At 40.0% G+C, this 144,179-nt stretch overlaps 4 protein-coding genes and 1 long non-coding RNA gene across 17 annotated transcripts in view; 3 read left to right on the forward strand and 2 right to left on the reverse strand.

Moving 5' to 3' along the window:
- Positions 1–664: 664 nt before the first annotated feature.
- ATRIP (ATR interacting protein) lies at positions 665–17,295 on the forward strand. 10 transcript variants are annotated; one of them, XM_087923975.1, is made up of 16 exons: positions 665–768; positions 1,053–1,120; positions 1,600–1,732; positions 2,030–2,449; positions 3,014–3,096; positions 4,195–4,365; positions 5,752–5,864; positions 6,238–6,395; positions 7,887–7,958; positions 9,680–9,809; positions 10,567–11,274; positions 11,798–11,946; positions 12,586–12,677; positions 13,200–13,283; positions 13,557–13,809; positions 17,003–17,295. In XM_087923975.1, exons 4-16 carry the CDS (start codon positions 2,047–2,049, stop codon positions 17,068–17,070), a joined length of 2,484 nt encoding a protein of 827 aa, XP_087780101.1. In that variant the 5' UTR covers positions 665–768; positions 1,053–1,120; positions 1,600–1,732; positions 2,030–2,046; the 3' UTR covers positions 17,071–17,295. The 10 variants fall into 10 exon arrangements, with proteins under 10 accessions (XP_087780101.1, XP_026580423.2, XP_087780098.1 ...); XM_026724638.2 differs by having other exon boundaries at positions 665–1,120; XM_087923972.1 differs by lacking the exon at positions 1,053–1,120 and having other exon boundaries at positions 665–977.
- An 8,694-nt stretch (positions 17,296–25,989) lies between these two features.
- SHISA5 (shisa family member 5) lies at positions 25,990–66,351 on the reverse strand. Its single transcript, XM_026724671.2, has 6 exons — positions 66,090–66,351; positions 43,958–44,111; positions 42,042–42,116; positions 31,191–31,306; positions 29,935–30,147; positions 25,990–28,556 (listed from the first exon to the last, which is right to left on the reverse strand). The coding sequence occupies exons 1-6, from the start codon at positions 66,154–66,156 to the stop codon at positions 28,483–28,485; spliced, it is 699 nt and encodes a 232-aa protein (XP_026580456.1). The 5' UTR covers positions 66,157–66,351; the 3' UTR covers positions 25,990–28,482.
- Positions 39,536–86,620, forward strand: LOC113449807 (uncharacterized). The gene is made up of 7 exons (XM_087923979.1): positions 39,536–39,633; positions 75,982–76,162; positions 76,363–76,405; positions 77,089–77,233; positions 79,969–80,180; positions 80,596–80,686; positions 86,471–86,620. Exons 2-7 carry the CDS (start codon positions 76,014–76,016, stop codon positions 86,521–86,523), a joined length of 693 nt encoding a protein of 230 aa, XP_087780105.1. The 5' UTR covers positions 39,536–39,633; positions 75,982–76,013; the 3' UTR covers positions 86,524–86,620.
- A 3,635-nt stretch (positions 86,621–90,255) lies between these two features.
- Positions 90,256–144,179, forward strand: part of PFKFB4 (6-phosphofructo-2-kinase/fructose-2,6-biphosphatase 4) — an 81,384-nt gene continuing 27,460 nt past the window's right edge. For 2 of the 4 annotated variants that reach the window (XM_026724684.2, XM_026724691.2), the window contains exon 1: positions 132,722–132,985. In XM_026724684.2, coding sequence (XP_026580469.1) covers positions 132,883–132,985 — 103 coding nt within the window. In that variant the 5' untranslated portion in view covers positions 132,722–132,882. Of the gene's footprint in view, positions 90,608–132,721; positions 132,986–144,179 lie in introns of those variants that run through there. The other 2 variants (XM_026724698.2, XM_087923980.1) reach the window with 2 other exon arrangements.
- On the reverse strand, positions 93,403–132,698 carry LOC148126860 (uncharacterized). The gene is made up of 4 exons (XR_015741652.1): positions 132,447–132,698; positions 102,774–102,855; positions 102,466–102,574; positions 93,403–95,093 (listed from the first exon to the last, which is right to left on the reverse strand). It is a non-coding gene; the product is annotated as an uncharacterized LOC148126860 (long non-coding RNA).

Consider the following 144,179-nt stretch of genomic DNA (forward strand, 5'->3'; position numbering starts at 1 on the left):
AAGCTTCTATGTAAACACAGACCGTACATACCAATCAAATTGCATTTCCACTTTAATGCCCTTTTCAGATCCCGGAGAACCATCGGCTCTGAGGGCTACTCCTTTTCACTTGATTTGTGAAAGGCGGAAAGTCCTGGATTTCGACATTCACCCTTAGGGGTGGATTTGTCATTGTTACCGTGCTGGCCAGAAAGTGATGAAGTAATTCATGAATAATAAGGAAGGCAGCCTGTTTGGAAATAATCACACACACACACACACACACACACACAAAACCCCCGGTCCAACACCCCCACCCCCTCCCTTTCTTCCGTTTCTATTTTGCCGCTGCTGCGTTTCTGTAGTGTGTCTCTGTAACGTTACTTTTCCGAAAAGCCGAAGGGATCTTAAGGGCGCCATTGGTGGGAAGTCAGCTACCGATTGGTCGGCCGGGGGGGTTGGGGGCGTGCCGCTATATCACCCACCATGTTCGGGCGGAAGCTCGGAGGGTCTATTCCCCCCTCCCATACTCTTTCTTTCTTTTCCTAGCAGTGCTGTTCGACGGAGTTTGGCTGCCTGGCTTTCTTAAAACCATATTGCGGAATTGCTGAGGAGGAGACGAGACGAGACGGAAGGAAGGAAGGAAGGACACGGGCGAAGAGGATGCGAAGAACCGGAAGCCGTCGCCACGCTGGGGCCGGGAGCATGACCCTCGGCGTGCCTTCTCTGAGGCATGAGGGGAAATTCCTGCTTGCTCCCTGCTTTTAATGCCTTTGGACAGTGGAGGAAGTAATCTCTCTTTTCTCTCCAAGCCGCTTCCACCTTATCTCGTTTCTCTGCGATAAGAAAAACCGAGTTCGATACCCGAAGTTATGAAGTAAAGAAAAGGGGTAGATGTCCGTCTTGATAAACACACCAATAACCATTGGTGGATCTGCGAGTTTTCGCCGCTGTGGGTCTTTTATGATTCAGTCTGGCATAAGAGCCCGGAAAATTAGGTGATAAATCGGGCTTAACTTAACGATCAAGTTACTTGTAAATATATTTTGCAGGCAATTTTTTTTTTTTTGTAGTTTGGGGTGGCATTTACATTGGTAAAACCTTCAGAGATGTAAACCTAAGGTAGAAGAAATATGACAAGGTGAGTTTTTAGTATAAGTGTTAAGTTTTGATAACCGGAAGGCTAAAGCCAACATAACAATCGAGCAACAGAAAGCCTGGGATTGGCATCTGATTAAGTAACACGTTACTTGGGAAAATAATGCTTCTGTAGCTCATCTTTTAAAAGCATTCTTACTTTACACCGAATATTATTGAACTTGGTGGAATTGTTTCTCAATAAAAATATGTAGGATTGAGTTACGTCTTTTTGGATCTTGCCTATTTACTAGACCAGCCTTTCTCAAACTTTTTACTCTGAATAATATTCAAGTCTCAGAGAAGCGCCCCCCACCAATAAAAATTATACTCAGAGTTCAAAAGTATTTTTAAAATCACGATTGCTCATGAAACATCTAGAAACTTCTCATGAAGTGCTAGGGTTTCACAGAACCCCCAGTTGAGAAAAGCTGCACTAAACTATTGTAATACATATTATTAAATCCAAATTCTTTATTTTAGGAACCACTCCTCTAAGACGCTTATGTAATCAGTTTTTACAGCTTGTCTCTGGAATGCAAATGGCTTAAAGTGCAATCCTGTGCATATCTATTCCAAAATAAGCTCTCCTGAATTCAGTTGGATTTATTCCCAGGTAAACATGAATAGGATTGTTGCCTGGATATAATTATGTTTAAATTCTTGACTTTTTTTTTCTTCCATTGTTTTTATAGGTTGGACAAATCATTAGGCCTTCCAGTAAACCTCCTGAAGTTTTTCTTTGGTTGCATGTGGTAAAGATGCATGCATTTGGTTTTCAAGTAATCAGATCCAAGGAAATGGGTGAATGAGACCCTAATATAGTTTGTTTATGTTGCTCTGCTGATCTCTTATGTTTCTTCATTATTAACATTTGGTTGAACTCTTAACTACTTATTTTTCTATTTGCCAGGCTTATGTTAATAGAAAATGTCAGTGAATAACTTCTTTGGAAATAAGAAGAGAAACAGCTCCATATTGTATGATGTTGATCAGACAAAAATTACTTCACCTCTCCAGAGATCTATGAGCCATAATAATATTGGAAATAATGGTGAAGGCTTCCCACCGAACAAGCGTTACAAAAGTGTTGTTTCATCCAAGTGTAAAGAAACGGAAGATCCATTTGGGGATAATGATGATTTTTCTGTAGATGACTTGAAGGAGATAGACATTATTGCTTCCCAGGCACTGGCACCAGATGTTTCTTCAGAAACAAATTTGTTGAAAACGGAGCCAAATGTTCAGTTGTCCATTTTCCCGAATAGCACCAATCAGTTCAAAACACCCGATCAATGGAATATTACTCTAACGACTGAGACAAACCCATCTGGTATGTTCACAATGAATACAGAAATCAATAAGAAACTGGATTGATATGAATCAAATATGTAGGTATATGGAAAGAAATTGCAACAAATGGCTATTAGCCATATGTAACTTCGATATAGTCTCACCATTCTGAGACCATATTGCTGAATTGTGATAGTAAAATTACTAGAATTTGGCACTGATTTTTTTATTCAAGCTTAATTTTGGGGATCATAGTGGAAACATTTAACTGCTTTGATTCCCATTCCAAATCAGATTGGAATTACGTTTTTTTCAGTCCGATTGCAGGGTTAATAAGATTGGGATGGGAGTAGGAAGTTCTTGAGAAACAAACTGTTTCCAGGTCCTTTTAACTCTCCTGAAAAAACATCTGAAATTGAACCTAAAACAGCAGTTCTGGGATTTGGGAGAATTTTTTAAAGATTCAGTTGCAAGTAGTTTGTAAGCCTTCCATTCCTTTTTCCACCCTTAAGAAAAGAAACAAAAGTAAAAAATGGACTAAAAATTTATCTATGTAGCTCTTTGCTAAAATCACATTACTTGATTAATGTCTGTCTATCTACAGAAAATAGCATGGAAGAAATGAAACTTAAAGGAAGATTTAAATTTGAAACACTCCAAGCACAATACAAGGAGGCCATGAAAAAGGTGAGATACAATTCGTCATGCTTTTTGGAATGTAACCAGGAATTGTTCTAGTCTTGAAACTTTTTGATGTAGCTTCTCTGGTGTTCTTGATCATGTAATGGAAATGCTATTCAGAAGAAAGCTTTACAGCATTCAGTGGAACTTACTCTTGATCTAACTGCATATAGAATTGTAACCTAAACATAGAAGAAACTGAACCATGCATAGTTTTAAAAGGAAGATTACATAGTTAAAAAAAGGAAAATTAGGTAAGAAAATTGTGTGTGTGTGTATTTACAAATATTCAAACACATATGTGTAAATTATGGGTGGTTGAAGAAAACATGTTGATTTAATGTAAACAGCAGAGGGGCCATGTGCTCATACAAAGTCCAAATAATTTTGATGATATGCACAACTATACTATATATCTCTGTGACGTAAAATAGATTTTTAAAATCCTTATTGGTTCATTTTGCCTAAAATAATTCAAATGGAAGTAAATTTATTAGGACAAATATTGTTAATATAAGGAAGAAATTAAGACCAGATTTTATGCCTCAACAGTTTCTGGGCTTGAAAGCTAATCACGATTGGGTCTGGTTAATATTTGGATAGCAGAACTCCAATGAATTTCAGGGCTATTGTCTAGAGTTATAGTTTTATAAATGAAAAAAAGTGGTTGCCATTTATGAAATAAAGTAGCATAACTTTGTATGAAAAAGGGACGTTTTAGAAAGAATAATCTTTTTAATGCTGTTACTCACCTAAACATTGATAATTAAAATTATTGTTTTTCTATTTTAATCTTATGCTTAAAGAAGTAATGATTGTATTTCTTGAATTAATCTCAAGCTTTTATAATAATTATTTGCAAATACCCAAATGCATCTGAATTGATATGTAATCTGATCATTTCTTGAAGCTATATGATATCTTTGTCAGAATTTATTAATGTATAATACATTAATCAGAGCTAATGTATAAGTTACTATTGCAGGAAAAACAATTCAATTCACAATTAAGTCATTTTTCTATTAGGATTTTGAATAAAAAAAATAACATGTCATCTGCAAATAGATTAATTACATTAATTTTTAAATTATTGTGAATTTGCAGTTGAAGGAAATGCAGGATGAAATCCTTATTAAAAATGGAGAAATAAAAGTTTTGCGGGATTCAATGCAGCAGATGGAATCTACTGTGGAGGATCAGCAGAAATCATACATATTACTGGAAAGAGAAAAAGCTCAGTGTTTAAATGAAAAAGAAAAGGAATTCTCCAGAAAGGTACTATTTAACAAATGACAAATATAAACTGCATTAAAACATCCGAGCTCTGAGAAGCCCTTTGTTGAAACATCTTTTTTTCCTTTCTGGAATGACTTATTCATAGATACTTGTTGAAAATAATCAGTCAAAATAATCTCACCAGCCTATTTGCAGATGAGCAATGGCATGCAAACTGTTTTTTCCAATGGTAAAAGGACAAATGAAAACCAGTGTAGAGGATTAAAAACATTAGGGCAGAATTGTTGTGATCCTGAATGGTGGCCTTGAGCCAATCACCCTCTCTCATCCCTAAGAAGAAGGCACAGGTAAACCACCTTTGAAGTCTTGTCAAGAAAACCGCAGGGACTTCTCCAGACAGTTTGCAGAAGTCAAGAGTATCAAGGGCACATTTGGAAAAAAAAAATGTGTGCAAGTGATGAACTGTTTGATGTTCTGTTTCCACTCTGGCTGATCTTATTTTTTCATTTATTTATTTATTGAAAGCAACCCTTCAGTTGAAACCAAGGGAGGGAAATTATTCTGCTGAAGCACTAGGGCCTGGCATTGATTACCAGCCAAAGTGGAAGCCTTATCACATGTCTAGAAGGAATTTGGATCCATGTCCCTTTCTGGATGCCTCTCATCCATACCGGACTGGCTGCTTTTGGCTTTGATGACATTAATGGTATTCCAAAGCTCTGCAAGGGGGATTTCAAAAGTTAGATTTGCTTCTCTGATGTCAGCGCTGCTGTTCAGTCTCAGACCCCTCCAGAGGGAAATGTCCTAAAGCCAACAGTGCTCTGGGAGATTTCCAGCAGTCACAGGAATGCAGGCTGATTACGTGTGTTTGGTTGTTTTTTTTTCATAGTTTTTAAAAAGTTAATTGCCCTGTATGGGATTTTAATGGTAAGGAAAGGTTTTTACATATGGATTCTACATATGGAAATAAGCCAGATGTCTTGCCATACTTGTGAAGCTTTTCATACATCTTATTTCAAGCATCCTTGTTCCTCTTGGAGTTTAAAACAAGATTATTGTACAAACACTCTGCATTATTGCGTTGAAAATGAATAATTTCCACAATATTTTAGCTAAATTGCCATAATAATTGCTTCTGCACTTTTTTGTGCATGTATGTGGAAAGCACAAAATATTAATGATTTTAAGAGACAAGCTTTTTATTATGTTTGTAAATACTGTGTAGTATTTACCTGGGAATACTAGCACTTTCTCAGAGTGGCAAAACTTATCTTTTCTCTGTTTTTATGAATAAGCTATTAGTATTGATTTTGGTGTGACTGAATGGAGCAAAATAAGTGAAAGTGAGGAAAGATTTGCGGGATTGTTTCATAGTGTTTTCTGTGCTCAGTGGAATTTGAAATGTCTAATCCTTTGCTCTTTTAGTTACAGTCACTGCAATCTGAACTGCAATTCAGGGATGCTGAAATGAATGAATTGAGGACAAAGATTTTGAATTGTGAAAGGATTAAACCTGTGGCCCTTGTTTCATATACCAGGTACAAAATAAGGTGAAATTTATTTCAGGAGTTTGGTTACTGGAGAATTTTCTTACCTCCCATTTATAGCTGAATATAACGAATTGCAGAACAGTTCTTTTACAAACGATAATTGAACACATAGAATAAACCCGTAAGAATTTATTTTTAGAGTTTGAATGTACAGGTTGTTGTTCTTATGCTTGGAGGATATGCCAGAATGAAGAGATTGCCCTTTATTTACTCCATTGTGAATGTCTAAAATTGTTATTGTTTCATTAGGAAATATAATTCACCATAAATGTTTAACTATATTTTTTTTGGGGGGGGAGGACCTTTAAAGTTTCAAAATGAAATGCCCCTGTGCAGTTAATTCAGACTTTTTACTTTTTAGTCCTAAGAAAAGTCCCTCTAACCCTATGAAAATTGAAAGAAGCACTCATATTGAAAATAAAAGTTATCCCACAGAAGAGTCTTTTGGATCTCAGATATTACCAATACCATCTTGCTCCAAGACCCAATCCCATGTCCAAGCTCCTCATCAAAACAATGGTAGGTAGATTTTTGGTGAACTATATTTGACTTGGGTGGTGAGGGTAGAACAGTAAATCTTAATTTAGTACTCTGGAGGCGGGGGTTTGTGAGAATGTTTAGAAAGAAATTGGAGAGAGAGAGGGGGAGAGACAGAAACAGGAAGCAAGGGGGAGAAAACACACAGAAACCACCAAGAGAAAATGAGCAAGAGTTTACACTTATAAATAACAATTTAGCCGGAGGAAGAAATAGAAGAATAAATGTTTCAATTCATTCAAAGAGAATTTACTACAACTAACTGATGAGGTTGGGAAATTCATCTTATAGGGAAATTCTAAGGTTCTCTATTTAGCTAAGACTACCATTAGTAATATCTCACTGAAATCTATATAGTTCTTGCTCCTTTGTTCTTGCCCAGCTGTGCGGAGCTTGATACTCTAACGCAGGGAACAAAAGTCCTGTGGTTTTCACACCATTTTATGTTAATTGTATAGTGGTTCGTTGTACAATTGATATAACTTGTGTAACAACAGCATTGTGGATGATATTGTAGCAGTCCGAGGAACCATTGTATTTCAAACAGCTTAGTGACATATTTTGATTTCTCCTGCAGATTAAGAACATTCTAGAAGTTTAGAACTTACTCGGATGAACCTGCTTTTTCTTCATTCTTACTTGCTGAATAAAGAAAAATGGGAGTGGGGGAGGGATCTCCACACAACTGCAAAGCTTTCCTTATCTGGAAAGTTCATCATACATTCATTCCCATCCTACGCAGGCACCCACTCCCACACACACATACTGAGTCAACTCTTATGTCTTGCTGTCTCATGACCATGGAAGTAGGATCATGAAGTCTTGGAGCTAGATTTTAATTAAAAATCCATTAAAACTCTTGAGTACAGGTTTGAGTGCTCAGCACGGGTACCCAGGCTCTTGGGATATCTCCACTGCTTGCTGAGGTTATGCTTTCTTGAATCTCTGATTTACTTGCCTACTACAGTTAAAGAATAAAGTTTGTTGTCTCTGGGTCCTCAGAGAACCAATTTTCTACCTGGCCACTGCTGGACCCTTGGCAAGACAGATGTACCCTCTGATTTAATGGACAGTTAGGAATAGCAGACATTCTTTCCCAAGTTGGTCTATTAAATTGATATTTTACTGCATATAACTTTGCTAGACTTCAGTGAATAGGGTCAAGCTTAGTCTGCATAGGCATTAAGGAAAGTTGTGAAGCAAATACTGGCCTTCCTCTAAAATGATCTCTGATGATAGCTTCTGGGATTCCATTACTGAATATGCAACTGGATTCTCTTAGTTGCGGCCATTATATGGTTCTGAAATGTAGTAGTTGCAGTGTTTTGTCCTGTTTATTTTCTGAAGTTGAAAATCTATTTCAAACCTGTGTCAGTTAAGTCAATCCCAAAAACTGATTGCATTGTGATAGAAGGGCAACATAGAATAGGCTAAAAACAAATACTATTTGGTTTATTGAATTTTTCTATCCAGACAGCAAGACAAATGCCCTTGAAACTGAGCCAGTGAAGCAAGAAACAACTTTCAGCTGTCCGCAGAGACCAGGTAAATTCAACTAAGAGATCTTGTGATTATTTATTGGAATTAGAAACGGGTGGGATTCTACCGGTTCTGTCCGGCTCTGTAGAACCAGTAGCTCTGAAGAGCAGCAGACACAGAACCGGTTCTATGTCTGCTGCTGTTTGGCCCGCCTGCCCGGGCTCTTACCTGTCCTTTATTTCCTGCTTTTTCAACCTCAGCTGCTTTGCACAGCACAGCTGCGGTTGAAAAAGCAGGAGAATAGTGCTTTTTCGAATGCTGTGCACATGCGCGCAGTGCTTATCAGTTGGGCAGCACAGCTCACGATGTTTCACGCACGTGCACAGCGTTGGTCAGGCGCCCATGCGCACAAAGCGTGCATGCGAGCGCAAATCATAAATCACTGAACCGGTAGTTACACCGGTCGCATCCCACCCCTGATTAGAAACGTGCATGAATTAAAATCATAGGCTATTTTGATATTGATTTCAACTATGGGAGAGGGGGTTTAGGCAAATAAAGTAAAAAAAAATCATGGTGGGTCTGCAAATCACCCTTTCATTTACTAATAAATGTATTATTGTATTTTTGTTCTGCTGCAGAAATGATAAATTTCCAAACTCACTGGAAGTGGAAACCTATACAAATTCTTTACTTTCATATTCTAGATTCTTGAATGCATTCTTTCCTAGAATGATTTCTGCTTACCACCTTGAGTTATAAATTAAAGTATATAAAAAAATAAGAAAAATCAAGTCACCTTAACTTTAAATGTTAACAGTTTTAGCTTAATGTTAGCATCTGACTATGTTAACATATTTCTATTGATGTACATTTTGAACGAAGTTGTTCAAGGTTTCCTGGTTACCATACATGTAGGTTTTAGGATATACCTTGGCATAATCATCCATTAGGGTTGGTTAATAAATATTTGGTTGACTAATCTCTAATCAAGTCTTCTAAAGGATGAAATCAGAAATTGAAAAAAATTGAGGGGGGAAGGTGTTTTTTTAATAACTTTAAAATTTTAGTTCAGTTGGAACTAAATGGCTCTGATTACATTCATGAATTAGAGAAGTATTGTTGCTATAACTTTAGCATTTTTCCAAAAATCGTTATTAAAATTAACTAACTGAGGTTTTTTCCTCTCTCAATATAATATTCTTGCTTATGTTCTGTGAGGTAATGCTAAACTAGGATTTTTCTTTCTTTTTTTAAATTATTTTTATTGAACTTTTTCAACAGCTAGGATTTTTCACTTGGCACCTTGTAAATGTTTCACCTAACAGCCAGAAAATAGATGTGGACAATGTCTGAATCTGCTTTTTATAGGCACTGTGTTCTCTTCTGAATGCAAGCTAAATGTATTTATTCTCATACGCACCAAACCCTATGGCACAACTTTAAAGCATGTGGTATTTCTTCACTCATAGGATAGTGAAAATCATTGTAAAATGCAAAAGAAGAAAATCCATTAACTTGGGCATACGTTGGGGAGGGAAGCATTATTTTGCTATAAGAATTTAAATAAAGCTATTAAATATATAATTATTATGTTTACTTATTACTTGAAGTCAGGATTTTCATCAGCATTTCTTGCATAAGACGTAGCAGCAATGGTTCTCGTGTAATACCAAGTAACAATGTGCCAAGGTAAAATTAAGCAAAATATATTATTGTTCAGCTGTTAAACACACTATGTATCTTGCTTCAGTGTGTGTCTTCAGCCTTGTATTTATCTATTGTAGGTTCGCTTTTGCTAAGTGCACTGATGAAGCAGCCACTTGTCCCAGGATCCCCATTAGGAATCTACAACCTTCTTAGCAGCAACCCTGAAGCTTGGTCTGGATCTGCTACACAGTCTGCTTCTTTCAGTGTGTAGGTTTGCCATTTTCACATTTTCTGAAACAGGAAGAAATCAGATCACCGAAACAGATGGGTGGATATTTTGGGACCGAATTTTCTCAGATGGAGGCGGGTATACTTTATCCCATTGTTTTTAGATAATTTGATTGGGTGAATCTAGGAAGTAAGCCTGATCTTGCTCTACGAAGAATGTTAATTTTTTTCTGCCTGGTAGAATTTTATTCTAGCATAGTAGTCAGGTACAGAAGTTGAGGGATTTAATTACTCAAAGTAACTCTGAGGGGTTTTTTATTTAAAAAATATCAATTCATTTTTGATCTCCCTGCTGATTAAACTGCGCCACTAGTGGCATAACATTTTATATATTTTATATCTTTGCCCTATTGATGCTAACCATAACGTATTTACTAGACCTGCTTTTCCAGATGAATTGTAAGAAATCCTAATCCTAGTTAATGTTAATGGAAGGTATAATTGTATCCTTAATGTATCTTACAAATTAAAGACACATATTCTCTTTCCTTCTACCATAGGCAGCGACAAGCATAATGGTTAGGTGGAGACTAATTTACATTACAATTTCTGTCTGAGAAAGAACATTAAATTAAGACAGACTCTCCTTATTAACAGTATGTTCTTAATTCCCTTTGCAAAAAGTGGCAGTAATGTCCTTGAGCCCATTTGCCTATAGCATAATATGTGTTCTAGTTTCAGAAGATGCACAGACCATCACAAATGGTACTTATTTCCCCCCTTCTTGTTTTCTTAGAGGACCTACACAAAAATTCAGTAACAAGATTGAAAGCTCTCAGGGAGGTGAGACTTCATTGAGAACTGTTCAAAAACTTGCCTTAACTGGATTGAATTTGATTGCTGTAGATGGAGGCTCACAGGAAGGACAACAAAACAAGAGAGACGTGCCCCACCTTAAGTGCTTTAAAATTCCTGGAGCAGTACATCTTCTCCCCCTCCTGGAGCTTCATATTGGTGCATATAACCAAGCCCTCTTGTCAGTGACGAAGACTGGAAGCATTTCTGCTGGAAATCAGTCTGCTTGCTCCTCTAGGACATCTTCAGGTGCAGCTTCAAGTGTAGAGGAAGCTTTATCCACTCTTGAAGAGCATGCACTCGTGTCACTGGGCGTTCTTTACTATTTGGTGTTTTATAGCTGGGAAGTTATTAATACACTTCTGTCCCGTGATATGAAAGCAAATTGTAATCCAGATGCTATAGATGTTTCTGAGAAGAATGAGACTCTGGCTTGCGGTAAACGGGATACAACTAATCTTCAGGAAACCCTCCCAGAATTAGAGGTTGCCAGTTTGGACAAATGCCAGCATCCTTTGTTTAAAAAGCTACTACAAATCTTAAGCTTGTGTGTAACATCAGCAGGATGCCAGAGGTGCCATATCGCAAATCAGTGCCTCAAGGTTTTGGTGAAATTAGCTGAAAAGTCAACAGTTGACTTATTAATAAGGTAAAAGTACAGCTTGAATTTATACCCACATTTCTGTTTAAATACATTTGTTTCATGGCATTCTTACATGGCGTAGCTCATTTTATAAAAAATAAGCAGGTTGATTGTTTTGTTCAGAGTTCTAAAACAGCCTTTCCCAATCTGGAATCCTCCAGATGTGTGGCTTCAACTTTACAAATTGGCAGCTAGTGCTATCCATTGCTGAAAACTTGGAAAATCAAAGCCAACACATCTGGAGGACACTCACGCTGTTCTGTAAGCATTAATTGTGAAATATTTGGAGCAAAGTTATGCTGACAGCGCATCCAGGCTGAAGCACCTTGTGTGAGCCCAGGAAAAAAAAAACAGCTGTTTTAAAACAGGTATGGTATGTGACCTGCATCTCTTTATGTAGCATCTTTGGACTTGAAGTCCTTTATTTCCTGTTCTGTTCTCTGCATGGATAATTTTGATTGATTTTTTTCAGCAGTTGATTCATATGGAGCAGACTCTAAATGGCATTTTCTTCTGTTTTTCTATAAAGCTTTCAGTGCTTGTTTGATAGCCAGTCCCAGATCCTGCTTCGCTGCATATCTTCAGAAACTCCCTTGTTTGCTGTCCTTCTCACTGTTAGGATGTTAAGTTTGCTTGCTGAGCATCAGGTTCTGGCTGCTCGGTTCTGTTCACGTTCGGGTAAGAAAGAGAACACCTTCGCCGTCCTACTCCATTAGCAAAACACTGAATTCATAAGGCAAGCAAGGGCATTTTAAAACATGGTTCCAAAGCTTGGGTATTGTTTGCTTGAAGATTTCTGTATTTCCCTGTTCATTTTAAAATCTTTTGACACTTCTTAAAAATTTGGGTCTCTGTGGTATTTATCAGTCTATGAAATACCCAGCTCCTGGGTATTTCATAGAATACTGGGATATTATTTTTGAACAAATGGCACATTCAAGTGGAATGAGGAAGAAGATGAGACAGATACAGTCAGCTAGATGAAATTATGGGAATCATGGCCGAAATGCTTATCTCAAAAGTGCTCTATGTTAGGAGTAGGCAGCCTAATCCTCAGGCATCGCTGCCAATGGTAAGGATTAAGGAAGTTGTTTCCAAACACCAAGAGGGCTCCCTTTTGAATGTATTATTTTAATGTTTCCCTCTTCTGAGGGAAACACCTGTCCTGTCTGAGCATCCACTTTGAAACCATGGGATTTAATTTTTGTCATATAGAAAATGGGGAGCACACTGTATTCAAAAGAGCGTTACAGTTTTTAAGACATTGCAGTCACATGAATGATAATGTTGACATGTTATATTTAATTATTTTCACAGAAACCTGCCTGCTTTTGGCATTGTACATGTATATCACATCACGCCCTGATAAATTAGCATCTGAAAGGCTTTGGCTGCAGTTGGAACAAGAGGTAAAAGTATATTGCATGTTTAAAGGTAAAAACATGGCATTTCTTTGAACAGGAGAAATTAAATGCAGGATCTGAGCTTTTGAGTAATCATGTTATAAAAATATAAGCTTATCTTTATCCTGCTTTCCAACTGAAAACCATGCATTTGTATCAGTTTCTAAGTCTCCAAAGCTATCTGAGCTATAGTTCAGCTTTTGGGGGTGGGATGAAGTTAAAGGACTGGGTATGATGCAGCCTTGACTTTTTTTTCTGAACGTGGCTGGAACCAAGTTTATGTAATAGAGAAATGTAATCAAAATATATTAGTTATGCTAGCACGAGGGATGAAACTGAGCTTAAAAACCTGATGCTTGGGACATTAACTTGAAAGTCCTCCCTCCCTCCTTTTTCGCTATATTTCAAGTATATTTGTTAAGTATGTTTGGGACCAGAGAGATGCAGAGTTTTCCTTTATTTTGATACTGCATGTTTTATCTTTTAAAATTACATTTAAAAAAATATTTTCGTGTTAATTTTTCTTAGACTGTTCGTTTTCTGACCAAGTGTATGCAGTGTTGTAGATCTTCTGTTTTACTTGTGGGAACAGATTGTCAGTGCACTTCTGAGGTAAGCCATTAAAAATTACATTTATGGTCATAGTTTAATACTATATGCTTTTTTCTCACCTGAAAAATCAACTGGATTCTTGTGTTACCTGCTCAGTCTTACAGTCAGGGTATATTGCTTAAGTATACCTGGTGAACTCCAAACCTTGGTCCTCTTCATAAGAATCTCATATGTCCAGATTACAATGGTACTATTCCCAAAAGAGAGCAATTATAAATGTAACAGTACACTCTGTGCCAATCTCTAACAGAACTGTACTCTGTTTTCTTGCAGGTAGTGAAAGCTCTGATAATAATGTTACATAGGCAATGGCTTTTGATCAGAAAAATGGAAGGAATCGTGTTCAATGGACATGAAAAGCAAATTGTACAGTTTTTGCGGGATGCTGTTTTGCTTCTGCATGGTCTCTCCCAGAAAGATAAACTTTTTCATGAACACTGCCTGGAAGTGCTCCACCAATATGATGGTGTCTTGTCTGGGGTTACAGCGGTCCTGAGAAAAGGGCGGCATTTAAAAGCTTGTGAAGGTGAGACCTTTTGCCTTAAACATATGACTATTGACGTAGACAGTGATCTGCCACTTGCAAGTGCATGCAAATGCATTCTAACATCATTCATTTTTTCTGTCATAATATAGCATAGAAAGGCAACAGATGCAGAACTACGTAAACGAAACCTGTGCTAATTTGGGCCCGTTGTCATTGCTGCTTCTACAGTTTGTAACTGCATGGTTTGCCATGCTGTGAGCATACATTATGCTTTATTTTTCATTGATTCACAGATTTGTATAAGAGCTGCTTTTAATTAATCAGCTCCTGTCAAGAGTGACAGGCATCAAATTAGCAGAAACACTTTTCAAGGCCACATTTCTTCCCAGGACTAGTACTTCAAATATTGAATGGGATATTATGAAGCAGGGTAAAGACGAAGAATGATAAAGGATGTTTCATCGAACTTTTATTTTTCCTGAATTCCTGTGGAACACATTTTGTTTCCTACTGGTATGCTTGTGGCTTTTTAAAAAGTTCTGGCACCACTGTGATTGAGCCATTAGATCAGGGGTGTCCAACCTTGGCAACTTTAAGCCTGGAGGACTTCAACTCCCAGAATTCCCCAGCCAGCTTTGCTTAGATGATCTTACTGTTTAGCACTCTCCTGGCACTCTGCCCTCTTTTTCAAAATATAGATGGGAAGTTTGACACCATCTTCATTTTCAAGAATGCTTTCTTGGTAAGAGGGACATTTTGCTTGTTGCCTCATGCTTTGTGACCTTGGCAGCCATTTTGGGAGTGCACCCACAACATCCTCTATAAATTCTTGCAATTCTCCCGTGTAAAACAAGACAGGAAACACAACCAGATGAGCTAATTCTACTTTATTGTAAGGCTATATTAAACCAGGCAGGAAATGCGACCAGATGAGGAAATTCTGCCTTATTGTATAGCTACCCAAACAGAACGTTGCAAGTCTGAAAGTAGATATTTTATATATATATATATATATATATATATATATATATATATATATATATATATATATATATATATATTTGTCAATTGCTTACAAGATAATAGGTGTAAGTAAAAGCATAGTTATGAATACATGGATACATATAAGAAAAATAAAAAAAATAAACAATAGGGGACAGGGACGGTAGGCACGTTGGTGCGCTTATGCACGCCCCCTACAGACACTTTTAACTTCCTGATGCATTAGGGCGGGACCTTCCTAAGTTTCCTTCCTTGACTATGAAGCCACTGGGGACTCCCCCGCCCACCACCCTTGCCTGATCGTTACCTAGGAAGACTCCCTTCTTGTTCCTCAGGATCATTCTCACATTCTATTGCAATTTCAGAAGTGTGCACTGGCCTCCAAAGCAATGGGAATAGTTTAAAGACTATCCTAAAGGTTCATGTGTCAAACCATTACTTGTTAATACTGATTTGTATCTATTTTGAAGGAAATACCTTTAATTTGTGGCTGATAAAAGTCCCTCTTATAGAGTATTGCTCAGTTGTATGCGTTCCCTGTTTGAAGACACAGAGGTTTGTTTGCCTTCTTCCAAATAAGATGATTGAATGATTCAGCTCGGGAATGGCATTCTTAAACTCTTTTTAATTGTAGCCCTTTTCTCTAGGCCTCAAGTGCCAATTGCTGAAAATGGGTGACATTGTTTCCTCCCATTTTGAAGTGAAAATTGTAAAATGCCATAGGCCCAAGTCTTAAGCAAGCTTGCTATAATTAAAAAGCAACTTTCCCAAACTTTCTATTGCAATCTTAAGGTTCAGGTATTTTTTTTAAAATCTTTTGAGTCAAACTCTTCCCTCAGTGGTGTTTTTAACCTAAGAACAATTGTGTCCTTCTCACTGCCGAGGCCCACCTCGGCTCTGTGGAACTTCTTTGCAGAATAGATCCTTATTTTCATTGGTAGTAAAGGAAATAGATGAGAGCATATTAATGAGAATCCTGTTAAGGGTTTCTAAAACAAGCAGATTTTATTGAACATCATAGAGATCCAGACAACAAGATGATATTCATAACTTCAGTCTTTTTTTAAAAAAAGTAAACAAGATTAGTAGGTCTTTTTTAGTTATTCTCATGAATTAGAGGATTTTTTTAATGGAATAGTTTAATTCCCAGGTCTCTGTTGTTGTAAAATTTACCTTTGTTCTTGAGTTAGATTTTGTATCCCACCAATCTTTGTTTCCAAGATTACACCAGCTATTTTATAAGGCTTTTTTTTGTTTTTTGGGGTGGGTGGGTGGGAGAATAACTCTTTTTTTTTTCTGTCTTAGGAAAACTACTTTTGTTGACTTTATAGAGAAAACTCAACTGTTCTTTCTTGGAGAAGGAACTTACACTTTCAAACCGTATTTGTACCTATTCAAAACATTATGTCCTCTTTTTATTAGCTACTTCATTCAACTTTTCCTTGCCTACAGTGGCAAAAGTGTGTTTCCGACATGTTACCTTTAAATCCTGTTCCATTATTCACATATGTCAGGTTTATTAATTTCCTGAGTAGAAACTCCTGGATCCACTCCATTTTGTATCTTCGTGACACACACTACAAACCTCTGTCTTCAAAAGTGTCGAATGCAATCCCTAAATCATCATATGTTGCCTGCTTTTGATCTAATTTAGTGTTATCTTGAGGCTGACTGTATGTCTCTTGGGGCTTAGACTGCTATGGACTGAACTTGGAGCCTACTTTTTATAAGCAATATATGCTCTTCTGCTAAGCTATACATTTTCCTATCATTTGAATAATGGCTAAGCCTATTAGGAATTAGTTTTTGGAAATGATTCTCATATCTTCACTTTGTAAATAAAAGTGTTACAGATTGAATACAGCATTGTCTCTGCAACTTATAAATGATGAAATGTGTTTTTGGTGCACTAGTATTTTCAGTGTGCAAAGATGCACATTTTTTGGCCCAATCTTTTTCACAAGTATATATAATCAGGAGGGAGTATGCAGCCTGTTAGGTTCCCATCAAGCTAGCCTGCATGCCAATTGCAAAGAATTGAGGGAGTGGTACTTCCAACATCTTGAGATCACCAAGTTGCCTACCTCAGCTTTACTAACCCTTCAGTTATTACTCTGCATGATGGACAGGAATTTGACTTTGTATTAAAATACTTTTACATTTAGACAATGGCAGTGTTGAATAAATATTTTTTTAAAAAATCTTAGACATTCTATGTTTGTTCTTTCAGAACTTGCACTGGATGAACTATATCCTTTGGAGCCTGAAATCAGTGACCAGGAAATGGATTGCAGATAATCGTCTTTCAATAATGTATTTGTTTACTTTCCAGAAAAGGTTCCTATTGAAATTTGATTCAATGTGCTTTTTAAAATTTACAGTGTAATGCATAAAACATTTCAAATATTAATTACCAGAAAGTATCACAACCCAAGCAATATATTACTTTTGTATTGAATAAATTCTCATAATGAAATATATGTTCCCAAAGATTATATTTAAAATTATATCTATAAACTTTAATCTTTGTGCCTGAAGAGTTATTTACAGTTGGGGTTAGAGGTAGGTGAACTCCAGGAATATTATTCTCATTAAATCCCCAAGTAAAACTTAATGAATCTCATTTCCTTAAAAGTTGGTAATGCTTTATGAATTAGTAGAGATCTTTTTTAATCAACGACATTTTAATGAGCATTACACTGGTCCAATTACAAAAAAATGCTCATGTTTTTGAAAATACATTTTCATATCTGAAATTCTATACGATATACCAGTGGGTAAAACCGAAATAATTTGTGCTTATTTCTGAATAAATATCTAAACACTGTAAATGAAAGGCTAGAAGACCAAGATAATAAGTATTTGTAATCTATTGTTTACTATGAAAGAAATGGGAAAAGAAATAAATTCGGAATATATATATTTTTTTTAATGTGACTAGAAATTACAGTTAACATCCTGGGTTTTCTGGTTTCCATCCTTTTAGAGAATTGCAGTTCGTTTCTATTCTTCACAGGAAATTTTTAATCCTTAATTTAAATGGGATTTGGATTCTGTATATCAAATACCATATACAATGATATTAAATGTGCTGTAGTAGCTTTACTCTGGAAGAATGTCTTATGTATCACAGTAATAACAATCCCAGAATTTTAGCATCCACGTTAAATGAGAAATGCACAGCTTAATAATCAAAAGTTTATTTTAATCCTAAAATCAGTAACCAACATTTTTCATCAGTCTTCTGATATATATTTAGTCTCAATGTGAGGAAATATGCCCTATAATATTAATTTTCAGAATCTATTTTGTATGGCTGTAATTTATTGTAGGAATTACATACTGTAGTTGAACAATACCGCTTAACAATTTTTGACTGATACTGAAAAATTAAGCAGTATTAGACTGGATTAATATTTGGGGGAAGTCATGAGGCACTTTTAGGACTAAAGATTAGGCAAGGAAGTTTTTAAAGAAAAAATACAGGAAAAGGCAACGACAAACCACTTCTGAGTTGTTGCCAAGAAAACAATATTGATGCTTCCAGGAAGTCACCAGGATATTTTATTCTGCAAGTTGTCCCAAAGGTGCTTTTTCAAGAGGCAACTGGCGACTACTCTGCAAGTTATCTGTTTCAAGTCTGATGGTATTACTACAGCTCCAGGCATCCACAACCAAGCTGTCATAATGCTAGTGCTAAATTAATAGAATAGAATAGAAAATAGAATAGAACAGAATAGAATTATTCTAATTTAGCACAAGCATTACGACAGCTTGGCTGTGGATGCCTGGAGTTGGAAAGGACCTTGGAGGTCTTCTAGTCCAACCCCCTGCTCACACAGAAAATCCTATACCATTTCAGACAAATGGTTGTCCAATATCTTCTTAAAAGTTTCTAGTGTTGGAGCATTTACAACTTCTGGAGGCAAGTTGTTATTAGTGTCACTCCTTTCAACTATATCTGAAGATATTGAATGATCTACCCATGATTCCCACTCTGCACTCCACCAACATTCCTCTCCTTTTTAAAAACTTGCAACCATTTTCATTCCTTGAGGGTTAGGGGGGGGAAAATCAACTGAACCACCCTTTTTTTTTCCCTTGCAGTAGTGAGTGTCAGTATTTTAAGTTAACATTATCTTAGACAATAGTATTTCTAAGAAGACATTCCACAGCAGAGATCCATTTGACTATATATAAAGATCATTCAAAGTTTGAGCTTTCTCACGTTGTGCAGTTTTCAGTGAAACTGGAGGATATGATTTACCTTAAGAATTCACTTTAATTATGCAGCGGCAGAATCCAAGAAATCATTGACCAGTGACTCCCTAACATTACAATTGTGCCATTGTGAATATAATATCAACATCTCTGCTACATAAACCAGCGCAATAAACAGAGCCAAAGGTTCAGTGTGGTAAGAAAAGAAAAATTATTTTGAATGTCATGTTTGTTCAAAGTTCAGTATCATGTTGCATATGGATTTTAGTGACCTGATTTGGAAGCTGGTATGATTCAGCAGAAGTAGAACTGGAGAAGAAGCTCTGATAGGGCCTTGGAGCACAGAAAGGAAGGCTGATGAGCCGACTTGGTTGATAGCCAGTTAAGTCTGGATGTAGACAACATTTCTATCAGTCAAGCCTTGTTTGCGGGAGGTGGGAGGGAATCTACCACTTCAGTTGCTGGGGTCATTCTACCTGTCTAACCTGTGAAAGAGACCTGATAGCCCCGTTTTAGCAAATGTTGCAAAACATGCCACTTGGAGACTGCTAGTTTTGGAAAGAAGCATGATAATCATACCATAGAGTCTGTGTGGTTGCAATTACCTGGTGCTAGAAGGTGAAGATGACAATGGGAGGTTTCCCCTGGCAGAAGAGAAGCAAAATCTCAGATAGGAAGACAAACTACCTCCAACATGGCAGACAGATGCTTGGAGTTTTTGAAGTACGTCAGACCAGGAAAGGCTGGGAAGAAGGCCCAGAGGGAGGTGCCTCACACAAGGTTTATGCAGAGACCAGCTGCCAAAGATCTAAGCAGAAAAGACATGCTGAGTACTTTCCACAGCAGTACAACCAATTCCCCTCCTATCTCTCACTTGGAAAATGGACTAGAGCAGGTGTGTCAAACTTGCAGCATCATGGCAGCGTCATGTGACATATCGGGACTTTCTCCCCTTCCCTAAACCGGGTGTGGCTGTGACCAGCGCATGACTAGAAAAATGGTGGGGAAGCTGGTAGCTTAGCAATGGAACAAGAATTTGTTAACTGAATAGCCCTGAGAAAGAGGCCGGGAGAAAGCGACATACTTGTAAGTGGAAGTTCCTAATTGCTGTAAGTAGTACTTCGTTAAAAAAAAACCATAGACGTCTTTACCATCTCTGTCATTGTGAAGCAGTTGTTCTTAGTTAAAAACACATCCAGCAGCCAAAGAACCCATGGCCATACTGTGACACATTAAGGCTGATGCAATGTTATGTCTGGGAAAAGATAGTAATTTTAGACCCTCTCATCAAACTGGAAAGAACTTCTCCAAAACAACTACCCTGGAAACTGGGATTCAACCATAGCAAAACACAATCATGTTAAATCCAGCTTCCATCTAGATGTTCGTGTCTGGAAAGAATTTTTAAATGCCCAGATTTCCATAAATGAAAAACGAATGCTAATTCCTCCAATTTTGAACTTCAAGACCAGAACCATCGTTTCACTTCTGCAGCTGGACATCCAAAAACAAGCTTCTAAAAGGGAATCAAGGGAGAAGCGCATAATTATACCTTTAGAGACTGGTTTATTTTTGATTTGATAGGCCATCTTAAAGCTAACAAGCGTGGATAGTGTGATGTGTCAATCCGCTAATTATATGCTTTCCAGACCCCGCTCAGCTGCATTATGAGATCTCACAAGTACCTCCAGCCTCTCTTTTTAATAGGAGAAAATTATATTAATTTCACAGCTCTATTTTATTCAGCACTTGTGTTAGTATCTTAAGAGGCACAAGATAAATGTGTTTCAGATTCTGTTTGTCAATAAGACAAGATTGTGGGCCAGGAGGACTATAACTGGGGGAAGCATTCCTTCTTTTGATTTTAGAACATCTGAATATAACTTTGAGAGTACTCAAAGATTCAATAGTTTGGTCAAGGACTAACATAAAAACAAGAACAAAACCCAAGCAAAACTAAAGTGATCTATCAACAGCACCATACAGAAAATATCAATTTCAAAGTATTTGTCATGTATGGATATAGTTTACTATTGTTCATAGTAAACTATATGGACCCAGAAACAGATGAGAATGGCCGAAAGACTAAATAAAATAATGCTATTGTTTAAAACTATGTCGAACGTTGTTCCCAATCAAAGCTAAATGGCAGGAGTCTGGAAAATGATTTTTTTTTTTTTGAAAGATGTCAGCCTGCATCTAATTTTAATATGGCAGAATTCATCAACATGCAAGGAAGTGCCATCTGAATGATCTGAAAGGAGAGCTTGCATGTAATAAGGAGCTACGTGTCCAGGATATTTTTCTGTGTGAAAACAAATGAAATGAGCTGCCTGAAATATAATAAAAGATGAACACAATAGATCGTATTGTGTTTGTGCACAAGGCCGTAATTGGGCAGCACAGAGTATTTTAGTTCTACCTGCCTTCTAATACAATCTCAGGATGCTTTTTTTCAGGAGGCAACTGGACTTTCTGGTTTTTCTTCAAAGGCATTTCACGTCTCATCCAAGAAGCTTCTTCAGCTCTGACTGGATGGTGGGGAATGGAAGGATTTAATGTCTTCAAAGAAAAAGTTGCCTCTTGAAAAAAGCACTTTGGGACAACCATGTCCTGAGAATCTCCATAGACTTCTAGTACAATAGTTGGCAGAGCATGAAGCCGATATTAAAGCTCTTATCAGCTGGAAACAGATAAATTTGAATATCTCACAAGTCTGAGTGAAGATGAACTATTTAAGGCAACATCTTAGAAAAAAATAATACAGGATGCTTACACCTTGGTGACTCCCCCCCTCCCCCACAGCACTTGGCAATACATACAGCACTATGACCAGGTTAAGGAGATAACTGTAGTCACAACAAACAAGCTAAAAACTGCAATCAGAAATACCGTATCATAATAATCCACTTGGGAGTGCCTTTTATTGTGTAAACTCTTCGGTAATTTGCTTTGTCCCTGAGGTCCTGCGCTTGGATTAAATACAGAAAAATGAAGTCCTCATGAGGAAACTTCCAAGTGGCCTTTTCAGACCAGAACTGAGGAGCATCAAAGGAAAGGAAAGGTGTATAGCAGGAAACAAGGTCAATGAATTAGCAGCAATATCTGCAGCAATATAGAAAGTTTCAACACATTCTAAAGCACTCTGATAAATGAGGTAAGTATCAGGAACTCAGGTGATTAATTGTAGGACATATTTAGATTTATTTATTTCAGCTAAACTATTTCTCACTGAAAACTTTTCAGCTTTAAATAAGCACAACACAAAACTCATGAGTTTTAAGTAATTAAGTAATTTAAGTAATAAGTAATTACTCAACAGAGATAATTCTTACAGCTTTAGAAGCTTCTGGATTTCTTTAAATTAACTTTCAGTGAAATAGTTCTGAATGAAATGTTTGGAAAGCAAAGTTATGAATTAACGAGTCATTGTTTCCATTTTAGCCATTACTTGCATACCATGGTCAGTAAAACTGTACAGATGTAATGGCTGTTGTTTTTTTTTGAACAGTTATTTTGCATGTCCCAGTGTTCAAAATATGTGTTTATGTGAACTGTTTGCCTAAGAGTTAAACAAATATGACTAAATTATAGCATAGCTTCTACAACTGCTATATTTAGAACAGCATAAGGAATTCTCACTATTCACACATGAGTTTAAGGGGAAATACAGAATGAGCATTTTTTTTGTCACCCACATAAGGTTTTAGCCAGCCTCTGTCTCCTAACTCCTCTTTTTTTTCTTTCATAACTAGTCATTTTCATTAAATAACAGAACTTACCCCAGTTTGGAAGATGTGCTGAAGACTGCTCCATAGCATTAGTGGGAAAATTTGTAGTCAACTTAGTATGATAGACTTGTGGAGCCGGCACTTTGTGCAACAAGATCACATAGTGTAGTAAGATTAGGACTGGGTTAGAGACTTCTGTCCTCACTGTGAGATGTGTTTTGGGGGGGGGGTGCACGAAGGGAGCCTCAGCAAATCTCATTGTACACGTTGTACTCTGACAATAAAGGTAATAAATAAATAAACTTTGATCACATCCTATCCAGGACTTAGAAAGCTCTTAAAGGTACAGAACTCTGCAGAGCCACAAGGAAATCCACCGCAAATGATGAAAACAGGAATAATTGCCTGTACGATCATTTTAGCTAGTGGAATAAACACATTCTAAACATTATTGTGGGAGTTCATATTTTTGTAGTAAAATATTGGCAACTGAAGAAATTTATGGAGCCCTTGGTGTTCTCTGAGATTTATCTCTTGACAGAGATCAAGTAAGTTTCTGACCCTGCAATTTTGGAATGTTTAATCAAAGTGAGCCTATCTGGAGTTATTGTTACAAATAGAAACCCCACTTCCCCATTCGCCAGCAATGCCTTTAAGTAGAAAAGTAGAAAGCAGGGGATACAGTTGAAACTGGAAGCCTCTCTCCACAAATAGGGGACTAGTAATATTTCACATGACGCAGGGGCACATCTGCAATTTCTTCTGCTAATTTTGTTCCTTTCCTTGGACTTTCAGAGACTAATTCATTCCATTATGTATTTTAATCCACTCGTGCAAGAAAACTGATGACACATATATCTCTTTTGCTGAGAGCTACACTGTTAGAAGTTCCATTGGAGAATAATATGTATTCTATCAGCAAGCGCTGTTCAGAAATTAATCAGATATATCTATGGCAAGCGATTATAGACAGATCATGAAATTGCTAGGTTTCTGCCTGCACAATTACACGGTAGGTGGAATTTGGGGGAAGTACATATAAGGCTAAATTTATCAGGGGCATATCTGTCAACTGACTGGGGAAATTGCTGCTCTTGAATTTCTGTCTGGAAATGAAATTCCTCCAGCACAAATTGACCTGAAGGATTAAAAGAAACAGTGTATAAAGCCTTAGTAAGCCCACACCTAGAGTACTGCATCTAGTTTTGGTCACATTATAAAAAAGGTGTTGAGACTCTAGAAAAAGTGCAGAGAAGAGCAACCAGGATGATTAGGGGACTGGAGACTAAAACATATGAAGAACGGTTATAGGAACTGGGCATGGCGAGTCTAGTGAAGAGAAGGATCAGGGGAGACATGATAGCGGTCTTCCAATATTTGAGGGGCTGCCACATAGAGGAAGGAGTCAATCTAAAGCACCCAAAGGCTAGACAAGGAACAATGGATGGAAACTGAACAAGGAGAGATTTAACCTGGAAATAAGGAGAAACTTTCTGATAGTGAGAACTATCAACCTATGGAATCAGCTTGCCCTCAGAAGTTGTGGGAGCGCCATCAGTTGAGACTTTCAAGAGATTGGACTGCCATTTGTCAGAAATGGTGTAGGGTCTCCCGCTTGGGCTAGAATTGGAAAGGACCTATAAGGTCCTTTCCAATTCTGATTATCTGTTAAATCTGTTAAAAGGGTGTAAGAATCGTGAGCTGTAAATCCCTCAGGGAGTACAAAACTGAACAAAACCTTCATAGCTTACATTGAACAGAATTTGAGAATTTAATTATGTATTTCAGTTTCCTGGATTGGTTTATTTTTTTGAAGCATGTCTGGCATGCTCACAGCTTAACCTATGTGCTTTTTCAAAAATGAACGGCTTGGCATGCCTTTTGTTGTAAGAAATTTTTATTAGCACTCTGCATAATGTTGTAATCTACACCTGTAGACAGAATACCTCTGTTGGGAGAACTGTATTTCTTGCAACAACATTTTGGCTTCTGCTAGAACTGATGAGCCTACAATTAGAAGAGCTCTCAAGCATCAATGGAGACTGAGAGCTTCTCTTGTCAAATTCCTTTGCATCTGAGCTACAGTGATCTATTTCAGAAAAAATGCCGTGAAAAATGCAGTTATTGTCTACATTATTCTGTTTGCCATTTTAGTTGGAAGGTAGATTCATGCATGTAAGAAGGCAAAGAATTTAGCATGAGTTCATTTTAAATGATAGAGCTTCAATGAATCTACGAGCAATTAAGAGCAGTTTTCCAAAATCTTTCTCATTTTCTGAAACCCCTCATTTAACAAAACATAACTCAAGAAATTATGGCTGCTTTATGTCTGGAGCTTCAGATGCAAGATGGTGAGATACTGAATTAAAGACTTTTGGAAGGTGAACAGCCAGGAGAAAATGCAGACAACTCAGTGTCAATACCCAAGATAAGAATCAGGAGAGGCCACGGGTAAGGAAATTACAAACAGAAAGTAAAGAAAAGAGACTAAAGGGAGGGAAGTTAAGTAGATTAAAGCTTAATTCCTTATATTTTTTTCTCCTATTCTGGAAGCAATATTCTACTTTTATATATTAGAACTTCATACTACTTCATTAGTACAGAAATCAGTGCCAGAATAAAATTCCTCATTTGAAGGATCCTTGGTGCTCTCTGAGCTGGCTAATTCTAGTTTGGGTAATGAAATGTCTGCAAGAAAATAAGCTCAGGGGGCACCATGGACCCTTCATATCAACCTTGAGCTACACACATTCTCCTTTATTAATGCCTCATTTGTTTAACTACTTATTCTCTCTGTATATCTGTATCAGCTCCTATCCCGAGTCACCCTCCGACATACTGAAACACAATAGAATATTCAATAAAGAACTATTTTAGAGGCACGGAAGGAGCTGGAAGTTGGGCTTTGTTGCAAACCTTCCCCCTGCTCCTCCAACAGAGGAATTGGATCTTCCTATTGTAAGACTGCTAGCAATTAGAGGTCACATGAAAAAAGTGCCAACACCAGAAACAAAACATCTTAGTCCCATTGAAATGTGTGGGATGTTTAATTAAAATGAATGTAAGACTAATTGAACGTAAAAACAGCTCCATGCAATTTTGAGCTAGGACCAGTGATGTTCAATTCAAGGATGCAAACACTTTTAATCTAAGCCAAATTAAAGTCATTTAAAGCAATGTGTATTTTAAGTGGTCTGATTTATTACAAATAGCCACAAATATGCTAGCTTTTTTTCTAATTGTATTTTATTTACCAGAAGCAACAAGGTGTAAAGATTTTTTTTATTAAAAACAAAGTCAAGATTCTGAACAAAAATATCACAGTACGTTAACATTGTACAATAGTTATGGTGACAGAGTTACAAAAATTTGAAAAGGCACTTTAAAAGTTCACAATAAAAAGGATAAACAAAAAAAAAATATTCGACAAAGAATGCAGCATTTTAATTGAGACACTACACGTGCCACTTGTTACAATCCTTCAGACTTCATACAAGTATTGTGAATTGTAACAGGACCCACTTCTAGCAGTAGAAGTGCCATTAAAGAAATACCTTTTATTATAAATTTTTCATAAGCAAATACTTTTGGAGAAATTCAGTCATCAGTTGTCAATTACTGAAATCTTGCAAACTTTAACTGTGATTTCACACATTACAAGGATTAGAAACTACTCTCAGCATATATAGCCTGAATAAGGAAACAGAGGCAGCGTTTAAGACAAGCAGGCAAAACAGCCTTCAACAAAATAATACTAGGATTCCATAATTACAGCATAGTGATAGAGAGATGTATTCTTTGTAAGACATATATGGAAGTAAAAACATAGACTGAGACATGCTGTCATAAAATTCAAAGCTTGCTGAAACAAGGTCCTATATTTCTAATGGGTAGGAATAAGGGGGCAAACTCTTTCAGCTTTACAGGTAATCCTTGTCTTACAACTGGTCATGTCATAAAATCACATGACGCCCTGCTTTATAACCATCATGACTTATGACCATAAATGGCAGGCTTCATTATGGTTGTAAATTGAGGACTGTCTTGTATTTACAAAGAGTACAATAGCAGAGTTTAAGACAAACTGCAAAAATCAATCATTTTCTCTTCCTAGGCACAAAGAAGTATTCCATTATCCACATATATAATTTTTAATTTTCTGATATCCTTTCATTTTTCACATAATGCAGTCCACTTCTCTCAGATGAGTGCACGTTATCATGTTAAGATTGTATTCTGCAAGTATCTTAAATAGATAATGGAACTGAAATTGGGAGAGTTAGAAAACACAAAGGTGACAGAAATATTAATCAAACACCAAGATTACAATTCTGTAGGCATGGAAAACTATTAGCAATAGGAAAAAAGCTCCCAAAAACATGTATCTCTTGGCTGGGTATTTCTGAAGAGGGACTACAGTTCTCTGAACTTATCTAATCTCATAGTGTTGGCTGGTTTTATGAATTGCGCTGATTTATTTTGGGTTTTATGTCACTTTATGTGGAGCAAAGTTGTTTTCTTTTGGATTGCTTTTGCTATGCAAAGATTGGGAGCCATCTTTTTTTTCCTGGGGTGTTAGCCCAGGATTTAGGCTTTCTTCCTTACCAAATTACTTCCATACCACTCTATAAAGAGTTTTGAAATGTTTTCCACTTTCATTCAAGTTTCTAGGATGCCAAACGTATTACAGATGTTTATTTCAAGACAGAAATTCATCTCTCTCTCTCTCTCTCTTTGTCCTTAAGTAGTTGAAAAATTACTTTTAATTGAGAAATGGATTGATTCAGAAATGGCAGCGAAGCACCCATTTAAAATGAAACATTACTGTGATATTTTCTCTTTCTAATAGTATACTAAGGCTGGTGTGACTCTTAATCAAAATACCACCTTGATCAAAACTATATGGGTCTATAAGAAACTGATTGTCAGTTAGATAAGAAAAATGGTTAATGTGGGGAGGAATGAAATGCCCCATTTAAATAGCCTAGAGCAGGGCTATGTAATTTAATGTCTCTCCAGCTGGATTTAAATTCCCAGCAGCCTCTGGATGCTAAGGGCAAGAGAGTCTGGGAACTACAGATAAAAATAGAGGAGGTCACCACATTATTTATCTTTGTTTCGTCCGAGTTCTGGTCTGAGTTCTTTTTTAAGAGCGTGACATGCTGTAATATTTTGGTGCAGAACACAGAAAGCTGATAAATGATCCCATTCAACAATCTCCATGCAACAGAGAATACAAAAGATTTTTTTCTGTATAGTGACAAAATTCCAATGAAATTCAAATATTTGCACTGTGATACTGAAAGACTATGCAACTGCTGCATAATGGACAAAAACAAGGGGATTACTGAACAAGTTGGCCCATTTCCTGCTAAAGAGCTATTTCCCCATTACTTCGAAAACATTTTGTTTCAAAACAGATGTTACTTTTCTGTACTAAGCTGGAAAAAGATTAGCCCATTTTAAATTGATTTTGATGAAATTACGGCCAAATAATCCCTCAAACGATTGTCCCTATTTAGTTCAATTGTATTCCTGATGCTTACTTTTTAAGTTCTTTCTTAGATTCACCCCTACTTTTTCTTTACAAAAAGGTCATCTTTGAATCGCTTGAATTTCTTGCACTTCTCAAAGTGCTGTAAATAAACTGTGACCCACCCCTCCAAACAGATATATCAGAATAATATCTTCCGAAAGAACTCCACGTGAAAAAGGCAATCTGAAGAGGCTTCCAGAGACACACACAGTAAAAGTCCATTTAATAGGAAGCCTTTGGAGGATCCATATATGCTGGATTATAAGGGGGTTGAGCTGGAGGAGCTGAGGCACCAACTGTAAAAGAAACAGACAAGAACAAGCAGGTTAGCAGCTTACTTTATCATGTTTATTTCTGCATAATTCTTAGATTTTCATCACGTGCTAGTGTCCATATAAAGTAGTTATGAAATCAATTGCAGAATGAAGCATATTAAAGTGAATTAATGTCCACGGGGAACTATCCTAGGAAAGGAAGCCTTCCTTGTTGGGCCAAAACTGTCTCCTTAATCTCCATCTAGATCTCCTTCTCTATTGCTAATTGAGTTGATTACCTGCTGCTATAGAAGAACACTCCTTCTTAGAGAGGTAGTCCTCAAAGTACATTTGTTTAGCAACTATTTGAACTATTTTTTCACTGAAAAAAGTGACTTACAACCAGCCCTAGAATTTACGACTATCACAAAGTACCCATGTTCACATGATCAAAATTCAGACATTTGGCAACTGGCATGTATGCATGATGGTTGCAGCCTCCTGAGGTCATACAATCACCATTTGTGACCTTCCCAGCCAGCTTTCAACAAGAAAATCAATTGGAGCGTGTGTGTGTGTGTGTGTGAAATATTCACTTAACAACTGTGATGATTCACTTTAACAACTGTGGCAAAAAGGTCATAAATTTGACTCACTTAATCACCTTGCTTAGTAATGGAAATTATGGCCCAGTTGTGGTCGTAAATTAAAGACAAGTTGTATCTAAAAAGTTATATTGTTGCTTCTTTCTTCTCTATAACAATGACAATGCTAGCCTTTTCAAATCCCTGAAAGAGCGCTTCACTTTGATGAAGTACAAAGAATTTTGAAGATCTTTTATGAAGCAAAGTTTGTCTATGGGAAAAGACTAAGAGAAGCCATCCTCTACAGTGCTGGTCAAAGTCCTTCTAGATTGGGATGTCTCTGCAAACACTGTAGGAAGACTATGGAGTGCACTGAACCAATAATGTAGCATGAGTCAAAGTAATCTGCCCTAAAGCCCCTGTCTCATAAACCAAAGCTCTTCCAGGCAGAGAGGCTTCAGTGTCTGCTGAATTCTGCATCCTGTGTTGAATTCATCCAACCTGGAAGCATCTGGGCCAGTATTGAAGCAGATGTTTAAAAGAAAATTTCTAGCACAGTGTGGCTCACTGCTCAGCTCTGTTCTTTAGGAAAGGTGACCACAGTGGAATAAAACCATCAGTAAAAAAGGGGGGATTTCAACCAGATAGCTTCAGAAGAACTTACACAGAAGTGATGGTTTATTTGTAGTAAAGAAGCTGAGTTACCCAAGACAGCAAACATGAATTTATATTTTGAGGCTGGGCATATTTTGAAAAGAAAGCAAGAGAAAAACTTGCCATTACCACACATTTGTTTCCTTTTTCTTTCCAGCATCTTTCCCCTCTTCTTTCCTTACCTGCCACGGTTTCCTGGTATGGCGGTGGCCTCATAGGTTGCGTAGGATAGGGCGGAGGGTACTGGGTTGGGTAGGATGCTGGTGGCATTCCAGGCTGGGGCTGTACCGGTAGTGGATTGTATCCTTGGTATGGTCCTCCAGCATAAGCAACTGGTACCCCAGGCTGCTGAGGGTAAGGCACCTGTATCACACTTGTGGATGTGGTCACAACAGCTGTAAAACACAAGAGGGGTATTTAGGGAGGAATAAGCAGAGGAATGTGGTCGTTAGGAATCAGGGCATCTATGTGGTTACTAGCAGTAGAAAATGACTTGATGGCACATAATCAATTGATCAATCAATCACCATGTAATGGGTATGTGGGAAAAATCTTTGGAGGGGGGGTAAAGCGATAATACGTATGGAATGATCAGATACGAGGCAGCACAACCTGCAGCTGGATAGTGGGCAGAGCAAGAAGCTCAGAAGGGGCTGTCCAAACTTTTTCAAGCTGTCAAGACGACAGCAGAATTGTACTTTCACACTTTCAGATTCTGTTGATGTTTCTTTACAATAAAGTAGAATTAGTTTCTCTGGTTATGTTTTCCTGTCTGGTTTACCTGGTGAGGCTGATGCAGGACAGGAAGGAAAGTCAACATTTCCCCTCTTTCCCTGTCGTGCTGGTTTTATAACTTGTTTTTTCAAATAAGTTTTGACGCTTCCTCCATGGACATGAGGTAGAAAAAGAAACTTATCATTCCTCCCACCAGAAAGGTTACTTCTACTGAAAAGGCACACCAAGAAAAGATGTCTGATCTTCTGGTATCTTACGTCCCATGTCTGCTAATATCAACCAGATACTTAGAAGCTGTAAGCCGACCTTTCCATCTTTATTCAGGCATGTCAAGACTACAAGGCCCAGAATTCCCTTCAGGTATGCTCACTGGAATCTCTCAGCTCCTGGAGATTTCTGAGAATTATAGTCCTAGATTAAGTAAAGACACCTGACACAATAAGGCTGAACTCCCTTAAGTCTGTCACACGTGCAGAGAGCCAAAGGAAACAGCATCTCTGATGACTGAGGTAAATGTTCATACCTTGTTCATTCCTTGATCTAAGGCTAGTTACATTTTAAACAAGTGACTTTTCACCTATTTTAAAAGAAGTGTTTCGGAGAGACGTTCTGCTGTGTCTGCTATTCCTCCCCAGTGCGCTCAGCAACATCACTCATAATTTTCCTCAAACAGAGCAACAATTCAGCCAGGGAGGATACTTACGCTGTGGCCTCCTTCGGCAGGCTTTATACAGGCAGCAACATGAGCAGGTGAAGCAGAGAATGATGCCTACTACAAACACGACGAAAATTGAAATGCCAATTGCTATAAATGTCCCACTGAAAAACATTGAGAATGCAAGTTAGGAATGAGTTAAAGGCATCAGAAAACAACACATTTCCCCCAAGAGCATTTTGCTATTGTAAATGCAAACAAAAATGGAAGCCATGTCAGGTTAGGATCGAAATGCAAGATTTATGCATGGTTAATCTCCATCTTTCAGATAACTTTCTTGGAAGATAACTCATCTTTCATAACTTTCAGAGGGGTAATTTTGTTAGTTTACTGCCATGGAGAAGAAGAAAAAAATCAAGGAGGCAGGCCTGAAAAAAAAAATCAAGGAGGCATGCACAAAAGGAGTTTCCCTTCTTTTAAAAGTATACCACCATAGACGTAAAGCATGTAAAAAAGTGAAAAAGAGGTGAGGCTCATTTGCATAATCATATCTGCCATTCTGACTTCTTTTTACACCACTTTTTTACTTCTTTATCTACTGCTACATCAATCAACAACTTGGATGCACCCAGATGTTGCAGACTACGAATCTGATCAGCCTCAGCCACTGCATGGGGATTATAGGACATGCTGCCCTAAACAACTGGACAGAACAAGGTTGCCATCTTGGCTATGAGCTTCCTTAGAATAAGCCTTACTAAATGTGTCTACATAGTCACATTTATTACATTAAATCTAGACAATCTCTTTTTTTCAGGAGACCACCAAACACTTCATTAGTTTAAGTCCGTGAAGTTAACTTTAAAGAAAACAATAAAGAATTTCACTTCGAGGACTTTACCCACATGATGGAGTAAAAAAAAAAGTTAACAGAAATTTAAGATTATGATTCAGAAATGCTTATTCATAAGGCAATATTTATGACTTCCCTTTACAAAAGAAAACTGCATTCCAGTGAACTGTAAACTGCATATGCAAATAAACTATTTAATGATTTTATCTTGGTATTAATCTTTAATTTACTATTTTATTTATTAATTAGATTTTATCCCTTTATTACTTTATTAGAAATTCAAAGCAGTGAACATTCCTAATATTCCTCCTTCCTCCTATTTTCTCTACAACAAGGCGAGTTGAGGCAAGGGTGAGTGAGGAGCCCAAAATCAAAAGCAGGCAGCATTTCGGTCTAATATTCAAGGTACCAGGCTAGAAAACAGGTAACTAAAATCAGTTATCTGGTTTCTAGCCTAGTACCTTAAACACTAGACTAAACTGCTGCCTGCTTTTTTTTTTTTTTGAGCTTTTGCTTTCTGCACGTAAATGAAACTCTCTCACCTCTTCCCTTGGGGGAGCCAGTGGTTGCTCAGACTTCATGCACTTTACACTCAGATCAAATTGTTCCCATCATCCTTTTAACAGGCTGACTGCTCCTATGCTGACTTGGCTCACGTGCATTTGATCTCTTAACTCCTGGTGTGGTTACCTGTGGTAGTATACTCTGAGTCTATCCAAATGCCAGCCTTTCAAAGAAAGCAAAGTCAAGGAACAGACATGGCAGGGATCCCAGAAATTCTCCTTCACTGTTGGGCTGTACATTAACTAAATCTGGGAAGCTTGTCCAAAACTTTCATTGCCCCCTTTTTAAGGACAAGTCTGTTAAGGGAGGGCTACTCCCAAGAGACTCTTTGTCACACTTTCTACTTTCTTAGGGCTAAGCAGCCGTTGTCTATTTTCCTCCTCCTCGCCCTCAAGACCAGAGCTAAATTTTTATATATAGCAACTGAATGTGCAAAATATTTGCCTATGGTTTTTGCAATGCTGACAAATCCTTCAGCAAGGACATCTCATAAAAGCACAGCCAATGGTGAAAAGTAAGATCGGAGTCTTGACTTGGATTTTTATCCCATAATAAGTTTAGTATAAATTTTAAATAAATATAGATATGAATGGCTTTTGAGTGTGCATTAGTTTATAAATACAGAAAACATTTTGGGGGGATAATGATTCTCCAAGCCTCATTTCCCCATGTTCTATTCTACAATGGAAATAATACTCCTATAATGTTATTTTTTAAGAATCCAGATGTAACCAGTTATTTCACAATAAATAATAATTGCATGTAGTCCTCAGTCTATGTCTGACACTTGTTTGATATTTTTTCTCCCGAAGAAACAATATTTATCCTGCCAACTCTAGATGATTCTGGTATATGGAATGCAAACTAGTTCCAAATGATTTGTGTGATCAGGAGAGATCTTTATAGCTATTACTCCCCACCCTTTTCCTAAGTTAACCAATAATTTAATATTTAACATTTTCAATCAATTCTAAACTCAGGACTAGTGATTGTAAACACCTTTATCCATGCAATGCAGAGACAAAGGAGAACATATTGTGACGGTCAATTTTATGGTAAATCAGACTAAAATGGTAAAGACTGACCTAAATCAATTAGATGAGTTAATGATTAATTTTATATGGAATGGGCAAACACCAGAGATCTCCTTTAACGCTACAGCTTGATATTTTTGGTGGTAATTTCAATTTTCCAGATTTTAATCTTGATTATATGATATACTTATTCAGATCTGTACCAAGTAATGGCCTGACAATGTTAACAACAATAACACTATCAGAATCTTCTAACAAAATTAAATTCAATGTAGACACAAAAGTAAAGTCATACACTTAGGCAAGAAAAACCCAAAGTACACATATAGATGGATGAAAACAGGCTTAATAGCAGTAACTGTGAGAGGGATCTTGGAGTCTTAGTGGACAACCAGCTAAATATGAGCCAGCAGTGTGCAGCAGCAACTCTAAAAGCTAATGCAATCCTAAATTGCATTAACAGAGGGATACAATCAAGATCAAGTGAGGTACTAATACCACTCTGTAAAGCCTTAGTAAGACCACACCTACTGCATCCAGTTTTGTTCATCACATTATAAAAAAGATGTTGAGACTCTGGAAAAAGTACAGAGAAGCGTAACCAGGATAATTAGGGGACTGGAGACTAAAACATACGAAGAACAGTTACAGGCACTAGGCATGGCTAGTCTAGTGAAGAACCAAGGGAGACATGACAGCAGTCTTCCAATATGGGGCTGCTACAGGGAGGAAGGGGCCAAGCTATTTTCTAAAGCACCTATAGGCTAGACAATGAACAATGGATGGAAACTGAACAAGGGGAGATTTAACCTGGAAATAAGGAGAAACTTTCTGACAGTGAGAAAAATCAACCAATGGAACAGCTTGCCCTCAGAAGTTGTGGGAGCATCATCACTTGAGACTTTCAAGAAGAGATTGGACTGCCATTTTTCAGAAATGATGTAGGGTCTCCCACCTAGATGGGGGGTTGGACTAGATGACCTACAAGGTCCCTTCCAACTCTGATTGTCTGTTATCTCAATGAAAATCAAAGTTACTCTTTTGTGCCTTACTGGATAGTTAGTATACTTCATCCTTTTAAATTCTTGGTTCCAATTAGAGAGGGAATTTAGTACTACTGCCAACCTTTAAGGTAATTAGACATACAGTATTTGGACAGTATTGGGCCAGAAATTAAATGTGAGACTATGATCTAGAACAAGCCTGTTTAAAATGGCAGGAAAATTATTTGTGGTGGTGGTGCAGAGTAAGTGGGGACAGTTATACTTAAATGCCTCGAAATTTTCCAAAAGAAATATGATTTACCTAAATCCAGTTTGGTATGGTGAGTCATTAGACTACAAACCAGAAGAAACCAGGAAATTGTGATTCTAGTCCTGCCTTTGGCATGAAGCCAGATAGGATACTTTTTTTTAGTTCTAATTAAAGTTTGGCTATGACAAACCTTTTCCAAAACTCTTGCCAAGAAAAATGGCATGAACTTGTCTAGGCATCCACTAGGAATGAAGACTAACTTGAAGATATACACACATGTAAAAGCTGATAGTTGATATATAGTACCAAATATATACTACCTGGTCAATGGTGTGCTATACTATGATACCAAATATAGAAATGGGGGGCTGTGAGATGGTTGTTTTGTATGTAGGGCCACTGGTTTTTCTCCTGAGGTTTTATTTTTATTCGTAATCATGTTGTTTTTAGCTGTTTAATTGTTTTAACTGTCACCCAACTCCACATTTGTGAGATGGATGATTATATAGCTACGAGAATAAATAAATAACGACCTGCATACATACAACCATTATGATCTGGATGCTTAAGCAGCTAATAAACCTCCATCTAGTTTAAATATATATATTTTTAAAGAGAGTAAGCTAGGAATCCCACACTGTCACACTTTACAAAAATAAATGTAGAGTTGGCTATATTAACAAATTAATGCTTTTAATGAATATTGAATGTTCTTATGGCCTATTATTGGACTCCTCAACCCAATTTTTTAATCTGATTATGATCCATATTTAGATCTAATAAAACCTTAAAGCTACGGTGGACCAAATTCTTGGAAGAAACTGAAGTTTTAAAGATGTTAATATATTGTTAAATTATATCCCCAAAAGGTTGATTTTTAAAAAAATATTTACAATAAGCTTTGGTTATATATTCCTTGGGCACAGAGAAGTATGGAACCAGAGAACCAAAAAACAAAGACATGTAGAAATCTGTCCTTAAAAAATAATAATCTTATCATTAATTCTTAAAATTTAAACTGTTCACTTGGCTTCCCTTCTGGCCTACTGATGTGGCTGTTAAGTGCCTTTGTTAGAAGCAGGTTCCATACATACTCAGTCATGGATAAGGAGGCTTAACTTTTGTGAGATCTCCTACCCAAGTTCTAATCATGCCTAGGCCAAACCAATTCAGACGAGAAATAACTCATGCTCTGTTAGGATTAACATTTCTTTTCTTCTTCCAGAATGACAACATTAGTAAAGAATCATTTGAAAATCTTCATTGAGCTAGCTTACATTGTACTAAACAGCTATATATAATATTGAGTTTCCACAGTGAAACCTCTACAGAAGAGATAATTTGAAACACTTAGCACGAAGTCTCCATTCCTATAGCTTCCACTTTCTTTGTTTTTCTTCTAGGCGCTTAATAATAACTTTTATTGTCACTGTACATATATGCAATGAAATTGATTAAGGTTTGCCTAGAATTATATACGGGGGGAAAAAAAAACAGTTGGAGATGAAGAAGCCACAAGGTCAGGATTAAAAATGATCTCATCACGCATACTGCTTCACTGAGCAAAACGGTGTTTGCCCAGAAGAGGTGGTGTCATTTTGATACAAGCAGGGGCATGTCACATAAAGTGCTCAGCTGGAGTGTCTTCTAGCAAATAGTATCATCTAGCCAGGTAAAGAAAAAGGAACAAGGAAGAGGAGAAACAAATCCTTCCTAGCTTGCACTTTCTTTAAATTAAAATCTCAACAGATCGGATCACAAAGAAAAAGTAATGTGATTTATGCTGCCCAGATTGGCTTCTTTACCTATGTTAAAGCAGCGTTATATTTCTTTTACTGTAGATGCCCCATATCAGCTTCCTTAATGTACAATACACAAAGTTATTTTAATTTTCAGATCTGGACAAAAAGTCTTCATTTGTATTAGCTTGATTCCGGAAACGGATCCAAAATTCACTGTTAAAAGGATACTGTAGACACAGTATTTTCTGTTGTACAGAACCCTATAAAAACACAACTCACCACACAGTATCTACCAAGAGAAACAAGACCTGCCCTCTCTTAACTTTATGAAAACAGGTTACATAGCCAAGGACAAAGAATGATTTACTTCTATGCTAGTGTACGCCAAGTACTATCATGGCAAATTATTTTATTGGGAATGCAAGCACGACATGTTGTTACTTAATGACTGACTCTTTCTAGTTTGTGTAGTTAATTACCAACACATTAAAAGGATAAGAATTATTTTTATACTTTGGTAATGGCTTTCCTCTTTGGCTCGAGCAAGGAAATTTGACATTTTAAAAAAATCTTCAATGTTCTGTTGTTGTGTTTTCTGGACTTTGCAAAGTGAAAAAAGATTAAATGACTGCTATTAATGGAATAGGTATTTCTTCTCAATAAACAATATCCCAAAGTTACAGAGAAAAGCTCCAAGGTTCATGGTTAATGAATGAAAGGAAAGATTCCTGCCAACAAAAGGCACAAAGCTTACCTCATTTTGGCTTCCAGGGGGGGAAACAACCCCTTATATTTTCTTTTCAAAACTCCCTTTGGCGATTCTGTCCCTTAGAACTCTTAAGCTTTTTTTCACTGAGAAACGAAACTACAGTAGCTACATTTCTGAATAAAACCGGAAGACATGTGATTTGTCACACATCTCAACAGGAAACGTAGCTTCTTTGATCACATCCTGCTCCCTACTCAAGAGTTTTCTGAAAGATACAGAGCACTGCTGGGCTACAGATATTCCAAGCGCAGCAGGCACAGCAGAAACAATTGCTCAAGCAAACCTAAACTGCTTAATAGAACTAGCAGAGTCTTCCCAACCCTTTTACCAGAAATCAAAATATCCCAAGTAACATTTCTGTGCACAAAATATTTGGATGCAGCTTGAACAAGAACAAAATGATTAATTAAGGACCGTCTCTTTAAATCCTAAAAATCACATGAGGCATCTTTGCTTGACTGATTTTATCCTTAAATATATTGCTGGACTATTTCCCATCACTGAACATTTGCTATGGTCTCTGAAAAACAAACAAACCAGCTGACAGGATTGGACAAGCACATCTCCTCAGTAGCTTGAGAAAGCACATCAGAGAACTGTACAGAGAGGAGATGGAGAAATGTAGGTGAATCAGATGGTGAGATCTGCCCACGCGGTTGCTGTTCACACAAGCAGATATCAGGGATTTGAATTCTCAACCCAGATCTGGGGAGCTCCTGGGGGTTTCTTTAATCCCTCCTATCTAATCAAAAGTAACTTAGCACTTGTCATTTCTAGTTTCATCCTGTGTGTGGGCACATCTAATGATTCCAAAGATCCACTGGTGGCTTATGTTCCTGTCTGTTTGACAATATGGTAGGGCAGACTCATTTGGTTTTCCTGGCTGCCAAAATTACAAGCATCTTTCCACCGGTTCCAAGTACTTGGAAAAGAGTCCAGCAGGACTACATATGGATCATTTAACATTAAAAAATGTTTTCAGATTGCTTCTTTTTCATGAGCTCCTAATATCCTTTTAGTTTAGAGATCCCTTATTTCATATTACGACTTTATAATGATGTTACCTAGTTGGGTAATGAAATGTCTCCAAGAAAACAATCAAGCTCAGACAGCACCAAGGAGCCCAATACTATAATTACTTGTAATATACTACTGCTTCAATTGTTCTTTTATTCTGTGTTTGCACTGTGCTTAGCATAATACATACTTCTGATTACGATTTTGTGGGTGTCAATGCTTCTAGGAGGTTCTATCTCCAACTTGGTCCTTGCTGCTGGTGGTCATCATCTTCTTTTTCTTTCTATCTTTCCCAGATTTATAGGTTTCTCCAGAGAGTTGGGACTTTACATGTCTAAAATATGATAGTTTATGTGCTTTGAGTGAGAATTCTGGGTTGATTTGGTTGATGATCCGTTTGTCTGCTTTCTTGATTTACCATGGTATTCACAGGTGTCTTCTCTAATATCAAGGCATCAATACTCTTCCTATGCTGCTTCTTCAAAGCCCAATTTTCACTGTTGGGAACAATAGGCTGACACTGTAAACTGCTTAAAGCAGGGGCATGAAACTCATAGCGTCATGTTGTCATCACATGATGTATTGCGACTTTCTCTCCCTTTGCTAAAATTGGGGTGAGCATGACCAGCATGTGATGCATCCGGCCCGTGGGCTGCAAGTTTGACACCCCTGGCTGAGAGCTGTAAAGCACTATGGATCAATATATAAGTCTAAATGCTATTGCTATTGCCATTGCATGGAGTGTCACAAGAACTAATGCTTGAATTATTTTTATCTTAGTAGATACAAGTAGTCTTGATAAGCAACCACAACTGGGACCAGGAACTCACTCACTAAGCTGTACAGTCACTAAGTAGAAATCATATGACCTTATATATGCAGTTTTACGTCTGTTTTCTTCATAACTCTGCTTGTTGTAAGCCAGCTACGAAGGACACAAATAGCTCTCATATTATTGCAGGACAGTGCAATGATCACAAATTAATACTAGATGGGAAGTGCCCGATTGGTGATCACATAACCTTAAGGTGCTCTAATGGCTGAATTGGAAACTTTTGGAAACCTTTTTTTGCTGCTTCTCTGACTCCCTTTAGGACCCAGTTTCTGCCATAGCCATTTGGTGCCCGTTTGTGCTTAAGCCGCTTTTTGTTTTCAGTTGAACTTTTTTCTTCAACCCTTCAAGGCAAACAACCTGCAGAAATATTTTCTTTGCTTGCTTCCTTTCTTCTGTTCTTCAGCCTGGCAATCGTTCATCACGGTAAGTAATTAATAAATTTTGTCACCCTTTTTCTAGGCAGGCAGTAAATTTAGCAAATTAAGTTGTTAAAAGGAATTGAGATGGGAGGACAGGGGTGGACAGTTTAGTTTCAGCATCTAAGGGGTGTGCCTGTGTGTGTGTGTGTGTAAAGATCAACAAGTCTGTCCCTCCCAGATTTTTTGTTTTTTTTTCATTGAAGAAATGTGAGTTTCTGAGGAAGGGAGGGAGGGGGTTAAGCAAGGAAACGGTTTGGAGAAGCTCAACCAGAAGCTGCAGCATTTGCACACGTGCATCTGGCTTCCCCAAAGCCTACGAGCGTCTTCTGATGGCCAGCTTGTTTTGTCTCAGGTCAGACATGCAGGAATTAGAAAGGGGATAATTATTAATTTACATTTAAAATGATAAAAAACTTGAATAAAAACATAGATTTATATAGTTCTAGCCCAATGCTGGGCCATGTTGATGGCAGAGATATTTCCGACTAGAAAGTTATTCTGTGTGCAGCTCAGTCCCAGAGGGCACTGAAAAAGATGGATAGTTGTTTGAATACTGTCACATTCGCAGTACTCTCCTTGTCCTCAAGGAGAAAACCCCATTTTAACTTGTGGTCTTTAGTTCCAGCCAAACCAGTGCACAATCTATTTAAACATCTTCAAACCATCCACTCCTCTTCCCAACCTTCAGGCAATTCCTCAAGCAGTTCTATCCAATTATGCAGATATTTAACTTGAAGTTTCCATCTTTTTAGTGGTTCCTTTTGAGGTGTAGTAACAATCCCCGTGGCTCAATCCAAAAAGCTCCTTCTTCATTTCAATCTTTTTGTAGAGGGTACTTGGCCAATAACAGTTGTGTCAGATCATGTTACACCGTTCCATATTCCACGTCTTGTGCCACGCTCCTTCTAACATCCGGGGGAGCTATTCCTACCAAAGATATATACTGGGTTTCCCTGAAAATAAGATCCACCCTGAAAATAAGCCCTAGTCTGAATTTTTTTGGGGTAGGGCCTAATATAAGCCCTACCCCAATAATAAGTCTGGGGGATGGGCATGGCCAGCACAAGAGACAGCAAGCATGCAAGAGCAGATGATGTCCGGCAGCAGCAGCCCTTGACACAGCACAGATAAGTTGAGTGCGGAGATAGAGGTTGGGGAGGAACAAGTGATCTGGATGTGCTGTGCAGCTGCACGGCTCACAGGCGGCTTGGGGAGGGGGAGGTAGGCGATCCTGACGGCCCAGGCGGGTGCTGCCCAGCACAGCTGCGGGCAAGCTGAGAGATAGTGGGACAGAGAGGGTGGTGTGTTGGAATCGCCTGCCTCCGTCTCCCGTGCCTCTGCTGCCACCGGGCTCTGCCACACACTTTTTGCTCAGAGGGAGACAAAGCTTTGCCTGCTTGCAAATGGGGCACTTTTAAACAGAGCTAATTGCGCCATTTCAAAGTGTTCCATTTGCAAGAAGACGAAGCTTCATCTCCTAGGCGAAAAGTGTGTGATGGAGCCAGGCAGAGGCACCATAGAGGGAGGCGAGCGATTCCAAAGCACTTAGCTCCGTTTCAAAGCATCCCATTTGCAAGCAGATGAAGCTTTGAGTCTCTGTCATTTCTCTGTCTGGGTGAAAAGTGCATCTGCACCTGGGAAGCCCTGTAAGCCGTTGCAGCTGCAGGCAAACAGATGGTGGGAGGGAGCAGGTGGGTGACCGCAAAATAAGACAGCCCCTGAAAATAAGACCGAATGGGTCTTTTGGTCACACACATACATTTTATAAGCAGCTGTCATTGCCGCAAAGAATTGTTGGAGTGCTGAAAATGATGGCTGCTCCCAGAAGGCATGGGAGCAGGCTCAAGTGCTTCAGGGTCCCTTCACGGTAGAATGGAGATGGAGAAGGGGTTGGTTGGAGGCATGGGAGGGATTGCTGCAGCCTGTCAATTGTAAAACTGAATGACTGCAGTGTGCTGCAGCCTCTGTAAGACTAATGAAACACAGTTGTAGGTATCTTTGGGGCAGTTTATCATAACTTCAAATGACCAAGTGACTAGTTGTATTTTGAGGACTAACTGCATACCTCTTAAAATGGCAGAATAGCCAAACTAACTTAGGCAAGGCTTCATAGCTCACTAAGTCTCAAAGTGCAAGTACGCAGCAAGTTGCTGCAGCTGATTCTTTCAGCTCTGTAGCTTTTGGTTTTAGAGCAGAATATAGCTCCCACCTTTTTCATCTGTTAAGTCTATAATCAATATCCTTACAGTGTTAAGACACACATGGCTTTTATGTTAAGAGTGGTTAATTTCACAGTCCCTTATGTTTTTACTTTTGATTGGTGAAAGGATTATCGTCAGCATAAAAAGAAGCATATGTAGCTAATACAGAGTATTTCCTTTCTAATTCCATGGGATTTTTATATATGTGTACCTGTAATCAGACGAATATAGATCTTCAAAATCTGGGTCTATCTTGAATGGTTCAGGCTTGAAAGATGGAAGTATACTGTAGCGACAAGATTAAAAAGAAATTATTTTAAAAGATGTCCACAGATTAAATACAACAATGTTTAAGTTGCCCTTTTCTAATAAAAGATGAGAAATGCTATATATCCAATAGTGTTAACTTATATAATAACATTTACATTCTGATAATGCTCAAGATGACTGACAACAGTCCTTGGAAGCAATTAAAGAAAGAAAAAGACTTAATAGTGTACTGGGAAGAAACAAGCTTTGGTCAAATCAAGCTTTGTTTGATTGACATCACATTTGCAATTGTGTAATTAATGTAAAAAGTGTTGTGTGCTGGTATTAAGCCGGGGTCACTGACATAATTATTTGCAACAATCTTCCTTGATTGCCAATTCTTTTCACATTTTTAAATTTTAAATTGTGCTTCCTGTAAATAATAATACAGTGAAGGGGTCTTATAAAACAATGTTCCACTTTCCAATAGAATTTCACTTCCAGAAATTTTTGAGCCCCAACTAAGCTTTCTTTTAAAATAAAGTACATCCATATTGTGACTACGAAAAGTAGGAAGATAGTGGGATGGCAGGTAACATCTACAGTATGATCTGCAGCATAATCTACAGTCTACAGGTAAATCTACAGTATGGTCTGCAGCAGGGTGAGTCTCCTCAATGGTCCCTTTCTGAGAGCACGTGAAACATATTCTCAAAATGTCTTCACCAGCTCAAAAGAAATGGGGACCTTTGTATTTAGGTTTGCATAGGATTGCGTGGGAAGATGCAGTCTGGAAAAGCATTTGGATTCAGTACATACATGCTACTATGGTTGTCATATGCTATAGCAGCTGTGTTATGGGCCAAATGAAAATTTCTCCTCGGCTCCAATTCTCATATAAAGTAAGGGCATAGCATTAAAACCAGAAATAGATGCAATTGGCATAGTAGGTAAATTTAGGTCTGTGTTTCTCTACTTTGGCAACTTTTAGTTGAATGGACTTCAGCTCCCAGAGTTCCCCATACAGCATTATTTAGGCAAAGCCCACAACTAGACCTGGCTATAACCTGTGCCACAGGGCCAAACCCAGGAGGGCTTCCCTGTTTAACACTTGTAGTTCAAACAGGAAGTACTTTAAGGAAGGGTCCAACACTGTTTTCCAATCGATTGCCTGACTGATTTTTGGACTACAATATCTACCCACCCCTGCAGGGAGCATATTGGAGGGTTTTTTCCCTGGAATGTGTTTTCTCTATAACCATGGTTTATCTTTCAAAGCATTTTTTTAAAGTTTTTTGGGCCAGGTTCTCATCTCCTGCCAAATATGGCCCAGTTTATTCTGTTTTCGGAGACCCAAATGTGCTTTTTCAAAAGTCAACTGGACTTTCTTTGTTTTTTCTTTAAGGAAAAACAAAGAAAGCCCAACTGACTTCTGAAAAAGCACCTTTGGAACAACCGTGACCTGGATGACTGAGAATCTCCACAGGCATTTAGCTGTTTTTGGAGAGTTATCTTTGATAAGGCAGGGCAGTATTTTCCAACTTTGTAAACTTTAAGATGTGTAAATTTCCACTCCCAGAATTCTTCAGCCACTAAGCCAGGCTGGGGTTGCCGAGTGGGGAATTCTGGGAACTGAAATCCACACATCTAGAAGTTGCCAGGGTTGAAAAATACTGAGATAGAGAGAGGAGAGATAGCAGTGCCAAGCCCTCTTTTATTGTGCTCTTGGGCTGGAAAAATGAACAAGATAAACAAGCAGCAAAGGCAGAACATGGAATTATGTTCTAACTTCAGTATCCTCTCCAGAATTTGTATGTACAACACCTCTTAAACAACCTCACAACCCACTAACCCTTGCGCAGTAATTTCCAATCATACCTTTCCGGGGAACAGAGAAACTGATAATTTTTCCTAAAGGCATATGAGCAACAATAACGATTGTTGCAGGTCCCACAACAATAATCTGAACAAGTCTGCTGTGGATGCCAACGTCCATAGAGATCTTTGTAAGCCTCACAGTATTCAAAGGAATCTGAAAATTAATCAAAGAGGTTATTTTACCATATTTTACTTAGCTTTGGAAAAAAATGACAGCTGAGAGGAATATGGCTGCATTCTTCATATATTTGAAGTATCATGGCACAGCAGAAAATCAAAACCAATTTTGACACCTCAGATGGTAAGATACAAAAAAACGGTCTGAGGTTACAGGAAAACAGATTCCCGAGTTGAGCATTAGAAATAAATTCTTAATGGAATAAGAGCAATTTTCTGAGGGAGCTGTGTTTATTTATTGATTAAATTTAAGTAGTTGCCCATCTCATCAGGAGTGACTGTGGGTGATGCCCAGAATATTACTATTGATTAATATGTTCAGGCAGAAGTTAGAAAACCATCTGTTTGAGATGTTTTTATTTGGATTTGTATATTCCACAGGGTTGGGCTTCATTGCCAACCAATTGTATCAGTTACACAGCAAATGCTGAATATTTTCTAAGTGGATATGCTGATGGCCTGTGGCCTGATCCTGCAGAAAGAGTGAAGCACTGCTCCAGGTGGAACTGCGTGTTTCCTGCTTATTACTTGTCTGCAATCAGATAATGAAAGAGGGGTTCTGGGCAAATGTTTTGCAGCTTCATCAAGGGAATATTTGCTAGTACAAAAAAATATTTGAACCTAGCATTTAAAGAAATTGCTACCTTGTATTCTTAAATAAAATAAATAAATTAAATAAAAATTAAATAAAAAACAGTAGAGAAATCAAACCAAAACATAAATAAGCAGTTAATTATTTATGAATAATTTAATACATTCCACTTGAAAGAAATGAAAGGAGTTCAGAGAATGACAAGGAAAATCTAAAAAAGTTATAAGATGCAATCCATTTCACAATGTTTTCAACTATTACAGAAAATGAATCTTAAAAACCTGAAAAAGAAACCAAGAAAGCTTTCCTACCATAGAAAAAAAAGGAAAAACCTTCTTTTACAAGATGGCGGATTCACTATATGCAATACAGGAATATTTTTTGCATTAGCACAATTTCACTTGGGAATGGAGAAAGAAAAAAGTAGACAGATGGAATGGTAATTACCTTTCCATACAACTTGTATACAGACTTTTGATCCTTGAAGGATACAGTGTAGTATGGCTGTTGAGGTAATTCCCCGTTAGGAGAATGAGCGCATACAGGGAGACGTATAGAGAGTAGTGTTGGAATAATACACACAGAGCACACAGATACACTGTACAGTAAATGTAGGTTTTTACTTCCAGAAAGGTTTAAGCAAAGTCCAAAATAAGCAGTCCAAAAGTCATTCACAGGTAAATCAATCAGTTTTTCAATCCAGGGATAATTCAATAACAAAGTCCAGTGTCAAAAACAGTTCAGTAACCGACTTACATTAAATCCAATAATATCAGTCAATTAGAAAAAATGGAGGAACAGCAATACTTTCCAACAGAAGGAAACAGAGATACTCACTCAGACACACTCTCTTCTGAGACTAAGACTAAGACAAAAACAACCCAGGTTTCTGGCTCCATCTTATGGCCGTTTGAGTAACCACACCCAATTGCAGTTTTTAGCATGCTCTTAAAGAGACAGTATTAAAATGTCTATCTTGGTTTATATATTTCTAATCCAAATACCTCATAGGTGACTTATATTCCTAACAATGGCTCCTCCAAAGTTGGAGCAGAAGGAAGATGTGAGACCAATAGATTCTTCAGTGACCTTTGGCTGGGTACATTTGAAGTACTCCTGAATTAGAGACACATAAAATTTGAATAGTATGTAAACACTTTTGTCTGATTTGGGATCTACCTGATCGGGTGAAGCTAGATGATTCTTCCAGGCTATGAAGCCCAACTTAGGAGGGATGTTTCAAAAATACGGGAAGATTGTGTTTCCAAAGTCTAATAAGTTAACATATTGGAGGTTCTACGACTGTACTACAAATCCAACACAGGAGATGTCCCTGGAGAGCCGGTTTGCTATAATGGTTAAGAAATCAGGCTAGAAACCAGGAGACTGTGAGTTTTATTTTTATTTATTTATTTGATTTGTCAATTGCTTGCAAGATAATAGGTATAAATATAAACATAATTATGAATACATGAAATGGATACATATAAGAAAAATAAAAAGAAACAATAGGACAGGGACAGTAGGCACTTTGGTGTGCTTACGCACGCCCCCTACAGACCTCTTAGGAAAGGGGTGAGGTCAATCATAGACAGTCTAAGGTTAAAGTTTTTGGGGTTTGGGGAAGAAACCACAAAGTCAGGTAGAGTATTCCAGACATTGACCACTCTGTTGCTGAAGTCGTATTTCCTGAAATCAAGTTTGGTGCGATTTACCTTGAGTTTGTATCTATTGTGTGCTCTTGTATTGTTGTGGTTGAAGCTGAAGTATTCATTGACAGGTAGGGCATTGCAGTGTATGATTTTATATACTATACTTAGATCGGACCGAAGGCAGCGTAGTTCTAGGTTTTCTAGGTCTAGAATTTCAAGTCTGGTGGCATAAGGTATTCTGCAACGAGTAGAGTTCTAATCCTGCCCTAAGCACAAAACCAAGGTCAAGAGCAGAAGTCTCCAAACTTGGCAACTTTAAGACTCATGGACTTAAAGCATAACTGGATGAGAAATTCTGGGAGTTGAAGTCCACAAGTCTGGAAGTTGTCACGTTTGAGGACTCCCAGTCAAAAGTAACAAAAGATAGTGAGAGACAAAAGATAGTCAGAAATAACTTCAACCGGATGAGGTGTCTGGTTTGGCTTAATCAGTTCCTTCCTTAGCCTGAACAAAAGTGTTGTGATAAGATTGATAGCTTTGAAAAGATTTTTCAGACTCATTGATTACCAAACTAAGTTCCAAGGAAACCCAAAGAATCACTGAAAAGTGTAAGGCCTATGCCTTTGATTAGGAATGACCCAGGAATTGTCCATGGCTCTGAAAACATTGCCTTTGTAAATTTGCCACTGTTTTACCAACAAAACTTAGCAATGAGCCATGCAAATGGAAAGTTGTCTGCTGTTCTCAATCTCAGTTTGGAAACGTCATCTTTGGGTCTTTTTTAAACACAATTTTTGTTTCCTTTTGTTACAGAAGTGCTGCATTTAGAACTTGTAGAGCTCTGCTTAGTAAAGGTTACCCTACTTTTCCAAATTAGAAATATCTGCCAAGTACTTTGTACATAAGGTTGTTGATCTGACTGGGGAATGGAATTTGCGTTTTTAGCCTATTGGTTTTACTATATAGTTATAATGGATGGGGAAAGAAGAACTTTCCATTTGAACCTTGCCTTTTTTGCATTTCAACACAGAAAAGACGGAACGGCTTTATTCTATTTTGCATCTATCTTTTTTTTTTAAATGAAAAAAGTGGTCCAACCTGTCAAATGCCATGGTTTGGAGGTTGAGGGAGTGGGCAGAAGAGAAATGCAGGTTAAAATAGGCAAACAAGAGTTCTACCTTATGCTGTGCTAGTAATAATCCTACCTGGAATACTGTGCTCAGTTCTGGTCCCCACAATAAAAGAAAAATTGCTAACGAACTGGAAAGAGTGCAGAGAAGAGCAACAAAGATGGTGAAGGGAACTGGAAGGATATTTTGGGGATACATAAACCAAGGGTTAGTAAAATTAGGAAGTATCTATGGTTCAATAAGCTGTAAAGTTATTATTTGTAACTCGAACAGGGCAAAGCAATAGACGCAATCTACATAGACTTCTGTAAAGCCTGTGATTCAGTGGTACATGACAAACTACTACTAAAACTAAAAACATATGGTATCTCTGGACACCCACATAACTGGATAGAAGCATTCCTCTCAAACAGACAACAAATGGACAAAATTGGGAGCGTCCTATCAAATTCTGTACCTGTCAACAGTGGTGTCCCCCAAGGCAGTGTTCTAGGACCAACTCTCTTCATACTCTACATAAATGACCTCTGCGATCATATTAAGAGCAACTGCGTTCTCTTCACTGATGATGTAAAGCTATTCAACACCACAGACAATACTACTACCCTTCAAATGACCTTGACTATGTATTAGAATGGTCAAACAAATGACAACTTCAAATCTCAACAAATAAATGCTCTGTCTTACATATTGGCAATAAATAAATAAATCAGAAAATAAAATACAAGCTGAATAGTCAAGACCTTGTTGAGGATCCAAACTCTGTCAAGGACCTTGGAATACTCATCTCTAATGAGTATTAAGTGCTAGAGCCCACTGTAACTATATAGCAAAAAAGGCATTAACAGTTGTTAACCTAATCCTAAGTAGCTTTTTCTCTGCTAATATCACACTACTAACTAGCGCATACAAAACATTTGCCAGACCAATACTCAAATTCAGCTCATCAGTCTGGAACTCCACATTATGTATCTGATATTAGCACAGTTGAAAAAGTCCAGAAATATTTCACAAAAAGGGTTCTACGCTCCTCTATTCATTGCAGAATACCTTATGCCACCGGACTCTAAATTCTAGACCTAGAAAACCTAGAACTATGCCGTCTTCGGTCCAACCTAAGTATAGTATATAAAATCATACATTGCAATGTCCTACCTGTCAATGAATACTTCAACTTCAACCATAACAATACAAGAGCAAACAATAGATACAAAGTCAAGGTTAATCGCACCAAACTTGATTGCAGGAAATACGACTTCAGCAACAGAGTGATCAATGTCTGGAATATACCTGACTCTGTGGTTTCTTCCCCAAACCCCCAAAACTTTAACCATAGACTGTCTACTATTGACCTCATCCCCTTCCTAAGAGGCCTGTAGGGGCTGTGCATAAGCGCACCAATTGTGCCTACTGTCCCTGTCCTGTTGTTTTTTATTTTTCTTATAAGTATCTATCTCATGTATTCAAAACTATGTTTATTCTTATACCTGTACCTTGTAAGCGATTGACAAATCAAACAAATTCTAAAAAAATAAAATACTAAAAAATTGCAAACTTGCTCAGCAAATGACCTTTTCTAATCAACATGTCAGATACTGAACTTAATGAACTATACTAAGTCTAATGAGGTGCATATAGTCCAGCTGAATGCATAGGTCATGCGGAAATTCAATATTATAAGGTGGACAAAAACAATGATATACCAAAGTCGAGGAGATCAAAGTATGACTGATAGATAAAAATACCAACAGCCAGACATGAACTTCCATGATCAGGAACAGCTCAAAAAGATCTAGATCTCTTCCAAAATTGTAATGTAACAATAGTTTGTGACAAGATTGATGAAAATCAGAGTCTTAAGTGAGAAAGTAGAATTTAGCAAAGTTAACTGGGTTTATATGCGTGTGCAGTATATGAGGGTGTGAATATTTTGCTTATTATTTTTAGCTTGCTATTTCTCTCACTATCTTTTGTAGCCTGGGTCATTTTTTTGGGACCACACAAGGCTCCAATTCTGAGCAAACCAATGATACTAGGATTAGTCATTAAAGCATTTCCTCTTTTTTCATGTGTATGCACTACCCTAAAATGGGGAGCTTCTTTAATGAGTTGAAACGCTACTCTTAAAGTAACCCAAACTTGTTTTTAGATTCACATACAGGCCTGCAAAAAGAAGGGATACTTTAATGATCAACAGAGAGGTACTATGTTCATGCTGATGTTTGAAGTAATTCTTCTGAGTTATTACAGAAGCACGTACAGCTCTAGAATATCCAAAAGATGCATTATAAATCTTTACTGACAATTAAACATATGCTCTACTGATTGCCTGAAGGATTTAATAATAGCATCAACAAGAGCAAATTTTCTGGATAAAGAAGTTTGGAGACCTATAAATTAAGGGTTTTCCCATTTAGACTGTCACTTCTCAGCATCTATTTGAGAACAGCCCTGAGGACTGAATATGGGAGAAAGGCCATGTTACCCTCGGCCGGAATTACGATATTGATGAACGATTACCAGATTGTACATTTTTGAAACTGACTGGTTGCCAAGTTGATTAGGCAACTGAAACGTATAAAAAACCTCAGGAGTGGATTTTCCAAACGGATACAAAAGCATTCTGACTGATTCTCACTTCTTCACTTATATTAATAAATCAACTCTTGCATTCTAAGTGAAAGGCTTGGCCAAAATTACACCTATTTTTAAGAAGATAAGTGAATTAACCACCACTGTCTGATTAATACATTTTTATTAGCAAGGTCTAAAATAGGCTTTTCTCTTTAGTCTTTAAGCAGATTTTGACTCAATATCTAGGGAAATCATCTGGCACAAATATAATGCATTTATATACAGTATGTTGCCTGCTTATCAATCTTTAAAGTTTTAATGTTTCTATATTCTTGTTTTTACAATGCTGTAAGCTGGCCAGCTTTATTAAATTTATATGCCGCCCACCTCAAACAAACAGTGAGATGGGTGGCATATACACTGCTCAAAAAAATAAAGGGAATGGGCATTGGTAGAAGTTACCCTGAATGCCCTCTCTATCTATGCTGCGAGAGAGCCCAGGATGGGTTGACTCCTTCCTATGACGTCATTTAGCTGAGTCTGTACTAAGACATAAAAGCCAGCCCCTGGGAGAGACCCCAGCTTTGGCGAAGATACTTGACAGACTGAAAGGTGTTTCTGAAAGCACAAATGAATACAGAAATATGACTTACCATCTCCGGACGAATCAAGGGAGGGGCTGGGCTCTCTCGCAGCATAGATAGAAAGGGCGTTCAGGGTAACTTCTACCAACACCCATTCTCCTCCATGCTACATCGAGAGCCCAGGATGGGACATACCAAAGCTTGCATGTCTACCAGTGGGTCCTCGTCCAGCTCATCACACCGACTGTTGAACCACTTGTTGAAGCACCCGTCTGCCGAAGGCTGCAGTTACCAAGGCAAAGACATCCAGACGGTACTATCTGATGAAAGGAGACGGAGATGTCCATGTGGCCATACGACAGATCTCCTCCAAGGGTGCTTGGGTCGCCCAGGCAGCCGAAGTGGCCGTGGTTCTGGTAGAGTGCACTGTCAGACCTCGAGAAACCGGAAGGGCTGCAGCTTTGTAGGCCTGCTCAATGCAAGATCTGACCCACCTGCTAATAGTAGGAGAAGAGGCCTTGTGCCCCAAGTGAGAAGGGAAAAGGAAATAAAATGGCTCCAGACTTCCTGAAGGAGGAAGTACGCTTAATGTATATTTTAAGAGCTCTACCTACGTCTAGCGAGTGCCATTGCTGCTCTAAGTCATGGTGCAGGAGGGGGCAGAAGTCAGGCAACATAATGTCCTGGGACCTGTGAAACAGGTGTTAACCCTTGGAATAAATGAGGGGTCCAGACTGAGGACAACCCTATCATCGTGAAAGAAACAAAGGTCCTGTCTGATGGAAAGAGCAGTGAGCTCGGATACCTGCCTGGCTGAAGTGATGGAAACGGGGAACACTACCTTCAGAGTGAGGAAACTGAGAGACAATGTTCAAAGGGGTACAAAAGGGGGCTTTGTAAGGGCATAAAGGACCACATGAAGATCCCAGGAAGGATACCTGTGAACCACTGGAGGGTGCAGGTTGGAAGCCCCTTTCGAAAGCCTCTTGACTGAAGGGTGATGGGATAAGGAAGGAAGCGAACCCCATGAAAGAACCAAGGAGAGGGCCTCAACCTGCCTGCATAAGGTGTTGGGGCCAAACCTTTCTCCAGATCATGCTGAAGGAATCTAAGAACCTCTGCCAACTGGGCTAAAGCGGGAGAGAGAGAGACACTCCCTAAGGCACCATCGGGAAGGGCCTTCCAGGTGGCATCATAGATGCACCTTGTGGGAGGTTTGCGAGATGCCAGGATAGTGATGATGACCCTTTCAGGAAGATCAGCCACCTCTAGCCACTGCCGCTCAAGTGACACATGGTCAGCTTGAGCCACTGGGGCTCTGGGTGGAGCAGAATCCCCTGGTGAAGGGAGATTAGATGGGCTGAGATCCTCCAAGGAGAAGCCACCAATAGGTTGACCAGGTCCGCAAACCAGGGCCTCCTTGGCCAATAGGGTGCCAGGAGGAGGAGCTCCGCTCATTCCTGCAACATCCTCCGAATTACTGCTGGAATGATGGGAGCAGGGGGAAGGCATAGAGGAGACTTTTGGGCCATCTGCATAGAAGGGCATTGGTCCCCTCCACTCCCTGGCAAGGAAACCTGGTGAAGAATCTGGTGACCTGGGCAATTTGAGGAGTGGAGAAGATCCACCTCTGGCATTCCGAATCTGGGGAAAAGGTCCCTGAATAGAGAAGGAGGAATAGACCATTCTGCCTGGTCGATTAGGCTCCTGCTGAGCCAGTCGGCCTGAGAGTTGTTGATCCCGGAGAAGTGGTCCACCGAGATTGACAACAGGTATTGCTCTGCCCATAACCCCAACCGTAGAGCCTCTCCCATGAGGGCTCTGGACCTCATCCCCCCCGCCGGTTGACATGAGCCATGGCGGCCATGTTGTCCATAAGGACTAGAACATGAGAGCCGGTCACCGAGTGCCTGAAATGCTTGAGAGCTAGAAAAATGGCTCTGAGCTCTAGCCAATTTATGGGAAGGGCCTGCTCTGACCTAGACCAAGGTCCCGAGCTATCTGGCCCTGCATATGGGAACCCCAACCCAGGAGGCTGGCATCGGTAGTTATAACTAGCCTGTCTGGGACCCTGAAAAGGAGTCCCTTCCAGATTAATGGGGAACACCACCAATTGAGAGATCTCTGGATTTGTGGCGGGAGTGGGACCTTGATGGATGAGTGGCTGGTTCCTGCTCGTTGGTAGGGAAGCAGGAACCATTAGAGTGGACAGGAGTGGAAAAATCCGTGGCTCTGGAGATATGACAGGGTAATTTGCAGATCCCGATGGGCTGCATGGGTGAAGGAGGACGGAATCAAAATGTTCTCCAAGTAGCATTGGATCCTTACTGGAACAGAAAGCAGAGATGCCATCAATGCTGCCAGAACCTTCGTGAAGACCCTTGAAGCTGATGAGAGGCTGAAGGGAAGTGCTCGATACTGGTAATGGGTATTCTGATAACAGAAACGGAAAAACTGGCAATGATGAGGCCAAAAGGGGATGTGGATGAAGGCTCCATGAGATCGGTGGAAGAGAGGAGATCGCCCTCCCAAATGCCCTCTAAAATAGAATGCAGAGTCTGCATTTTAAAGAGCCTGTATTTTACAAATTGGTTGAGAAATTTTAGATCCAGGATGGTTCGCTACCCCGCCACCCCCAGGCTTTGGGAACGATGAAAGGCGAGAATAAAGCCCATGTCCCCATTGAGAGGGGGGAACAGGTTTGAATAGCTAGGATTTCAAGAAGGAGTTGAGTGGCCTGATTCATGAGGTCGTGCCTTGAAATGTCCAGAGAGACAGGACAGATCAAAAATTTGGTGGGGGGGCGGGTGCATTAGGAAGTCCAATTGTAATCCTGACCAAATAGTGCTGAGCACACAGGCATCCACCGTTGACTCCTCCCAATTGGAGGCAAAGAAGGCTAGGCGACCTCTGATGGGTGGGGAGAACGAGGGATTACTTAGAGCGACGGCAGGAATGACCCCCACCCTCCCAAAAGGGCTGTTTACCAGTATAAGGAGCTGGGCAATAGTTGGCTCTCTTCCCAGAGGAAGAGAGAATTTTACATTTATCTCTGGTTTCGATGAGATAAGGTTCCAGAACATCGCCAAAAAGCTTATCGCCCATGAACAGAACTGAAACCAGCTTCCATTTACGGCGTGATTCCGTCTGCCAATTTCTGAGCCAAAACAGTCTTCTTGCTGCTACTTAAGAAGCCATGGCCCTAGATGCAAATTTGGCGGAATTGAGAGTGGCATCTGCAGTGAATTCCACCGCTGTGATACTTAAGGCCTTGGTGAGACCGAAGGTCATATGCAGGCAATCTAATCTGGAGTTGGTGCAGCCACCGTATGGGTGCCCACATGAGAGTGCCAGAAAATGGGAATAAGGCTAGAACCAGAATGTCAACAGAAGGCACTGCCAGGGAATTGTCCAGGGATGTGCTGATGTTATAGAAACATCATCCAGAAAAGATGGGCGAGGACCTGCCGAAGGGGAAGCGCATTGTTCCTTGACCATGTCCAGGAACAAAGTGGGAGAAGGCAAAACCCCTGCATGCACTACAGGCTTGGAGAAGAATGAGTCTCCCTGGCTAGAGGGAATTCCTTGTGGTTTGGGAGCCACTTCCTCTGGCGACAGCTTGGCAGTGATCAAGGCCATGCTGAGTAATGGCCTGAAGAGAGAAGGATTGAAGACCAATGCAGAGGATGTCTGCTCTGGGAGAGAGTGCTCTTCCTCTGAAAGATTTTGGTCAAAGGTCTCGCCCTCTTCACATTCTGAATGAGAGGAGTAACTGTGTTCAGATGGTGAAGCCCTTCCCTCCTCATCAACCTCCTCCCATTCTGGTAGAGAAGAATGGACCCTGAGGTCCTGGGGCCTGTATAAATCAGGGTGATGAGGCAACTTATAGATTGAGAAGGGAGAAGGGCCTGAACCCTTTCCGGAGGTCAAAGGATTTGCTTGAAGCCTTCAGCCAATCCCTGCCTAATGGCCAATGAGACAACTTCTTGGATATCCCCTAGTCTATGTTCAAAGGTAGGGGCAGAAGGCCGAAGGCCCACTGCTGAGGGAGTGAAAGTGGCTTCAGGCTTAGATTGAGAAGAGGTTCAAGGCCTGGACGGAGGGGGAGGAGCATAGGGCCCAGAAGCCTGTTGGAAATAAGGCCCAGATCTGCTTAGATCCTGAGGATCATATTGTACTGCAAAAGCCTCAGGAGACCAGGATGGAGGATGGAAAGGCTCATAGATAACTTCTCCTCCCCTGGGAGGGCTTGGCTGGGGCCCACAGGTATCACCTGAAACATGCTGTAGTTGCACTCCCTTCTGTTAAATAGTTCTGTTGAACTGCCTCTCTAGGGCTGCATGTCTGCGCTTTTCTGCCCTCAACTCAGCCTGAGTTGCCTTCTTAGGGGCTAGAGCCTTAGTTCTGATTTTAGCAGCCACCTCCCTCTGGACTGATTGGGTGCGTTGCCTACAACTTTTTCTCTTGTTGGGTTAAGAGACTGTTTCACGGGGGGTGGTGTGGGGACTCTGCCTGACCTTATCTTGCTCCATTTGAAGAATAAAGGCTCTTACGATGGAAAGAAACTGTTTGTAAATTTTTTGTATTAAGCCCCTTAGGGTATAAATTGGTCCCCAGGCTTACAAAATGGCTGCTCACCTCGTGGTGGAAGGCTTCAATCCAAGATGGCCACTGACTATGGGAAACAGGCTCTAAGATCGAAGAATTTCTCCTTAGGCTATAAAGAGCCCCAAGTGAAGTCAGCAAAGGAAAGGGCAGCCTCTGACCACACGATCAGCTGGCTGACACTGGTATCGGTTTGCCAATCGCTTTTTGCGACTGCTCAAACCGCAGGCGTGGGGGAAGTCTACAGACGCTGCCCAATTTGCCTGAACAGCACTCTGGCAACACTGCTCCCAACGCTGCAGGAGAGAGAGAGCCCTGCTCTCCTGGAAGAGCAACTGCCCAGATCCTGGGAGCTGCCAAAGCGAGGAAAAAGGGTACTGAAGATCGCTGGCAAGTGCTATTTACAGAACCTCAGCTGGCTGAAGCTGTTATCGGTTTGCCGATCGCTTTTTACGACCGCTCAAACTGCAGGTGTGAGGGAGGTCTACAGACGCTGCCCAACCTGCCTGAACAGTGCTCTGGCAACGCTACTCCCAACCTTGCAGGAGAGAGAGAGATTGCCCTGCTCTCCTGGAAGAGCAGTTGCCCAGATCCTGGGGGCTGCTTGAAATGAGGGAAAACAGCACTGAAGATCGCTGGTGAGTGTTATCTAACAGAAGTTTTCAGAGACACAGCTACTGACTGAAAGGAGCTGAGTCAAAAGCTGGGGTCTCTTCCGGGGGATGGCTTTTATATCTTAGTACAGACTCAGCTAAATGACATCATAGGAAGGAGTCAACTCATCCTGGGCTCTTGATGCAGCATGGAGAACACAAAAATAAGACATCCTAGATCTGAATGAATGAAATATTCTTATTAAATACTTTGTTCATTACATAGTTGAATCTGCTGACAACAAAATCACATAAAAATTATCAATGGAAATCAAAATTAGCAACCCATGGAGGTCTGAATTTGGAGTTACACTCAAAATTAAAGTGGAAAAAAACACTACAGACTGATCCAACTTTGATGTAATGTCCTGAAAACAAGTCAAAATGAAGCTCATTAATGTGTGTGGCTGCCACATGCCTGTATGACCTCCCTACAACACCTGGGCATGCTCCTGATGAGGTGGGGGATGGTCTCCTGAGGGATCTCCTCCCATACCTGGACTAAAGCTTCCCCCAACTCCTGGACAGTCTGTGGTGCAATGTGGCATTGGTGGATGGAGTGAGACATGTCCCAGATGTGCTCAATTGGATTCAGGTCTGGGGAACGGGCGGCCCAGTCCATAGCATCAATGCCTTCGTCTTGCAGGAACTGCTGACACACTCCAGCCACATGAGGTCTAGCATTGTTGTGCATTAGGAGGAACCCAGGGCCAACCGCACTAGCATATGGACTCACAAGGGGTCTGAGGATCTCATCTCGGTACCTACCTCTGGCGAGCACATGGAGGGCTGTGCGGCCCCCTAAAGAAATGCCACCCCACACCATTACTGACCTACTGCCAAACCGGTCATGCTGGAGCATGTTGCAGGCAGCAGAACATTCTCCACGGCATCTCCAGACCCTGTCACGTCTGTCACATGTTCTCAGTGTGAACCTGCTTTTATCTGTGAAGAGCACAGGGCGCCAGTGGCGAATTTGCCCATCTTGGTGTTCTCTGGCAAATGCCAAATGTCCTGCACGGTGTTGGGCTCTAAGCACAACCCCCACCTGTGGACGTCAGGCCCTCATACCATCCTCATGGAGTCTATTTCTGACCGCTTGAGCAGCCACACACACATTTGTGGCCCGCTGGAGGTCATTTTGCAGGGCTCTGGCAGTGCTCCTCCTGTCCCTCCTTGCACAAAGGTGGAGGTAGCAGTCCTGATGTTGGGTTGTTGCCCTCCTACGACCTCCTCCATGTCTCCTGATGTACTGGCCTGTCTCCTGGTAGTGCCTCCATGCTCTGACCACTACACAGCAAAGCTTCTTGCCACAGCTCGCATTGATGTGCCATCCTGGATGAGCTGCACTACCTGAGCCATTTGTATGGGTTGTAGACTCCGTCTCATGCTACCACTAGAGTGAAAGCACCGCCAGCATTCAGAAGTGACCAAACCATCGGCCAGAAAGCATAGGAACTGAGAAGTGGTCTGTGGTCACCACCTGCAGAACCACTCCTTTATTGGGGATGTCTTGCTAACTGCCTATGCTTTCCACCTGTTGTCTGTATTTGCACAACAGCATGTGAAATTGATTGTCAATCGGTGTTGCTACCTAAGTGGACAGTTTGATTTCACAGAAGTGTGGTTGACTTGGAGTTACATTGTGTTGTTTAAGTGTTCCCTTTATTTTTTTGAGCAGTGTAAATTTAATAAAAACAAACACAAGGTAATACCAACCTGAGTGTAAATGTAGTGCAGCAGAACATATTCCAGAAATAGTCCCTAGAAACGGAGTTAAATAAGAAAGCATCCTTGTCCCACTATTCAAGTTTGTATCAAGTCAACAGTTAGGAATTTAATTCAAGAACACTGTCTTCCAAAATTAATAACTTGCAGCAAAATTGCTACAAGCAGTTCACACTGTAGCTCTTATGTAGGTCTAAGAAGAGAAATGAAAGTTTTGACCTTTTTATATAGTATTCATTCCTTAAAGTCTAACTTTTAGGTAAGCACTTTGTAAAATAAAAATACTAGTCCATCAAGGCATGTGGAACTCAATAAGTGGAATGCTCCAAATATTTAGGTTCTATTTCAATTGACAGGAAGTGAATCATTTCCTTTTTATTTTTCCATATTTACAGAACATCTTTCAGCAACTCTAAAATCCAACACCATGGCACTGGTATAATCTGTAGGATTCAGCTAGATCCCTATCTTATGTTTTTAAATTTCCTATAAATTCAAATTTTCTGAGAAAACTGCTTGATATTGCTTGGTTTTTCTGTAATGCAGCACTCCGCGCAGAAGAGAAAATGAATTGATATGGAGAAACAGCAGTCCTGTGAACATTCTCTTGCTGGCTGGGGAATCCGGGGAGTTGAAGCCCAAAAGTTTTAAAGTTGGCAGGTTTAGAGAGCTCTAGCCTAGAATTATGAATTAGCCACAACAAAGCTTTAATAAAGAATTCTGGGTGTGGAATCCCATACTGAATTCAGCAATTTTTCTACAATGTTTGGCCGAGAAATTACAAGAAAACATTTTAAATTAGCTATATAATTAGGGAGCTTCATTATATGCTGTCAAGTCAAAGGCCCTTCAGATCTTTCAATACTACTTCCACTGCTGCTATAATCAAGTCCATCCACCTTGCTGGGTGTTGCCCTTTCTTTTCCTTTCCATCTTTCTCAGCATCATAAAGACCTTAAGAAAGATAGGACTTGCATAAATTGTCCACTGTTTGTTCTGACCTCCAGCTTGCTTTCTTCTGCTTCTTGGTCTTTGGCAAGCTCTTTTCTCATTTATCCTGTAACTTATTTGATTCCATTCCATCAGTCCTTTGATTCCCTATCCATGGCGAACAAGACTTCAAAATATTCTCCATGCTCTCCATGAAATCAGAAGGAGTATGGTGGCACCTTTCCAGACACATTTTATTAAAAGGCGTAAGTTTTCATGAACTTCAGCTTTGTATATGTGATGAAGCCCATGAAATGTGAATCCTTTTTCATAAAATCTGTTGGACCAAGAAGATACTATCACACACCTCCTGATTTTTTTACCACCACTGATTAGCCAACCTCTTCTACAGTGCCTTGAAAAATGGTATGTGCTCAAAATCATCGTGTGGAAAATGGCTGAGTTGTTCTTTAGCTTGGAACTTGCGCAAAAGCAGTTCATGACCTTTATCACTGTCAGCCTTGCCCACACCCTCTGTTGGTGTAACTGAGCTCCACTTCCTGTTACCAACAATATAATTCTTCTGATCTCTGTGTATTCCATCTGGCAACTTCCATATATCCAGGTGCTATTTGCTTATTTGAAAACAGCCTTAGCAATAAAGAAATAATTAGATTGGCAGAAACTGTTAAATCATTCTCTTGCTGTATTTTTGTTTACCAGATTATGCAATTTAACCACATATTTCTCTTTAATATTTCCATCATACTCTCCAACCACTAGCAGCATATCCCGTTTTGTACATTGTCAATTCCAGATTGGCTTTAATCATAAAGCACAACTTCTGGACTGAGCATGAACTGAGGTAACTATCATATTAAAGAGTTTCCCCCAAAGTCTAATTGATATTATTAGTTCATTGACTACATTATAATATATGACTATATTACTTGTTAAAAAGTGTATGACTATATTATTTGTTCACTGACTGCCAAAACAACTAGACACGAAGACGTTTTTTCCCCTCATGCCATCCCTCTGCTAAATACATAATTCGCACAGCATTGTCTTATGCCTAAGGATATCTAATCATGTGATAAGACTGTATTACTATTATCCTTCTCATCTTTCCTATTACCTGCTCCTATTGGTATCTTATAATTATCATTTTATTGGTTGCATCTTATGATTTATCACTTTTTTGCTTATATTTATACGGAGACCTTATCCACTTGTTGTGTGTCCAATCACATGGCTAATAAAGAACATTCTATTCTATTTTAATATTCTACAGCAGAGGTCTTCAAACTTGACAGCTTTAAAAACTTGTGGACTTCAACTCCCAGAATTCCTCCTCCAGTCATGTTAGCTCAGGAATTCTGGGAGTTGACGTCCAAAAGGCTTAAACTTGCCAAGTTTGAAGACCCTTGTTCTACAGGTATTGTTTTCAAAGCCCTAAGAGGAAAACCTTCTATGCACCAATGCCACCCGCGCTTTCTACAACTTTGCAAACAACAAACTAAAAGACTCAAGGTCCACCCCACCCCTAAAAGGACCCAATGGTAAAGACTGCAACGACGACACCATTAAAGCCAACCTCTTTAACACATTCTTTGGCTCAGTATTTGTAAACAGCAATGGATCATGCCCAGTGTTTCCTAGTCGAACTACAGACAACTACAATGATCTAATACATATCAATTTTACAGAAGACAATGTTGAAAAAGCACTACGCAATCTAAAACCATCTCTATCTATTGGACCGGACGGAATATGTGCCTACTTCTTTAAAAAGCTATCCACTGCCATAGCCGAACCTCTAAGCATAATCTTTGGAAAATCTTTCAGGACCAGCTCCTTGCAAACCTATGGTCACAAGCCACAGTCATCCCCATCTTCAAAAAGGGAGACCCCAGCCTAGTTGAAAATTACAGACCAATCTCTTTATGCTGCATCACCTGTAAAGTCATGAAATCAATTATTAACCAACCCAATATCCCCATTTAGAGACAAACAACCTACTCTCTAATAAACAATTTGGTTTCAGAAAAAAACTATCCTGTAATCTGCAACTCTCACACTGCAAAAACATATGGGCTACACAACTCAATCAGGGCAAAGCAATAGAGGCAATCTACATAGACTTCTGTAAAGCCTTCGATTCAGTGGTACATGACAAGCTACTAGTAAAACTAAAATCTTATGGTATCTCTGGACACCTGCATAACTGGATAGAAGCATTCCTCTCAAACAGACAACAAATGGACAAAATTGGGAGTGTCTTATCAAATTCTGTACCTGTCAACAGTGGAGTCCCCCAAGGCAGTGTTCTAGGACCAACTCTCTTCATACTCTACATAAATGACCTCTGCGATCATATTAAGAGCAACTGCGTTCTCTTCACTGATGATGTAAAGCTATTCAACACCACAGACAACACTACTACCTTTCAAATGACCTTGACTATGTATCAGAATGGTCAAACAAATGGCAACTTCAAATCTCAACAAATAAATGCTCTGTCTTACATATTGGCAAAAAATAAATAAATCAGAAAATAAAATACAAGCTGAATAGTCAAGATCTTGTTGAGGATCCAAACTCTGTCAAGGACCTTGGAATACTCATCTCTAATGAGTATTAAGTGCTAGAGCCCACTGTAACTATATAGCAAAAAAGGCATTAACAGTTGTTAACCTAATCTTAAGTAGCTTTTTCTCTGCTAATATCACACTACTAACTAGCGCATACAAAACATTTGCCAGACCAATACTCGAATACAGCTCATCAGTCTGGAACCCCACATTATGTATCTGATATTAGCACAGTTGAAAAAGTCCAGAAATATTTCACAAGAAGGGTTCTACACTCCTCTATTCATTGCAGAATACCTTATGCCACTGGACTCTAAATTCTAGACCTAGAACTACGCCGTCTTCGGTCCAATCTAAGTATAGTATATAAAATCATACATTGCAATGTCCTATCTGTCAACTAATACTTCAACTTCAACCATAACAATACAAGAGCAAACAATAGATACAAACTCAAGGTAAACCGCACCAAACTTGATTGCAGGAAATACGACTTCAGCAACAGAGTGGTCAATGTCTGGAATACTCTACCTGACTCTGTGGTTTCTTCCCCAAACCCCAAAAATTTTAACCTTAGACTTTCTACTATTGACCTCATCCCTTTCCTAAGAGGTCTATAGGGAGTGTGCATAAGCGCACCAAAGTGCCTACCGTCCCTGTCCTATTGTTTCTTTTATTTTTCTTATATGTACTCATTTCTTGTATTCATAACTATGTTTATCCTTATACCTATTATCTTGTAAGCGATTGACAAATCAAATAAATAAATAAGTAAGTAAGTAAATAATAAGCATTACAACTTCTGAGAGTATCTAATTCCAGTCCTCTTCAATTTGTTGATGTCTAAGAGAAAAATGTATAGTTGATTCAGTTCATTTTTTGCTATGCTGTTTTCCCATGCTCCTGCTTCTTACATTTCTTTCCCCCGCTGTGACTCTGTCTTTGCGGCTTTAGATTTTCTTTTCCCTATATGGCAACATTAGCAACTGGATGTCCCAAAGGCTTTAATCTAGTCTCCACACAAACAGCATTAATAAGTAAAATCATCTGATACTATATCGACTATACTGTCCACAAATTGGTAAAAGATCCCTTAGACTTTGAGGGTCCAAGAGGGATATGCAACTCTGAGGGTGATTGGTGACATGAGAGTTTTCCCTCCCACTATTTAATTTTTTAATAGTTCACTTTTAACTTTGTTCGTAATTCTGTTTTAACAGTTTTTATTTATTTAAAAAAGGTGAGATGGGTGGTGTAGAAAAGCAATCAATAAATAAAACCCAAGAGCAATTTACCACATCCCTTTCCAAGGTATGAAATTATGCCTTTGCTATTGGCCCCAGAGCGTCTTCTGATTTGCTGCTGCCCAATATAAATGTCTGTTTATTTTAGCTGGGATTACTTCCACACACGTTGGGTGGCCCTCTTGGGAGTACACTCCTGGCACTCATCCCTCCCAGGAACAACCCCCAGACTCACTGTGAGGCAGCATAGGAGAATTTGAGAATTTACTGTTCACAATTATAGCAGGGCTTTTATCTAATAAAGTGTAGCATCTAATTCACAGCAATTTTCTTCTACTGTATTGTCAAATTTAAAAAGGTGCTTTTTCAGAAAGAGTAGGTACTTGTAGAGTGGGAATTCTTGGGAACCACTTATTTGCATCCAATTATAGTATATTATGACTTGCACAGACTATACTATTCTCTGAGGGCCTCTTCTTCCATAGATGTGTTCTAGGTGGGTCAATTTTTGTCCATAATTTTGTAATAACATTTTGTGTATCCACATTCGCATTAATAGCCTGCAGGTTTTGATAATTTAGAGTAGAATATTTATTGAGGTGGTCTAGTTTGTATAAGGTTTACTAGATATATGGCAGCGTGTCTTACTGTTATCTTTTCCCATGTATATACAGAAGCATTCTAATTATTCTATTTTGCTTCATTATTTTAATTTTGGTCTACAACAGGGGTGTCAAACTCAATTTAATTGAGGGCCACATCAGGGTTGTGTTTCAACTTGGGAGGCTGGGGGGGGCATGGCCAGGGGGTGCATGGCCAACTTGATGCCCGTTTTTGGCCGTGATGGCATCCTGCATCCTTCTGCCAGTGAAAATGGAGCTACTGAACTCCATTTTTGTTGGCAGAGGCACCACAGGCGGTCCTTCGCTATATCCAGGGCGGCTCCACAGGCCAATCTAAGCACCCTGCGAGCTGGATTCAGCCTACGGGCCTTGAATTCCACACCTCTGGTCTACAACAATAATAAAAGGTATTTTATTTGATTTTTTTTTGCTGTATATTCTCAACATAATTATTATGGTAAAAGATACATAAAGTTTGTTGGAAAAGTTCCCACAAATTCCAATCTCTAAACAGGTGGTTTCTCACCTCTGGATGGGATTACAGAAGATTAAGAACTGTAGCTCTAGTGCACCTAGAAAGCACATTTGGGAGAAGAGAAACGTGTCAGAAAAATCAATCATGTTCCTTTTGGTACAGAGCCCCTGAATTAACTGGTAGTTAATCTTCAGGTATACTTCAAAACCTAGCAACATGTTTTAATCACTGGTTGGCTAGAAAGTTGTATGGGAGTGAAGGTGAGAAGGATGTTTATAATGAAATGGAGCACACAATGAATAATAGCAAAATCTGCCCCTTGACCTATTTTCTTATGCTTTTTCCACCCTCTGTGATAGCTGATTTCTCCTGGTTGGCTTTGACTTCACTCCCAACCTCTATGTTTTTCATTCTGTTATCAAAACAGCCACCCATCACTGCAACTTGTTAATGAAATCATCAAACAAACATGTTATTCTGAAACAGGAGTGTTAGGTTTGTTCCATAAAGACCAGCCTGCTTTTTTCCTGGATGAGCCTACTTTAGGATGTCTATCTAGCAAGGCCATGTGCATAGTGCATTGGATCAGAGCAGCCAGCTATCACAAAGGACACACAGACACACTAATAGAAATGGTATGAATACTAACCAACTGAAACGTACCAGGAAGAGAAAGGCTGTTTTAGAAATGCTAGAACAGTAAAAGGATGAGACAGAATTTGAAGTGTGCAACCAATAGTCTCTTTTATTTTTTTCTGCATATGAAATTTAAAATGAAGAATACTGCTAAGGCAGCAGCAAACACTTGGCAACAGTATCTGTGGGGGGAGCAGGATGGACAAAAAAGGGTTGCATCATAATGACAAACCCCACCCCACTCCGTCTCTTCTGCAAATGCACTGAGACCTTACACAAAAGCATGGCAGGAGTGGAGGTTGTAGTATGATGGCACATCAGAACCATTATTTTGAGAAAAAGTTTCTGTTGACACCCATAAATGCAAGCTTATAAAAGTCTGCAAAGCCTATAAAGCCCATAGATCTAATATTAAAAGCTAAAGGCAATCAATATAGTCATTGAGCGGATCTTCATTTTTCTTCCCTTATTGATCATCCTCAATATCTTGCCTGATAGATGTTCATGGTTCATATTTTATACCATTTCTGGTTTATTTGTTTTTTGCCTTCTCAATTTCGTAGGTCAAGGAAAAAGAATTTCCAACCCTCAGTATCCTCCATATCTGTGACTGGATGGGATAGGAACCATGGTTTCGCCATACAGTATGCTTAATAAAGGTTCACTGAATGGCAATTCTCTCAGTTTACACATGCCAAACCACAAATAATGATTAAAATCACAATGCTTTGGTTCACTGGGTCCCCAAATGAAACCACAGTGATGTCAAAATGATAAGAACTGCAAAATACAATCACACCAAAGGCCACTCCTCCAAACTTGTCTCCTGACAAGGGATGCTAATTACATCATGCACAACATTATCATACCCTCCTCAGATACCATGTCGCACAATAAACTAAATCTATACCAAGAAACTATTAAGATCCTAGTCTAAAAAAAAATTAGCTGTAATCCAGAGCCTGGGGCGAAGTGATGGTGTTTAATTGGCTCAACTTTAATGCCTAATGCTGTAAATACTGTTTCTGGTAATGCCTACAGGAAACAAAATTAACATCCAAGTTGTTAATTGTTTATTATCAGAATAAATCTCACACTTCCTAATTGGAAACAAATGCCAGCTTTGTAGAATCTAATTCCAGAAAAGTCTGGAAATTTTCAGATAGTTTCATTTAGGGAACAAATGTGAGAAAGAACTGAATGTACTGCAATATGAGAGAAAAAAAATGAATTTCCCCCTGAAAGAGAGAGTTAGAATTCAAAAAAACAGAAGTTCATACAGAGGCAAATAACAAAGAAGTCATTGCACAGACCACAGCAGTGAGTCAGTCTGGTTTTGATATCATGGAAATTCCACTTTGGAGACTTTAGGACACATAGGCAGACAAGTGCTGTAAAATGAATTAGATGGGGCTTTTGGTAAGAACAAATTGCATGTCCCTTGCTTCTCTTCAAGACAAACCTGGGAAACTGTGAGGAAGCCACTCACAGACGATGCTTAGCTAAACAATCTGCCCCTAGCAAATTGGATCTCATTCAGCAATAAGAATGATCGCCAATTTAATCCTATTGTGATCATCGCAAGTGAAAAACACATTGCGTGTCTGGGGCCTTCCGGTTCGGGTAATTTCTGCCACCCCTCCAACGGTGTCCTGATCACAACGACAACCTGCCCAAACCTGGCGCCGTGTTGAACTACAACCCATTATTCCAAACAGTCCTGACTGCAGGCTAAGCGGGACTGATGAGAGCTGTAACGTCACCCAGCCGTGAGAAGGTACGGCCATGACCCTTGATTCAAACGAAACACAGGATCGCCGGTCCTTCGTCCCTGCCTTTAGCGGCAGCCTCGAGTACGTCAGCCGGTTCCACAGAAGAGGGCTGCTCACCCCACCGGCGCCCAGACAGCTCTTCCCTCCAACGTCTGTCACTCACCGCCGGGCGGCAGCAGGAAACCCAGAAGGACGAAAAGGCTCCAGAGGGGGCTCCAGGCGAAGGCCATCGTTCTCTTCCTCCTCCTCCTCCTCTTAGGCGAGGGAGCAGCTGCGCCGCAGTGACGATGACGACGACCCTTTCTGCCGTCTCTCCCTGCGCCGGCGTCTTGCAACGGGGCGTTCCTTTTGCCCGTCAAAGAGCTCCGCCCGCCACTCTGGACAAGGGTGGACCTGCACGGATTTCTCCTTAGGTTTCACTTTCCGTTTCAGGGCAGCGGTGGCAGGACCCAGCGCCGCGTGTCCCGGGACGCTGCGAAGCAACAGGGTCAAGTTTACCCGTCCGGGAGGGGAAGCCACCGGGGTGCTATTGTGGCGCCAAACACGCGCGAAGAGATTGATGCAAGTGACACAGTTCACCTCGTGGCGCACACCTGTAGTCGTGACTTGGGCCTCACTTTTTTAGGCCAAACTTTCTTACAATGCTAAACTGGCTTTTCCCTTTGTATTGCCGTTGCGGCAGTGTGATTTATATAGCATGGCCTTCGGACTTTATCGTATGTACTAAGCCTATGGTGCGTTTCCTCTAAAAACAGTGATTAAATCACTCGTTAAGCAAATTAGGAGCTAGTTAATGTGTAGATCCAATCTCTGATGGTCTGCATCAAGCCCTTGTCCGTAATTAATTTACTTAAAGCCTTTGTCTGGTTCTCACAGCACACTGTACTCCAAATTAACAATATGGAGTGGGATCATATAACTAGATTAAGGTAATTTCTAATTGACCACCTCCTAGTCAGGGGTCTCCAACCTTGGCAACTTTAAGCCTTGTGGACTTCAACTCCCAGAGTTCCTCAGCCAGCTGAGTTGAAGTCCACAAGGCTTAAAGTTGCCAAGGTTGGAGACCCCTGTCCTAGTTCACTGTTGTTTGAACCACAACCACTCAGTGACCTCACACTGCACTATGCCAAAAAAAAATGTCACTTAGTTTTTAGCATACATGTACAGTAGTGGGGAATCCAGCCAAATTCAAGTTTAATTATATCTTGGTTGCCTTGTGTGGCTCCAGCAAATTAGATTCCAAAGGTGTAGCAGCAAAGTCAATGCTTTTGGCATGCAAAGCTATTTAAGTTATTAGACAGTTACTACCCACCTTAGCGTCTCTATATTTTTCCTTATTTCTGAGCACCATGGATATGAAAATAGAAGCAAATGTTTCACATACCTATGTCTAAATGTATACACAAAGATTCCAGATTTTCTAGCATTCATATCACGATAAATATTTCTGTCATAATCTTTTTTGCGGAGTTGTAAACAATATCAAAACTTTTGGTAGTTTGCAATCTTTAATATAAAAGAAATAACATCTAAAGGAATTGTCCTCAGTGGAGATTTCTTCCTTTAATTTTTCCCTGCTCAAATTCCTTCACTCATTTCTCAAAATCAAGGCTGGCATAAAGGCAAAAAGATATAACATTTGAGCCTACTTACTTTGAATGTAGGAGAATCTTCTTTCCAGTCTCAATGTGAAAGATGTCAGAATAGTTAGAGCAAGATGATGAGCTAATAAAAACAAGGAAGGAGCAGAAATTCTTATGTAAACAATGTAGTGAAAAAATGCAAATGTGTTCAGGAAAAATTGCCTGCATTCTCATAAGTAGGGTATTTGGGGAAGATATGGTTCAATAAATAGGCTAACATCACTAACATCAAACTCACTGCTCAAACCTGGCCGGTAAAGTGATTAAAAAAACCCAACATATTTGGAGGTTTGTTCTCTGATGAGGACCAGGGTGGGATTTAAATTTCTTAACCAGTTCTGTGGGTGGGGCTTGGTCATGTGACTGGGTGGGCGTGGCTTGTATGTACATATTATAAATATTTATGTATATACTGAGTTTTTTATAAAAAAAGAGCAACTTTTACCCAAAAGCAGGCAGGCAGATTGAGTTGCTCACAGAATCACAGATTCACTTAGAGATCTATTTATCTGCAATCGCCTACCTGAGACTGCACTGAAAAGTTCAGTCCTAAGGAAGGTTTGGCTCTGCTTTTAGATTAGCTAGAAAGCAAGAAATCCTTGGATTTCCTGCTTTCTAGCTAATCTAAATCTGGCAGAGCAGAACTGCTGATGGGGGGGCTGGGGAGGAAAAATAGCAACTTACCAAACCAGGCAAGTTGGATGGCTCACATGCCAGATAAGGAGTGAGTGGGCGGGAAGGGAGGGCCCAGCCAGTGGAGCGATTTGCCGATTCTCCGAACTGGGGACAATCGTGTGTGCAGTGTTTGCAAGAAATCATCAGCTGTGCTGCCTGGACAGCTGCCAAGCGCTGCGCTCAGATGCGCAACATTTGAAAATCCTCTTGTTTCCTGCTTTTTCAACCTCAGCTATGCCGCACAAAGCATCTGAGGAGGGAAAAGCAGGGAATAAAGGACAGCCTAGAGCCCGGACAGGCAAGCGGGCCAAACACTGAACCGGTTTGGTGTCAACTGCTCTTTGCAGCTGCAGGTTCTATAGAATTGGGCTGAACTGGTAGCATCCCACCTCTGATGAGGACTGAACTACAACAATTGAAATACATGACAGTCTGAATTCTAAAATAAAAATACAGCTGAATTATTCAACTAGGCCATATTACAAAGTCGCATGTGAAACTAAAGGAAGAGGAACAAATGGCCGCAAACGATCTTGATTACATATATACATATATACCTTGTTCCCTGAGCTTTGTTGTTTTCTTGCAGATATTGCATGAAATATCTGCAAGAAGACAACCCAGCTCAAAGAGCATCAGGGACCCCACAATTTATTCAATCCTGAGGTACAAATATTCCCTTCTATCAGTCTTGTGTTTCTATTACATGGCTGCAGAGGTCTTTCGTCACACTAACTGGCAACTGCTCTGTTTCAGTGCTCTCAGTATGTGAAGGGAGGCAGAAACACCCAGGGAGGAAACAGAAAGGGAAGTGAGAAATTCAGTCACTCTGGAACTTGGACATTTTCACTGAGAGAATGCAAAAAACAATGGAAAGAAATTCCACAGGTGCTTTTCCTAATTAGGAAAAATCACAATGAAAAATCACATAATGAACCAGCAGCCTTTTAATCTTCTAAAAATGCTTCTAGCTTTGCAAGTACCTTGTTGAAAGGCGTGCTACTGACATGTTTTCTTATACAGTATCATGCTAACTTCATTGAACAAAAATTAAAATGTTGAATCAATTAATAAAAACCAGATGAGGTATGGAAACCCAACAGTAGCTACAAACATAAGCATAGGAATTTCTCGTCTGAGACCGGAATAATCAGGGAAACAAGATAAACATTGAACTAAGGAGCTACTTACAAAAGAGTCTAGTGGACTAACATGTTTTGTGCCTTCAAGGCAGTTTTTGACTCCTGGCGACTGCCTGAAGTAATGCCTACAGTTTTCATGGCAAGGTTTTTCAGAAATGATTTGCCATTGCCTGTATCACAGGGCTGAGCAAGAGTGAATGGCCCAAAGTCATACGCTGGCTTTATGCCTAAGTGGAACTAGAACTCCCAATCTTGTAGCCTGGTGCATTACACCAAACTTATAAAGCAGGGGTGTCAAACTCACATCATGACATCATGTGATGTATTAGGACTTTACACCTTCACTAAGATGGGTGTGGGCCAGTGGTGGGATTCAAATTTTTTTACTACTGGTTCTGTGGGTGTGGTTTGGTGGGTGTGGCAGGGGAAAGATACTGTTAAATCTCCATTCCCAGCCCGCTCTAGGGGAAGGATACTGTAAAATCCTCATTCTCTCCCCACCCCACTAACCTGCTTTCCAGCTCTGTTCTCCTCTGCAGGGCAACAAAAGAAGACCCAGCTGATCAGCTGAAACTGAGGAGGCAGAGAATAGATGGGGGTGGGGCCAGTCAAAGGTGGTATTCCAAATTACTCAAAATTTCCGCTACCGATTCTCCGAACTACTCAAAATTTCCGCTACCGGTTCTCCAGAACTGGTCAGAATCTGCTGAATACCACCTCTGGTGTGGGTGTGGCCAGCATACGACGCATCCAGTTCGCGGGCTGGGAGTTTGACAGCCCTGTTATAGAGGGTAAAATATGATCACAACTAGACCTTCTGTTTCCCCCTCCTCGATCCCAAACACACTATGTAAGACTTACTTCCTGGAGAAGACTCTACTGATTTCTCCTAAAAGAATACCACCTTCTGATTTGTTTTAAAAGAGAAGCAAACTGATAGTCCTGCCCATAACATTTGATATACTACAATATCCATTTCACCATTGCTTTTGTATATGACGGTCGTAATATTTATGTCGTAATATTTCTAGTTCACTCAGTAATTGAAGTTGTTTCACTGAAATTCATATAACCATATAATATAAACAGAGGTGGGATTCAGCTGGTTCGGACCGGTTCTGGCATACCTGTAGCGGAAATTTTGACCAGTTTGGAGAACCGGCAAATGCCATCTCTGACTGAAGCGCATAGAACTGGTAGGAAAACATTTGGAAACCCACCACTGAATATAAACACTACTCCATTTTCTCCTTTTTTCATGGTTTTAATTTTGATTTCATTGTCATTGGAAAGCATTGCCCTCTAGTGTTAAAAATGGGGAGTAGAGTCTGAAAAAGAGAAAAGTTCTTGAAATCAAGGGGAAAGTATGTCTGAGCTACTTGAAGCATTTATGAAACACTCCTGTTATTTTCTTTTTCCCATACCAGCATATCCCAGAATTATGCTGGACAGTTCGACTTGAGTAATACTGAGAATACAGGCACTAATATAAGCTGACAATATCTAATATCTTTGTGTTAGAGCTGTCTTGATTTCTCCTTTTAATTTGGTATTAATAGCTACACACAAGGGAGAGGAAGTGATAGAAAAAAGATGCCTTTATTGAATGTCTGCTTGGCAAGCAATTATTGAAGATATACAATAACTGAGAACAGAAGAATTCAAAAATATCTTGCCCATATTCCTAAAATGCCCTTTACATTGTGTTTTATTTATAGCAGGCATAAAAACAAAGAAACCAAAGGGGTAAACCTAGCCTGTAGCTTCTTCTCTTATTCCTCTGATCTTCAAAGTAAAGTTGAAGAAACAGTAAGGTGTTCATCTAGGAAAGGGGAGACCTAGGCTCTGCTCCCAGTATCACACACATCTGTTCATTTTATATATTCATCTGTTCTGATCTCTTATTTTATATAACCTTTTCTCCTGTCAGATTTTATCCAGCTGCTCCTGCCCTGGAGAAAATACTGAACAATATCATTAGTCCCTTCTTACCAAAGAAACAAATAAGTCTCCATCGTTAAAAGTAGGCCAAACAACATATTGCAACCCAAAAAGGACGTAGATGTCAACATCAGTGGAGGAAGTGGGATTGGCTGATGTCCAGGCCAGAGCCAAGTGGTTTGACGTTGACATGAGGCCTTTCACAGTCCCCTATTTCTTCTTGCAGGATCCTTTCTTTTCTTCTTCCCTTTTAGTAAGTAAATAAATAGAAAGGAATTACTTTAGAGCCAGTTTGGTGTAGTGGTTAAGGCAGGGGTGTCAAACTGGCAGCTCACGCAGGCCACGCCCATCCCAGCTCCGCAAAGGGGAAAATGTCACAATACGTAACGTGACAGCAACATGACGCCATGAGTTTGACACCCGTGGCTTAAGGCATCAAGTTTGAAGCCAGCGGGGCGAGTTCTAGTCCTGCTTAGACAAAGCCAGCTGGGTGACCTTGGGCCAGTAATTGTCTCTCAGCCCTAGGAAGCAGGCAAGGGCAAGCCATTGCAGGGGCTTGTCTAGGCAATTATGAAGAGTTAACACTGACTTGAATCTATAAGTAAAACAGGGCAGCAAATTAGCCAGGTGGATGATTGCATATACCTCTGAGTTCCTTCATTTTGTTTTTTGTTTTTACAATCTATCACAGATCTTTGCAGGAAGGAAGGATTAAAAAACGTCAAATAGGTTCAACAACTGTGTGATTGAAGCTACGTTCCTTTGTGTGTCTGCAACATATGTAAATACAGGTAATCTTCAATTTACAATCACAATTGAGCCCAAAATTTCTGTTGCAAAGTGAGACAGTTGTTAAGTGAATTTTGCCCCCATTTTATGACCTTTTGTGATGCTGTTGTTAAGTGAATCACTGCAGTTGTTATGTTAGTAATGTGGTTGTTAAGTGAATCTGGCTTTTCCATTGACTTTGCTTGTCAGAAGGTAACAAAAGGTGATCAAATGACCTCGGGACACTGCAACCTTCATAAATACGAGTCAGTTGCCAAGCATCTGAATTTTGATCACGTCATGTGACCATGGGGATGCTGCAATGGTCATAAGTGTGAAAAAGGGTCATCAGTTACTTTTTTTCAGTGCCGTTGTAACTTCGAACAATCACTGAGCAAATTGTTGTAAGTCAAGGACTACCTGTAATGAGTTGGAGTTTTCACTGCATGGTCAGGTCCACCATCTTGACTTCTCAATTTCCACAGACCTAAACTAGGATTGGGCAACTATGGTACCTTTATGGTCTGTGGACATTAACTCTCAGAATTCAATACTTAATATGAAATGAATTGTGTAACTCTATATTATAACCCACAAGGAAACTATCCTGTGCTTGTATGCTTCTAGTTTTTTTGTATAAAATTCATGGCTGTGCATGTTAAAACTACTTATTTAATAAAAATTCAGAATGGAAAAGCAGTTTTTCCCATCCCTAATGTGCCCTAATCTCTAATGTATATTGATCCCTAATGTATCAGTTTAAAAGCACATGTAATGACTATGAAAGAGAAATGTTAGCTTTACATCCAAAGTTATAAAAATTGCTACCTAATACTTCCCTCATTTCCGGAACAAAATTATTTAGTAGTAGTGTAATTCAAATGCTACATTTGGGGCATACAACAACCTGAAAAATTCTAAATTAGCATTTTTTCAAACTTGGCAACTTTAAGATGTATGGATTTCAACTTCCAGCCTCTTGGCTGGGGAATTCTGGGAGTTAGAATCCATATATTTTGAAGTTGCCAAGTTTGAAAAACACTGCTATAAAATAATGATGGCATGTTTCAGATTACATTGCATACATAACACCACAAGAGGGCCCTGTACCATTCACAAGTAATAGTAACCAGACATCTTCCAGATATCAGTGCTTCCAAGCCTTTTGCTCTCTGGGGAATTCTGGGAGCTGAAGCATAAACATCTTAAAAGTTGCTAAGGTTAAAGAGCACCATTCAGAGAATGCTAAATCAAACCAATATAGGCAGTGGGAAAAAGAGCTATTTGAAGACTGCAATGTCCTTACTACAAAGCATCTAGCACTTGTGTGCTGATGGGATGGATGGAAAGGAAAACTAAATGACATTTCTGGCTTGTCTTCTTAGATGTGGTGCATGAAGGAAACCATAATCCTGTTTCTGATCCTTACACATTGCTTGGTTACTGTTTATAAGCAGGCCACTCTCCAGAGTGTTATATTGTGTACTTAAGCATTTATACTTTTAATTTTGACTACTTAAATATTCAGTTTAATTTCTTCCTAAATGAACAACAAGAGATGTTTGTGGGACACAGAGGTACTATATGAGTTAGTTTCCCTTTTATTATGCTTATCGCCTGCAATTATGCATAGGAATCTGCTTCACTATCTGAATAAACCCTGAATTGCTTTTCAATGTGTTGATCAGGAAACCAGATTAAATATAATGTAATAAAACAGTGGGTATAAAGTGGTGTCTCCATATAGGCCATATGGAATCTGGAAAAATAAGTTGAGCCAGATGAGAGTTGCAGATGAACAAATCTGCACCAGCATTCCATCTGGAATATTTATACCAACATAAGCATTTTGATTTCCCTCTCTTAGAGTGAATATATGACTAGCCCACTTTCTGGCCTGAAGAGCTTTATAATGTTTGAAGGATGATTGGATGCTTGCACTGCAAATATAAGTGTACCTCAAATTCTACAGTGTGGGTGTCAAACTCATGTCACAGGTTTTATGACTTTTTCCCCTTCACAGAGCTGGGGTGGGTGTGGCCTGCATGTAACACATCCGGTCTGTGGGCTGCCAGTTTGACACCCATGGTCTACAGTATTCTCTCCATGCGATGTTTGATGATACACGAAATCCAAACATCTGGTTGAGTGTGGCATCATTTTACTGTCCATCAGGACTTCTTAATCAGACTCCTATGATTATTGTTCCATTTGAAACACTACAAGCCTTGATTAGAAATACTGTAAATGAAATTGTGGGTCAGTCAAGCCTTTGATTAAAAAGCCCAGTGTGGGTACAATGCAACAAATGTTATATTTGTTAAATTGTTAAATGTTAAATTAACTCAATTTCAACTTTTGGCTTAGTGGATCATGCATGCATAACCTCGGATTGGATTCATGTATTGTGGCTTATTGTATTTTGACTTGAAATGTATGAACTCAGCTGCATCTGGTTAACTATCAAATTATAGTTAAGTAAACCATGGCTTAATATGCTATATGAATATAGCATTTGGCCATTCATTTGGTACCATTTTTTTAATTTATATTTCATCTGTATTGTTTTATAAATAACTCAGGATGGCAAATATATCCAATACCTTCCTTCTATTTCCCCCAGAACAACAACTCTGTTAGGTGAGTTGGGCTGAGAATTAGAGTGACTAGCCCAAAGACACCCAGCCAGTTTTCATGGCTTAAGGCAGCACTGCATCTCACGAGCTCCTGGTTTTTAGCCTGGTACCTTAACGACTAGACCAAACTGGCTCTATGGATCATTTCTGAAATATACTTGGAATTTCAGCACATTTCTTGTTCATTACAAACAACACAATACAACTTCCAATACATCCCTTTCCAATTGTTTTGGGACTGCAGTTCTCCTCATTACTAGTTATGTTGGCTAGTAACCCTAGCAGCTCAGGGTAATGTACTAAAACAACAACTGGAATTTTCATCTTGGGAAACTACCCATAATTCACTGCAGGGTTTGTCTATTAGAATTTCATGCTGATTAACTATCTTCAGTCTACCTTTAGGATTCAAGTCCTCGACCCTGAAATCAATTAGTTGAAATTATGCTGTGGAACAAGGAGAAAGCGTCAACTGTTGGGCTGAGTTTATTCACAGCTGCACTTACATTTCCCTTATTATTTAAGTTCACTCGTTAATTGCTCTACTAAGGAGTGTTACTGCTAAAGGCTGCAGAAAAGAGTGTAACCTAACTTGTGATAAAATGGCACTACAAGGAGAAGGAATAACATTTGGTAAATTGGGTATTTTAAAAAGAAACTATTCTTCTTTTCCCCCCTACTCAGCAGAAAAAATTAAGGAATGGGAGGCTTTAATAGGAGTATTTTATATTTTTCTGTGTTATATTTATATTTATATTTTTTCTGTTGTGAAATGGTGCAATTACTGTAATAAAGGAGATTTTAGTTTTATATACTCTAGAATATAAATGTAATATATATTATATTCCTTACTGTTGTTTTTTCTTTTAACAACAACCTGTGAGGTAGGATGATGGATTTAATCAGATTGAAATGTTTTAGCAATGCTTTAAAAATATTTTCTAGTCAATTATATCAAGTTCAACTTAAAAGTTATTCATTTGACTTGCATTCTGTCTGGGGAGTATTCAAAGTGGTTAATAAAATTTGAAAAAAATACTTTTAAACATTACATGTTATACTGAAATTGATTTAATTTGCTGATTAAAACCCCTTGTGGAAAAAGCTAGCTTGCTTTCCCAAACAAACTTGGAAATAAAAACTACATATATGAGATTGAACAACTTTTTTTGCAGCAATTAACTTATGTTTGAAATTGTCTGGCACTCAATAATGTAGGATATATCAGTTGCATCTCTTCTGTCTTTTAGCATCTATATCCAAAGCAGCTAGTCCATTGCCTATGCTTCATTCAAATGCAAGATCGCCAAAATGCAAGGACTCACCTTTCTCATTTTATATTATTCAAAAAATGCTTGAGAGAACGAAGAGAGGAAAACTAAAAAGAAAAAGACTGACCAAAACTTACATTGGATCTCCTAATAATTTCAAGTAAGCAAGAACAAATACGTGCATGTATATTATAAGCATTTTATCTTTGCTATCTTCTTTTGAACAGTTGCATCTTAGAATATGCCTCTATTTGTGCTGGGGGATGGAAAATAAATTTAAAAATCATAGCATGTACTATGGGAGGTGATACATATGTCTGTACATTTTCAGATACTGATTAAAATTTTAATATATTTTAGACATCTGTGTCACATTGGATGGAGCCCCCAAACGGATTTTGTTGTAAGTAGTTGCCAAGGTCTATAACTACTCCTTTGGGATCATATCTTTCCCATTTGTATTTATTTTGAAAGTCTTGATATTAAAACTGGTTTTCTGTTTGTTAAATTTATACTTTCACTTAATGTGTCAGAAAATAGTGGTCTAAATTAGGGGTCTCCAACCTTGGCAACTTTAAGGCTTGTGGACTTCAACTCCCAGAGTTCCTCAGCCAGCTGGCTGAAAAACTCTGGGAGTTGAAGTCCACAAGCCTTAAAGTTGCCAAGGTTGGAGACCCCTGCTCTAAATGATTCATGGTGTGCAATGAGATTTTATAGAAGTTTCTCGTATGCTTGAAGCAAATGGGCATATCTGCAATTGTAAAAAACTTATTTTTATTATTTATTATTCTTTGCTCCTTTTATAGTAAATATTCATGTTTGCTGTGGCAATGTTTACAACTACTCCCCCAAACAGTATTATAATTTAGCAAGGGAAAGCTTAAAATATCTCCCAACACTTTGATCTCTCATAGCCTGCTAAGCCACAATGAAACAGTTATATTGCATCTTGCAACATCATTTTGGGTGCATTGTATGTATTATTTGATTTTCCCACATAAATCCTAATGATTTTGGTGAACTGGAAGCAAAGAGGCTCATTACCATTCTTCTGATATAAGTTGTTGTCATGGATTTATTTTGCAGACCAATATAGAGCCGGAATTAAAGATGATATTTACTCAAGCCGGTATAACACAAGATCACCTGAAGGACAAGAGAACATCAAAAAAGATTTTTGAAATTATTGAGAATCAAGGAGGAATCCAAACTGTTTTAAAAGAGACAAAAGGTATTCTTGGACAATGATGTATAGCAGTCAGCTGTACATGTAATGTTGTACATACATGTAATGTTACTACACAAATATTGTAGCTTCCAGTTCATGTTTATAACTTAATGGGTAACATCCTTTAAGTTTGTCCAATGGTTACATAACAATTTAAGACCTGTAATTATAAATGTAAGATCCTGAATATAAAATATATGTTGAATAATTCCATTTAGTAACACTGTATTCCTCTACCAGGAAACAGTCAGAACTGCTATTTATGTCAAAATGTTGGTTTATAGCAATGGCTCCCAAACTTTTTCAATCCACTGCCCACTTGGTGCTACAAAGTCATTCTCAGTGCCCCCCGCCCAGGGGTGGGATTCAAATTTCTTAACAACTGGTTCTGTGGGCGTGACCTAATTTGTGGGCGTGGCCTGGTGGTCATGTGACTAGGTGGCGTGGCTCACTGGGTGGGTGTGGCTTGGTCATCACATGATCGGATGGGCGTGGCTTGCTGGTCACATGACCAGATGGGCATGGTTTGGTGGTCATGTGACTGGGTAGGCGTGGCCAGGTGACCATGTGACTAGCAAACCAAATATAAGTGGTCCTCGCTTAATGGCCAGTTGCTTAGTAAGTGTTCTAATTTATGACGGACCTGCCCAGAACCACTTGACCTGTTTTTGGAGTTTTGACAGCCATGCGCGTGCGCACACACACACACACACACTTCTAACCCTGCTGGAGCAGGTGGTTGGACTAGATATCTCATACACTTTTTCCTCCCTCCCTTTTTTTCTTTCTTTTTTCTTTCTTTCTTTTTCTTTCTTTCTGTCCCTTCCATCCCTCCTCCCTCTTTGTCTATCGTTTTTCTTCCTTTCTCTCTCCTTTTCTTCCCTTTTTCTTGTCTCTTCCTTCTCTCTCTCTTTCTCTCTCCCTCCCTCCACATCCCATTCACTTTCTCTTCCCTCCCCCTTTCTTTCTTTTTTCTCTCATTCCCTCTTTCTCTTTTTTCTCTTTCACTCTCTCTTTCTTTCTGTCCCTTCCATCCCCCCTTTCTTTGTCTATCCCTTTTTTCCTTTCTCTTCCTTTCTCTCTCCCCTTTTCTTTCTTTTCTTTCTTGTATGTTCCTTCTCTCTTTCCCTCTCTTACACTCTCTCTTTCTCTCTTTCCCTCTTTCTTTCTCTCTCTCTCTTTCTCTCTCTCTATCCCTTCCTTAACCTATCTACCTATTTTCTGCCCAGGCAGGCATGGCCTAATCTGTCAAAGGCCTGGGATAATCCTGCATCACCCCATTTCCCCTTTCATAGGCCCTGACCCTTAATTTCCCTGTTTCCTCCCCCATGACCACCTCTTTCATTGTCCCATGGCCGTGACTCTACCTTCCTCCCATGGCTGGCTGCCAGGGAAGGCAAGCCAGGGCTGAGCCATTGTTGTCGCTGGGCTCCCCATCAGCCCACATCACCCTTGTCACGAATGCCTGCAGCTGCCCATGGTTTTTTTTTGGTGTGGCTGGACTGCAGCCACTCCAAAAAAAACATGCGACAGCTGGAGATTTTTTGCAGCGAAAATTACTGACCTCCAGCTTTGCTCTGCTTCTCCAACGTGCTGCTGCGGCCGCATTCTAGACGCTGGCCCTGCAGGTCCACCCCATTGAGCCCACTGCACTGGAGGGACTTGCCCAAGCAAGTCCGAGCAGAGTAGTACAGCAGTCAATGGAGTGAGACTGCATAGCTGATGCGTAGAATGCCGTGGCAGTGGAGTGTTGGAGAAGCAGAGCAAAGCTGGAGGTCAGTAATTTTCGCAGCAAAAAGCCTCTAGATGCCACAAAAAAACCACATGGCGTCTGAAGGCTTTTTGCAGCGAAAATTACAACCTCTGGCTTTGCTTGTTCCGCTTCTCCAACATGCCGCTATGGCCATCAACGATTGTTGTGCGTGAGCGCAATGTCATGCATGCGCAATAAGGACTGACTGGGCAGGGAATGGCGGAGCGGGCAGAGAGGAGCAGGGCCAGCCAGGGGGCCATTTTACTGGTTCTCCAAACTACCGGGAATGGTACCAAACTGGTAGAATCCCACCCCTGAATTGTGCCCTACGAGGAACTTTGGGAACTACTAGTTTATAGGTTGTCCTTGACTTACAACAGTTTGTTTAGTGATCATTCAAAATTACAACAGCACTAAGTTACTTACAACTGGTTTTCTCAGTTGCCACCTTTGCAGCATCCCCCATGATCATGTAATCAAAATTAATATGCTTGGCAACTGGTTCGATACTTATGATCGTTGCAACGTCCCAGAGTCATGTGACCACTTTTTGTGACCTTTTGACAAGCAAAGTCAGTGGGGAAGCCAGATTCATTTAACAATTGTGTTCCTTAACTGCAGTGATTCACTTGACAATGAAAGGCAATGTGACAATGAAAGGCAATGTGGCAACGAAAGGTGGTAAAATGGGTCAAAATTCAGTTTACAGATGTCTCAACGACAGAAATTTGGGGCTCCATTGCAGTCGTACATCAAGGGCCACCTGTATTTAACTTGGGGTTTGTATATCTAATGTATTGAAAATGTGGACTGAAGTGGATTGGGTTAAGTTGACTAGCTAACAAATCAAATAGAAATCAAACCATTAAATAAATCAGCTGGGTAGCTGCATTTCATTCTCAGTCACGGAAAGGATTACATTGCCAAACACCACAAATGAACGATATATGCAGTAATACCCTAGCCCTGCTTTCCTCCATTTCAGAATCACATGGATTAGACCGTAACAAAGACCTTCCTTCTGTAGTCGTAGCTCAATTACCCTGCATGTCTCCTTCCAAAAAGACATCCCACCATAATTTGATCCAAAGCTTGAAGGAGGAGCATCTGAAAAGGGCACAGAGTGACTATCACCTAACTCCGGTCAGTCAAGAAGATTTAATTTGTCAGCTCAAAAAAGGAACACCATTAAAACCGGCAAGTATTTTCTTTTTTATTATTATTTTAGGATTAGTCCCAAAAGTAATTTTGTAATTAAATTTGACAGGAACTTTAGATTTTGAAAGTCCTGCAAGAATCTTTCAGGTAGTTGAGGATAATGGAACTGAGTAACTGAATGTTACAGGCTAGAAAATACTGTATAAGCAAAAAAAATATGCAGTAAAGAGTTTTAGTGGCCTTAAATGTTATATATTGAGAATAAGATGGGTTGTACATCTCAACAACAAGCAGAAAAGTATTGAAAAGATGAACAACAAAATGGGTATTTAATACTCTTTCTCCCCCCTATAAGTAATGGATGGTTTAGCCAGCTGTATTAATAATTAGTTCCATTATAGGCTTGAACACCTAAAAATGTTTCAGTATTTATTGTTTTGTTTCTGAGAAACAGGTGGCTCAAAATCAACTTTCCAAAGATGAAGGAATAGTAGCTGCACTTGAGGATATAATTCAGAAGAGGCACATAGCAATACCTGCTTCAGGTAGATAAACATTTAATTTGCTCTACCCCACCCCCAGCAAGAAGTAATGAAAGCCACCGTGTATGCTATTTCTTTTAAAGAAGCCCAGACATGTTAACTGGAGGATAGTCAGTTGATCCCTAAGAAACAGTCCAATATTGAAATACTGACTGTATGTTTCCTTTTAATACTGGGACCAGACAATGAGAAATGTGTGTGGCCTATAATGATTAATTGGATTTGTTCATTTATTATTGATACAAACTTGGAAAACCTCCTACATTTGACAAACTCACTCTTTTGGATTTTTTAGAGTAAGTAGCTAGGGCAGAAGGCCCAGATTAACTTCCTGGATCTTTAAGGGCTAAAAAAAACCAACCTCCATTAGCACCATTGCATGGCAGTGGCTGAAATTATGCATTATGCCAAGTTAGTATTTGCTTTAATTGCAAAGCATTTAATAACATTGGACGGGTGGATACTATACTAAGCCATAAACATGATTGAGGAGTTGCTGAATTCTCTTCCCATAGCAAACTTCAGTGTGAACTAACAAATCGTGATATAGGGCTCTTTTGTAAGGCAGCATAAATGTTGTTTTCTAAATTTGTTTGCTTTTCTCAAAATACTTCACCTTAATTAAATGACTTTGTAAGACTTACTTACTTCCGTTAGACCTAGTTGGTTGCAGATTGTCTGAATCCTTCATTGTATATCCAGAATTGGATTCTGTTTGTGTCCTGATTCTAATTACATTGTGTTTTAAATTGTTTAACAGTATATCATTTTTTTTTTTGCATGGCTCTAGTTTTATTCATTTGGTTTGCAAAAACAATTCATGCAATTTCCACTTCTGTTAGTTTAGACCAGGGCTATCAAAGTCTTGGCCAATGGGCCAGATGCATCACACACTGGCCATGCCTATGCCCGATTTAGCAAAGGGGGGGGAAATGTCTCTATACATCATGTGACACCTCCATGTTGATGTGAGTTTGACACCCCTAGTTTAGATAATGAATACTCATCTAGCATGAGTATTCCTGTGTAAATTTTATTAATAAGAGAAAAATAGAAATTCCATTAAAATTGCTAAAGATTTTCTATTTCTACGCATGTAATAGTGATGATATTTAATCTACAGTATTTTGGGGCAATTCACCTATATTTCTTTAGCATGAACAAGTTTATCAAGATTGAGAGAAAAAAATATCTCCAACTCCAAGAACCAAAACATTCCCTTCTATAATTTCAATAAATGATTGAAATTATAAAAGGTGAACAGTTTACTGAATATACACTGAATGAACTGTTGTTATGGTTTTAAACTGAACAAGGGAAAATAAGTTAATTTCCCTACTTTATCTTGATCTGTTTTTCCCAATTTCATAAACTCTTTATAGTCTTCTGGTGAAAAGAAGAAAAGTAGAATATACACCCACACCCACAAACACACATTTTTCTTTCCAATAGAAGTTTAAACATTGACCTTGATATTTACGTATTTATATTATTTTACAACATACACCTCTTTAAGACCTGCTTTCTCCTTTTCTAAAAAAAATTCAGAAAAAAACTTTATTTTTAAATGCGAATATTTCCTGAGGATATTTTAATTTGATCTATGATGTCAGTTACAATTCAATTTATTCAAAGACCATTTGCTAATCAAATGTTTGATCTTCTGTTTGTTCTGAATAATTTTGGATCTGTTCTGTTAGATTGTGGGAAAGAGACTAGAGACCAGTGTGACTTTTCAGCTCTTTATTTCTTGTTAAGTTCTGTGCTCAACCTTGGAGCCGCGACAACCCTTCTTATAGGGATTGCTCGCCGCTTGCAGCCAATGATAGCTCTTTGAAACTACCGCGATCGGCCGGGCCAATCACGGTTGATTCTTAGTGAGCCAATCCCAACAGGTTATTTGAACCAATCACTGTGCAGAGTCTCTGGACCGATCAGAAAAGGATATTTCGAGTATGTTAATATGAAATATGTTCTATTACAAAGACTCGAGCACTGCCTTAGTGTTCTCTGTTGAATGTACTAAGTCTCCATCATCATTCATAAAGACCTCCAGACAAAATGAAGCAGGCAACCTATATTTATTTTTTCTTTCTTGGAAACAAATTGTTGAAAATATCATATGTCTCTGTGTTCAGAATATATCTGGAGGGTCATCTGCTAATGCCTCTATTATTGTATCCCCAAGGTTTACAGGAAGCCATTTATTATTTTTGTTGAATTAACTGTACTGTATTATTTTTAAATTTCAAATTAAGTTTATGTTGTAAAATATGCAATTAGATAGATTGTAGTTTGTGATATAATGTAGAAAGACCATAATCTCTTAACTCTTGCTGGTCTTCTATCATTTTTGTCAAATCAGCTTTATTGCATCTCTTACTATGTTTTAAAAACAAGAAACAGATTTATTCTCAAATGCTTTTTCATGAAACAAGTTAATATAAAAGGATAATATAATATTAAGAACAAAGTACTAACTGAATATATGAAATTCATCAAATATATGCATTTTAATATAAAAATGTAAATGGTTAGCAATGTACCATATTTAAGTAATTACATCTTAACACAGTAAACAGTTCCTTGGGGCACCATTTTAAGATACCAGTTAGAGGTGAATAGTCTTTCAAAATAATCCAGTCAGTTAAATGAAAACTTTAAATACAATAACATCAGTAAAAATGAGACTCAAAAATATAAAATAGGGCCAGGTAAATCTGAGTAAATTCAGTATGAAAATCTGAATAATTTCTCTGTAGAGCAATATTCAACATTTAAGATTATTGAAAGAAATATTTGAATACCATGTACGGGAGCTCCCTCTTCTGGTGCCTAGTATAGTTCCAACAACAATAGACTGTAAATTATAGCATAGGATAAGATAGGATGATAGCCCTTGTAACTAGATTTTCCCCCTTTACTGTGCAGCCTAAAGCTTTCCTGCTTACAAGACATACTTTCAGTTTAGGGCATGTCTGCTCCTCTCTCCCATAGCCCCAGCATGTTCTGCTGTACAAGTAGTCCTCGACTTACAACAGTTTTGTTTAGTGATCGTTCAAAGTTACAAAGGAACTGAAAAATGTGATTTATGATCATTTTTCAGAGTTATGACCTTTGCTATGTCCCCATGGTCACATGATCAAAATTCATATACTTATCAACTGATTCATATTGATGATGGTTGCAGTATCCCTGAGTTATGTGATCGCCCTTTGCAACCTTCTGACAAGCAATGTCAGCGGAGAAGCGATAAGTTATAAACTTATCGGCTGCAGTGATTCACTTAACAAGAAAGGTTGTAAAATGGGCAAAACTCAACTGTCTCGCTTAACAACAGAAATTTCAGGTTCAATTGTGGTCATAAGTTGAGGACTATTTATACTTGTGGAGGTGGGGGAGATTTCCTGGGAGGTATGAGTGAAGAATGCTGGGAGTACAGGCCAAGAAAATGTATTCCTAGCAGGGTCACCCAAGGCGTGAAGGCCATGCAGCTGTCCAGCTAAAGAAGCAGGCCCCTTTATTAGGCAGCAGTGATACAAGATGTTGGAGGTAGATGATCACTTTAGCAACAATGGCAAAGGAATCTATTCATATACTGTATTGCATAAGGCAATAGTAAACATGTAGTGACAACTAAGAATCTAATAGTACTAATAGTATTATGACATAGCTAGATTAAAGTCTTCAAGGATATCTAGTTTCTACTGTTGTGATCCACGTAAAGAACTTCTGAAGTTGCAAAGACAGAATTAGCGGAAACATGGAATATAAGAATGAACATGGGAAAGCTCAGCTCAAAGAAAGATGAAATGATTACAAATTGGCATCTTAGGCATCAGTGAATTGAGATGGACTTATGATCATGTTCAATTTGGAATTGATAGGAAATGGAGTGGAAACTGGAATGCCAAAGCTGTATGAGGAGGAAAATGAGGTTGATTGTATGGCTTAGGAAACCAACATGAAGTAGGTGAATGAAGTAGGTGATCAGTTTCTCCTGCTCCCATTATTTCATAGCTAATGCTGTCTTCAAACAATCAATGCCTCTAACATGGCTATAGAAATCAAATTGATATTATTGCTAAGGGGAGGCGGAAGAGCCGGTTGTAGCATCAAAAACATAGCAAGGTATTGACCGAGGAAAGCCTTTGAGGTCTTCCCCAGGTCTCGCAAGAACAGGCAAGGTATTTGAAGAATTATTTGGAGAAAAAGTGAAGGTCAGCTATGCGTGCACTATTTGGAGAATGAAGGGCACATGTAAAGTTGGGTGTTTGATTAAAGTTAAAATATGTTATTTCTGGTAACTATTAATGGATTTTTGCTGATTAGGACAAAATTATGACACTTTAAAATCTATTTATAGATAAAAGATTAGATTTAGGAAGAAAAGATTGTTGTTGTATCAGAGAAAGGGATAACTTCCTAAATGTGTATTTGTCATGATGAAGGGGGAAGTAATTTCTTTATATATTTATTACTTATTTTTAAAAAAATCCCTGGCTTTTTTTTTCTTGTCATATTATCCTAGTTTGTATTAGATTTTTTTTATCCTCATCTCTAAATTTTAATAAAAATTCTTTAACAATTGATCTCCCCCACCCTTGCTTGATGAAGAGTTCTCCTTTGAAATTCATAAGTTTGCAAACTAAATAAGTTTTCCCTCAATGTCACATGGAACAATTCATTCCGTCGATGTTATTTTTAAGTACGCTTGATAAATATTCTGAATTTCTAAGTTTTATTATTTAAATGATCTTGAAATCCTTGAGACTTATGCTAAATGTTTAGGCTACTTTTTATTTTGGGAGAATAAATTATAACCTAGTATATTGGATTTATATTTTCATTTTAAGAACCAAAGATTTTTGGGACTAATAATGAGAAACTGTTTTGCCCTTTGATCTTGTAGCAGACAAAACAGTAAACTGAGGCCAGATTAGTATGGCTGGTTGCAGGGGTTAAACTAGCTGATGTTCCCTGGTTGTCGTTGTTTTTCTGTTCTGAAGATAAAAAAAAAAAGTTAGGTAGTGATAAACCTCAGATTGAGTCTTCCTAATCTATATTTCAAGTAAGTAAACTTTTACAAACTGTAATTAAGATACTCTGCCAATCAGTCCCAAAGATTAAATGACATTAGGTCTAACAACAAACTGGCTGAACACATTGTACAAATACATTTATCACTCCCTAAAAGGGTGGGTCACAACATTTTCTATAGTCAATTTTTTGTCTCTAGTTCTTAAATGTTGTTTTATATCCCATTAAAACTGAAATTGGAATGGGAGTGATAGAAGCAGAGATGAAATTGAAGAACAAGATTAGGGAAGTAACAACAACCGGAAGGGTGAAATATTGCCATATCCTAAGAACAGTAACTTTGTAAGTATTGAATTTTAAATGTCAGTTGGAGAAAATATCCTTGAGAGCATCCTATATGTGGGAGGTCATGGCCAACTGTCTAGCTGGGAGCTTATTTGAGAGATTCTATTAGGAGATGAGGACTGCCAGTTTTCATTCAGAGACTGCAGTATTGCTGTTTCTAATAATTCCCTACCTGTTGTTTTTGCAGCTCATCTAGTCACTTAAAATTTGTATTCCTTACCTCATCGTCTTTTCACATTTTTGTTTAAGACAAAATTATATACCGAGAATTTACCTTCCAGCCTAAGTATGGATGAGAGTCCGATTCTATTCTATTCTTCTCTTTTTAAAAAAATATTTCTAATATTTTAAATAATGGCTTCAGCGAATAAAACTACTTGCATCTTTGATCTTTTCTTGCAGGTAATGAAGAGTTTCAATCTGACTTGGAGTGTGAAGATGATTGGGATGACTAAAATAGTGCTACCTGCCAGAAGAAGCACTACTTGATCTTTCTATATTGCATTTATAACTTGACTTTCTAATATGCTAATAAAATGTTTTCTTATTTTTCAAGTACCATAACTGAGTTATTTAAAATACTAATTTAAAATGCCAGAGACTAGAAACAATCTTTTAATATTTTGTCACTTGTATATTTATAGTCCACCTTGATCCCAGGAATCCATTTTGAGCTGGATCTTGTGTAAAATGGAATTGAGTTTTTTGAATTGTGTTTATTACAATATTTCAACTTGTTAAATTTTGTAATTGCTTCCATTGTTATCTTTAGATACTATCTTTTAGATTCTTACATCTTAGGATAAGCCTAACCTGCTCTTCCCTAGTGCCTTGTTCCTATTTTTCATCTCTCTAGGTAAGAGGATAAGGTAGAAATTTGCAAGAGGGAAGAGGCCTCTAAGTCCATGTTCCCCTTTTACAGCAGGTGTTCAGTGATTTTTGGTGGGGATTATAAGAGACTTACCCTATTAGGGTTGGGATCTCAGGACATCTGAAAGATACTAGATTGGGAAAAAGACAAGCTTAACTTAAACTAAATGCTGAAATAATTTTGAGTTGGTTTCAGGAAAAGATCAGCGCAGCAGTAGCTTCTGGAGATGCATTATAGCAAAGTATGAAATGTAGTGCCACTAATGATAGTGTCCATGTGCCTCATTGCTCCATTGCAGCTGCCTAGGCCTATGTCAGCTTCTCCTGCAACTTCTGCTGGCCTTCCAAACTCTCTGCCCCACCCTCATGGTCCTAATATGTTGGGCATGGCTGGTTCAGTCATGCTTTAGAACATGTCACTGTGGCAAGAAGTGGAAATTATGGAAGCTTTAATATGGCGAAGAACACCATTTCATTATTTCTGCCATTGTATCTAGACTTTGAGAATTGTAGAACACATTAAGATGACTTTGTGGCTTGTCAGACTTGTTAATAAATTTATTTCAATGCTATACATATTTATATTGATAGGGAAAGAACATTCCAGTACTTTATTAGAACAGACAAAAAAATGATAAAATGTACAAGTTGTAAACGGGTAATTAGAATCTTTCAATTTGGGCAATGAGTTTGAAATGTGCTCTGCAGGAACATCCATCCGCAATTGTTTTGAGCATATTTGGAAAAATACAAATGAAAGAGGTTTGGTCAGAACATAAAACATGCAGGTGGAAGAAGACAAATTGATTTAGCTGAAAATAACTTGTCAAACCCAAATAATAAATCATGTAGTTGCCCCCCACAAAATGGCTATTTTGTAAAAGGCAAACGAGGGAAGCTCAAAAATGCATAAACAGACAAATTTATACTTTTATTCTCTTCTTTGCCTCTGAAGATACCCTCATTTTAATTCCTATGATGTTCTCTCTCATCCCCCAAGTAGCCATGGTATTTTTCAGAAAAATGGGCACATTTCAGAAAAAAGCACTGTTCCCATCATTCTTATTGTCCAAGAATGCATGCATGCCAATTCATAGATATGCAAAACAGTACGTTTGGAGCATCAGGGTTATAAGAAATTCACAGGAAGTTCTAACACACCCAGAACTTGCATTTTTAAAATCATACTCATTCTCTCTCCCTCTTACACATGCATACACACTTTGGGGCACTGGGCTGAAAACTGAGAGACTGAATTCTAGTTCCATCTAGGCACAAAGAAATCTGGCTGATTTATGGCCACTCACTCTCGGTTCTAGGAAAAAGTCAACAACAAAACGATTTTGAAAATCTTGCCAAGAAAAATGAAATGTTTATTTATTTGATTTGTCAATTGCTTACAAGATAATAGGTATAAGTATAAACATGAGTAAGAATACAGAAAATAGATACGATTAAATGGAGACATTAGGACAGGGACAGGAGGCAGATGGTGCACTTATGCACGCCCCTTACAGACCTCTTAGGAATGGAGTGAGGTCAATAGTGGATAGTTTGAGGTTAAAGGAGTAAAGGTTAGAGGATGTAACAACAGAGTCAGGTAGTGCATTCCAGGCATTGATCACTCTGTTGCTGAAGTCGTACTTTCTGCAATCAAGTTTGGAGCGGTTAACATTGAGTTTGTATCTGTTGTGTGCTCTTGTATTGTTGCGGTTGAAGCTGAAGTAGTCATTGACTGGTAGGACATTGTAGCAGATAATTTTATGTACTACACTTAAGTCCAACCATAGGCTGTGTAGTTCAAGATTGTCCAAGCCCAAAATTTCAAGTCTGGTGATATACGGTATTGGGTTGTGAGCAGAGAAGTGTAGTACTCTTCTCGAAAAATACTTCTGGACTTGCTCAATTGTATTGTTGCCAGGAATACAGATATGTGTTTGTGTGCATGTACACACATGACCATATGCAAATAGAGAAGTATGTCCTCCATCAGTTATCAACAATAGGTTAGCAGAAATCTGATCTAAATGGCTTTTTTTGTCATGAACATTAAAACACAATTTGCTGGCAGGCTTAAGAGTTGGACTGTGTTGTTTTGACTTCTCATTATCTATCTCAACATATAAAAATAATTTTATGAAAATCTTATTCAGTTTAAAATAATTCATAAGTATTACTATAAGAAACCCTTCAAGATAAGTATTAACCTTGGAATAGTGTTTTTAATTAACATGCATTTCCCCATTAGCTCAGTGCTCAAATGTTTTTTTAAGCACCTACTTAAGTATGGCTGTAATCCAGATTTCACCTCGTTGGATTTCCACCAAAGAACAACCTGCTCTTGTAATACTTCCTTGCTAATGATTAGGTAAAAACCCATTTTTCTAGTTTGTCTTGGACACTACCTTGTAACTATTGCAGTGAGACTTCTGTGATTCAGTGCTGCGCTCCCTACAGTAGGGAAATTTTAACACCCCCCCCCCGCCCCCAGATATGTCGGTTACTCAGAAGGTAATTGATGGTTTCATGTAAGGATTCGAGTTTTATGTACCTCCTGCAGAGAAGTGTCCCCTTTAAGAATATTGCCCTTGACAGAAGTGCGGTGATGGTTTCGTTTCAGCTAGATGTTTTCTTTTAGAAGCCTGAAAAGTCTCCTTATACCGGATCAGATCATTGGTCCATTACCTCAACATTGTTCACACTGATTGGGAGACTCTCCAGAAAAAAATCAGATTTATGTTTTTCCACCCCCAGCTTGCCCAAGCATCACATCGGAATCGGGGTCTTCCAGCATGCAAAGCAGGTTCTTTATCGTCGGAGCACATGCATTTCCAGTTTGGAACATTCTGATCTAATCTTTGCAGATACATCATAAAAACCGACGCGACTCTCCGCCGGGCTGCGTTGCGTGCGCACATGCGCATCCCTATCACAAGGGGTTCGAAGCTGATACCTCCCCACGCTTGTTTAGCCCACTGTTGGGTTGTAACGTCTTATGCTTCTACATGTAGCAAAAAAGCCTACGTCGATTGCCTCGGCTGGGAGGAATGCGGAAACGCTGGAAACGGCCCTTTTAAAGCATTGAATAACACCGACACGCGTATGAAGGAGAGATTCACGTATGAATAGGCTTGTGGCTGCCCCCGGAGGCAAAAGATAAACGAACCCGAGACGCCGGCTACTCTTCCTCCTAGCGACACCCGAGTCGTTTTGGGACGGAAAAAGCCAGCGAGGATGGGAGCAGTTCTCCCCGCCTGTTTCTCCGCCCCCCTTGCCGTTTCTCGCCAACCCGCTTGCACCAGCGGTTGGAGTGCGCACGCCCCCCTTGTCCGCGGCGAGGAGCGGGAGACCCTCTTGTGGGGCTTTGCGCCCTCAGCAGGAGGCTCCTGCGGCCGCCGCCGATGAGCCTTCCCCGCCAGAGGTCGGCGTTAGCGACCGGGCTGCCTTTTTAGCCGCAGACTTTCTATGGGCTCGGGCTGAGCGTGCCTGCGGCGGTCACCTTTTGCTCTGCCGTCTTTCCTCCGGTGGGGCAACCGAGGCTGCCGGCGCAGCGCCGAGGAGCGGGTGGCTACAGCTCAGCCGCGGCACGGATGTCGGTCTCCAGGTGCTGCAGAGGCGGAGGAGACGGCGGTAAACCTGAGCGCCTTTTGCAAGGCCGAGCTTGGAAAGGTAAGGCGGCGGGACGCGGGAATCCGCCGGTGACCTGGCTACGAACGTGTAAAGTACAAGCGCCCCGGAGGGGGCAAGGCAAGCCTCACGTACACGCAAGCCGCCACCGCGGGGCAAGAGTGGCGGATTCCCGCCTCCTTCAGGCTGCGGCGGAGAGTGCCGCTGGTCGTTGCTATTTTTGACTCGCTTTCTTGCTCTCTCTCCGGCTAAAAAGGGTGATTTACAACCTGCGCTCACTGCTGCTTCTTGCTCGGCCTCGCCCAGAGGAAGGCAGGAGAAGGGTGGGGGCTATTTCCCTGTTGTTTTGCTGGTTTTGGCTTTCCCGCTGCCGGACTCCGCGCAGTAACCGCGTTGGCGTTGCTCCCTTCGATGTGGTCAGCTTCGGCTCTTAACTCCTCCTGGGGTGACCGCCGCTCTCCTTAACTCTTCGCCTTTGTAGCTAACAAATCGGCTGCTACCGCCAAAAACTCTTCGTTCTGGAGCTCCAAGGCTTTATTTAGGCTTTGAGAAGCTTCCGGCCCTCTTTCCCTTTACCCCCTTCCTGCTGCTTTTTATTTACGTTAGTCTCTTCTTCTATTGTATTTACTACATATACCTCTCCAAGAAACCGCTTGGTGGCTTCTTAAGAATCGCCCCTGACCTCTCAAATACACTGTTATTCAAGAAGTGGTTAATTTTGTAATGAACACAGGTAAATCTGACAGGGAGATGTATTGAGACTACTGTTTTTCCTCTTCCCAGCTTTGTAAGGGCACGTTGTAGATATTGATTGATAACAGAGTGTGCCACTCTGCATATGTTTATGACCCCTTTTATCTTCGTGTCTCCATGCACAGAGTACTTTCAAAGTAGATTCGTGGGGGGAATGCAGGATGAAAGATTCGGGTATTTGCATCTTTCGCATAGCTTTCACAGAGATGGGTTGGAAAGAGATTGTCAGAGAAGAAAGGGTTAACTCCTGCTCTTTTAGATTACAGGAACTGAATTCGTGCTTATGGGAGCTTTTAACATTAAGGACTTGCCTCATTCCTCTAATACTGTTTGGAGACATGAGGGCTCCCACATTAGGAGAGAATGGGAGAGTTTCTGTATTCACAAAGAAGTGAGACCAATTGCGATTAAAGAGCAGTGTTTTTCAAGCTTGGCAATTGGAAGATGGGTGGAGAATTGTGGCTGGGGGATTCTGGGAGATGAAGTCCACCTTCAAGTTGCCAAGCTTGAGAAACACTGCTATAGAGAGTGATAGTGGCCTGTTCCATCCAGGAAATAAATAGCACTGAAGATTGTGAAATTTTGCCTCTGGGGGAAAAAACTGTTTTGTTTTCCAGGTTGATCTTTTTACCAATCCAACAGTACAATTTGTCAAACTAACCAGATTTTTTTTTTTGTACTAGTTGCTATGAGACTCCATGCATGTTGTATTTCCTTGGCAGTAATGGGTTATTACTCTGAATTGCGTGTTACAACCGCATTGTTCACTGATAGGTCAACTGTCGGGGTTAATTTATGCTCTTTTTATACATAAAATATTATAAAGAAAATAGAAGAAGGTACCAGACAAAGATACTATTACAGTATAATCGGTATACTCCTTTTATCACTTGTACCAGTATTAATATGCCTCTGCTTGGCATGACAATCCTTTCATACAAACAACTCTCTAATCTCCATGTCAGTTATTTTGGTTTAAGCTAGAAAGCAATTATTAGTTGCGGTTTATAGGAGTATACTGAGTGTATAGGAGTATTCATGTTCATATAAATACAGTTGTCATATTTTGTAAGTTATGCACTACATACTCATAGATATCTTATTCCAACTCAAGGACACAGGTTGAAAATAAAAGAGTCAGGCTAACATAGTTGAAATATGGCACTTGCCTCTGTGAATTACAGCAGTAGCTGCTAATTTAGCTTCAAAGATAACATTGCACAAAGTTGAGGAGGATAAGCTACTAATAATTATTAGATGATTCTGTATAAGAATAATATTGGAGCTGGTGTATCTCTTAATATTAGTTACTGGTGAGATTGAGTAAGAAGATGGTATATTCACATATCCTGGTTGCATGTGGAGGCACGTCACTGGTACTTATAAATTTCTTTATAAATTGTGTGATGGGATTAAATACTGCAATCATTGTAAATGTATATAATCAATTGATTTTTCTATGAAGTGGGCTAATCAAGGGCCCCTCAATACAATAAATGAATTTTAAATTAAAGTATATGAAATTATTTGAAATGAGACTTAAGGGAATTCTGGAAATAATGTTTAGAAATTTATATAGGAATAATAGTGATGTGTTGAAAAATGGAATTTAAATGAATTGTCTGAGAAGACAGAATGAAAAAACAGAGCCAGATTTTTGCTCTTTAGTAATCATTTAAAAACTTGTGTGTGTATATGTGTATATGAACACTATACAGAAGCCTGATGATGGCAGATGAGATTCTGCTGAAACGTTGCTACAACTTTAAAAGCACAACTACAATGACATGGGAAAATACCCGAACAAAGTTGAATGCCATACATATATGTATATGTATATATATATTTATAAACAAAACATGTCTTGATTTAAAGGTAGAAAATGATAAAGTAAATAGGTTTAATTTGTTTATTATAAATTATAAATATGCTATTAACATTAAAATGGCTTTGTACTTCTTTAATAATTTGACTCTTAAGTGGCTCACAAGTAAAACTATTGTTAAAATCCAAAAAAAATTTATCATAACGCAACCACAAACTATTAAATTGTGTCATAATATATTTCTAACAGTAGTAATTCATAGTACTAGTGTCCTTATTCATCCCAATTTTATTTAGCTTTAAATTCATCCCAATTTAACCTATTTTATTGACCCTTAGTTCCCTAATGCTATTTCAAAATCAGGAAAACAAAGTTTTCTAAATATCAGGAGCAAAGAGGTAGATATTTATATCTGGTGGTAAAATATTCTACACAAGAGACTTGCAAGTAATTCACACCTCTGACTTATCTCCTTGGTACATACTTTATGTGGATGCTCTGGATAGAATATTCAGACTGATAGACACCCAGGCCCCAATCATATAGGACTTCCAAAAGATTATACAGGTAATCCTCAATTTACAATCGTGTTAGAGACTCTTCGAAGTTACAACCGCCCTGAAAAAAGTGGCTCGTGACCAGTTTTCACCCTTATGATTGTTGCAGCATCCCCATGGTCACGTGATCAAAACTTGGACCGTTGTTATTTATGATAGTTCACAGCTGGCTTCCGACAAAAGTCAATGAGGAAGTCAGATTTGCTTAACAACTGCAATGATTCACTTAACAACTGTGGCAAAAATAATTGAAGCTCAACTTATTTAACTGCTTTGCTTAACAACTGAAATTTTGAGCTCAGTTGTCATCATAAGTTGACAACTACCTGTAACCAGCTCTCTGAACTGTACCCAGAAATATCCTGGCAGCTTGTGCAATTTCCCTAGAGCTTGTTTGTAAGTAGCTTAAATCAATCTCTCTCTGAAAAGAAGGAGATGGGATGTTTTAAATTTGACTGGCTAGCTCGCTGTCTGGTTGGCTAGATAGGCAGGCAGGCAAACAACCTATTCTGGCCAGCGCACAGCTTCTAAGATGTATTTGAAATTAAAACAATAGAAATAAATTTTTTTAAAAAATCATAATAAAAGAAAACCAGTTCATTTGAGGATTGAAACTCATTCATCCTCAGGAGGGATAGTTATAGCCAACTGGCTCCCATGGCTTGATGAAACAACTAGGTTGTCTAAAGACCAGGAAGAAGAGGATATTTGAATATGGTGTGTGTGTGTGTGTGTGTGTGTGTGTGTGTGTGTGTGTAACAATATGTGGGAATGACCTTGGGGGGCAGGGAAAAGCCACAGCCAGGACAATGGGAGGATAAGAGGCACTTTAGCCTGAAGAAGGAATGTGGGTATGGCAAACAATTCTGAATGGACCCTCCCTAGTTTCTTGGACTATTAAGGCAATGGGGGACAAATGTTGTTTCAGACTTGAAAGATTTGTTCATGTAATCTTACAAATGAATAGAAATCATTCTTCTGAGTATGCTACTTGTCTGCACTACTTTTTAAATTAATTTATTACTTTCAATTGCGACTGATAAATCATGCTTATGTGCATCTGAAGATGGCAGTTTTCTATCAAGGGGATACTTAAAGAGCCTGACCTATCTTATTGGGCAGGTAGATATTGCTGGAAAAAAGAACGTCCCACAGATACCCAAGCTCTGAGCCTTAAGGGATTTTAAATACAGCAACCAGCATTTTGCATTCTACTTTGAAGCCAATTAGTAACCATTAAACTTTTTGGAATAGAGAGATCACGTGGGTATTTCAAGGTGCGCTCATAATTACTTGAACTCTTGCAGTCTGGATCAGCTGTAGTTCTAAATACTCTTCAAGGAAATGCCCAAGTAGAATTCACAGTCGTTGAATTACCAGTTGAAATTTCCTGCTTCAGAAGAAGAAATTGTACACTAGCCAACGTTAAATAAAGACCCTCATAGCCTCAGAATCTACCTGTTATTTAAGGACAAGTGTGGTCTCTAGGAGAATTCTTAACTTTACACATATAAAATTGAAGGTTGGATATTGATTGTAATAAGAGTAGTGTGAAAACAAATGGAATGCTTAAAGAATGGGTGAACATTAATGATGAAATAGGTAAAGGTTGTGTGAGGTCACTTGGCTGTTTGTTTATAGATAAATGTATAAGAAATATGTATGATAATATTAAAAGAGGATGTAAAGATATGTATTCTTCTATGCAGATGAGAGGCTGTGTTATTGACAAAGAACGCAAATGAGTCATAGAGAATGTTAGTCTATGTGATGCAAGAAGGAATGTGATTCTGAAAATGAATGTATCAAAGGCCAAAATAGGTGAGCTGGCTGTGGAAAATGGAGTGGAGTAAATCATTGTTTATAAATTGTGAAATAAGCAGAATTCAAGTAGGTGCATTTATATCCCCTAATAGAATGTTTACTACAAGAAGAAAAACAAAGAAACTTTAACTCATGCAAAGTCTAGTAAAAAGGGAGTAAATGGTAGGGAGTAGATTGTCTACTCTATTACATCTTGGTTGTATATATTCAGCAAATGATTTGAAGTTAAGATGAACAATGGGGGGGGGGAATTTCTGATGGTTTCAAACAGTTCACGATTTGCAAGGAGTCTGAAAACAGCTAATGATGTTAAATGTAAGAAGTAATGCAAGTAATGCAGTTTGGCATACACCACATTCACATACTCCAAACATCATATACACATCAATAATCAGCTGACAGTGTATCATCTGGAAAAAAGATTTTGGAGTCGCAGAATGCTAGAATAATTATGATAGGAAAGAACTAATGATTGACTTTCTTAGGAAGTTTCTTCTTCGCTCGAACTTAAATTATACCCACACCTTTTCCTTAGAAGAGAAATGAAAATTAAAATAAAACAGTCAACCCAGTTAGGTCCTTATACAAATTATAATTAGAATGTACTTGGAGGACCATGGACAATTCTGGTCATTTGTAAAATACTCTGTCTCCAGAGAAGGAATATTTTAGGGTTTCTGAAACCATGGCAGTTCAGCTCTCTAGGAGTATGTGTTTTCCAAAAATAAATCTGGATGAAGTTCATGGTGTTTCAATCAGCTGGAATTAAATAGAATTTAAATAGAATTCTTAGAATTAAATTCTAAGAAATGGTAAGGTTCAATAGGAAAAAGAAAACATTTTAAAAGAAACAAAATGATTTTAACAGAGACTGGAGAAATTTATGAAGGATTGGTCTGTTAGTATTTATTTGTCTTAATGTCTCTTTTATTCCTTCTGGAAGCACTGGCAGCCTATCCGAACAGCCAGGTGCTAAGAAGCAGTAATGGAAGAAGGTGGTCATCCTCTGGTCCTGTTTTGAATTTTCTGAATTTATTTGATTAGCCATACTGACAAAATGTTGTTTTGTTTTGGCTGTGAGGCTGATATGGCTAGGCTCTACTTCAGTTCTTATGATTCTCTTGTTTTTTTTGTTTTTTTAAATTTACATATAAGTGGTATCTGTGCAGGAATTTTTTTATTATATATAGCCACTCAGTTCACTTGGGATAGATAAAATGCAGCCTTTTTATGGAAACAAACCTAATTAAATCAGCTCCATCCTATTTTTTTGTACTGACTCACCAGAGAGAAAGAATTCTATAAATCAAGTGAAGTATATAATTAATATTATCCATGGCTATTGTTCTACCATTTTTAACCCACTACTAGTAATGTTTTACTATTTGCAAATATAAATATGGAAGGAATAGGTGGTTTATTTTGCCCTCTCTGATTTGCCAATGCATCTTCTAAAGCATATCTAGTATTATGATACATTTTTCCCAAAGTGTACAGTATGATTTTATTTTTTAAATGTAAGACGCTCATCGTGTCTTAGGTATGTTTTGGAAGATTAGGAGCTGCACCCCTTACTGAAGGTTTAATTAACGTAAATTACACTTTCAATATTTTCAGTTTAGAGAATAGTATTTCATAGTTAATTTGGATAAGAGTTTAAGAAAGCTATCATCTGCAGTTTATGGTTCAAACTTGAAGAAACATGTCCAGTTGTTGAGAAAGAAGTGAGATCCATTAAAATGGTATTGAATCTGAATATGTGTGAGATGTAATGATGGCTTTAATTTTTCAAATAATATCACTATATTCCTTTCCTATCTATTCCTTTCTAGCTGCTAAATGCTGCTGGCCCTGTTTTTTTCTTCTGTCTTTTGGCAGTGAAGGTTTACTTTTTTTAATTGTTGGAATTTTGATATCGGCATATATGGGTGAGACATTTAGGTAAACAATTAAAAAAAACAGAAATAGGTGGTCTCCTTTTCCATTCATCTGGGACATGATCTTCATATAGTCTACATCTGCCTAATAATAAGACTAATCTGCCATTGACAATTCTATCATAGCTGTTATTTTTCCATGAGTTCAATTTCTCAAATTATTTATAGACCTGTTCTGTTGTAAATTATGTAGTACCTTTAGTAATGGAGAAAACTCTCTGGGAATGGCTCAGTTTGAGTCAGCATACTGATTGGAAAAAGTCCAGAAATATCCAAGATATTCTTAACCATTATCTCTTGCATCTTTTGAAAAGCAATGCTAACATGCTAATATAAGAAGTGTGTTATGCTCAAAACCTTTTACTATGGATAATATAAGGCATAACAGATATAACAAATGTTTTTAAATTGCAGTTTAAATCAGGGATAGGCTGGTGCATCATGTTTTTGACTTCCCCAAGAAGGAGTATATGTTTCAATCTTAACTATGGTTGAGGATGTGCTTGTCCTAATATTAAGCATATTTAAAGACTAACAATAAATTGAAGCCAGGTAAGAAAGATTTCAGGTAGCTCTCGACTTACAACAGTTCATTTAGTGACAGTTCATAGTTAAAAAAATGAAAAAAAATGAGTTATGGGTTTTCACACTTTTGACCATTGCAGCATCCTCTGCGGTCACGTAATCAAAATTCAGACAGTTGGCGACTCATATGCATGGTGGTTGCAGTGTCCTGGGATCATGTGATTGCCTTTTACAATCTTCCAACAAGCAAAGTCAATGGAGAAGCCAGATTCACTTAACAACCATGTTACTAACTTAACAACTGCAGTAATTCACTTAATAACTGTAACAAGAATGGTCATAGAATGGGGCAAAATTCACTTAACTGTTTTGCTTAACAACAGAAATTTGGTGCTCAATTGTGGTCACATGATAAGGACTATCTATACTTAAATAAATTGCCTATATCCATGTATTCCTTACTTTCTAATGAATAGTTTGTGGATTAGTGAAGGGAAGAATGGAGAATCTCTGCATAGGCTGTAGGAAAGTATAAAATATTCCAATTATGAACTGTTTTCACATATGAAGAATCTATTCCAACCTTATCAAAAATAGTCCAATCCTGAAACATCTGTTTCAAATTCAAAACAAGGCTGTTTTGATGTCAGAACACTTCTGGATTATTTGAAAAGTAAGATCTAGTTTCTAGTAAGATAAACAACTGTTTCAAACTCAAAACAGAATATTTTATACATTTTGTGCATCTGTAATGGGCAATATATGATCACAAAGATTCATTGGCCTGTTCCCAATCTTATAACAGTAGTTAAAATTGGCATAGTTAATTAGTATCTTATTCAAGATATATTCCCCAGTGAGCTGTTCAGAGCATTGAGGCCAGGGTAATGCTTCCGTCTTGCTGTTCGATAAGCTGAGCAAAGTTCTGACAACCCGCCTCCTTGACACTTGTACCCAGTTTTTGCTCAGTCTGTTCAATCTAGATGTGTTCTTTGGCTAGGATTCTTGGAATGCTACTGATTTCACCATTTAGACCATCTGTGGTGAGAGTGCAGTCCTCGGAGCATATCGCAATTCCCCCTGGCTATTAAATTTTTTTTTAAAAATTAACCAACGTTAATTTACCAACTGGCCATCGATTGCAGCAGGCCCATTAAGAATGGGCCTCAGCGGCGCAATGAGCCAGAACTTGATTTCGCCGCAAAAGCCTCTTTCAGTTGTCAAGAGGCAAGGCTTAAATAACTACCTCAACGAGAAGCGTGTTGGTGCAATTTTGCTAATTGGCGCTGAATTTTTTTCTTTTGAGCTTTTCTTTTGACTTTGCTAGTCCGCGCCAAGGCCTCCTTTGACAGCTGGCGCCGTTTTGGAATTGGATTTTTTGCGCTGAGGCTTTTGACAGCTGGTGCCATTTTGGTATCTTGCCAAGCCGTTTTTGACAGAAAAGCCTTCATTTGGAATCTACCTTTACTACTGAGGCCCTTTTGACAGCTGGCATCACCTTGAGAGCTCGATAGCTAGTGCTGAGGCTTTTTGGCAGACAGCACTCCTTTGAACCTTGGCAGTTTGCGCTGAGGCTTTTTGAAGCCAGCGCCATCTTGGCAACTTGACAGTTCGCACCCAGGTCTTTGACAGCCTGTACTTTTAAAACTGTTTGACAGCTAGGCAACTTATCAGGACGCTATACTGGCTAAGGGTTAATTTTAAGTCCCTTGGTTGTGGCCAAGACAGCTTCCAGGCCATTTTTCCTTTTTTTGCCCACAGCTGTTATCAGCAGTTTGTTGCCCTCATACAGCAGCCAAGGGCTTGAATAATTATATCAGGAGTCACTGCCCACACTCCGGAGCAGACTCCCCTGCATGCCAACCAGTCTATTAACCAGATCCCACTTGGAAACACAGGTGTGCAATGGAAGGAGAGGGCTCCCTTGGTTCCAGTGAGCTAGGATCCAGAATATCAGCCAGAAGAGCGATGACTAAGACCAAGGCCAAAGCCTCTTCTTCCAGAAAGGCCTCCAAGGCAGTGGAGAAGGATGAGAAACAGCGCTAGAAGACACTGGAGAAACCGCTGGAGAAAAGCCTTTAGGAGGCTGAAAAAAACAACCAGCCTCCCCAGCAGCTGCAGTACCTCCTTCCCGTACCTTTGCAGCCCCTCCTTTGGACCTGTTGGTCTCTAACAGGCAGAGACAATCTGAAAGCCCAACTGTGGTCACCAAGGGGAGCACCTGAGGCCCCCTACCTCAGGCCCCTGTGGCAGTTGTTAGCAGCAAAACTGCTCCAAATTCACTATTTCCTCTCATGCTTACCACAGATCAGGTGGAACAACAGTCTAAGAGATCAAGGTTAACGCTTGAGGCTACCTTCACCCCAACTGCAGGGGGGCTCTGCCTAGAGGAATTTCTACCTCCTGACATGCCCATCCTTTGGGAGCTGTGATGAGCATCCAGCCCTACCCAGATGACTGGGTCTGGGTCTGGTCCTGGTCAAGAACCAAGAGAGCAATCGTGTGAAGGAAGAACAATAATCTAACCTACCACTTCGACTTTGCCAAAACTGGGGACAAGTGTCAAGGAGGCGGGTCCTTAGAACTTTGCTCAGCCTATCAAATAACAAGACGGAAGCATTATCCTGGCCTGGATGCTTTGTCACAGCTCCTAGAGAATGGGTGTATCAGGTAAGAACCAACACCCCCCTTCTCAGGTTTTTCAGGGGAAGGCGAGACCCAGTTTGGTCTAATGGTTAAGGCACTAAGCTAGAAAACCAGATACCATAGCTATGAAAGTTGGCTAAGTGGCTTTGGGCTAGTAACCCTCTGAGCCCACCCCATCTCACAGTGTTGTTGTGGGGAAAATAGGAGGAGGAATATGTTCACTACCTTGAGTTATTTTTAAAAGTAATAAAGGCAGGATATTATAAAAATATAGTCCACTTATTTATACTAGAATCAGTAAATTAGCTACATACCCTACAGTCATGCAGGTAATTAGATATTGGCCTATTTTTATCTCTCTCTTTAAAATAACTAAACAAAGTAAGTTATTTTACAGAGATTTGAGCCCTAATGATTTCATGATCCAATATATCAAATTGATGGAAGGAAGCATTGCCCTTAGAAGTTATACAGTTTTTCCCTTGAGATAATGTATAAATTTTTAATACTGTAGTTTGATATCTTTGTTTATATCACTATGAAAATTGAAATTCTGCCAATAAATGGACATTTTACATCTATTTTTATATCCTTTGAACTAAAGGTATATACATTTTAGTTTCAGTAGAGCATGGAATCCCAAAATTGTTTGTTTCTCCAGAGTAATATAAAAAAGCAATCTGATCTAATTCAAGGTAAACTTGGAAGCCTACATAAGAAGAAAATAGTTTCCAAAATAACCATTATTAATGGGAGTTGCATAAGGAGGTGTGTATTAGCCATTTCTTAAATATGTAATTTAAAAATTTAGACTGCATTAAATATGATTTCCTTATAGGGTACATAGCTGAGACTCTTTGGAAATTTAAAGTTTTGTAGATATGGCATTTATCTCTGTTTTTGCCTTACTTTTGCAACTTTTATTATATTTGTTCTTACACTGTTTTTATTTTACTTATATAATTATGAATGACAGTTGTGTCAATATGTATGTATGGTATTTAGGTTTCTTGTGAACCCAATACATGAGCCTGAGGATGGCAGATGAGATTCTGCCGAAACGTTGCTATAATAAAAGCACAAATATTAAGACCTGGGAAAATACCTGGAGAAACCTAAATACCATACATATAAATACCCGCAAAAACATAAGAAAACAAATATATATATATATATATATAGAGAGAGAGAGAGAGAGAGAGAGAGAGAGAGACATATGCATACACATATTCTAATAAACCAAAACACTTTGTATGTTAAATTATTGCTAGTATAGCATATGTATTTTGTGCTATATGTGTATCTAAATATGATGGGATAGGAATAAAAAAAAAAAATCCACATATTTGCTTCTGCAACTGTTAACTTCTCTAATTTTCAAAACAAAGGAATTATAAGCTCCAGAAAGATATAGATGGCAATTGAAAGATATGTTTTAGCTGCATAAAATAGAAACTGTGGGTGATCATTAAAAAGCTATGAAGAGTACAGAACTTTCCACATTTTTTTTCAGTTGTACTCTTGATATTTAGAATTATTCTAAATTTGTGTTAAAAAGTTTTGAGGGTTCTTTATGTTTCTAAATTCAACAAACTTCTTTCAAAGTAATTGTTTGATTTTTTTGGAGGGAATTTTCATCAGGTTCAATCTATCTGTCAAATACTACTGGAAAAAAACAATGAATTGTTAATCATTGTAAAACTATTGAGTAAAGAACTAGTTATTTCATGTTTTCTAAACATTGAAAAACAATTGGAGAATGCTTCTTTGTGAACCCTAACCCTAACTGAAAAGTTAAAAATTTGCAAGTATATATTATTAGTGATTACAAACCTGTTTAATTAGCACAATCTTGCAAAGTATTTGTCGTGATCATTTTGTATCTTGATTATTACAAAGTAGGGTCACTTAAGACTCATTCATACGTTAAAGCCTTCTGAGCCTGATGAAATAAGATGAATCAGTATCCATGAAGGTTTATGCATCACATGCCATTGTTTTGGTAAAGTATGATTTGTGTTAACCCAGGGCAATTATTTCTTGACATTTTTGAGTTAGGTAATGTGTTTTAGGGCTATTGTATTTTTAAATCTCAGGAATTTAGTGAAAGTATATTCATTTTGTTGACATTAAAAATTTACCTTGATTGTATTGATTTCCAGAACGCCGACTTTAATACATCACTGCTTTAATTAATGACTATTCAGCATTACATATTATTGTCTAAGAAGAAAGAAGAAAATAAAATCATTTATTTGTTCTTGCTTTTCAGTTTTTCATACAGATACATATTTATTGTTCCTTACATCAAGGTAGTTCCAGTTCACCATGGATAATTTGCGTATTGATCAATTACCATTAAATTGGCTTTTACATACTTTGTGAGTCCATTGGCGTGTCATTTTAGAAGATTACATTCCTATTTGCTGTAAGAATTATAGGAATCACTTCAGCTTCCCCAATATCATATAAACTATTATACAGGTGAGAATAACAGTTTGAAAAACATTGAATTTATTGAATTCCTGAATTCCTAAAATGCCTTTAATTGTATACATTCAGATTCATTTTTTTAACGAAACACAAGTAAAATAATTTGGTCAGACTGTTAACATATTCCCTCTGGTTGGAGCTGTGTAATTGATTTTTAAATAAATTGTAATTATAATTTTGTCATCCCCTTGCTGCATGCATGAGTTTAGAACAATGGGAGTTTTAGAATAATTGAAAATTTTCTTTAGTATATTGAATTCTGCTTAAATGAAACAAGAAGAAGCCTGTGGCTAATCTTAAAGCAAGAAATTGATTTTGTAAAAATTAAGAACTTTAAAAATTGGGATCAATTTTATTAATTTTTTGTGTTTTTAAGATTTAAATCCCAGCTTTCAGGCAAATGATTCTCAAGGCATTTCACAAGGAGCAAGTAATAAATAATGTTGTAACCCATGGAGACCTTTCCTCCCTTTCTTTTTGATGGATGGATCCAGAGTGTAGTTCTCTCTGGACATCATCCCAGGACAGATGGATGCAATTTTCCTTTTTCTCCTTTTGGTAGAAGGCTTCTTGTAGTTCTTGCAGTTGCTGCTCTTCAGCCAATGAATCAGGCCAAACAGAGGTTCCAATTTTTCCCCTGGAAACAGACTACAGAACATACAGAATTGGAAGAGAATTGGAAGAGTTGGAAGGTTTTGGAGGTCTTTTAATCCATTCCCCCTACCCAACTAAGAAACCCTATATTATTCCAGACAAATGGATGGCCAATCTCTTTTTAAAAAGCTCCAGTGTTGGAGGATCCATAACTTCTGAAGGCAAGCCATTTCACTGATTAATTGTTCTCACTGTCAAGAAATTTCTTCTTAGTTCTAAGTTGAATCTCTCTTTGATAAATTTATATAAGTTATATAGACTTCTAGCCCTTGGACCGTTTGTTAGAATGTGCTTCACTTCTGCAGTAAAGCCTCAGGAATGAGGTAATGATTTTTTTTTAACACATTGTGGTTTGGAGTTATGAAAACACAACTGTCAGTTTCCAGGTATAAGGAGTAACTACTTCCTTCTTTGAATACTTGGATTTACCTTAAATTTCCCAACATGATTTTGAAACAGTTAACACCCACAGTCTCAAGCATTATGCAAGCTATTTTATTGCAAAACAGTAAAATTATTCTTAAATTATTTGTCATAAAAATATTAAGATTGTTTTTCTTTTAAATGAAACTAATGTTTGTCAGTATAAAAATAAAATCAGTCTTGAAGACTGACCATTGTGCAGTATAATACTGGCATAGATTTGAGGACTAAAGAAATAATATCTGCATGCATTTTGACCTTTTTAACTTGTAGAATCTAGTTACACCCAGTTTGACCTTGAGACAAAGTTTTATAAATTGGCAACAAAAACATGATGACTGAAACTCATCGTATTACATATGTTTTCTCTTCAATAAGAAGATATGTTAATCTATTTTGAAATGTATCATTACAGATTGCTTTCTACTAAATAGGGTACTTAGACAAACTACATTAATGGCAGGTGAATTAATTGTTAAGTGAACAATGAAACCATAACATTCAGATGTTATTTTTATAATTTTCAATCTGGCCTACTTGAAAATACACAGGTTTGGTTTTAGTTTAAGACTAAATTTAAATCTTAATTTTGCTTTGGAGCTACTCAATTGGGAGCTGCCCAGAGTTGACTGAAAGATGGATGACTGTATAAGGCAGTGGTTCCCAAACATTTTCAGTCTACCATCCCCTTGATGCTACAAACTCATCCTCAGTGCCCCCCACCCAGGGGTGGGATTCAAATTTCTTAACCAGTTCTCTGGGCGTGGTCTAATTTGTGGGTGTGGCTTGCTGGTCACATGACCAGGTGGGTGTGGTTTGGTGGTCATGTGACTGGGTAGGCGTGGCCAGGTGGCCATGTGACTGGCAAACGAAATACAAGTGGTCCTCGCTTAATGGCTGGTTGCTTAGCAAGTATTTTAATTTATGACTGATCTTCCCAGAGCTACTTGACCTGTTTTTTGCACACACACACACACACATTCCCTTCTAACCCTGCTGGAGCAGGTGGTTGGACTAGATATCTCATTCACTTTCTCCTCCCTCCCTTTCTTTCTCTCTTTCTCTTTCTCTCTGTCCTTTCCATCCATCCCCCTCTTTCTTTGTCTATCCCATTTCTTCCTTTCTCTTCCTTTCTCTCTCCCTTTTTCTTTCCTTCCCTTTTCTTTCTTTACTTTCTTGTCTCTTTCTCTTTCTTTCTCTCTTTCCCTGTCTCTCAATCCCTTCCCTTCCTCCTTTGCTCTCTCCTCCGAAGCTAGGAGACCCACCTGAAACACACACACTTCCAACAAAGTAGTCACCCAGCAGTGTCGCTTGTGACGAGTCTCCCAGAGTCCCAGGGATTGGCTGTAATTGTCTGTTCATGCCCAGTCCCGCATTGCTTCTGGGTCCAACAAAGGGACCATGGGCAGGACTTCTGCCCCTCCCTCTTTTGGGGAAAGGGCTGGGAACTTCAAGCGAGGCTGCAGCCTTGCCCACCACAGGAGCTGTGGGAGAAATGAGCTGCAGGAAAGGTGAACCAGCCAGGGCAGACCCATCGCTACTCATCAGCTGCTGGGGCTTGTCGGTCGTGGATGCTGAGGGGGAGTGTGGGAGGCAACCAGGAAGCACAAGGCTTATGCTGCCTGCATCGGCCCTTTGCCAGCTGCCCCTCCGAGCATTTTAGCCGAGTGTGGGCTGCCACTATGCAAGCTCCATGGGTGGAAGATCCGCTCTTGCGAGGCTTGACTCGCATCATTCTTACAGCAGCACCCTGCATCAGCCAAAGGGCGCAGGCTGGCGGGCAGCAGAGGGAAGGGGCAGCAGGCAAGGGGCGATGCGGAGGGCATAGCATCATGCTCCCTGGTCACCTCTCTGCCCCTAGCAGGCAAGGCCCAGCAGCTGCAGAGAATCCAGGTGGGACCCAAGCAGCAACGGGTGAGCCCTGGATCGCCTTCCTCTTGGCCACCAGCAAGCCAGGCAAGTGGGGTGGGGGGAAGCTGAGTTGCGCCCTGCGAGGGCCCACCTCCAGCACTCCTCTGCCACCCCCCTTGCCTCTTAATGCTCCCCTGCTGCCCCCTTGTCCCTTATCGCCCACTTAAGTCATCCCACCGCCCCCAGGGGGTGGTACAGTCCACTTTGGGAACCACTAATATATGGGTTACAAACAAAGAAATGGACAAACACTCTCACTGAGTAAAGGAATTAATTATTTGACAAAATTTCTAAGCATTTGTGGAAGAGAACAAAGGAATTCCTATGTGGATACCTGGCCAAATGAATAACTTCTACAAGCCTATTTTTTATTACATTGGAGTTCTGACGTCATAAAAGTATTTTTGCAGCATAATAATTCTGTCTATAAGATTATTTTGAAAGTAGCAGTTTGTCCCAACAAGTGAACTTTGGATTTCAGTATACTATAGTTCCCTGAGCATTTATTCTCTGCTGTACGGGTGATTTTTTAAAATATTTTTTTTCTCAATCTTGGAGCATATGAAGTAAATTCATTCACTTTATCAAGTCTCTAATTTTCTGGCTGAATATAGAGACAGATAGCTAAACACTACAAAGGCTTCCATACAAAGTTTCTTTATTGGATTATATCAGGCATCCTCAAGTTATACACTCACAGTTATGCTGAGATTCATCTCATGACCAATCTTTGCATTGTCGTCTTCATAGTGTGAAAAGATAGTTATCTTCATCCCATAATGATATAGCAAGGGAAGACTCCAGCATGATGCTGGGTCCAGGCAGGATTGACCAAAACTCCCCCCCAGCCCAACCAGAGGTCAATTCAGTGACCAATCAGGATTACAGATGTAACCATGTGACATGAACTACTTCTCCCATGAGGCATTAACTACATTTTCCATGAGGCATTTCCTTAAGAGGACAGCTCTCATTCCCAAACTAACTATATACTGTTTAACCAGCACACTTGCCGCCTGGAATTATAAATGCCACTACCAACTAACTATCAACTAAAGTAAACATTAGATAGTGGCATAGCATCAAACAATGCAATGAGGTAGATACAAAGCATGCAAAGCTTGAGGTTCAATCTTCGAGTTCAGCTTTTATCCGCAGCAACACCAGGTCAGTGACCGGTCTGGTGTAGAGTTTCTTGGTGAAAGTCTGCGGGTTGCAGGAAGAGTCTTGTGACCTTACTATCTGGACCTTGACTTGGTGGACTAATCCATTAAAACTGGGTAGGACTTGATGCACAAGTCCTATGGGCCACGAGTTCCGATGCACATCCTTGTCTTTTAGCAAGACAAGGTCCCCTTCTTCAAGATTCCATTCTTTGGTCTTCCATTTACGGTGGTCTTGTAGGATAGACAGGTACTCTTGCTTCCAATGGTTCCAGAAGGTGTTGGCAAGCCATTGGACTTGTCTCCATTGTTGTTTGTACAAGTCCTTAGAATCAAAGTTCCCTAATGGTACAGGCCAGTCACCTGTCTTCTGAGTTAGCAAGGTGGCTGGAGTAAGAATAGCCGGATTCTCAGGATCTGAGGAAACCGGAACTAAAGGTCGATCGTTGATGGTGGCTGCTACTTCTGCCATCAGGGTGGTTAGGATCCCATGCGTCAGTGTAGGTGTCTTCATCAACATGGAATCCAGGATTTTGCGAGCTATTCCGATCATGCGTTTCCAAGCTCCTCCCTTGTGGGATGCATGGGGAGGATTAAATATCCATTCACAATTATGAACTTTAAGGTAGCCATCAATTGCTGAGTTAGGGCGAATGCCTTCATCAATCTGTAATTCTTTTCAAGCTCCTACAAAGTTCGTTCCACGGTCAGATCTGAATACCTTGACTGGGCCTTTATAGGCTTGAAACCTTCTTAGAGTGTTGATAAAGCAAGAGGCGTCCATGGATTCAATGACTTCAATATGGACAGCTCAGATGCTGAGACATGTGAAGAGAACAGGTCAGCGTTTGCTGTTAGCTTGACCGCCTCTGGTCCGGCAGGCAGAAACTGACCAAGGGCCAAATACATCTAGGCCTACATTGGTGAACGGTGGTTCGGGACTCAGACGCTCGGGTCACAGGTCAGCCATCATCTGGTGTAGAGTTGCACCCCATTGTTTGCGACAGTGTAGGCACCTGTGCAGAACAGTCGCAATGCATCTCTTAACACCCACGATCCAGAGTCCATTAGCTCTGATGGCACCTTCTGTGAAGTGGCGGCCTTGATGGTGGACGGCTTCGTGGTGGTGTTGGACCAACAGGTTCGTTACATGTTGGCGAGCAGGAAGGATGATGGGGTGTTTGCTGTCTAAGGCCATATCATCCTTGTCTAAGCATCCCCCTACTCTTGGCTGTTGAGGTATGAGTTTAATCCCAGAAGCAAGCTAGATTCTGGGATAGGCTTCCCCATTTTCAGACATTTGAATTCTAATGGATACGCATCTTGTTGCACACTTCGTAGAATTCTTCTTTCTGCTTGGATGTAGCTGTCCGGGAAGCCCGTCTGGAAACTCTTTCGGCGACTTTGGACACGGACAATTACACAAATGATCATGGTCACACCCAGTACGAGAGGTTTCCATCAGGAAAAGCACTCAAAGTGAGCTGGTTCTAGAGGGCATACCTCCTGTTCTTTGACCATTGTTGCCATGAAGATGGCCTGTTCATTCGCCTTCTTGTCTAGAGGTCGAATGTTGGCATCTTGGTCTGGATCTAGAAGCTCATGGTGTTTTGATTCCCCAGGCTTCAGGGTGTCTGTGCACGACAAGAACTCAGGGCCTTTTAGCCAGGTCGATTCTGCTAACTGGGATGCAAGAATAGAACTTGTAGCATGGTCTGCTGGGTTCTGGTCTGTTGGTACATACTGCCAGTGCTCAGATTTAGAAGATCTTCTGATCCGCTCCACTCTATTGCTCACATAGACATAGAAGTGTCTGCTCTCGTTGTGGATGTAGCCCAGCACCACCTTGCTGTCTGAATAGAGGGGGGTGGGTTCTAGCTTGAGTTCTATCATCTTCTTTATCAGATCCGCTAGTTCCATGGCCAACACATCACCTCAGAGTTCCAGTCTTGGCATGGTATGACCTTGTTGTGGTGCTAGTTTTGCCTTTCCCATGACAAACCCGACATAAATGTTACTCTCCCCGCCATAGACCCTAAGGTATGCCACAGCTGCTACTTCCTTTGTTGATGCATCTGAAAAAACATGCAGTTCTTTTCTCTGCTGCGGCGGGAGAGATAGGAACATACATGCGCTGCAAGTGAACATCTTGGAGACAACTTAAGAGAGTTGCATCATGTCTCCCATTCTTGCTTCTGTTCTGGCGGAAGCAGCTCATCCCAATCTTTGATGTTTTGGGACAGCATGCGCAGAAGCAGTCTACCTTGGATTGTCACAGGTGCTGCAAACTCTTGAGGATCGAACAGGCTGTTCACCGTTCTCCTTACACTTCCTTAGTGTTATTTTTTTTAAAGAATAGGGTCAATCTCTTTAAATTGTTCATTGTTTAACAGTGGTTTACCCCTTGCAGGGGAGATTAACTTTGCCAGTTCTGTTAACATTTGAGTCGTTAACATTTCAGTCGTTAACATTTGAGTTAGGAGAGACAAGTGATGTGTGCTTCCCAGATGCAGCAATGGATTAGATAAAGACCAAGAAATGAAAATTGGGTCCTGAAATTATAGTTGGGAGTTTTTTTGATACGGTATTTGGGAATCTGTTTATGTGTTCACTAAGAGTCACTTGAATAGTAAAGATTGAAGTGGTCTGGAAGAGGAATGGAGGTTCTAAATTTGCTCATAATATTTTCTTAATATTGAGTTGGAGTGCTTCTTCTTTCTTACACCCTTCCTCCCATAGTTTATATCTTGAATACAAGTCTTGGCAACAGAAAAAAATTACACTGAAATGCTAGTATGATAGGAGGGCAGCTGGAAACAAAAGAGAGAATGACAAAGGCTCCTGGATATATTAGCAGACCAGAATCATAGGACAAAAATGTCACATCTATATTTATCAGGTAATTGCAAAAAGAGGAATCAGTAGTATGTTTACTCAAAAGGAAATAAATAAAGGAAATAAATTAATAAAGGAAATGACTCTTAAATAAGGATGCATAGAATTGCAATTTAATTAATTTAATTGAGTCATGTTATTACCTTGCATTATATTATTTTAAAAGAGAATTAAATGTAAAAATGGAATAAATAACATACACTATGAAATAACGTTTTTCTAGATTGGTTTATGTTCATTTATGCAAGAAGCCAAGAGATTTTAATTATTTATTTCAATGGTATTTATTTTTCCATATTTACTTCGTTTCCTTCTTTGTATGTAAGAGAAAAATGCAGTGGATAAATAAAATTTCACTTATAACATGTGAGTATTCTTGCCACCTAAGAATCTTTTCCTTCAATTTAAATACATGTTTCTTTTTAAATAATTCAAATGCTGCCTCCAGTAAAATAGACAAATATTTCTTCTTGCACAGGGTTGCATGTAGATGACTAGAAGAATGATTACATGAATGAGACATCAACTAATAGAAGAATAAATTAGTCTTGGGTGGGAGAAACATCTTTTAAAAGATTTAAAATTATTATATTTTTATACTATATTTGTTCTTTTTAGGAAAGCTATAATAATATGCAGCTAGTACTTTCTATGCAGTGAATCTTATGATACTAGTGTTCAGAATAGGAGAAACTATTTGTTTTCACCATTGAATAAGTCCCTCTCCAGTAAATGCTAGAGGTATAGATCCAGTATTGTAATGTGATGCAATAGTAATTAAGAAGAGCAAATAAAGCTGGAAATAATAAAATGCATGGCAAGATTAATATTCATAAAATATCTAGGTGGCTCATATGTTGTGTGAAAGGTCTTTTTTAAAGTTTCCGAATACAAAGCTGAAAGAAAGCTTATATGCAGATCTGTGGAATACCATTTGTCATGTGTGACATTTCTGCCCTGTCTTTCCAAGTGCAATTGCCAAATTCTTGAAAAGCAATTCAGCTAGGTTAAAACTAGTGATTACTTGATAAAACTCAATGTTTTTCCCCACAACAGAACTGCCTTCTATTTCACTTTTTATACTTAGAGTAAAAGTTTCCTATTCTTATTGCCTGGGACATGAGAGAAAATATTTCTACAGTGAGAGTTGAGTTTTGATCTTTATAAAAAGATTGTCGGGTTAAGGAGATCTATCAGTCTCCAACTTCTTATTTTTTTTCTGGATAAGATAAAAATAAGCTTAAAGTTTGGTATACACCTACTATATCTGTAGTTTCAATCAGGTCAGGTGAATTAGTGAAACATGGATTTTTATAATGATAACTTACAGGAATTTTATAAGAAAGTAAACAAAAGAAGAATGAATCACTCTAGAATTAGGCTACTGTCAGGCTGTGTTTTGTCTCTAGTTTTTGATACATGAAATGAACAGACAGTATAGCAGAGATGCCATCTACTGGCAGTGAATAAATGTGGTTCATCATGTCCATCATGTGTTTTGCTGCTTATGGACTGTGACCATCTGTGCAATTAAAATATGTTTTGCATTCTTGCTAATTATTTCATGTGCTGTTTTTTCTCAGGAGTGTGTCTCCAGGGTTTTATTAATGGCTTTGGACATAGTTCAATAATGTTTTTAATTAACTTAGGAGGATTTGGAGATATTCCTATTGTAGTGATCTTGGGTATGGTAGATATGCCATTATTTCAGTAATAGATAAGAAGTCAGACATTTTATGTATTTTTTTTTCCTATTCTCTCTTCTGAATCATTCCTCAGATGAAAGATTTGATTGTGGTTAAGGAAGGTGACCTGATCCATAGGGCTATAATCTAGGTCAGGGATCCCCAACCCCCATCCATGGACTTGGACCGGGCTGTGGCATGACAGAACTGAGCCGTGCAAACGAGCGAAGGCCCATCTGCAGAATGCAGGCAGCATTCAAAAGCATGTCCCCTCCAATCCGTCAAAAAAACTGTATCCATGGAATTGGTCCCTGGTGCCCCAAAGGTTGGGGACTGCTGATCTAGCTAGTGTTACAAAATGAACTATGCTTTCCTGTTAATTGCGAAATCAGTATTCTTTTTTTCTGAGTACGTAAAGCATTTCTAACATAAAACTTGAGAGTTAGGTGAAAAGACCTTATTTTCTATTAGAATTTCATCTTTTTCTTGAAGTTTCTTATTTTAGAATGCCGTACTGCAGGCTACTTCTACTTATTGCCGGCTGCCTGCAATTTGGCAGTTCAAATCTCATCGGCTCAAGGTTGATTCAGTCTTCCATCTTTCTGAGGTGGGTAAAATGAGGAGCCAGATTGTCGGTGGCAATATGCTGACTCTGTAACCACTTAGAAAGGGCTGTAAAGCATTGTGAAGGTGGTATATAAATCTTAGTGCTATTGCTATTTTAATATTATTATCTCATTACATTAGTGTTCAGAATAGCAGCTCTTTGTTTATACCATCAAATAAGACTCTTCCCAGTAAATCTTCTTGTTCATCTAAGTTGCTATCTTTGAGTCTTGACCATACCAGCTTTTTGTTCATGTGCTCCCATAAACCATTGGATTGTGCTTGAAATATCTAATTTGATATTGAATTTAATATTCAGGACTCTCAAAATTATTTTTCAGTTAGACTTCAAACTCCTGACAGAACTATGAACCTGAATTAACTTTGGATTTCTGGATTGCCTCTCGGAAAACAGTTTTTATTTTCAAGTAAAATGATGATTTGCTTTGTATAATTATTTGTTTACTATTTAGTTGGATTATTGCACTGCCTAACTCCAAAACAACTGAATGACATTATCATATCACTAGACCTCAATCCCTTTTCTATTGTGAAATACTTATTAATTTTTTTTCCCCTGGCACCAAAAGCATAGTGAATTACTGCAATATGATTGTTGATCCACCTACCTGAGTACGAAGAAATCACAGATGATTCACAGGATTGCATCTCCTTTTTGTAGACCATTTAAGATATTTGATATTTATTTGATCATATGGCTCCTTCCTATTTCTACTGCACCTTCATGTGTTGCCCAGCAGATGGAACCTAAGAATGGTTCTCAAGTTTCCAAAGTCTTTTACTTTAAAATCTTGGTAAAAGTGAAGTGGTGATTAACAACACTAACTCATTTAATATGAAGACACAAAGCTCCCCATACAGCACGTGATTAGGGATCTTAAAGGAATGTGATACTATATTGTAGAGAATTTCCTACTAGGGTATTATATTTTTATACAGATTTATGCTTTATATTCTTCTGTGCATTTACATACTATTTAAAATCTGCAACACTGTTGGCCTAATTTTATACATCACAATTGTTAAAACTAATGCTGAATGATTTTGATATGAGGTGGACATAGTTTAATTTCTTTTCAGCTTATCTCCTGCTTTTAATTTATTTTGCTTATAGTCTTGCAATTCGGCCATGAGGGAAAAGAAATTCTACCATAACAAGAGCAATCTTGACAGTTTTTAAGATATGTGGAACATGAAATTGTTCATATTTATTTAGAGATATGAAAACTAAACCCCTCACCCAGAACAATAAAGACAAATATTTTTCCTTAGGTTCTTTTTTTCCCCTTTTCTAAAAAATTAGAAAAAATAGAAGCATAAATTTAAAAAAACAATTGAAATAGTTTATTCTGGAATAATAAATGTAGCAACAGGAAGTGCTCTTGTGATGCTATCTTTATACGCTAAAATTTTAAATTAACTTTGAAGACCTTTGTATAGGCTATCTTCTATACAGAGCAGAAGCCATGCAGTGCAATTCAAAAATGCAGGAACATTATGTAATTCTGCTCCTGAGGGCAGTATCTATTTTCACTAAAGAAAGGAACATGATTTGCTTGTGGGATTTTTGTTGCTGACTTTTTTTTGTACAGGTCAGTGAATTTGCTCCTGACTAGTTCTCAAAAGGCATAAATATTTTACTACGATAATGATGGTTTTTTCTTCCTTTTTCAGTTATTTTTTCCAAGTTGTCAAACTGACAAAACTGAGAGAGCTGAGAACCTATAGTTCTCCAGCTTATATTTCAGTTTCAATTTCAAGAAATTAAAATAATTTCAAAGCAAATCCATTAATAAATATCATTATTGTCTAAATTAAACTTTTACGTTTAATAAATACAGAAGTATATTATTTTCTAACAATCTGAACAGTCCTGTAATTGATCTTTATTAGTGCAAGTTTGCATTTTGGGTATTTAAAATTTCAAAATATTTTTATATTTTAAAATTTAGACTTTGTTTACTATTAATAAGATTGGCTTGGGCCCAGAGAATAAAGAGCTGAAATTTTTAATCACATTCCTTTACATTATAGATTCAGCAGGCTGCAGTATAGAAATTACAAATTTGGGAGTCCTATTAGATTATTGGGTCATCTTTTCAGAGATACTTCTTTACCTAAACAGAGAAACAGAACGACCACAGGTGGGCAAAAAGCTTCCCCATTGATCTTCTTGTAGGAGTCTGGCAGGGAGCATTTGAAATCTCCTTCCCTTCCCTTCCTTTCCCCTCCCATTCCATGAGAATTAGGGAAAGTGCTGTCTGAGATGCTTTTCTTAAATTACATTTCTGCCTCAGATTTCTTTGATCTGACTATCTGCGGTTCTTCCACCATTTCTCAAAGTTCTTCCTTCTGCTCATTACAATATGATTTAATGTTGCCAGAGCTTTCTGCTCCACATGTGGTCAGACTTGCCCATCTGCCAAAACTGAGCAAAGACCAGTTTTGTCATCCACCTCCAAATATGGACCTGGATGATTCCCAAATCATAAACTTACTGCTTTAGGGAAAGTGTCACTCTGTTCAGTTAAAACTAGATCCAAAATATGTTGGTTCCTGGATTAACAGCGGTTTCCTTAAGAGTTCACTTTCATTTGTTTTGTCCCATCCAAACCTCCAGGGACTAGATCAAGATTTTTACAGCATCTCTGGTTCTTTCTGGACTACAGATGTGCAGCTGGGTATCATCAGATATTGATCACCTTTCCCAGAATTCTCATGTTTATGTTAAAGAGTAGGGAAAAGAAATGATATTTCATGGAAGGGAACACTTGCTGGGTTGACTGCTCACTCTCCCACAAGCTGTTCAGAGCATCCAGAAGCGGGAGGTGCTTCAGTCTCTTCTGGAAAGGCTGGGCTTAAAACTCCGGGACGCTCCTCCTCCTCCATGGGACACCTCCTCAGCGTCCCCCAGTTTTAGCTCAGCCTTTGTGGTAAGAGGTTGTGCACTCCCTGACTGGAACGGTTTCTGATTCAGCTAGTCAAGATTCAGGTTTGCTCCTGGGTTAATTCGGCTTGCAAATTTTCCCCCCTATTAATCTGGTGATTTCAAGGCTTGTGGCTCTATTAGGTTATCATCCCGATCAGTTGAGAGCAGCTCTTTGTGACTGGCAGAGCCTGCCAGTTTGCAGGCAGTCTGAGACGGCCGCTTCAGGCAATTAGCCTATCTAATTCCCCAATCGTCTTATCTTTGCGATCTTGCCGGAATGCTCACAGCCACAGCTCACTTCTCCTTACAGCAGGCTTGTCCAACCCGCGGCCCACGGGCCGCATGCGGCCCAGGTCACCTCGTAATGCGGCCCAGTGCCCACCCCAACCATCGTGCCACAGCCAGCAAGGAGGAGGAGGAGAGGCAGGCGCGAGACGGGGCGAGGCGAGCGCCAGGCCAAGCAGCAAGAGAAAAGGCGGGCGCCGTCAGAGCGCCATCTCCTGCTGTTGCCGCCGCCGGCACCGCCACTGCTTCTGCCCCCGCCACTGCTGCCCCTGCCGCCGCCGCTTCTGCCCCCACCGCCACCCCCGCCGCTTCTGCCCCCGCCACCGCTGCTGCTTCTGCCCCCGCCGCCGCTGCCCCCGCTTCTTCCCCCGCCGCCGCCACTTCTGCCCCTGCCGCCGCCGCTGCTTCTTCTCCCGCCGCCGCTGCTTCTGCTCCCACCGCCGCTGCTGCCCCTGCCGCCGCCGCTGCTCCTGCTCCCGCCACCGCTTCTGCCCCCGCCGCCGCTGCCCCCGCAGCGGGCAGAAGCAGCAGCGGTGGTGGGGAAGAAGCGGCAGAAGGCGAGGGGCAGCGGCGGCGGGGCAGACAGCAGCAGTGGCGGGGAAGAAGCGGCGTGGCGGCGGCGGGGGCAGAAGCAGCAGCTGACGGCAGGGCAGAAGCGCGGTGGCGGGGAAGAAGCGGCGGGGCAGCAGCGGCGGGGGCAGAAGCAGCAGTGGTGGCAGGGGAAGAAGCGGCGGCGGGGCAGCGGCGGCGGGGGCAGAAGCAGCAGCGGTGGCGGGGGAAGACTTCTGCCCCGCCACTGCTGCTGCTGCTTCTGCCTTCCAGTCCTGCCTCATCCAGGCAGGCCATTTGCAGGAGGAGAGGTAGGTGCGAGGCGGGGGAGCTTTCTCCCCCCCTCCCCCCCCCCGCAAAATTTGGCCGGAAAATAAACTGTGATAAAAAAACTGTGATAAAAAAACCGTGATAAAAATTAATAATTTTTAATAAATAATTAATAATAAATAATAAAAACATCTCACTAACTTCATTTCCAAATAAATTTAATATGTTAACTATGTTTTCTATGGTTTTTTGGGATGATCGGGTATCGTTACTGTTATTTTATTTTATGTGCGGCCCAAACCAAATTTTCATCTTCTAATGTGGCCCAGGGAAGGTGAAAGGTTGGACACCCCTGGTATAGAGAGAGATATATATAGACTTTCAACCACAGGGGTAGGCACCACCCCTAAGTACAAATAATAATAATAATAATAATAATAATAATAATAATAATAATAATAATAATAATAATAATAATACAATAATAATAATAATAATAATAATAATAATAATAATAATAATAATAATAATTTAAACAAATAAAGTTAGTGACACGAGATTCAGTCCTCCACAATGGAAGGTGACAACATCTTCCACGCCAAGACAAATAAGTCCTGAGATAAGTCAGTGGGCCCCAAAAAGGCCTCTAACGCGGCGGATTAGGATGCCCATGCATGGCATCAAGCCTTGGAAAGGCAGTGGCAGAAACGGGCCAGGGAGATGGACAAGATGGCTATGACACAACAATCAGATCAGGGCCTAAGTACATTGTTGGGGCCCTTGGACTTATCCATCCAGCCCAGACAGGCTATTTCTGGACAGCCTCCCATAGGCATATCTCCTCCAATGAGCACTGCCCGGCGAATCCCAGAGGCAACCTTCACCCCTATGGCCGCCGGTTTAAGACAGGAGGAGGGATTACCTGAGACTATTTCCATCGAAATGAGGCAATGGATGGAGATAGCCATACAAAAGGGCATTGCAGCTGGAGTTCAGCAATCCAACCGGACCAGACGCTTTTCGGCTACTTCAGAAGCGGGATCCCTGTCTGCTCGATCCTTTGCACATATGGGACATCATCAAACTCAGGTATTCCCCAATATCCCTGACATACCAGCCCAGGGTCTTCGGGAGGAGATGGAATTAGATGACCAGGATGTTCCCATGGAGGTGGAGCTGATCCATCAGATGGACTTGGGTTGTCAGAGGCTGACCCACTAGAATGAGGAATGTCGGATGACGAAGGCCTCATTCCGGACCAACCTACCCTTTCTGGCCTTTTTCGTCCGCACCTCTTTAAATCTTTACTGTTCAAAGCAAAGAACACTGCTAAACTACGCACATCAAGCCCTCATCCATTGTCAACAGTTCTCAGGATGAATCCGAGGATCTAATATTCTCACAACCAGCTAATGAGGCAGAAGCTATTCCTCTCCCTCATATGTTTGCTGAATTAGTACAAAATCAATGGGCATCAGCAGCATCCTACCCAGCCCCAACAGGGTACGATAAACGATATTATAATTTGGCACCAGAGTTTTCAAATTTTCTCAAAACACCGGAGGTGGATGAGCCCATTGTGGCACTGGCCTCTTCTTCAACCTTTCCCAACGAGGCCGAGGAAGCCCTGAGACCGGAGAAAAAGAGAGCAGAGTTGGCACTCCATAGGGTGCATGTTTCTGACGCCTGGGCCATTAGGGCAGCTACAGCTGCGTCCTTTTTTTACACGGTCCTCCCTATGATGGCTCTTCCACTTGAGGGATATATTGCCGGCATCAAATGTCCGAGCCCACCAGGACATTGCTATTATTGCAGCGGCAGAATTCTCTGCCGACGCCACATTTAATGCAGTCAAATTCTCGTCTAGAGCCATAGCAACTCACGTATCAGCACGGAGACTGATATGGCTCAGACATTGGCAGGCGGATACCAAGCATAAATGCAAGTTGGCATCAGCCCCAATATTGGGGGATAAATTATTTGGCAGTGTCTTGGAGCCCCTGCTTATTGAGAACAGAAACAAGAAAAAAGTGCTTCCCCCTTTTTTCCGGAGGTCTGAAACGAGAACGCCCCAGTCGTTTCGAAGGGGTTCCTTTCGGCCCTACTATCAAGGCTCATACGTTCCCAGATCGCAAAGAACATCAGGCTACAGACCTAGTTTTAGACAGGATAGGTCGGAATCTTCCGACAGAGGTCAGTGGGGAGGCCAAAACAGAAGAAACCCCAGAGGTACCGGAGGCTGATTTTTTTTATCACCCCAAGTGAGTCCTTGAAAGCAGCTCCCATTGGAGGGTGGCTAAAATTGTTTGCTGATCAATGAGACAGCTCCACCTCTGATGCATGGGTCAAGGACTCCGTTAGGTTTGGTTTGGCACCGGAGTTTCAATCCTCCCCTCCGAACTTTTTCATTAGGAGCCCTAGGTCCACGGACCCCATTAAGAGAGCGTTGATGCAGGAGGCTATCAATCATCTTCTGCATATTCGGGCCATTAGAGAGGTCCCATCTGAACAACGGGGTCAAGGCTGTTATTCTCTATTGTTTGTGGTCCCAAAGAGTTCGGGGGGCTGGAAGGCAATTCTGGACCTCAAACGTCTGAACAGATCATTGGTTTATCGAAAATTCAAAATGACTACTCTCCAGTCCATTCTGCTCAGCATCAGAGAGAACGATGTCCTGACCTCTATAGATCTGACAGAGGTTTATCTACATATACCAATTAGACCTGCTCACTACAAATACCTTAGATTTTGCTATTGTGATCAGCACTACGAATATATTGCCCTACCATTCGGTCTGGCTTTGGCCCCTAGGACTTTTACAAAGGTCCTAGCGGCTTTGGCTGCCTCCCTCAGGATCAAAACTATTCCTTTACAAAGTTATCTGGATGATATTTTAATTTTGTCGTCTTCCAGACATCAAGCAAATTTGGATACCAAGATTACTCTGGAAACCCTTCAAGGTCACGGCTTTTCCATAAATTGGGATAAAAGCCATTTGATCCCTTCAACTAGGTTAGTTCATTTAGGGGCAGTGATAGATACTGTGGAGGGCAAGGTTTTTCTCTCTCAGGACAGGTTGAATAGTATCCAGTCTTTGGCCAGAGAGATCAGAGCCTTAAAGAGGGTTTCCCTGGCAGTTCTGTCTCAACTGTTAGGAAAACTGATTTCTTGTATTTCCATTGTGCCTTGGGCTCGATTCCATTCTAGAGATCTGCAATGGTTCCTGCTTCCTTTCCAGCGATCCAGAAGAGCCACTTCCAACGTCCGGATAAAGGTACTGCACAATGTTCTCCGATCGCTCCGCTGGTGGTTGGAAAACACGATAAACAAGGGGTGTCCTTTCAAGGAACCTTGCAGGGCAACGATCACAACCGACGCCAGCCTGGTAGAATGGGGAACTCACTTCCAACCCCACACTGGACAGGGAATTTGGACTATTTCCGAACAATCACAAAGCATCAACCTGTTGGAGCTGTGAGCAGTTCATCTGGCGTTGTGCAGTTTTCTACCCCTTTTCCAATCACACCATGTTCTGGTCTTGACAGACAATATCACAACCAAGGCCCACGTAAACAGATGGGGGTACCCACTCCAAACTTCTGATGCTAGAGACGGCCAGGTTGTTCAAGTGGGCCAAGGCCAATCTGTTGTCTCTCAAGGCAGAGCACATAGCAGGGGCTACAAGGAGTGCGGCAACATCAGCAGCATGGGCCACTCGGGCTTCCATAGACGAAATCTGCAGAGCGGCGACTTGGGCTTCACCATCGCCCTTTGACAGAAATTATAAAATTGATATCTATGCCTCAGCGGACGCTTCATTTAGCAGAAGAGTCCTGCAGAGGGTCCATAGAGTTTAGGAGTGGATTTCAATCCAGACAGAGTCCCACCCTAAGGACAGGCCAAGCTTTGGTATGTCCCACTTCTGGATGCTCTGAACAGCTCATGGGAGAAAAGGCGTTGGTACTTTCCTGATACGCCCATTCTCTGTGAACTGTGAAGAGCATCCAGCCCCACCCATTTCCTTCTGTCTGGTGGGGTTCCGTTCCGGTCAGGGATCTAGATCAGGTGATGAGTCCCGGACTTTGGCACTCAGTCTTTGCAAAACTGGGGGATGCTGAGGAGGTGTCCCGTGGAGGAGGAGCATCCCAGAGTTTTAAGCCCAGCCTTTCCAGAAGAGACTGAAGCACCTCCCGCTTCTGGGTGCTCTTCACAGCTCACAGAGAACGGGCGTATCAGGTAAGTACCAATGATCTTTTCCCCATATGCTGTTTGCTTAGGAAGGAATGGAACCATAGTAAAACAATGCCCTCAGCCTCCGACTCTCATAGAACTTAACAAAAGAGATGAATGACCAGAATGACCATTCTTATTCCTGTGGTATTGCTTCAGTATGAGATCTTACCAATGCTTGGTCAAAATAACATTTTGTATTTCTCCTTTGCGGACCGATGGTAGGAGATGGTTCTGCCCATGCTCACTTGCCACTGTCACTGCCCAGTGCCGAAAAGCTCAAGGTCTGATAGTAGGCCATGGCCCCAGGGGTTGGAGACCCCTGCTCTAGATGTTGCTACCATTATTTTATCTCCTCAATCTCCTTAGTAAATCAAGGAGTAAATTTATATAATTTATAGAAAACACGAATTTTTAAAAATTCATTGTAGTATATAAGGTAGTATATAGTGGAACAGAAAAGTACAGTTTAAAAATAATAATTTTATGTATTATTGCTCAACCTCTTTTGCCTTGTATTATATTTCCCTATAAGTCACCTTCGTTTAGTCTCAGCAGTTTTGCCTTCTGGCAAAGAGATGTTTTTTACTAGTCATTCCCACAATTACAGCCATTGTGTAAGAACATCCATAACACTTCCTTACCATGTTCAAAAGAGCAGTAGTTTTAAATAAGGTATTAATAAACATCAAAAGAATCCATGAAAGGATTCTGTTATAAGTTTATTATTTATTTAATGTTATTAAAATGTTAGCACATTACAACTTTATATTCATTTATAGTATAGTTATATTCATTTATAGTGCCTTTCAAAGCTCTATAATATACATGTGCTGGTGAAACCCTTTATATGTTAGTTTAGTACAGGGGTCAGGGAACTTTTTTACCTCTTACCCCCCAAAAAATTTATAAACGCAGACGTTACCCCTCCCGGCCTCTCCCCCTCCCCGGCCACCTCAGGCTGCTGACACATAATTTGGAGGTCGAGGCGGGAGGAGGTGCCCTCCCCCCCCCCACGGCTGGGAAGAAGGCGGGATAGCTCGCTCCAGGGAATGAAATGTCACCAGGCTTCCCGAGGGCTTCTGGGAATTTTCTCGGGGCCAAGGCGGCAGTTGCAGGTGCCTCTTCGCTTCCTGTGTGCCTGGCAGTGATGAGAGGCTTCGGGGAGGGAGCCGGGCTGGCTGGCTAGTTGGCAGGCAGGCAGGGCCTGGGGGCGAGGAAGCGGGAAGGGAGGATGATATTTGGGAGCCACGGTGACACAAACTGCGCGAAAGCGTGCGGTCATCGCACTGGCGCGGGAAAGCGTCCCTTTTCCCAAAATGCTCTGCCCTATGCCAGAAGCTCGCCTTCCCCTAAAAAACGGGCAGCGCGGCTCTTGCAGAATCTAGCCTGGAGTCATTTCCGACCCAGGAAACAAGGGTGGGATGGAGGATAAATTTGCCTCAAGGGTGTTTTAATAACTGCTGCTATGCCGATAGTTCCGCCATTGGCCAGCGCAACCTCCTCATTACCCCCAGATTTTCACTTTTACCCCATTTGGGGTAATTTACCCCTGTTCCCTGACCACTGGTTTAGTAGTTTGCTGTAGATAATTACAGAAATTAGAAGGGCTGTGCACACTTTCCTAATCAAAGTACTGATGATCTTATTATCCATTCAGTCCTGTCTGAATCCTCTTGGCCGATTCTAAGGGTCAGTTCTCTCCATATCTTCTAATCTTGCACTACTTCAAGTTGTTTTATGCCTCGGCTGGTGTCAGCTTTGATGGTGCCCAGTCAGCCACCATGTCCTTTGGTAGCCTGGTTTCCTTTTACTGCTAACTCTTCAAAACATAATCGCTTTCTCCAGTAAATTCTCCTGCATGACATGGCCAAGTAGGTGAGATGCAGGCTCATCTTTTTATGTAACACTTAAGAGTCAATAAGAGGAATCTGTATAGTTTTATATTAAAAAATGAAGAAACATTTTGCTACCTTGGTTGACTTGTTTGCAGCTGATTAAATTAAAATAGTAATGAAACATTTATGTAGTGATTAAATAATGAGATAAGACTGTGGCAGCACTTGTTCAGACACTGCATTTATTTTACATTAATTTCTGAAATAATTCCAAATGGACTCTTTCCTATTTGGGAACTGGCAGAGGACTAGATATATAAATCCTGCTCCCCCAATACTAATTTGTCTTCCTATGTTATCAAATTAATAAATTCAGCAGATACCAGGACTGGTTCTCCCACGAGCTGCTCAGAGCATCCAGTAGTAGGGGGAGGTGCTTCAGTCTCTGCTTATCTAGGCTGGGCTTAATTTGCGGAACGCTCCTCCTCCTCCACGGGACTCCTCTTCAGCGTTCCCCAGTTTTGACTCAGCCTCATGAGAGAGAGGCAGTGTTTCTCGTTAATCCTTGGCCGAAACAGGAGAAGTCTCTTTAAGGTTTGCAGATAGTTAATTGCTCTTTTCTTACCAATGCTGACCTTGCCATCTGGCCGTTGGGGATCGCATTATCAGGAAACTCTCCTTGCGCTCCTAAGCGCAGGGAGGCTTCGATGTCATTTCGCGCTCCCAACCGCTAGCCCTACCCTTGCCATTACGATCACCGAGCCACTTTATCATTTAAACAGCGAGACCTTTTTTCTCTTGCTCTCTCCCGAGTCATATCGCAGTTTCTTTTTCCCCCCAAGAACGCTGTTTAGGGGTGGAGGTGTAATTGCCTCGTTATTTCACCCTTCCCTGCCGGTTTAGCCCTAAGAGAAGGCTGTTGGAGCTTATCTCTTTTTCTCGGCGGGAGATTGCTGCCGGCGCGCGCGCCACAAATAACGTCCGGTCGCCATTTTTTTACTGTAAAGTGGCCGCGTTGAGTGCTAATTCAATAGACTGTGTGAGGTAATCCTTATTCCAGATTGAAGGTTTTTTTTACACAAAATACCCCGAGGAATCATTAGAATCTCGTTTCCAACATATTCGAGGCTTTTGTTAATTCGTGTTGTTGGCTCAACCCTCACAGTTCTCCCTATCCAGCGGCACAACAGCGAGCACCTAGGCCAGCGTCTGCCTGTGCAGGGAAGCTGTTGAAGGCCTGTAAGTGATAATTTGGCCTGCTAGGCGTTCTCAATTTGGCTGATTGGGACATCCAAATTTGATATATATTTGCATACCCATACACTCTGATAATATTAATCATACCAATATAATAATGCTTGCAATTTCATAACAATAATAAATTATTTGTTGAGATACCATTCATTTTTGAAGCAGATATCCATTTTTAAAAAAAAAAAAAACAAACACACAAAAAATGGGGGATTTGATTTCAGGGCACCCTGTCCATTCTTGGCCAGGTCCCTGGGTGCGCCAGCCACCTACACAATATAGCATTAAATAACAAGAGTACTGGTCCTTCCACAATCATAATGGCAGGGGGTAGTGGTTCACACTCCTCAACTTCAAGGGGCAAGTCCAAATCTCAACACAATCCTAAGCAAAAAAAAGGGACTTCTAAGGCATCAGAAAAGGATGCCAACAGGTGCCACAAGGCACTGGAAAAACAAATAGATAAGTGCACATGGGAGGCACACAGGACCTTTCAAGCCTTCTCACCCCACAGTCCAGAGCCGCCGTCCTCTTTCCTCCCTCCTACCCGCCTAGATCTCTCCCTCTCATCCAGGCGCAATGTGGCTCCCCTGAGTCAACAGGCCCAGTCAGCTCAATCACTAACCATGTGAAGAATACCCGAAGCGACGTTCACACCAACGGCTGCCGATCTTTGACAGGAACAATCTCTTCCAGATGATGTGCCAGAGCGAATGAAGACCTGGATGGAGATGGCTATCCGTCAGGGAATTGCAGCAGGCCTGCAACATGCGGTTCTGACCAGGGATCATCCTGCATCCGCTGAATATGATTCGCAATCAGTTTGGTCATTGGCCACATCGGAGCCATACTATACCCAGGTACAGTGTCAAGGGAGTATGCTCCTACAGGAGCCGGAGGAGCAGGAGGAGGAGGTGGAAGAGGTGGAACACATTAAGCACATGGACCAGAGTGAATCAGAATCAATGCATGATACTGACCCAGCCATGTCGGAAGCAGACCCCTTAGAAAGGGGATGTCTCAGGATGAGGGCCTCGTTCCTGACCAACCTGTATTTACAGGCTTGTTCCGGGCCCAACTTTTCAAATCTCTATTGTTCAAGGCCAAAAACATTGCGCGACTGGACAAGCCGACCCCTTCTACCATTCCAACTCCGTCAGACGAGGGACCAGAGGATCTCATTTTCATCCAACCTGTAGTTGGGGCAGACGTGATTACAGTCCCTCACATGTTTGCAGACCTGGTACAGAAACAGTGGGCTTCTGCAGCAGTGTACCCGGCCCCCACTGGTTACGACAGGAAATTCTTTAATTTGGACCCAGATTTCTTAAAATTGTTGAATACTCCTGAGGTAGATGAACCCATTGTGAGATTAGCGTCCTTGTCCTCCATTCCCAGTGAGGCGCTGGAGGCATTAAAGCCGGAGGACAAATGGGCCGAGCTAGCCCTATGCAGGGCCCATCAGTCTGATGCGTGGGCCATCAGAACAGCCATGGCCGCTTCCTTCTTTACCCATTCTTTCCTTAGACGGCTCCGGCTATTATGGGAGCATGTCCCCAATTCCAACACTAGAGTACACCAAGACATTGCAAAGCTTATAGCAGCCGCCAAATTCTCAGCTGACACAACCTTTCATGCAGTGAAGTTTTCAGCCAGAGCCATCACTTCACATGTCATAGCACGACGCTTGCTATGGTTAAAGAATTGGCAAGCGGATATTAAACATAAATGCAAGCTCGCTTCATCTCCTCTAGCAGAAGACAGAGTGGCCCTTCCCTCGATCCACTACTCATCAAGACTCGAAACAAAAAGAAAATTTTACCCTCCTTTTTTGGGAGTCAGACCCTAGAAACCCTCAGTCCTTTCGGAGGGGATCCTTTTGGCCCTTTTATCAGGGACCATTCTCAACCAGATACCAGAGACCCCCACCTTTCCGACCAGGGCAACAGCCAGAGAGGTCAGACTTTGGGGATAGGAACAGAAGGGGTGGCCAACCCAAGAAATCCTTACAAAGAGCGGGAAATAGATTTTTTCACCGTCCAAGATAACCCCATGGACCCGGCTCCCATTGGTGGCTACCTTAAATTATTCGCAGACCAATGGGACTCCTCAATGTCTGATTCCTGGGTCAGAGACATGATCAGATTCGGCCTCGCGCTGGAATTTCAATCCGCTCCCCCAGACTTCTTTATGTTGTGCCCTCTTTCCAGAGATCTGGTTAAATGAAATCTTATGGAAACAGCTATTCAGCACCTACTGGACATACGAGCCATCCAACCAGTATCTACCGACCAACGAGGGCGAGGTTTCTATTCACATTTTTTCATTGTTCCCAAAATTTCAGGGAGGTGGAGAGCAATCTTGGATTTGAAATGCCTTAATCAATTTTTAGTATATCGCAAATTTAAAATGCACACTCTACAATCTATCTTGCTTGGTATCAGAAAAGGTGACGTCCTTACATCTATAGATCTGATGGAGGCGTACTTACATATTCCAATTCAGCCTTCCCACTATAAATTTTTATGATTCTGTTATAATAATCTCCATTTTGAATATGTGGCTCTTCCCTTCGGACTAGCCTCTGCCCCCAGGACCTTCACAAAGGTTCTCGCAGCCCTCGCTGCTCATCTCCGGGGTGTCCCCATACGACTGCAGTGTTACCTCGATGATATCTTAATTTTGTCATCTTCTGTTCATCAATCAGTCATAGATACTCAGACCACATTACACTCCCTACAACTACACAGGTTCTCAAATCAATTGGGAAAAGAGTCATTTAACAACTTTGACTCGATTAATCCATCTGGGGGCAGTCATAGATACAGTGGAAGGCAAAGTTTTCCTGTCACCAGATAGACAAAACAGCATTCATCAATTAGCTAAGGAGGTCAGGGTTCATAGGAGGGTGTCCCTAGCTGATCTATCAAAATTGTTAGGCAAGATGATCTCATGTATATCTATTATTCCTTGGGCCCGGCTCCACAGTACATCCCTCCAGTGGTTCCTGTTCCCATACCAGCGATCCGGCTGAAGCAACTCCAAATACAAGGTCAAAGTTCCATCACAGGTCCTCATAATCTCCTCTGGTGGACCAGACCAGCCATAAACAAAGGTTGCCTATTCAAAGAGCCCCGCAGACTTACCATCACGACCGATGCCAACCTGATTGGATGGGGAGCTCACTTTCAATCGCTCACAGCCCAAGACCGCTGGCTCTCCATAGAACGATCGTGCAGCATAAACTGGCTGGAGCTTCGAGCAGTACACCTGGTTCTCTGCAGCTTCCTTCCACAGGTACACAACCAACACATATTAATATTGACCGACAATGTAACCGCGAAAGCTCACATAAACGGGGGGAACTCAGTCGAAACACCTCATGGGAGAAGCGGAACGTTTGTGTCATTGGGCAGAGAGCAACCTGATTTCCATCAGAGCAGAACACATTTCAGGACTGGCGAATACACAGGCAGATGGGCTAAGCAGAGCCATGATAGATCCATCAGAGTGGTGCCTCCATCCTACCCTCTTTCAAGAGGCAGTCAGGACATTTGGGCAGCCAGTAGTAGACTTGTTCGCTTCCTCCCTCAATGCTCAACTCCCAAGATTTCTTTCCAGATACCACTCGCAAGGAGCGGAGAATTTCAATGCGCTCCATTGCCGTTGGCCCCTGGGGCTTCTGTACGCATTCCCACCACTTCCACTGATCCCGAAGGTCATCCAGAAACTGCTCGACGAGAGGGCCGAACTGCTTCTGGTAGCTCCCTACTGGCCCAGACGGTTGTGGTTTGCAGACCTCCGCAGTCTATCTGTATCACCACCATGGAGAATTCCTCCAGACAGGGTCTTGTTAACCCAAGGACCCCTTCAACATCTGGACCCTCAATGATTGCACCTGACCATCTGGAGGTTGAGTGGAGTTGTCTGAAGAGCAAAAAGTTTTCCAACAGAGTTCTCACCACCATCCAAGCTGCCAGACGCCCCTCAACAACTCGCATCTACAATGCCATGTGGTCCAGTTTCTGCAAATGGTGTACCAAGTCTCAAATCGATCCCATTTCTCCATCTGTGGCTCAGATCCTAGAGTTCTTACAAGAGGGGCTTGACAGGGGATTATCACCTAATATGTTGAAAAGACAAGTGGCGGCCTTGGCGTCAGTCGTCACTTATGAAGGTCTCCTATCTCTTTCCCATCATCCACGCATACAGTGTTTCCTTCGAGGAGCCACGAACTTATGCCTGCCAACGGTTCACTGTTATCCCACTTGGGACCTTAACAAGGTCCTTCTTGCACTAAGTGCCCTTTCGAACCTTTGCAATTGTCAAGTCTCCAATTTCTGATGTATAAAGTAGTTTTTCTTGTAGCGATCACTTCCGCTCATCATATTTCGGAACTGGCAGCCTTGTCGATCAGACAAGATCTTTGCATCTTCCATTCCGACAGGGGCGTCCTTCGTCCCGATCCTATGTTCATACCCAAAGTTAATTCAGCCTTTCACAGGGCACAAGAACTGATACTTCCTAATTTTTGTCCCAGGCCATCCCAAGGGCTGGAACGACAATGGCATCGGCTGGACATGAGGCGAGCGTTACGAATATATATTCACCGCACAGCCTCTTTTAGAAAAATTGAGGCTTTGTGTCTTTTCAGCCGAACAATCAGGAATGCAAGGTCTCATCCTCCACAATAGGCCCTTGGCTATAGGCCGCAATAGCGAAAACGTATCAGACTCAAGCACTTCAGGTGCCCAGGGGCAGAACAGCTCATTCAACAAGGAGCGCCGCAACATCGGCAGCATGGGCCACGCGGACACCAATCACTGATATCTGTCGTGCCGCAGCCTGGGCCTCTCCATCGCCTTTCATTAGGCATTATAAAATAGATGTGTTTGCATCAGCTGAGGGCTTCTTTGGCAGAAGGGTTCTGCAACGGGTCCACAGGGACCAGGAGGGGATCCCAAGACAGACGGAGTCCCACCCGTAGGACAGGCCAAGCTTTGGTATGTCCCACTACTGGACGCTCTGAGCAGCTCGTGGGAGAAAGGGCGTTGGTACTTACCTGACACGCCCGTTCTCTTTGAACTGCGAAGAGCATCCAGCCCCACCCTTTTCCGTCTGGTGGGATCCTGTTTCGGCCAACAAATTTTTACAGTATTAAGGGCAAGGGAGTTGGTTTCTCTCATCTTCGCCAAAACTGGGGAAGACTGGGGAGGAGTGCCATGGAGGAGGAGGAGCGTTCCGCAAATTAAGCCCAGCCTAGATAAGCAGAGACTGAAGCACCCCCCCCACACTACTGGATGCTCTTCGCAGCTCAAGGAGAACGGGTGTGTCAGGTAAGTACCAACACCCTGTTTCTAGAGAAGGTAAGAGCAGCTGATAAGGAAGAGATCATTAATATCAGATACAAGAAAAATTATTTATTGTATCCAGACTTCTGATTTCTGACATTAATCACAAAATGATGTTTAGCATGTTTCATTTAAAAAGTTCACTTAAAATTACATTATGATAGAATATGATTAATAGAATAAAACAGTGAATGTACACAAAATTATTCATTTTAAACATTTAATAATATTTGACAATATATTTGTTTTAACAAGTTACTGTGCAAATTTGTTATAACTTAATTTTTTTAAATTCTGTAAATGCTTTAAATAGGAAGATATACTTCTAAGTAAAGAAGTGATTTTATCACTTAACCCACTGTAGGTAATATAAATCCTGTTTTTATCTGTTCATCTTTTGAATGTTTGGTATTATTTTTTGGAAAATTGTGAATTAGTCATCACAACACTAGATTTTGATTTAAAACAGTAAAAATTGTTTAAATGGTCCCCTCTCCAGCTCTCAAATTTATTATGATTGGAAAAGTAAAATGATGATAACTCAGGATATATGAATGTAATAGATCCATTGGTTTTATGAGATGATAAGATTAATGTGTTTGTAGTGAGATTTAATTTATCACTTTGCCTAGTCATTTATTCATACTGTTTACTGTGGGTTTGCATAGGCAATTGGACTTGATGGCCCCTTCCAACTCTGTGATGCTACCAGAAAACATTATTTATTGTATTTCATTGAGTTTTGCAGTATTTGTATCCTGGGCACTAACTCTGGGCAGTTTAGAGCAGTTTTTTACACAGTTCTTTGCTAGGAGAAAGAGCAGGCAGGAAAGAATTAAAAATGCATCCCAAACACTTGTATAATACCTGTGCCCCTCATCTTGTAGACCTAAGAAGCCATACTTCTAAACATGCTAGAGCCAGAAATAATAATATAACAATTATTAAATTGCCTGGTATATGTTATTGCATTTATTGATCCCCATCTGGATATATTAACTATTTTGCCACACAAAAACATGTGTTGTATGTTTGCATGTGTCTATGTATCCCATTAGAAGAAAATGAACAAATATACAAAAACTAGGATGGGGATGGGTAAGGAATACTATTCCAGGAAAGTATGGAATAAGGAAAGATATTATAAAGGAAAGTAAATAAAGGGAGAGAAACTCCATTTTGGTATTATAAAATGATTGCTGTAAGTTGAACAATTCAAGCAGCAGAGATGTCTTCCCAAATTGGATGGTGACAACTAAAATTATATTCAAAGCTTTCAATACTGTCAATGTTAGCAGATATAGCTTCCTGTCCATTTGCTCTTTTTCAACATTAAATCCTCCTCTCATTTTCCTGTTTGGGGAAGAATCTGTCTTCCTACTAGCATGGCAAATTCTCGGTTTTGTTTATAAAAAAGTTATATTTTAAACTTATTTCTGTTCAATTATATTCATACAGAGGTGGGAGTGGATAGGGTTAGTATACATTATGGCAGAGAGAGAGCTAGTTTGATCTAGTAATTAAAGCACCAGGCTAGAAAGCTTGATACTGTGAGTTCAAGTCTGCCTTAGCCATGAAAGCCACCTGGGTGACTTTGGGCCAGTTACTCTTGCTCAACCCAACCCACCTCAAGGGTTGTTGTTGAAAAAATATGAAGAGGAAGATGTGTTGTATATGTTTGCCACCTTGAGTTACTTGTAAAAATAATAATAGAAGGATACAATAAATAAAGTAAAAAAATAAAAATAAATAAATAAATGGTGTACCACTGTAGTTTCTAGCCTGTATTTGCCCTTTGCTGATCCTGAAAATCATTTGCATGGGAATCTACCAAGAACCCTACGGTTCTGGGCTAGCCTGGGAAGTTTAAGAAGAAACTTGGAAAGAAAACAATTATATACTATTTCCATGTTGCTGCTAAAATTTACTACAAGTTTAGCTCAACTTGAGGGATTCTTTACTGAGAATGTGGATGTGCAACCCTTCTTCATCTAAATCAGGATCAGAGCAAACAGCTGGGTTAAAATCCCTCTATCCTGGTATCTCACTCTATCTTGAGAAGAAAAACGAAAGATGTATGGTTTTTACCCAACCCTCTTCTTTCTTTTCTTCATCCTGAAATTCTTTGCATGTTTTGCTAGTCATGCTGAAAAATTTCAATAGTGTGAATTCTGCCTTGATAGAGATGAAACAAGGATCATCAGATGAGAAAAGGGGGAGTTTTGAAAAAAGCCAAATAGGAATTAAAACAGTCTTACCAGAGTTGCTGAATTACAATCAGTATCATGGATTTTTCTTCTTCCAATATAGTATACATTCTGAACATGAAAAATGTAATTACTTGGTCTGTGGTTACTGGTCTTCTCATGAACTCTGGTTCCATAATTTCTGTATCTCAGAAGAAAAACTTGATATATCTTTAAAATGTTATTTTATGTTAGAATCTGGTGTTTGAGCATTAATACAAAGGGTCTAAAGCAAATCTTTAACATTATGTCATTGAATAATGTGTTATTGGTAGTTTGTGGTTCACTGTGTTGTGCATTATGCCTTATGTGTTATGTGTGTTGGCAGGTGGTTTCAGCAAATCATGGAATAGCTAACCTTGGGTTGGCAAATTGTGCTAACAGTCTAATAAAAATACGGTATAAGAAACCAACATGAAAGTATCTCTTGCAAGATAAGCTGATAACCTTGGGGACTTTTTGATCATCTGTCACCTAAGTACTAATGAGGACTGATCCTGCTTAGCTTTTTCAAAATCTAAATGATGCTGCCTCTTGCTGGGATTATGTATATATTGTATTTTAATGGAATGTCTTGGATTTGAAGTGGTTTAATAATGCTAATAGTGCTAATGGGCGCTTCTGGTTTGTTGCCAAACCTATCAAATACATTTCTTGGCTTCTCTCAAAACTACAGCTCCCAGAATTCTTGGGTTAATAAAATGAATTTCTCCATGTTTCATTTTCAATCAGAAATGCATATTACACTAAATGCATCCAGAAACCATGAAAATCTTGTCTTAGAGAATGAAAAAGAAATAACAGGAACCTAATCCATTAGGGCTGCAGTCTTAGGCATCTAAAAGGGTTTTCAGATGAATCATCAAGGCTGACATTTGCTCTTGTTTTTTATGAAAAATATTTGAATCCCTTTTTTTAAATCTTAAGGGACACTTAGATGGGCTGTAGTTTAGGAAACCGCATGACATAGTTAGTTTTTAAGATGAGAGGTTACTCCTTTTGATCCGCTCTTACCTGCACAATTGAGTTAAAACACCTGGACTTCGGAGTAAGGTTGTGGATGGCATCTCTGCTTTCATAAAACAGAAACTTGCATCTGAAGCACTTCATTTGGCTACCTCATCTGACGGGGCAAACAAAGCCCGTTTCCCCTGCCTGTCCCGCTCACGCCACTTCCACGGCTCTCCTTTGTCTCCGCGAAGCGCGCAGAGGGCGGGCCAGGCCGAGTCCGCGTCAGCCTCGAGCTCTGCAACCTGTTCTCCGCGTTGGCCTGAGGAGGCGGCGCTTGGCTGCAGACCCCGCCCCCGCGGTGGCCTCGCCAGCCCCTGCCCGTCGCCGAGGGAGAGCGGGCACAAGCCGGCTGGTTGGCCGAGGCGCGTCTTCTTGGACGTTCGCGGTTTGCTGTCGTAGCAGACGGGGCTGCAGCAGAGCTCCGGCCCCGTAGGCGAGAATGGCGTCTTCGCCGGCTCGAGAGCTCACGCAAAACCCCCTGCAGAAGATCTGGGTGCCCTACAGCAACGGGCTTCCGGCGAAACATAGCGCGCAACGCGGCGGTGAGTGGCGTGGTCGAAGATCGGTGGGCTGAAATGGAGAGAGTTAGGGCGCTGGAGTTGCAGCACCCCGGTGCGGGTGTTGGGTGAAGTATGTGGAAGCAGGACTTGGAAGCGGAGGCCTGGCGGTCCTTTCCCTCCACCCACCCCCCCTTAAGAAAGACATGCCGGTTTAGCGTTGGATGCCCCTACTGATTGAGGGAGTTGCTTTCCTCCTTGCTGTCAAAGCCTCTTTGTAAGACACGGAGAGTTCCGGTTGGGTTCGGAAAGGAGACAGCTTCAGAGGAATGAAGTGCCCGTTTTGCTTGGCCTAATCATTTTGCAGCACCTGCTAGTTACGGGAATAGCTCAGGTATGGCATGGTATGCGTGGCACCTTCAAAATGCCATTGCGCAGTACCAAAGAGTTGCAAAAGCCAATTTGAAAAGAACCACAGGTGGTTTCTTGGCATCGCAACCATCGATTGCAATGATGTTAATGAATTTCCAGCTCTTTCCTTCTGTACTTAGCCACTGCTGCAGTACAGTACATGCACGTTTTCTCACACCCATTATATCTTCCCAGTGAAATAATAATGATAATAAAAAACCCACGTGGGTAACAAGATGTATGTTGATATGTCAATAATTTCTAACAGTGGTTTTATATCAAAATTACCAGTATAACCACCATTCATTTAGTGATTCATTTGCTAATGCACACAGTTTATTGGATGACAAATTATTTATTTATTTGATTTATATTGCCGCCCATGGTGAAATGTATTATTAATATTAAATAATAGTGAAACCTTTACCGAACTGAATTTATGAGAGTTCAAGTAAAGATTTTGGGAAACTTACAAAATGAGCTTGTGTGATTTCTGAGGTTGAGAACAATTTACCTGGATTTGTACTTAATACTGCTAACCTTTGCATATTGACCAGGTTTGTAAGTCAGATAGAACTAAGTAGAATGTGGTTTTGAATGTGCATGGAATAGGATAGCATTGGTAAAGATGCTTCTAGAAAATATTGAGCAGAAAGAGAGAAACAGTGCATTTTTAATTATATAAGTTAAAAGGTAGAAGAGAAACAAAGTTGTAGAGTGAGCTGCTTGTTTGTTCAAATAGATTATGAGATTCATTCACTTAAAAACAGGAAAAGATGGACATCTGAAAGATCATCTGAAGATGTGACACTCATTGGATAACCATAATCAACATCTCCATTGGGAAGCCAAAGATTGAATGTGTTTTAGACTGTCTTTTACAGGTGTGATTTGTATTAGCAAGATAAATCTTTTTGATGGCAGAATGAAGGTTCTGCATGCCTAAGAAAGATCATAAAGAAGATATGGGGACCTTATATGGACTATAATCCCAAAGAAGGGAAAAGTTGGCTTTGGGTCTACTGTTCTATATCCATGCAGTAGGAAGAGCTGGAAGAAATATACAGAGTTGAGCGGGAACAGTGTCTCAGTTAAGAGCTTTAGCAGCTGAATATGTACACTTTAATATGTAGGAAATATGCCTTTGAATGCTGTATAAAAGGTAGTGTTTCCATTTGCATCTAAGTTGTCAATATAGGATGGAGCTGGTTGAATCAATACCTGAAGGCATATTTCAATGAAGTTGTGTGCTGATAAAAAGATGTCACCATGTGTCAAAAATAAATGTGGTTGTTTTGTGCAGAGCGAGTTTATGTGTGAATGGCTATGCATGCAGCTGCTTGGGTTTTTGAGTTTTGGCTTGGTAGTTCTTCTTTGTAAAAAGAATAAATCCATGAGCAGCTTTCTGCTTTGAATTTTGTACTGTATCAGACCCTGAATATTGAAATATACCCTAAAGAAAAATTACTATTTTTTCCGTAGAATTGTTTACCAGTAGGAAGATGCCTGTGTTGCCCCATAGTTACCTCATTCAGGATATAAAAGCTACGTGGCATCCAAAGGTGAAATATTATGCATACTGTGTTTGTGTAGCCATGGGAATCTGTAGCGTTGAATTGCCCTCCATTTAGAAAATGTTCTGTTAGCTAGCAATTATAGAGCATCTTTAGTTTCATAATGCCATTCCCCCCCCCCCCAAAAAAAAATCACAAATAGAAATTAACATTAATTATTTTTTCATGATTTTTTTACTATGCATTGAGTTAGGAGCAGTGATACTTATAAATGATTTGAATTAATATTTCCTGGTACTTAGCTATAACTCTGAATGTTATTTGGACTTTAAACTATAGTTTTGTGAGATAGGAACAAACTAGAGTTTATCATTAGAGCATAGATTCCCAACCTTTTTTATACCCCACACTCTTAGAACGCTTCTGATATATTCTTGTACCCCTTACAAAAGTAAATAATTATATGCATATAATTATGCATATACACTATAATTTTGAAACTTCTAAACCCAAGTTTTTGCACCCCCTGGAATATCATCTTGTACTCCCTAATGCAGGGAACCCCTGCATTAGAGAAATAACCAGTGTAGGCATGAAGTGTAGATAGATGAATAGTAAGTCGACCACATATTTTTGATAGACCTTAACTTAATATTTTATTTGTACAGAATATTTAATCATGATTAAATTTATAATGCTTTATTTGATGTTGGATTGCTTTGAACAAATCGTAATGCTAACTTTCCAATGTGGGACAAAATGATCCAGAATTTATTAATCTGTAAAAAAATTTAGAAAATCAATCATTTGATATCCCAAAGGCCATTCAGTTTTGGTTGAATGATCGGGAAAGTTCAGTTGCCTTTTGAAAAGCACCTTTGGGACAACCATGATCTGGATGATTGAGAATCTCCATAGAGATTCAATCATTTGGCAGTTGTTAAAAATTAAGGCAGGAATAAAAGTTGAAATTTCCTTTTAGTTGCTCTGGAGGAAGAAGGAGTTTAGATAGATGAGCTGAATGTATCTTGTATGACGACTTGACCTATTTATGTATGCTGCTGTGGCATCTGTTTTACATGCAATAAATGTATATACAATATAAGCAACATAGATGCATATTAATCTTTAAAAGTAATTGAAAATTATTATTTTTTAAAAAAAACCTTTATTAAACATTTAAAAACATCAAATACAAAATACAATACAACTCATTAAAATGCCTATGTCTGTAAACTTCAACTGGGTAAAATGGTGCATTATACAGCAAATTTTTTTCAACCAAGGTTATGGGCTAACTTACAGAATACATTCAAAATCCAGGATCCATAGTACTTAAAATTGGCAATTTTTATAAAACATTTTATGACATAAAATTACCATAAAGCATTTTATGACATATTATAAAATATCATAAATGTTTCCTGTAGTTAATTCCTGATGTTTGACTGTGCTATACTGTTCAACATGGGCTACTTTTGCCTGCTGATTGTTCTAACATGTCAAGGTATAAATTCAAAAAGTACCTAAGGCATAACATGAATAAAAGTAAACAATATTTATTATAAACAGAGATACAGATTTTTACAAGAGACACTAGGTGCAACAAATCTGTATGGCAGGATAAAAATCCAGATCTTGGCTCAGTTCTAAAAGCCAGGCCTTGAAGAAAAGGGTGTTTCCAAGTCTGGCGTGACCATGGCCGCCTACAAGCATATCTCTCAACCTTCACTGCTAAGGAGATCCTGCCTGCAGATCTTAATGTTGAGGAAAATAAAGAAGCTCCTTTGAGTTTTAAACATGGCATGGAGGTTAGAATGCAATATTCTGGGCTAGTTCTGCTGACTGCCAGGGGTTTGTTTCTCACTGGCTCAAGCAGGGGTGGGATTCAAATTTCTTAACAACCAGTTCTGTGGGGGTGGCCTAATTTGTGGGTGTGGCTTGGTCATGTGACTGAGGTGGGAGTGGCTTGCTGACGGAGTGGCTAGGTGGTCATGTGATGGGTGGGTGTGGCTAGGTGATTATGTGACGGGTAGGCGTGGGCAGGTTGCCATGTAACTGGCAAACCAAATGCAAGTAGTCTTGCTTAATGACCAGGTCCTCGCTCAATGGCCAGTTGCTTAGCAAGTGTTTTTGCCAGTTTCCAAGGTCTGGGGAGCTCTGGAGAGGTGGCCAGGTGACTGGCAAACCAAATGCAAGTGGTCCTAGCTTAATGAACACGTCCTCGCTTAATGGCCAGTTGCTTAGCAAGTGTTTTTGCCAGTTTCCAAGGCCTGGGGAGCCCCGGAGAGGGCAGGCCGAGGCCTGGGCAGCTACGAGGAGCTATGGGGAGAGCAGCAGAGGGCTGGGCGTGGCCAATTCGACATCACTCATGTCAAGGGGCGCTTCTCCTCACCTGACCTCTCATGACAATGGGGTGCTGCAACAGTCATAAGTGTAAAAAATGGTCTTAAGTCACTTTTTTCAGTGCCATTGTAACTTTGAATGGTTACATTACTAGATGAACTGTTGTAAGTCAAGGATTACCTGTACAAAAATAGAAAAAGTTTCTTTGCTTGCAAAAAGCTGCCCTAAATACCAATCATTAGATTAAAAATACCTGCAAGCTGGAGTTACAAATCAGGCAGAGTGCCAGAGCACCTTGCTCATAAAGTGAAACCCTTTAGCAGAGAGGTCATTTAAGCCTCTCTGAAAGAGCACACCCAGGAGAAGCAATCCTTAGATCCATTTGAACACTTAAAAATACCAGTTGGTCTCACCTCATAAGATACCCTAAGGAAATCACCTAGATTTAAGGAAAGGTCACATGCCCCCCAAAAAGGCAGTAAAAAAAAATCAGTGCCAAGCTTGCATCTTGCCTCTTGGAAGTATACCCCAAAAGGATAGTGCCAGATAGTATTAAAGCAATGAAGGAAGACCCCCTCCCCAAATAGAAAAAGAAACCATGAGGCAAGAAAAAATCGAAACACAATACAAATAATTAAATCACAACAGTAATTGTTGCTTGTTGAAGCTGAATAGGGAAAATTATCCCATCAATAAACACAGGATTAAACTTCACTAAGCGCAGAATTAACCTTCACCAAAAACCAGTTTTAGACCTAAACTCAGAAAGAGTATGAAAACTCACATTTGAATGTTAATCTTTCTAGCTAGCCAAGAAGCGTTGATGAATGTCACTCATCTTGGTTCCCTGTCACTAAAAGCTTTGCTTCATTATTCAATTATTTCTTCAAAGTGCTGATTGTCCAGGGAAGTATTTCCTCCCCAAAGCATGTAAAAATCTTAAAACAACCTTTCCCCTTAAAGAAAGCCTCAGAAGCTCCGGAAACAGGAAATCTAGGCTGTCTGCCAAGAATGTAATCAGGATGGAAAAAAAACAAACTACTGGTTCTCAGAACAACTTAGAAAGTTAACAAGGGGTTCTATAGAACTGGTAGCCCTGGGCTCAAGGTTGACTCAGCCTGCCACCCTTCCATGGTCAATAAAATAAGGACCCAGATTGTTGTCTCTAAACCGCTTAAAGAGGGCTGGAAAGCACTGTGAAGTGGTTTATAAGTCTTAAGTGTTATTGCTGTTATCAAAATGTTCAGGTCATTGTATAAGTTAACCAGTATTTCTCCAGTGTGCTGACTAGAAAATCCAATAATGGGTTGACATTTGCCTTTCTGCTCAGAGACAGAGTCTGTCAAAGTTCAGGCCACGCCTCCTTCGCCTGTCTGAGTCCGAGTTTTTGACTCAGTCTTGGCCCTAGAATGGATTTCTTTAGGATTCGTTTCATGGGTGCAAAATATGTTTGAGACAGCCTTCTGCAGCAGCCTCAAATGCTGAATCATTCAAGAGTCTGTCCATATAAGATAAAATGCACTGCAGTAGTCAAGCCTGGTAGTTTACCAAAGTACAGTATCTAGGTTATTCCTGTCTAAGAAAAAACACTTATTTGTTGATATTTGCAGAGAACATGAGAGAGAAGCTACAATTACAGATAACAAAAATCACTGGAAACATTTACTAGATACAAAAAAGGTATCTGCTGAATAAAGCAGATAAGCTCCCCTCTTAAAACAGATCTACAACCCTGCTTTCCACAGATCAAGAGAACCACCACCTGCTTTTCTGAACTGTTTTCTCTGTTCACTTTGCGAAGGCTTCCAAATTGGCACTCCCTTTCTTGCTCCATATTCCTGTTATCTCTTTCTCACCACTTAAAAGCAAGACTTTGATAGCAGAAAGGGTGGGGCTAGGGAAGAACCTGTTGGGCGATAAGCCTTGGTCCCTCCTCTTCTTGAGTGAAGGATTCTAAAGCAGACTTTGTTCTCTCTAGTCAGGAGGAATGGGTATGGATCATGCATTATTTCACACCTTTTGTTTGGAAACACAGATATTGATCCTCAGTCTGGAAGGACTTTTGGTATTGGGTATGTCCAAATATATATCCGTTGGGTGTGTGTTAAGGCAGGAAGCCATGCCTATCTGACTTACGGAAAGCAGATTTCAGAGGGAACAGAACATTACAAAATTTGTATGAAATAAATTTTGCAACACTTTGGAATACTTGCAAGCATTTTTTTAAAAGGTAATTCCTTTGTTTTTACTCATCGAATATTAATTTGTCTTAAGTACCATGGTGCTATCATAACTTAGAAACTGAATGATAAGAAGAACCACTCAGCTGAGCTGAGGTACAAAGGCTACATATGGTATAAAAATAAGAAGTTTGGAAAAGCTGTGTCCTATTTATTTTAAGCACGTCAGTGTACAAAACAGAAGGACAAAAAAGCCTTGCCTGGATTAGGCTATAGTCCCATCTGGCCTCATTCTTTGTTAGCCACTGACCAACTGTATGTATTTGAGATGCTCACAACCCTAGATAGAGAGCAATAACTGCTCTAGCTTCCGAGCAGCCAGTGTTTAAGCATGCTGCCTATGATTCATCAGGAGAGAGTATTGAAGTCATCAATCAGCCAGTGATGGCTTCATGTTTCACATAGCTGTCTCTTTGAAGCTGCCCAAATTGTACCTGAATTGTACCTGAATTGTACCTGAAGAAATATTTCCTTTGGCTAAATTTCACTCTCCCTCTATGTAGATTCAGTGGATGACATCAAGTTTTAATATTGTACTATAGAAAACAGTATTTTTTTATGCATGATTTTATATATCATATCTACCTTTATCTTAGGTTTCAGGTTAAAGTGCCCTAATTGCTTTAATCTCGTTTCATAGGAGAGTTGCTCTCCTGATGAATCATAGAAAGCATGCCTTATATACTGGCTGCCTGGAAGTTATAGCAGTCATTGCTCTCTATCCAGGCTTGTGAGACTGCTAATACTGTAATTTGCATTCCTTTGTTTTGTACCTCTTTCAGCAATAAAATATTCTTGTGCAGTTGCAGTTCCCTGAGCATGGTAAACATCACAATAGCCTGGGTTAAGAATGCCTAACTTAAGGACAACTTGTAGTTATGAATGGATTGCCGTAAAGCCTATTATATTAAAATTTTGAGTTAAGTACAGTGGTTTGCAATAATGAACACACACATTTTGTGACATTCATGAAAACATTGTGTGGCTTCAGCAGTTTGCCAGATCAAAGAAGAACATCATCCACCATTTAAAGTTAGATCACATATTTGTTTTCCTCTTATTTACCTTTTACATATGTATTTGTTCTAACTCATCTAGAGATTCAACTTAAAGACAGACTTAGGGATGTGTCTCATTTGTAACCCTGGGACTGCCTGTACTTGTACTAGAACATTGTATCAGCAGTTCTATTTTCAATTTCCTTCTTAATTCCGTGTATGGACCTTGCCTTTTTTTACAGCAGTTGCAGTTGGCTTAACTTTTTCATTAATAGTCTACACGATGCCAAGATCATGTTGATATGTAAATGAGATTTGGATTCTCTCTATATGTTCTACACAGAACAGCATTTTGAAATTCATTTACATAGCCCTTTTTTTTCATTGATCAACTTGAACTCTTTGTATCATTAGCAAACACAACTACTACATAACCCCAACTCCAGATCTTCTCCTCCATGCTGCATCGAGAACCCAGGATGGGTTGACTCCTTCCTATGATGTCATTTAGCTGAGTCTTTACTAAGATATAAAAGCCAGACCCCGGAAGTTACCCCAGCTTTTGACTCAGCTCCTTTCAGTCAGTAGCTGTTAGTTAGCACTCACCAGCTATCTTCAGTACCTTTTTTCCTCGCTTCAAGCAGCTCCCAGGGCAGCTGCTCTTCCAGAAGAGCAGGGCTTTTTCTCGTGCAATGTTGGGAGCAGCGTTGCCAGAGCGCTGTTCAAGCAAGTTGGGCAGCGTCTGTAGACCTCCCCCACGCCTGCGGTTTGAGCAGTCTAAAAAGCAATCGGCAAATCGATAACAGCGTCAGCCAGCTGATCATGTGGCCAGAGGCTGCTCTTTCCTTTGCTGACTTCGCTCGGGGTTCTTTATAGCCTAAGGAGCAATTCTTCGATCTCAGAGCCTGTTTCCCATAACCAGTGGCCATCTTGGATTGAAGCCTTCCACCACGAGGTGAGCAGCCATATTGTAAGTCCGGGGGCCATTTATACCCTAAGGGGCTTAATAGAAAAATTTACAAACAGTTTCTTTCTAGCGCAAGAGCCTTTTATTCTACAATGGAGCAAGATAAGGGTCAGGCAGAGTTCCCCCCGTGGAACAGTCTCTTAACCCAATAAGAGAAAAAGTTGTAGGCAACGCACCCAATCAGTCCAGAGGGAGGTGGCTGCTAAAATCAGAGCTAAGGCTCTAGCCCCTAAGAAGGCAACTCAGGCTGAGTTGAGGGCAGAAAAGCGTAGACATGCAGCCCTAGAGTGGCAGTTCAACAGAACTATTCAACAGAAGGGAGTGCAGTTACAGCAGGTTTTAGGTGATACTCGTGAGCCCCAGCCAAGCCCTCCCAGGGGAGGAGAAGTTTATCTTGAGCCTTTCCATCCTCCATCCTGGTCTCCTGAGGCTTTTGCAGTACAATATGATCCTCAGGATCTAAGCAGATCTGGGCCTTATTTCCAACAGGCTTCTGGGCCGTATGCTCCTCCCCTCCCTCCAGGCCTCGAACCTCTTCTCAATCTAGTCCTGAAGCCACCTTCACTCTCAGAGCAGCGGGCCTTCTGCCTTCTGCCTCTACCTTTGAGCATAGTCCAGGGGATATCCAAGAAGTTGTCTCATTGGCCATTAGGCAGGGATTGGCTGAAGGCTTCAAGCAAATTCTTTGACCTCTGGAAAGGACTCAGGCCCTTCTCCCTTCTCAATCTATAAGTTCCCTGCCTCATCACCCTGATTTAGGGCGAGACCTTTGACCAAAATCTTTCAGAGGAAGAGGACTCTCGCCCAGAGCAGACATCCTCTGCATTGGTCTTCAATCCTTCTCTCTTCAGGCCATTACTCAGCATGGCCTTGATCACTGCCAAGCTGTCGCCAGAGGAAGTGGCTCCCAAGCCACAAGGAATTCCCTCTAGCCAGGGAGACTCATTCTTCTCCAAGCCTGTAGTGCATGCAGGGGTTTTGCCTTCTCCCACTTTGCTCCTGGACATGGTCAGGAACAGTGCGCTTCCCCTTCGGCAGGTCGTCGCCCATCTTCTCTGAATAAGCGTTTCTACAACGTCAGCGCAGCCCTGGACAATGCCCTGGCAGTGCCTTCTGTTGACTTTCCCGCGCTGCATGGGCTGTTCGGCCTTCAACAGCAGCATCCTTTTTTCACGAGGGCATCCATATGGTGGCTGCACTAACTCCAGATTAGATTGCCTACATCTGACCTTCGGTCTCACCAAGACCTTAATAAGATTATTGCCGCGGCAGAATTCACTGCAGATGCCACTCTCAATTCCACCAAATTTGCATCGAGGGCCAGCAAGAGGAGCAGCAAGAAGACTGTTATGGCTCAGAAATTGGCAGGCAGAGTCACGCCGTAAATGGAAGCTGGCTTCAGTTCCATTTGTGGGCGATAAGCTTTTTGGCGATGCTCTTGAACCTTATTGCATCGAAACCAGAGATAAACGTAAGATTCTCTCTTCCTCTGGGAAGAGAGCTGACTATGGTTAAATATGGCTACCACATGGTGATGCAAAAATTAAAAAATACAGTTACTAAATACCAGAAATATGATAAATCTTTTTGCTGATACCTGATGGCCACCCGGATTTTTAGTTCTAAGTTGACACCATTGAAAGAAAGAATGGCACAAAATGTGCTTGGTAATTTTATATATCATCATAAGTGGAAAGGATTAATTCCTTCTGCTGGTAGACCGGCCATTGGAAAAAGGAGGAAGAACTGATTTTCTCAAAATCTGCTTCAGAGGTTTTTCCATAGAGCTGTCTCGAGTGTCCAGGTTGGGAGGAGCTCCAGTCTCGGCTCTCACAGGCTGAGCTTGAGATTGAGGCACGCCTCTCACCATCACGTGGTCCTCCGGGCGCGCCCCAGTTTTTTGCTCAGCCTCGTGGCAGTCAGGCTGGTTTTCCTTTTGCTCCTGGTCGTTCTAGCACCTCGTGTTTTCTTTTTTTTTGATCAACTTGGACTCTCAGACAGCGCAGGAAACTGAGGTTTGAGCTCCCTAGGGAGCCTTTTTCTTCTAAGGGGAATTGTTTCACTATCCTTTTAAGGGAGAATCCAGCGCTTCGAGCGCTGCCCCCTCCGATTGCCGCCTTTTCGCTCCGTGCGAAGCTGCATCGTTTCTTTCCTGCCTGGTTTTGTTCTTTCGCCGTTTCCCCCGCGAACGCCATCTAACCCAGGGAGATGCTTCCCTGCCTCTCCCAGGTACTTCTTTGTGGCCTCCGGGCCTTTTAACTTCTCCTGGGTGATAGCCGCCGCTGGGATTGCCTCGTCATTGTGCCCTCCATTTTGGGCTCCCTGTGGCGTCAGCCATCTTGGGAGTGGCAGGAGTCGCCGCCATCTTGTGTGTGGCCGCATGGCCGGGCGCCATTTTTCAGAGGCCTATAACAGGGTTTTTCTTAATGTTTTATAGGCAGACTCGAACTGCCTATATCCTTGCCTGTTTGCGCTTAGTTTCTATCAGGCTAACCAGGGTTAGTTGGCTCTGTAGCCCTTCCCCAGCAGGCGAGTTAGCAGCTCTGCCATCCCCTTCCCGGTCCGTCCGGCAGGGGTAGCTGCCTGGCGTTCAACTTTTGGCTAATTGGCTTCTGGGCTAGGCCCTGCTGTGCAACAGCCTCCTATTTTAAATACAAAAAAATTTTTGATCAAAGGGGTGCGAAAGCGTGCACTAGGATCCCGGCCTCTACGTAGGCCGCATCCAAACGTGCAACTGTCCGAGGACCCGTGATGGCACTTTAC

Source organism: Pseudonaja textilis, chromosome 2 (genome assembly GCF_049901715.1).
Source record: "Pseudonaja textilis isolate UNSWEBS1 chromosome 2, rPseTex1.2, whole genome shotgun sequence".
Classification (NCBI taxonomy): domain Eukaryota; kingdom Metazoa; phylum Chordata; class Lepidosauria; order Squamata; family Elapidae; genus Pseudonaja; species Pseudonaja textilis.

Coding starts and splice junctions, on each gene's coding strand:
- LOC113449807 (XM_087923979.1), top strand. CDS start 76,014: ATGCTTCATTCAAATGCAAGATCGCCAAAATGCAAGGACTCACCTTTC. Junction 76,163..76,362: donor GGATCTCCTAATAATTTCAA/GTAAGCAAGAAC, acceptor AATATATTTTAG/ACATCTGTGTCACATTGGAT. Junction 80,687..86,470: donor CATAGCAATACCTGCTTCAG/GTAGATAAACAT, acceptor CTTTTCTTGCAG/GTAATGAAGAGTTTCAATCT.
- ATRIP (XM_026724638.2), top strand. CDS start 2,047: ATGTCAGTGAATAACTTCTTTGGAAATAAGAAGAGAAACAGCTCCATA. Junction 4,366..5,751: donor AAAAGGAATTCTCCAGAAAG/GTACTATTTAAC, acceptor TTGCTCTTTTAG/TTACAGTCACTGCAATCTGA. Junction 11,947..12,585: donor TCGGTTCTGTTCACGTTCGG/GTAAGAAAGAGA, acceptor TTATTTTCACAG/AAACCTGCCTGCTTTTGGCA.
- SHISA5 (XM_026724671.2), bottom strand. CDS start 66,156: ATGGCCTTCGCCTGGAGCCCCCTCTGGAGCCTTTTCGTCCTTCTGGGT. Junction 44,112..66,089: donor TTTCCTGCTGCCGCCCGGCG/GTGAGTGACAGA, acceptor ATTAATTTTCAG/ATTCCTTTGAATACTGTGAG. Junction 30,148..31,190: donor CTGCCGAAGGAGGCCACAGC/GTAAGTATCCTC, acceptor TGTGTTTTACAG/CTGTTGTGACCACATCCACA.